Here is a 112,020-nt window from a genome sequence, read left to right as displayed (position 1 = left end):
AATTAAGGTTGAAGCGTTCAAGGCTGGTGGCAATAGGTCGACCTCCGCGTCGTGGTCTTCATAATGTTCCTAACAGTCTGGGAGTGCTCGTACTTCGCGTCAGTGCTTCATCAGTTCGTGGCTCAGTGATGTCGGCGTTAACGAAGTCACCCATGCTGGCCAGCTGCTCAATAACGACACGTTGCCACAAACACCAGGTGCGTCACCGTCGTCTGCCATGCCTGGGTCTATACGGCCATGAAACTAGCGCAAATACTCGCAGAACGTATCAACTGCACAGTCTTGGCATTGTCTACTTACGGTGGCAGCGCAGAATGTGGAGAGCCGATTGGGCTGGTGACGCCACGTGACCGGCTGGGCAAGCTAGGCATGTCACGTGACTGCTATTCAAACTTCTATAATCGCTACCATTGGTTGATTGCCGACCCCGCTCTAATATCACTTGCACTTTAGAGGCTTTGCCCAGCCGGCGCAGCCTTACGCAGTGATGAGCGTTGTATGCGTTAACCCGCCGGCGCGCGCTTCGCCGGCGAGTTTTTGTAGTTTTAATGCTGCCGTTTGTTGCTTTTTTGTGTCTCGAAGTTCTCTCCAGAGCGATGTCACCGGGGCTGGGTGGCGCTGTTCGCCATCTGCGGTCACGGGAAGCGCGAGTTTTTAGACATCGGGGTCGAGTTCACGGCGCCTCCTTGTTCGTCCTAACCGAGTTGCACGGCTGCAGTCGTTCGTTATATCTGAGACGCGGTGCCATTCCTCTTATACACATTTTTGCTATAGCGCCGCCTTCATTCGTAATAAGCGAGTGTTCGTTATAACCGCGGCCGTTATTTGCTGCCTCCGCTGTATGGAAATTGGTAGGTCGAAGCCGCTCTTGCGGTGTCAGAATGGAGTGAATCTATAATAATAATAATTGGTATTTTGGGGAAAGGAAATGGCGCAGTATCTGTCTCATATATCGTTGGACACCTGAACCGCGCCGTTAGGGAAGGGATAAGGAAGGGAGTGAAAGAAGAAATGAAGAATGAGGTGCAGTAGTGGAGGGCTCCGGAATAATTTCGACCACCTGGGGATCTTTAACGTGCACTGACATCGCACAGCACACGGGCGCCTTAGCGTTTTTCCTCCATAAAAACGCAGCCGCCGCGGTCGGAATCTCCCGTGTACGAAACGCCCCTGCTGGTGCTTTTGGTAGCGGCCTCTCACGAGGACTGGCGCACGTGTACGAGCCGCCCGCGAAATCTGGTCGCCTCGTAGCCAGCCCCTCATAAGCACCGACCTTTATTAGACGCTTAAGAATTGAGCGTGACATGGCGCGTGTGTGTTTCAATACTTGCAGAGCTGAACTGAGCAGTGGCGCCTCAGACACTCCTCAATAAGCCTGATTAGCATTACTCCTGAGTCGCTCACGTTACAACTGAAGTACGGGTCTACCGAGGTTCCCTTAGCGAGGACCTAGGAACGAAACGTCAATAGGAGACGTTCGCTCATGCAGAAGAGCTGCTTCAGAAACAGGCAAAGATGCGCCTGGCACCAGCGTCAGTGGTATAGATGAAGGTGTGAACATCATTGGCAAAACCATATCCTTGGAAGGGATGTGCAGACATAACTAGACACCTTTAGCCTACCGTCTACCTTGTAACTGTTGCTGAATCACCGGGAGCCCGCCCACCGCCGGTGAGCACGCGCTGATTAGTCCTGATGCTGCATGCGCACGCGCAGCTGCCGGGTACCTGGTTCCAACTGGGGCCGTCAAAGCAATATGCAAATGTGCATTGGCTGCGCGGGCTCCCGGTACTACGGTACCGGTAAGTACCGGTAACGGTAACAAGGTAGATGATATGCTAAAGGTGCCTAGTAACGGAGGCATCGGGAGCAGAATTTCGTAGTCGTGTGGTAATTCTGCTTATCCTTGCCCTTCATGTACGCAGGGCTCATATCATCAGGCACGAGCGTACCCACGTTGACAAGGAAAACTCAGTGTGCAATTTGTGTCAGAAGAGGTTCTCCCAGCCGGGCAATCTCAAGGTTCACATGAAGATTCACACTGGTGAGAAGCCCTACGAGTGCGGCCAGTGTGTCAAGAGGTTCAGGCAACGCGTCCATGCAAGGAGGCACGAGCAGATCATACACTTCCGCCGGTACCCGCTGCACTGCCCGCGGTGTGGGGCTGGTGCCGAGGACGTCACCAAGCTCAGGCGCCACACATGCAGGCCGCTGGGAACGACGGAGGGTAAAGAAGGATTCAAGCTGGGCCTAGAACGGCCACGCTTAAAGGCAGATGGAAGTGCGCCAACGGTACGACCGCGAAACACTTCGGAGGGTACGCCGCTGGAAGGAGGAGTGAAACGGGGCCGACGTCGACCACGTAAAGCAGTAGCGCAAGATACGTAAGCGTCGAGACCGCAGAAGCCTACGAGACTTGCACTACCGCAGCAAGGATTGAAGCCACGTCGAAGCCGACCACGTAAAGCAGTAGCGCAAGATGCGTCAACGTAGAGACCGCAGAAACCTACGGGATTTGCACTACCGCACTAAGGAGTGAAGCCAGGTCGCAGTCGACCACGTAAAGAGGTAGCGCAAGATGTGTCAATGATGTATCGAGATGTAGCGAGATGTAGCGTTCTCTACTGAATAAATAACCTTTTTGTCACATACACTTTACATCTCCTTTCCTCAAATGCAAAGCAAGAAGTCAAACATTAATGCAGAAGACGAAGCCGTAGATAAGGCCCCGGAATGTGATTACACTCAATGACAGCCTGTTTTGACAATGAAGGGAAGGCTATATGGGGAGCCTGCCAGGGACTCCGGAACTTGTTTTTGATTGGTAGGGGGGGGGGGGGGGGGTGCAAGACTTCGAGCTTATTTTGCTAGTTATTTAATGCTCATTTACATAAATTTTTATTTTTATTTTTCAATGTTCAAAGGTTGATGCAAATTGTCACAATGTGGTGACGAACCGCCGCGGTCGCTCAGGGGTTATGGCGCTCGGCTACTGACCCGAAAGACGCGGGCTCGATCCCGGCCGCGGTGGTCGAATTTCGATGGAGGCAAAATTCTAGAGGCCCGTGTACTGTGCGATGTCAGTGCGCGTTAAAGAACCCCAGGTGGTCGAAATTTCCGAAGCCCTCCACTACGGCGTCCCTCATAGCCTGAATTGCTTTGGGATGTTAAACCCCAATAAACCAAACCAACAACGTGGTGACGACACTCCCGCAGTCAGGAAGGCAACGAAAAAACTTTCAAAAGAAACTGTTTAAGGGGCTGACACTCGCCCAATAAGAACTGAATGCCTCTACGGCGGTGATACCCACAAGCGTGCTCGGTGGTCATAGAACTGAATGCTTGCAGTTCTTGGCCACGGTCAAATTAAAGGAGGCAAGGAACCATTGAGATAATGAACTAAAAGCAACTTCAACAATCTGGAAAAATTTGGAAGCATTTGCACCTGGCCATGATCAATGGAGATAAGTCTGGTCGCATCTGGCGTCACAAAGCAAAATGATAAAGCCGCATGCCGGCGGGTTTGAGTGCGAACGAAAAAACAGTGCCAAGATCCACGACAATATAAAATGAAGTGGAACGGGACGCTTTATAGACGGGAAGCATTACAAACGAGGAGTGGTCAGTTGCATAAAAATTTTCTGCATAATTTGTTTAAATTCTGCTAATCATGATCATGTACACAGGACAGACAGTCCACTTCTGTTGGGACATGGCTGTTTTACGTTAGTCATATACGAAATGTTCACAACTGGCTACGAAACCAAATAGCTCAGTCCAATTGTGTTTCCATGAAAAGATTCCAAGCACTGAAGTGTTTCAATTGTCAGAAATTTGATCCAAGTGCAAGAAATTGGAGACACCTAGGGGGCGAGGCGCTGCCTCCTCTAGAAAAATGGTGGGGGGGGGGCGATTTTCCTCCTTTCCACCACTGTTCCGGGGTCCCTGGAGCCTCCGTAACTTTGTCACGCCGTCAAATAATTCTGCCATAGGACGGTACGTGCGCCTTTATGGTCTGCGCTTTTATGCTCGATAGCTACAGCCCATTGATGGGGTCATCATCATCATCATCATCATCATCATCATCAGCCTTACTACACCCACTGCAGGGCAAAGGCCTCTCCCATGTCTCTCCAATTAACCCTATCCTTTGCCAGCTGCATCCACCCTTTGCCTGCAAACTTCTTAATCTCATCCGCCCACCTAACTTTCTGCCGCCCCCTGCTACGCTTACTTTCTCTTGGAATCCACTCCGTTACCCTTAAGGACCAGCGGTTATCTTGCCTTCGCATTACATGCCCTGCCCAAGCCCATTTCTTTCTCTTGATTTCGATTAGGATGTCATTAACCCGTGTCTGTTCCCTCACCCACTCTGCCCGCTTCCGATCTCTTAACGTTACACCTATCATTTTTCTTTCCATGGCTCGCTGCGTTGTCCTTAACTTAAGCTGAACTCTTTTCGTTAGCCTCCACGTTTCTGCCCCATAGGTGAGTACCGGTAAGATTATGCTGTTGTACACTTTCCTCTTGAGGGAAATTGGTAAGCTGCCACTCATGGTCTGCGAGAATTTGCCACATGCGCTCCACCCCATTCTTATCCTTCTAGTTATCTCCCTCTCATGATCCGGATCAGCTGTCACTACCTGCCCTAAGTAGACGTATTCCGTCACTATTTCTAGGCTCTCGCTGCCAATTGTGAACTGTTGTTCCCTTGCTAAGCTGTTGAACATTACCTTGGTTTTCTGCATGTTAATTTTTAGACCCATCGATCTGCTCTGCCTGTCTAACTCATTGATCATGATTTGCAGTTCACCTCCTGAGTGACTCAGCAAGGCAATGTCATCAGCAAATCGCAGATTATTTAGGTATTCTCCATTTATTCTTATTCCCAACTGTTCCCAATTCAGGCCTCGAAATACCTCCTATAAACATGCGGTGAACAGCATTGGCAAGATCGTGTCTCCTTGCCTGACGCCCTTCCTTATTGGAATTTTATTGCTGACTTTATGGAGGACTATAGTAGCTGTGCAGTTGCTATATATATCTTCCAGTATTTGGACATAAGGCTCTTCTACCCCCTGATTACGCAATGCCTGTATGACTGCTGAGGTTTCCACTGAGTCGAATCCTTTCTCGTAATCAATAAAAGCTATATATAGAGGTTGGTTATATTCTGCGCATTTCTCTATCACCTGATTGATAGTGTGAATATGATCTATTGTGGAATATCCTTTACGAAAGCCTGCCTGATCATTTGGTTAATTAAAGTCTAACGTTGCCCTGACTCTATTAGCGATTACCTTAGTAAATACTTTGTAGGCAACGGATAGTAAGCTGATCGGCCTGTAATTTTTCAAGTCCTTGGCGTCTCCCTTCTTATGAATTAAAATAATGTTTGCATTCTTCCAAGCTTCTGGTACAGTCGAGGTCATAAGGCATTGCGTATACAGGGTGGCTAGTTTTTCAAGCACGATGTCCCCTCCATCCTTCAACAGATCTGCTGTTACCCGATCTTCCCCAGCTGCTTTCCCCCTTTTCATTGCTTCTAAGGCTTTCTTTACTTCATCTTTCGTTACTGGCGGGATGACGCATTGCTCTGCACTGCTGTCTTTCTCATTAGCACTCTGATTACATTGGCTACTGTACAGGTCTGTGTAGAACTCTTCGGCTACGTTAACTATCTTATCCATATTGTTAATGACATTGCCCTGTTTGTCTCTTAATGCATACATCTGGTTTTTACCTATGGTTTTTACCTAGAATGGTAAGGTCTAGAATTAGCTTAGACTTGAAGAGGGAACGGAAGAAGCTAGTGAAGAGGAAGACCATTAACGAGTTAGCCGTAAGAGGGAAAGCACAGGAGTTTAGGATAGCGCTGCAAAACCGATATTCGGCTTTAACTGAGGAAGATGATTTTGATGTTCATTCAATGCACGATAATCTGACATCAATAATTACGGAGTGCGCAGTAGAAGTAGGCGGTAAGACAGTTCGAAAGGATACCGGGAAGCTATCTCAGGTAACGAAAGATCTGATTAAGAAGCGCCAAAACATGAGGGCATCTAACCCTACCGATAGAATAGAACTAACGGAGATATCAAAGTTAATAAATAAGCGCAAGGTAGCCGACATAAGGAAGTTTAATATGAAGAGAATCGAGCATGCTATAAAGAACGGAGGTAGCCTAAAAACAGTGAAGAGGAAACTAGGCATTGATGGGCTAGCTGGCGTCATCTACCGAAGCATCTTGACACGAGACCTGCCTAGCAAATTCATTTCAATAAAAAAGATTTTTTTTTACTTTGTATGGTTTTAGGTTGGCGGTTGTTTTACAGATATGACTTCCAGAAAGGAGAATGTTCCACCGCGTAAGAAGAAAGGGAGGGTTTCGACTTCGTAACTTCCAATCCACTGGGAAAGCTGGGCGGATTCTAGGAATACCTCCGCGGACCTAGCCGTGGAGGCGAAACTAGACACTAAAGCGGCCTACGCTTTCAGAGAATCTGAGCCATTTCTGAGAAATTAAGCCTATTCGCTGAAATTAGCGCAGCTGCCAACAGTTGACGTCTTTTCTTGTCTTACATCTGCAATTCACTCTCGCCCTACCATATGCTTTCTGTCCCGGTTAGCTCAGTTGTTAGAGCGACTGCTCCGGTTACGCGGTGGTCCCAGGTTCAAACCCCCGACCGGGACGAACTTAACTGAGAAGTTTTTTGAGAATGTCTTATAATAGCCTTTCTTTATAGGCGTATGTTAGTGCTTGGGTGGAGTAATTACTCCCTTATTACCAACCTAAGAGGCATGGAAATCCAGGTTCTATGTCATACATTCAACCGTATCGCAGTGTAAGTGATGAACAAAGTTCTTGCCGAGGCGACGTCATCACATGCATTCTAACACGGCGAAAATGGGGGCTGGTTGGCTAATATTTATTGTACAGGACTGGACTGTTTGCAATACGATAAATACATGAACGTACAATTGTTGTTAATTCGTGCGGTCTTCGTTTTTAACCAGTTTTGACGGATTCCCTGTACAACGATGTGCATTCTCTCTACGTGACAGTAAACTGTGACACCCGCATGACTGTGACACACTTTCCATCCAGGCAGTATGAGGGTGGTACGCATTAGGAATGGGCGAGGATGCCACCTGCTTAATTTCAGGGTGAAAAGAAACAGTAAAACTGCGTCTTCCTGCCCCACTCAGGCATAACAGTATAAATCAGACCTATTAAAAGAATTGGATCCTAGAGAAAGAGCAGAATATATCTATTTACATATAGGCGAGAAATAATTAAAAGAAACCATTGAAGGCTTGGTTCTTTTACTCCAAAGGCCAGCATATACCACGTAATTTATTCACATATAGACTAAAAAGAAAAAAACCAGTGAAGGCTCCTTTTGCTCTAGTAGACCAGAATCTACCAGGACATCAGTAGACCAGAATCTACATTGCATTATGAGCGCTTAAGCATCATCGTCACTACCATGTGTAGCCAATTCGCATTTAAGCCAAGCCAAAGACTGCATCCACAACGCGGTACAGTGATCAAATGCTCTAGCTCACTATAACGCCGACTCATGTAAGCGACTCCCACGAGCCCATTGTGGCACGATGGATAATTCTCAGAAAAATGAGTGATGCCTTTGTACATTTGCATAAGGTCAGCCGAAAGTCATGCGCAGAAATTTCGCCGCACGAAGAAAAGGCGCATTGACGTTAGCCTGCAGCTCCCTGCGTGTACCGAAGCTGGCTCTGATCCAATGTCAAAATGGTGCAACCAGCTACAGCGTGTTGTGTGTGGAAGGAAACATTTTGTTCCCGACACTGAGGACGTGCGGAGCCCTGGCCCCAGGAGTGAATACGTTGAACCTGGGACCTCATCGGTTTTTTGTAGATTTAAGCACTTATTGACATCATCAGGAGTTTTGTCCTTTAAAGGAAGGCTGTTGTAAAACCTACTCAGAAATTTCTGTTAAGTTCGTCCCGGCCGGGGGTTTGAACCAGGGACCACCGCGTCACCGGAGCAGTCGCTCTAACAACTGAGCTAACCGGGACAGAAAGCATATGGTAGGGCGAGAGTGAATTGCAGATGTAAGACAAGAAAAGACGTCAACTGTTGGCAGCTGCGCTAATTTCGGCGAATAGGCTTAATTTCTCGGAAATGGCTCAGATTCTCTGAAAGCGTAGGCAGCTTTCGAGTCTAGTTTCGCCTCTAAGAACAAACCCCACTGCAGAGAAAATGCTTCCCCCATGTCTCTCCAATTAACCCGGTCCTTTCCCATCTGCATCCACCCTTTTCGTGCAAACTTCTTAATCTCTTCCGCCCGCCTATTCTTCGGCCGCACCCTGCCACGCTTTTTCTCTTGGAACCCACTCCGTTACGGGTAAGGACCAGCGGCTATCTTGCCTTCGCATTACATGTCCTGCCCAAGCCCATTTCTTCCTTTTGATTTCGACTAGGATGTCATCACCCCGCGTTTGTTTCCTCACCCACTCTGCCCGCTTCCGGTCTCTTAACGTTACACCTATAGTTTTCTTTCCATGGTTCGCTGCGTTGTCCTTAACTTAAGCTTAACCCTTTTCGTGAGCCTCTACGTTTCTGCCCCGGAGGTGAGTACCGGTAAGATGTAAAGCAGATCACGAAAACGATAACGAAGACCAGCTTAAAATGTGGGCAATAGAAACTGGGTGTTCGCACGCCGCGGCCACGTCGCTTTTGGAAGTTCTCAGCAGCCACAGGCGTTTTTGTTCCCGATCTGTCTTATATCGGCGGACACCTGAACCATGCCGTAAGAGAAGGAATATAGGAGGGAGTGAAAGAAGAAAGAGGGAAAGAGGTGCTGTAGTGGAGGGCTCCGGAATAATTTCGACCACCTGGGGATCTTCAACGTCAGGGCACGTTAAACAGCCCCAGAAAACCAGGGAATCGCGCGGATGTGTGTTCCCTTCAGCGTACGCACAACTGTTCAAGATGCGGTATGCCGCACCCCCAAGAGGGCACACCGACATGCTCCCCAGCCTGCATAGTCTGTGGAGGCGCCCACATGACGGGTACTAAAGGTTGCAAAGAAAGGGGACGCCGCTCACCGCCCGCTTTACCGCACCAGCACATCTCCCGCACACCGAAGCGAGACGCGGACCGCGCCAGCGTCGGTCGCTCCAAGTCTCGCTCATCGTCTCATCGTCGCCAGGACCAAGAGTCTCCACAACTTTCCTGGGCGGACAAAGTAGTAGCAGGCAACAGACTCAACTCTACCAGCAAGCCCTCAACTCCCCCGCCCACACAGGTCGGCCCCCGTGACTGGGAGCTCCAGGCCCTGAGAGTGAGTCGTCTTACCTCTCTCATCAAGACCCCACCTCCACCCCTCTACCGCTCCCGCCAATAGTCCCTCCCACGCAACCTACGCTGCTACCTCAAACACCCACTCAAAACATGGAACAATCGGACTCCCAAACCTCCACCTCACCCCCACCCTGGAAAAAATGTACAAGAGCACCCACCCGTCACCCAGACCGACCTTCAATCCTTAGAGGTCCGCATGGACACTAATCTCGCCGAAATGGACGCGCGTCTAGAGGTCAAATTCAATCACCTCATCGACCACCTGTCCCAACGCTTCGGGCAACAAATTGAAGCGAGATTTAAGCGCATGGTGCACATTCTTGAGATGGGTCTTGCACGCTACAACACCTGCCTCCAAACAATAGAGCAGGCCCTTCCATCGCTGCACCTACCCAATCCCCCATCAATCCCACCCACCTACACCGCAGAACTCCCTACCCAAACCACCTACCCTCACCCTACCCAAGCTACAGTATGGCGGGGAGGCCATCTAATTCCTTATCAGTGCTGCAATGGAACTTGCCAATCTTGACGCGGAGATTTCGAAAGCAGAAGTCAAAGCGGCCCTCCTGACTCCCCGCCCTGACTCCTTTTCTGGAGTAGACCGTATCTCCAATAGCATGCTCCGCAATTTGGACGATCAGTCGATTGCCCAGCTCACGAGGTACTTCGACACATGCTGGCAGGAGGGCACACTTCCGCGATCCTGGCGTCACGCCAAAATCTTATTCACACACAAGCCACACAAACCCCTAACACCTACAAATCATCGTCCCATCTCACTAACGTCATGCCTGGGCAAGCTTTTGGAGCATGTCGCACTCGTCCGACTCACCCAACACATGGCGGAGCAAGACCTCTACCCGCACAGCATGGTGGGTTTCCGTCCCCACCTGTCGGCACAGGAAACCATACTCCAGCTCACACAGGATATTTTCGAACCCCTCATACCAGGCCACGCAAAAGCTGTCCTCGCCTTGGATCTCTCCAAGGCCTTTGGTCGCCTAGACCATCAAGCAATCATAGCGGCGCTCTCCTCTTTGGACATTGGTGAACGTATGTACACCTGCATTCGGCAATACTCTGCAGTCGGCAGCTACCCTCACTCAAACACATGCGCGGAGTATCAGACTCTCATGCTCTCCGGAGAAGTCGGAGCTACTAATACTCCGCCCCACAACCCGAAACTGCCCCACAGCCCCCATAATCATGACACTCGAAAACCGGTACACCCCGGAGGTACACACTCTCTGGGTAATGGGCCTCCAGATCCAGAACAACGGGAAAAACACTCTCACCATCGACAAACTCAAGCAGACGGCGATGTCGATATCCCACTTAATCCGCCGAGTTTTTGCACACCACCGGGGCATGAAGGAGCATGACCTATGTGGTCTCATTCATGCCTTCGTCCTCAGCCGCTTTCTCTTCACGCTTCCTTACCCTCCAAGCCAGAGAAATCTCCACCCTGGATGCCATGATCCGAACAGCATTTAAAACAGCACTACACCTACCCCTAAATACCTCAACCGAAAAACCGCTCCAGCTAAGCCTACACAAGACGATAAGTGAGCTTGTCGAGGCCCACCGACAGACACAATACATACGTCTCGCGAGAACCACCACCGGCAGACACATCCTAACCACCCTCGGCATCAAGATACCAGTCACGATCCCACACAGCTCCAGGTCCCCCACCGTATTTATTAAACCTCTCCCCAAAAACATGCACCCCACCTACCAAGAACCCCGCCGCAGAGCTCGCGCACGGGCCTTTCACATACACTATGGCACGGAACCGGATGTCGTGTGGGTGGATGCCGCAGGCACAGGCGAGTACGCGGTTGTAGCCATCACGAACCCCTCCCTACAACCGATTGCCACTCTTCACATAACCTCCATTGCCACTTCGGAGGAGGCTCAAGAGGCCGCCATTGCCCTAGCCATCACGCGCACGGATGCCCGTTGTATACTATCAGACTCCAAAATTGCCATACTAAATTTTGCTCGCGCGAGAGTTCACGTCCCTGCAATTCGCATACTGAACTCCCTCGCCGCACTCCCGCCCCACCACATGGAGCTCATATGGGTACCTGCCCACTCCGGGAATCCCGGAAACGAGGCTGCCAATGCTTTAGCCCGAGGTTCTCTCAACCGGGCACCGACGGCTTCCGATCTAAGGTTCTCTCGGGAGCGCATGCATTCATTTAGTGAACTGACGCAGACCTGCAAAGGCGAGCGTCGGCTCTACCCCCCACCCCATCCCTCCCTCAACAATTACTTTCAGACACTTTGGAGGCGCCTCCAAACACGCACCCTACCCTCCCTTATATACGCTCGCGCTATCACCAAGTCCACACAGACCCCGCCTGTACCCTCTGCCACCACCCCAAAGCCACTCTTGATCATATCCTTTTCCTCTGCCCTGCGGATTCTCTGCCGCGGGGCCTGGAGCACCTTAACACTTGGGAGGGTTGGGCGACCTTACTGCGCTCCGAGGACCCAGCCAAGCAAGCCATCGTCACAGGTCGGGCTGCCAGCGTCATGAGCCCCCGGGACATGAACGTTTCAGTGCAGTTGGGCCGTGCGGGTGCCCAAGTTCCTGCGTGTCCTAAACAGAGGTGGGCAAATGCTCTCATTTTTACTTTTCCTTCCTCACCCTCACTTTTGAATCCATGGCCCTCACTCACCTTCGCCCTCAATTTGAAAAGTTATCCGGCCCTCCCTCGCCCTCACCCTCACTACAAAAAATTTGCGGGGCCTCCCTCGCCCTCACCCTCACATCGGCGGCCCTCCCTCACCCTCACTAACAGTCATTTTAAAATTCCAGTTATTTTTCCTAGTCTGCAACTTCTCGCAATATTACTTAGTAACAAACATACAAGGCAAGCCCTCAAGGCTCTGTTGAACAAGAGGCTGGATGCTTATATTGTTGTGTGTGTGCGGGTACGTGTGTGTTAGGTGTTTGAGCTAATACGTGAGGCAAAACCGAGACAGTTACGAGTTGGGCCTAAAATATCATTCTGCCTTTACTTCTGGCACGCACTGCATGCATACATGTGCCCTGCACTTCATTGTTATCTATATTTATTGTGCTTATACTGTAATCCCCACTGGCAATTTTAACAGGGAGGGATACAGATAAGTAAACACAACGTAATAGCACAAGAAATGGACACAAGAACAAAGTAGAATAAAGTAGCTTGAAAATTTTGGAGAATAAGCATGCCCAACAGATTTTTAAACAATACTGAATTGAAATGTCGACATAGCTGATTTCGAAACGTGGTTTTTGGTTACGAGATTCCCTTCAATTACAGTTCGTGGAAAGAATACCCAAAACGGCTATTACGCATGACAAATGGCTTTACAGTGCGGCTATGTCTTTGCCTAGTAGCGTAATCAGATTAAAAAGAAATTATTCTCCTGAGATCTGTCTTTTAGTGGCCGTTAATAAATTGATAGATGAATTTTAGTCGTGACACACGGTTTCTTTGCGTTAATGGGGCAAGTTCGCTTTCGTTAACAGTTATGTCACTTACGCTCGTCCAAATCTATTTAAAATGAAGGAAGCTGTTTTCTTGGCACTATTGCTATCTTATTAGTGTAAGTTTTAGTGAAAGTGTCCCAAATAGCGCATGCATAATCTATCATCAGCAGGATTGTTTTTTTTTTATGCGAGCGGTCAAACAGAAGGAGTAGGAAGTCTAAAAGCTCTCCCCAGAAAGAACAACAATTGTGCTTAACATTAGCCATTATGTAGTCAAGTACTTAGTCCAAGTGAAGTCATTAGGGATCAAGAGTCCGAGATACTTATAATGTATCTCGATAAAAACTCGAGAAAAGTTTCGATAGGATGAATGCTCAGGTTTCTTATCTAAAGTGGCGTCTGTAGTAGTGAGCAGTACAGCTTTGTGGTCCTGTATTTTATCTACTATCTTGCTTTTTGTTTTGGAAGTAATTGATCGGCTAACAAAAAAGAGGTCGAGCATTGATGAGAATTGCCCTGAAATATGCTATTTTTTTTCTGCAATCTGCAATAAGTCGAAGGGGAAACTTGAAAAGCATTGCCAGACATAGCTTCACTTTGGGGGTCGTGATGTTTAAGTGAAAAATTTTACCGGTCTACTCAGCCAAATTAAAATATGCTGAGAGTATAATACGATTATCGGGTTTAAAATTCGTGCAAAATTATTGTTTCAGTTCCTATACTGCTGCAACGGTAGAGTTTGGGGGCCTGCATATTGCTCCAATAATATATCTCATGCTTCCACACTATTTTGTGCAAAAAATGCACTCTGCATTGGATACATCAGGTACATCAGGCATTGGTAAAATTCACAGGGATGATTTAAACAAAATTCTGACATCTGCATCTCTACCGTCACGATCCTTTCGGTACGAACTGTAGCCAGTGTGAACAAACTCACTGTCAAACACTGTATTGTTAAGCCCAGTTTCTGTCAAAACCGCTATTTCAGGGTCGTGCAAAAGCAGAAGGGCCTCCAACTCAGTTGTCTTGTTTATGACACTTCTGCAATTAACTCTTAGTATTTACAGGGTCCGAAGTCTTTTATTCCGGAGTCAGTTTCATTTCTTTCTAAGCCTGAATCGAGGAGCTCTTGTTTCATCCCAACCATACAGTACGCTATTAACGCTTAGCTTATAATAGATTAGCTTTAAAGCCTGGCGTCCTCTTTCCCCTCTTCTTCACAGATTTTCAACTCCTGTTTCCGTATTTCCATAACTCGTTTAGAAAAGTCCTCAGCTAATGATTTTGACCTTTTTTTGGTGTTTGGATTTTGAGCTGATTTTGGTGTTTTTGAGTTAAAAGCATGATCGTAATATTAAAGCTTTTTCACAAAAGTCGAGGAGTTTCAAAACGGCCTTTCGCGCCTTATTTATTCTTTTTCTCCCACCATGTGGCATCTTTCGACACCACTCACTGCTAAACCTTGTTCCAGAAAAAAAACCCCATCAATTGCATCCTTTCCCAGTTCCTCGCTAGTCTCCTCGCTAAGCTTTTTTATTCCGTAAATGATCAGGTTATTTCCCCTGCCTCTCTTTTCTGAACCGTCTATCTGGTTTCTAACAGCACTAAGCTGCTCGTGAAATTCCGATATTGCCGATTTCATGTCTTGTACCTTCGTGGCTAAGACATTTAGGCCCGACTTTTTCTCAGTGCCATCAATTCGCTGAGTTAAACAGGAAAGTTTACTTTCAGTTATGTTTTGAGACGTCTGCAGACCCCTAATTGTTGGGTTAATCTTGCTCTGGCCTTCTAGCAATTCCGATCGCATTTGTTTTTCAATCGGGCCAAGATTTGTTTCAACACCGCCACAAGACAACAGATCTTTTGATAATGCGATCACGCAAGAAAGGAAACGCTGAACACAGAGTGAGCAGGGCAGCAGCACTAGAAAGCGATCGTCACTCCTGTAGCAATGATAATAATAATAATAATTGGTTTTTGGTGGAAAGGAAATGGCGCAGTATGTCTCATATATCGTTGGACACCTGAACCGCGCCGTAAAGGAAGGGATAAAGGAGGGAGTGAAAGAAGAGACTGTAGCAATGTGCAGATTTGGAATCACTAGCCTGCATGGCAAAGCAAAAAGGATTGCTTAGCATGCTGCCTTGTTTGCTGCTGCCAGCCCACTGTGAGAAGATTAGGGAAGACGATGGCGAAAAAAAGAAAAGAGAAAAAGAAAAGGTGAATGGTGAAATCAAGCGCGCACACACGCACGCACACACGCACGCACACGATTGTCAAAGAATGTCCACCAAACCCGTGTTTCTTAAAAACACTAAAAATTTTGTCCCGCGCACACCCGAAGTCGCGTCCCTCCAGGGTCCAAGGACATGCTCCAGGTGCACGGGGCCGTTCTGTCGGAGTCCTAAATCACTTAAAAGTGTCTTGCGATGATTGTTGAAGACTTGGCAGCGGGAGATCAAATGTTGAATATCCTAGGGCACACCACATATGAGGCACAGAGGGCTACTTGATGCACCAATTTTATGTAAACAGTATTTAGTGAAGGCAACGGCCAGGCGAATTCGGTGGAGGCAATTTCGATCACGTCGGTCTATACTGCGTGGCAAGCGCAAGTCACAAGTGGGGTCGATACGTAGAAGGGGTCTGTATTGACGCTGCGGATCACACCACAAGGAGCGTTGCGACTGCCAGGATTTTTTAGCTAGGAGCCTCGCGCCATCACTGCGAGAAAATGGTATCGGTAGGAGCAAGGAGGTGTCACCATGCGCCGACCTCGCGGCACCGTCAGCGTGATCGTTGCCTGCAAGGCCGCAATGAGCGCGTAACCACGTTGCAGTAAAACACGGTGACCAAGCTCACAGGCCCCCCGGAGTTAATCGGAAGATTAAGCAGTCGTGGCCTAGTGGCCTGGGCGTCCGCTTCGGTTGCGGGAGGTGGTTGGTTCGAAACCCACCGCCGGACACCCACCGGTAAAAATGGGTACAAGCCACTCCTGCCCGGCGCCCGGCTTCTTCAGGGGTGTGTGTTTGCAGGAGGCTCCGCAAACGCCGCTGTGCCCTTTCGGTGGCAAACCCAGTTTCGAACACAGCCTGCAAAGGTGGTTCGTGTTTCACTGCAAAGTGAAGAGTTCGACTCAAAGCTCGTACGCTCTAACCAGCGTCAAGTTCAACACTGCTGTAAGCGATGCTTCCTCAGAAGCTTCATCAGAAGCGTCAACTTGAGTATCACTGCGGTCCTGGGCAAGTCCGGTTTTTCCGGCTGTCCGTGGTCGTCCGTGGCTGTCCGTGTCCGGAGCCGTCTGTCGGACACAGTGTCGGACAGCCGAAAAAACCGGACTTGTCCAGGACCGCAGTGATACTCAAGTTGACCCTTCCGACGGATCGAGCTTCAGCACTGTTGAACTTGACGCTGGTTAGTCCGTACGAGCTTTGAGCCGAACTCTTCACTTTGCAGTGAAACACGAACCACCTTTGCAGGCTGAGTGTTCGAAACTTGCTTTGCCCCCGAAAGGGCGGAGGGGGGTTTGCGGAGCCTCCTCTAAGCACAGCACAGCCACTAGACGAGAAGAGTTAATCTTCTCTTGTCTATACCGCCATTTAGCAACGGCTGGACTCTCCTGTGCATCCATATCAAACGTTGTGATACAGCCGCCCATTAAATTCCCGCCTTTTATACGCAATGCTGAGCATGCGACGCGCGGTTCGGGTGATAGAGCGCCTTGCGGCGAGGCGGCAACGAAGCGCGCAGAGCACCTGTGGGCTCTCTCTGGTTACCATGGTATCGGCGCATGCGCACAACTGCTCATCCGCGTGACGTCACGCACGGCTCCTACGGTGGAGTGGGCGCGCGGCCGCGGTGACAGAGCACCTGCTGCTCCTCTCCGGTTGCCATGGTAACGGCACATGCACACAACTTTCCTCTCCAGACCACAGCGAAATGGTCATGGGGATTCCTTAAGGAAGTTGCTGACACCTTCTATTTCCTCACTGTGCGCTTTTATTTAGACTACCTCTATAGTCTATCCAGAGGGCAGATGACTCAGGCACTTACAGAGTATTTGTTCTCTGTACCGTTGTATCAGAAGCCTTTTCTGGAGTTCCTTGACACCAGTGTTTTAAAACGTCTTAGGCGAATGTGCATTTTTTCTGCGCAAAAACATTCTTCTTTAAACTGCACACATCCACGCTGCCTGTGAAGGCATGGCTTCATGCTATAAGGAGCCGCTTGCGCCATGGACGGTGAATTGCCGCCTGTGCAATACGCCAGAGACAATTGGCCATTGTTTTATTCTGTGCATTGATGCTATATTCTTGTGGGATATTTTACAACGAACAGTTAAGAAGGACATTGACGTCACACCCTACGGTACCCGTTTTTTGCTTGTGGAGAAAAACTGTGTGGCGCCATATGATCTATTTATGTTGCTGGCACTATTTAGTCTCTGCAAAAGCCGCATGATGGACCGTCACGCCGAATCACCCGTGTCGTCGAAATCTTTGTATCGTGAACAATGCGCTCTGGTGCGGGGAGTATATGCGGTCCTTCAAGCGCCGCCTAGCTGGCTCCCCTATCTGGGTGGTCTGGTGTTTTGTGGCGCAAGCGCGCTTAAACTTTTCTTTTCGTCACTATTTCCATGCATTAAAGAAAAAAAGAGCCGTCATGGTGAATTGGTAGCGCTTCCAACGCCAAAGGCACTGGTTCGATTCCCAGCCTCGACGCAGGTTTTTTTTTTTATTCAGTGAGTGTGCTGAGGTTTCAGTGGCTCCCATAGATAGCGCCACCGAATACGTTGGTTAGCGGTTAAGCGCGTAAGGGCGGGCTCCGCGGCGATGCGCGCAGTGTGACGTCATGTCAGATGGCGCGACGAGCGTGCGGCGTCCGCCAGCTAGAGTCGTTGCTAAGCAACGGCTCTGTGCCTCCTTCTCAGGAGTGCCACAGCGAAATCAAAAGTTCGTGGCCAATGTAGCTTTCGGTACAGAAAATTGAGCCTACACACCACCAAGCAATGGACATTGCTACCGTGAACTACGCTACGGTTTTCTGTCCGGCAGTATATACGCGGGCCGCGAGTGGACATATGGTACACGCTAACGCGACTCAGCAGATCCTATCTACCGCGAGGAATTCGCAACGCAATTCGGTGCTTTCATGACGATAAGAGTCATCTGAATTCGGGATGTACGAGTTCACAGCTGTGGACGACCCTACTTATAGATTGCCGAAACGTGCAGAAATGCGTATGCGAAGGCGTGACCATATACTCTGTTTCAAACATCATGTGCAACGCTGCCAAAGCTAGCGCTCTTTTTTGCGCTGCCTGCATCCCCGACACAAAATTGTGCGTTGCTTATGGTGAGCGAAAAATAACAAATGCTTTGCCGGCAGGCTTCGTAAATAATACATTTGTCATAAGCGTGACAAAAAACGCTTTTATTGCGAGCGAATCGATCGAGATCTGTGATTTTGTATTTTGCGTTGGTCGTCTTTTTCCATTTCACGTTTTCGCTGTTCCCGCTGTCAACAACAACACCAACAACAACCCTGGCCGCCGTTACCGCCGTGTTTACTTTTCCGGCTCCCTTTCACTCTTAAGAAAATGGTGTCCAGCACAGCGGCCGCGGCCACCTCTCCTGTACGCATTTTCTCGAAGGTTCGTACATCCAAGCTGTCAAGGCACGCCAAGCAAGTAATTGCAAATGTGTAATCCCGTACCAGGACCCTTTTTCCGGAGAAGTCTGTTCGAGAAGCACTAAGTGCTGCGAGCGAGGATACCGGAGTGTCTCCCCATACCGTTGCCAAAATCAAGGCGGAGCGTCTGTGTGGGCCTTTGACGTCTCCGAAGAAAAGACCTCGCGACGTGAAGATTTCAAGCTAGCGAACAGTAAAAAATGACAGCTTCACAGTCCATGCCATCCGCCTGAAAGTGCACAGTATGTACAAGAGGGAACTCCCAACTCTGGACAGTGTGCTAAAGGCTGTCAATGAGGACGGCGACCTGCCGAACTTCAAGAAAACGACGTTGTGGATGTTGATGAAGGACGTCGGATTCACATTTGAAAAAAGAAAACGAATCCTTGCTCTGATCGAGCGAATTGACATCATGCCTGGCATCGCAGGTGCCTGCGGGCGATCAAGGAATTCCGAAGACAGTGCTGGTACGAGTCGTTCCATGTTTATTTTCTTACGCGCCACGTTTAGACTGGCTTCATATAGAGCTTGATGTTAGCGTTGCAACCTCGTAGTCGTAACAGTGAGTGTTGCTTCAGAATAACACATTTAAAAGAAATCGTCTTGACCACGTTGCTGTTGCCGACCTTTTCGTACAGGTGACGTTTCACGACCAGTTTTGCGCCACGTTTGTGTGGGGCACGTGTCTGCACGAGTCAGATTTAATCGCTAAATCCCAGTTGGTGCGGCAAGCAAAAACAACAAAACTGCCAAAATTGTCTTAGCATTGCAATGAGTAGTGCTATCTCGTCGTCACCGGAGGAACGAATGAACGCCCACTGTACGCTGCCCGTTGATCCGGTGGTGCGAGTTACTGGCGCTACTGCTGAGAACGTTGGCAGTTTTTGTTCGCAGTCGCCGCGAGTGAAGAAATTTCAAATGTTGCCGAATTAGTCAAGCACCCCATGCAAACATACAGTGAATATAAACTGGCTACCAAATGCCGCCTGGGCGCGAAATATAAGCCGGAACAATGGAGCAATAAAGCAGAGATAATTCTTTTTCTCGATTGTCTTTGAGCGGCTGTTTGTGAGACAGTGGTCAGCAGTGTGTTTGTTTCAGTGCGTTGCCTACTTACATGCTGCAGTGTGTTTGTTTACATAGAAGCATAACTCGTGCGCTCAGTTGCTTCGCATTTACAGGTGCATCATCTACCTAGATGAAACCTGGGTCAACGCAGGGCACACAAAAGGATACTTCTGGCAGGACAAGACTGAATTCATCTCAGGATGCCTTCCCGTAAGGTTTAACAGCAGGATTGGCAGCGCCTTGGGGCAAAGGGTCCCGTTTGTTCCTTGTACATGCTGGGAGCAGTGCAACAGGATTCGTGCAAGACGCTGCTGACTTCTTCAGAGGAAAAAAGGAACCTGTTTGACTTCAAATGGATGTGTAATACACATCCTACTGAGAAGAGAGAGATGACTCATCTGCATGCTGTGATCACCTTTGTGCGTGCGTGGGTGGAAAGGAGAAAATATGTGTGCATGTGGGTGTTTGTGTTGACCAGTCTACCGAGGAAAGAGAGAGGACTCATCGGCATGCTGTGATCACTCTTGTGTGTGCATGTGTGTAAAAGCACATGCTCATTAGCATCAAATTGTATGAGGCAGTAACTTGTAGTATAGGTGTTGAGGTGGATGAGAAGGACGTGGTGGTGGTGTTGGTGGTGTGTGGTCGTGTTAATAGTATCTGTATAGAAGTAGAATTTGTAAGGGGAGTGCAAATAGTACTTCTTCCAATTAGAATATGAGTAGTGTTACACGCCGTCAATGTGGGCAATTTTTGGGAGATTCATTGCAGAAAAATACAGTAGAGCTTAATCAAGCGTTGTGTCAATTATTCGAAAAGTATCTGAAAATCTGAGAGCAAATTCGATTCGTTTAAAATAATTTTGAACATGTACTGTTTGATTCATTCGACTAATTTAACAGGAATTTATTCAATTTGCAGTCCAGAAATTTCGAACATTCCCATACCCCTAAGAATGGACCTCATTTTGTGTGTGAGGGTTGGGAATGGTATGGGTGTCTGATCTTCATGTCCTGGAAAGGGAGTCCTGGTTTGGTGTTGTCTTGCGATACTGTCAATCTCGGGTCGTTTTGACATGTTATGCAATGCTGCAGTGCCAGTTTTGAGGTAGCCAGTACTGTATGTTTTGTCCTTAATTTTTGGGGCTGTGAATGATTTCAAGCTGGCTCTTGCTCGGTTCAGTGTGAATTTGTTTCGAGTCATGTTATTGTTAGTACATGTCCCAGAAATTTGATTTTGTTGACTGAAAATGCACTGCTTTTTGAACCCTGTCCAGACATTGGTCAGGTTCTCGTTTATGAAATAATGTTGTTCAATGGCCTGCACATTTTTTTTTCAATTTGGGAACACTTGACTGATTGTGCCTTGGTGTACCTCCACTGCACGTGTCCTTTAATTTGTATGCTCTGTGTTCCATGCCACTGGCTGTTTCCAGAATAAAACATTTCTCGCAAACATTGCTGGGTCAACATTGTTAATTGCCCTGGCTTATTTATTGTTTGCTCTTTCGAAATATTTCTTCATAGCGTTGTACAACTTTTACTGCATTCTTACTTGGCGCTTCCACAGCTCGGAACTCTTTTTGCCTGGCTGCATGAAAATCCTGCCTGAGCAGCTTCTGCTCTTCTATAGTAGGATACAATTTTAAAAAACAGCAGTTGTTAACATTGGGCCACGGTCCACAACGTACTGTATTACTCCGCTAGCCTCTAAGTCAGCGCAACCGGTCCTTTGACTGGTCCCCTGTTTTTGGGCGCAATAAAAGAGTTTACCTACCTACCAGTCACAAAAGTGAACGAAATCAGCTTTTTAATATTTGACTTTATTAAGCAAGCCAGGTATCGAAATTCAAGAGCTTATAACTTTTTTCTCATGGTTAGCTTCTTGTTTAGGTGACAAGAGAAGTTTTAACAACGGCCTACATTTTTGTCGTGGAGGAATTCTGTGCGCCGGTCCTGAATGTGGGCGGAGCTTCACTGCAGACTTAAATTGTATCCGACTATAGCAGAGCAGGGAAATCGAGACAAGCTGACTTTCCTCTGTATTGCCTTCATATACATTTGTGCATGACAACAAATCTGTAACTCTTGAGGCAGTACTATTTTCTGTCACTGTGTGAATTAAGACTATGTTCTAAATTTAACACTTAACACGGGAAAACAGGCCATATTGGGGTGGTGTGTGTATAAATAATTTGACCCATCAATTTAAATATACTGCTCTTCTGCCGCATATCATAGCCCCTTTATAGAGCTCTCTTTTCAATGACAAAGAAAAATGCGCTTTGCTTAAGAACGAAAAATATCTTACCAAAGACAAAACAATTGCAGATATGCACAAGAATTTTGCGTATATACAGTCAGAAAATAGGCGATTAAGAAGTCTAGAATATGTTTTCTGCGCTCATGTATGATAAACCAGCTTTCTAAATTAACAGACATCTTTCTTCTGAACTTTACGATCAGTAAAAAATAATTGCCCTCGCCAAGTCCTTTGGGCTACTCTACAGTACAGTGCCAAAGTCGGTCCCAGACTCTTTTGGTGAAAACGATCCGCCTCTAGCCTGTTGCACGGAGGTAGGTAGGTGAAAACTTTATTGATGAGCCTTATGGATGAGTCACTGCCTAGGGTTGGTCTGGCTCTTGATCCCGGGTGGTGGCCAACAGTCCATGACGTGCGGCGACCTCTCCAGCCCACTCTACCAGCCGCCTTTGTGAGGCCGGTTCGGAGCTGAAGACCGCGATCTCCCAACCCTCTTTGTCCGTGAGGTTCCAGCGAGATGGTGGTTGGAATTCTTGGCAGAGCTATAAAATGTGGTCAACGTTGGCTCTCGGAGCCCCACAAAGAGAGCATTCGGGCCTGTATTGGCCTGGGTGGATAAGGGCTAACAAAGCCGGTGAAGGGAATGGACGAGCCTGGAGCTGTCTCCAGACAGTTTGTTGTTCTTTCGAGAGGCACATATGTGGTGGGGAATAGACGAGTCTTTGCTCCCTGTAATGGAGGGTTATTTCATGATAGGTGACGAGCCGGTCCCTAGCGTTACAATTCATGACATGCCAGATACCTCAAGAGAGGCCCACAAAGGAGTGGGTCAATTGCAAAATCGAAATTTTCAGACGGCCACTTGTTAATCGGGGCACGGCGGAGGACTCACCACTGTGCTAATTGATTAAGCCCGACGAATGAACATCATCTTTTCACACAAATCTCTCGCTTGCATCTAAGTCCCAATGCTGCAGAATCGGGAAGAAAACCGCCACTGCTGGCCAAAAGCCGGTGCGAGCTCACTGACAACGGATTTCGGACAGTTCACATTAACGCGGTATGCATCAAATGAACAGGTGCATGCAGTTCATTTCAGAACGCGGCATAATATTCAAGCGATACTGAACAAAACGAGCTTTCTCATTCAAGTCACGCGAAATGAAACTTGCAATGAAAAAAAGTTTCACCATGCGGGATTCGAACCCACGCACCCCCAGTTGCATGTCGACTCTCCGGAGCGACGCGATAGAGCACACGGCCACAGAACAGCGCGGAGTGATACGCCTCTCTTTGTTTTTATTTTACAATTTCCGTAGCCTTCACAGCGTTGCACTTGATGTTTGAAACGGGGTATAGGTGCAGCTTTCTTTTGTAAATTGACGTAGAAATCGTTCGCGTGAAAAGACTACATTTGCATGTGCAGCGGAATAGATACACAACTAAAGGCAGAAGCTGACTGTATGTTGAACCACGCCGGTTACGGCAGCTGCTCTGCCATGCCATTCTGTAGAAAGCGCAAAGGCGCTCTGGTTTCCAGCTTAAGTTCAGCTTCACTACGTGTGGTATTTAAAATACACACATTATCCCGCAGACTTACCGGAATCGCTTGTAAACGAAGGTCTTAGTCTTTAATCCAGAGGTTAGGCAGAGAACCTCACAACGAAACAAAACAAATATAGGCTGTTGCTTTTGCAGTACTTTGAAGGTTGACGTTTCTCGGAGCCTCCATCTCTGCGCAGAGCGCGAGGCAGTGAAAAAAAAGGAAATTGGTTTAGAGGAAAGGAAATGGCGCAGTAAATCTCTCCCACGTCTTGGTGGACACCCGAACAGCGTCGTAAGGGAAGGAATAAAGGAGGGAGTGAAAGAAGAAAGGAAGAACAAAAGTATAGCAGTGAGTGGGTTCCGGAATAATTTCGACAATGGGGGATCTTGACTTACACTGACATCATACAGCACACGTAAAAAATTGGTTTTGGGGGGAACTAAATGGCGCATTATCTGTCTCACATCTCGGCTGGGACCTGAACCTCGCCTTAAGGGAAGGGATAAAGGAGGGAGAGAAACAAAAAAGGAAGGAAGAGGTACCGTAGTGGAGGGCTCCGGAATAATTTCGAACGCATGGCGATCTCTAACGTGCACTGACATCGCACAGCACCAGGGCGCATTTGTGTTTCGCCTTCATCGAAACGCGGCCGCCTCCATCCTTTCCCCCAAAACCAATTATATATAACACAGTAATTAACTCATCTTTCGGAACGACACTCGAACCGCACGGTTCGGCTGTCCAAGAAGAAAGAGAAAACAGGTGCCGTAGTGGAGGTCTGTGGATTATTTTCAACCACCTGGAGATCTTTAACCTGCAATGATATCGCACAGCACACGGGTGGCTTCGCATTTCGTCTCCATCGAAACGCGGCCGCCGCGGCTGATGTTCGAACAAGGGAACTCCGGCTCAGTAGCCGAGCGCCTCACTACTGAGCCACCGCAGCGGGTGCCAGTCGTGACACCTACGCCGCTTTGTGAGAAAAAAATAATTGGCAGTGGCTTAGCTCCGCTATGCCAGGATATTCGTAGCGGGAGGTACGTCTCCCTGGCTGAGCTTGTTGTTCTGGTAATGCGTTTTCATACATTGGATCACTCACTGGTGTCAAGTCCTTTTGGTGCCACAGTCTGCCGCACACACTACAAATAATAATTGGTTTTGGGGGAAAGGAAATGGCACAGTATCTGCCCGATATATCGTTGGACACCTGAACCGTGTCGTAAGGGAAGGGTTAAAGGAGAGATTGAAAAAAGAAAGGAAGAGAGGTGCCGTAGTGCAGAGCTCCGGAATAATTTCGACCACCTGTGGATCTTTAATGTGCACTGACATCGCACAGCAGACGGGCGCCTTAGCGTAATGCCTCCATAAAAACGCAGCCGCCGCGGTCGGGTTTGAACCCGGGAACTCCGGATCAGTAGCCGAGCGCGCTAACCACTGAGCCATCGCGGCAGTTTGTCCAAACGGATTGTTCACAAAGTCTTCTTCAAATGTCCGGGTCGCAGATGCACTTTCGGAAGCTCGAACGGTGTGATCAGACACACGACGGGCCTTCACATCCTCTTCGGTTGGTTCCCGTTGACTGACGCCTTCCATAGGCTGCATCTCGGCGGCTATGAGGCGTCTACTACGCTTGGCAGTGTGGCGTCTCCGTTTGGCAAGGCGTTCCTCTCTCTGTTCGGTCGTCTCCGCTGCTCTCTTCGCCTTCTGACGGACGCTCATTCTCTGTTTGTTGAGTAGCCAACTGCCAGGCGAGAACCTCCAAATAGGAAGAGTTATTGTTCCCTTGTCCATACCGCCGTTTAGCAGCGGCTGGACCCTCCTTCTATGCATCCATATCAATCGTTGCGATACAGCCGCTGGATACATCTCCGCCTTTTATACGCAATGCTGCTCATGCGACGACGCGCGGTTAGGGTGATTGAGCGGCGTGGGGCGAGGCGGTGGTGACGAACGCAGCACAGGTGTGGGTTCTCTCTGGTTACGATAGTATCGGCGCATGCGCACAACCGCTCATCTGCATGACGTCAAATTCATCTTCGACCATAGAGTTTCTTACTATTAACTAGAGGGAAAGCTGGCGGCGCTGCACCTGTATCTCCATGGGCGCGCAAAGCATCATGGGGCGATGGGCTACTTGGTGCGGGACAGTAGGTTTTTTCAGGAATATAGAGTGGCGTTACTGAGGTGTACCATTCCGTATCCACGGCGCGCTTCGCGCGCAGACGACGTCGGCGTAAAAGTAGTGTGCTAAAGCCATAGTAGCGAAAACGCAACAGCACACGACGCCAATAAAAGGTTATTGTTTTCCGAAATGCTGTGAGAAAACCTTTTAAATTGTTGAAGTGACAACAATTTTTTCAAAAACATATTTCTTTTTAAAAGTGCGCCTGTTAAGCACGAAATGATGGCTTTTGTGGTCTGCTATGCTTGGCGAATAGGAGAGCAAGCCATCGGTTATTCTGGGCAAACTTTACATTCACGTGTTTTTCTTTTTGTTTCTTGCAATTTATAGACAGAATATTAAATGATATGACATTCTTGATTATCGAGCAACGGTTGTTTTTCATTATTTTTTGGGCAAAAGTTGCAGTTCAGCAGTCGGTAGCTCTCCGCCCCATGATGCTTATAACGCCCATGGTGGTACAGGTGGTCTCGAGGAAGCTCCATGCAGACTCCCATAGGCGGGGCGCCAGCTTTCCCTCTAGTTAATACTAGTAAGAAACTCGATGCCTTCGACGGTGGAGCGGGCGCGCGACCTCGGCGACGAAGCGCGCGGGGCAGCCACTGCTCCTCTCCGGTTGCCATGGCAACGGCGCATGCGCATAACAGGCACTACGGCGCATCAAAGCAGACGGTAATGATGATCATGACAACATGGATGGATGGATGGATGGATGGATGGATGGATGGATGGATGGATGGATGGATGGATGGATGGATGGATGGATGGATGGATGGATGGATGGATGGATGGATGGATGGATGGATGGATGGATGGATACGGCTGAACCCTTTAAATCGGGCGGTGGCTCAAGCCACCTAGCCATGTCTTGTGAAATTTTACTCCTGTTTTGCTTTTAGCCACCAATCGTATAACCTGCGCTTGGTTACTTCTACCCACTTAAAATCTACTATCCCTTCACTCAGCTCAAACCCCAATGCCTTGGGTAAATCAGCCCCGCTGCTTTCCACTGTAGGGTGAAGCCCTTTACAGGAAAGTATCAAGTGTTCAGCCGTTTCCTCCTCCTCTCCGCACGCAACGCACAACGTGTCTATCTCGTGGTACCTCACTCTATATGTCTTAGTCCGCAAAACTCCCGTCCTGGCCTCAAATAACAAAGAGCTTCCCCTACAATTATCATAGATATTTTCTTTGGCAATTTCCTGTTTAAAGGTCCGGTATGTTCCCAGTGCCGCTTTCGTCAACATTCCTGTTTTCCACAGAACTCTGTTTCTTTAACCTTTTTCTTAACCGATAATTGCTGATTTGCCCCCGTGCTGCTGTCCAGATATTTGCTTGTCAATTTTCTAGTTCGCTTTCTCCATTTCGTGTCAACATTCTTTATATACAGGTATCTGGAAACTTTCGTAGCCTACTCCTTTTCCTCTATCTTTCTCAATCGTTCCTCAAATGCTATCTATCTTACTGCTAGCTTCTCTGCTCTCGAACGACGCCCATCCCATATCACCCTGTACCCCTTGATTTGGTGTATTGCCATGTGCTCCCAAAGCTAACCTCCCTACTCCCCGTTGTTTAACAAACAGGGCAACCGAACGCCCTCAACGGCCAAAAAGTTAACGAAAGTTGGCGCACGCAGTCCCATAGGACCCCGCCAAGTGTGCAGGTCTCTAGTTCAGTAGGTCTTGGTCATAACATTAACAAAGTTGTGTCATGTAAGGCTCCAAACATTGCATATGCGATAGGCGGTAGTGGGGGAACGGTTTATTGTTTAAAGACGACGTTCCCCTCAATGAATCATTTTAGTGCGCGACGTTGCCGTGTACTCATTTTCGTGTTACAGCGAAAGCTGTATGTGGTACGTTACATGTTTTTTTTTCGTTGCGCAGCCACACGCGTACGTGTCGCTTCGCACTGGTCTGCACGGCGCTGGTCAAGGGAGCTGGTATAGTACGACTTAGCCAAGTCTCATCTTTCTCTCAAGAGAATGACAAGTCATATAAATGAAAGAGAGAGGGACATGGACACGCTTGTGCGAAATGAATGAAAAGGACGCTCGTCGCGCTCGTGCTCGCCAGGCTCGCCGTCGGCTAGACCCAGTTGGGCTGCTGCCGAACGAGACGCCGATCGTCGGCGTAGCCAGAGCGAGGAACGGCAGGCGACGAAGACCTCGCCGCAGCGAGAGCGGCCCCGACAACGGGAGCATCGCCCATCTGCCGGCTGCTCACGCCGATTGTCTAACTGGGCCACTGCCCATTTCAGCCAACGTTTTGGGCTCTTTCACGCTGTGCGCGACCCTCCCTCGGTGTGCCTGCATTTTTGCGCTGGGTACAGTTGCCCGAGAGCAGTAAATGCGAGTAGACGACTCACATTTATCCCCTCTGACCCGAACCCGCTGTGGTGGTGGCTCATCGCATCGCGGGTTGGGGCTCACAGCTCTCACTCTTCGGGCTGGCATGCAGGTGTTTCGCGCGTTCGGTGATTACGCGAGGAGTCGTCGTTCGATGCCAGGCGTAGCCGGTAAGCTACGCATGCCGTGTTAATTAACAGGTAACAATACCCCAACTGCTTTTATAGACTCGGAAAGAAGAATGCAAAAGGTTTTGAAAGAGCGGATTAATGAATATTTTACAAAACGGTAACACTGCGAATCGTAAAGGCAGTGAATTCAGTTTGCATTGAAATAAGCACTGGTCTGCACAGATCAAGACATGTGCGCAACTAGTTCAATCGAAAAGAAAGCTGAAGGGAGCAAACACATACATCTGGGCGGGGCGTGCGGCGGCAGTCCGTCTACAAAGAGAACGCGAGCGGAGCGGCCCTCGAAGGCGACCGTCCTGCCGGAGCGGCGCGGCGGAGGCTGTACCCCCGACGAGCGGACTCAAGGTAGTGTCGATTCGGCCCCTTTTTAAGCCATCGGGCGCTAAAGGAGGCGGCACTCGTCGAGGCTTGTTTGCGCACGGAGCTGTAGTCCAAGCATCGACATCATCATCAGCTTGACTACGCCCACTGCAGGGCAAAGACCTCTCCCATATCTTCCCCATGAACCCTATCCCGCGCCAGCCGCGGCCCCCGTATCCCCGCAAACATTTTAATCTCATCCGCCCACCTAACTTTCTGCCGCCCCTGCTACGCTTCCCTTCTCTTAGAATTCAGTCCGTTAATTACTCTTAAGGACAATCGGTTATATTGCCTTCGCGTTAAATGCCCTGCCCAAGCCAATTTTTTACTCTTGATTTCGACGATGTCATTAACCCGCGTTTGTTCCCTGACCCACTCCGTCCTAGTCTCTAACGTTACATGTATACCATTTTCCTTTCCCTACCTGACTGCGTTGTCCTTAACGGGACACTGAGGAGAAATTGAAGCTGTCTTGTATCGATAGAACAGCAGCTCCTGATCCCAAAAACGCCACTCTTACTGAAAACAAAGCTCTTGTAATGTAGAAAATAGCAAGAACCAAAATACAGGTATCGCCGCCACAAGCCAATCTCGCAAGTATACAAGCGTGATGAGTCTGATGACTTCCTAGGACAAGAGGCGCCACCTTGGAGGAGTTCTCCTTACTTCATGAATGTCGCGAATCTCTGAGGCTGGCAAAGGAAGGTTGCGCACCGAACCGCTAGCCGCAGAAATCACGGAGTCTGCGTTTACGTCACGTGTCACGTCACTCCGTTCTGAGACGTCGTAAGAGTTGCCGTGGCGTCATAAGTTTCCTGAGTTTGAATCAGAGCGGCGGGAAAAACTTTTTCATCTTCGAATCCAAATTTCTTTGAAATAAATGCATCTTTCGCGCCCGGACAAGCGGCAACGAAGCCATGAAATGCCGAACTATCAGATTTTGCTAAGAATAAAAAATTGATAGAGTTCTCCTCAGTGCCCTTTAAGTTGAACCATTTTCGTTATCCTCCACGCTTCTGCCCCATAGGTGAGTTCTGGTAAGATACAAAACTCTGTTATATGTACACTTTTCTCTTGAGGGAAATTGGTAAACTGCCATTCATGATCTGAGAGAACCTGCCAAATGCGCTTCACCCCATTCTTATTCTAATAATTATTTCGCTCACGTGATTCGGATCTGCGGTCACTATCTGCCCTTATTAAGTAGACGTATTCCCTTACCACTTCCAGCACCTGCCCACTAATTGTAAACTGCTGTTCCCTTCCGAGACTGTTGAACATTACCTCGGTTTTCTGCATGTTAATGTTATCGCGTTAAGGAGCGCATGTCGCAGAAAATTCGGCGTCGTAAGTGGTCGGCGTATTTGAGCGTGAGCGAAAAATCCCCGAAAAATTCACCGAGAAGCAACCCTGGAGGCAGGTGGGCCACTTAGGTGACGTGACCTTGCGGCGTCATCACAACCTGCCCAACGGATTGTGAGCAAACTGTGCACTGTGGCAGGTGGCTGTTAGATTAATGATCGGTCACGAGAGGTTGCTGGGAAGAGAAACCAGCATCGCAGAAGTCCCTCCGTTGGCAGCAACTGTCATCGCAAGCCAGCGGCGCATTACTTAAACGGACTATGCAGTAAATTAATTCACATTACGTAAAGCAGACGAGAGATAGGCATTCGATCACTCGTCACCCCAGTGCAAGAATTTTTGAGCTAGCATCAACAACAGCGAAGATATAGACGATTAAAAATTACTCTCCTTCTCTCCCCCTCAACTCGTACGCGAGGAGCACCAGAAAAAATAAAGAGAACAGCTCTGGGACTGGGCCCCGCCCATGAATATGTCATCCGCTGACGTTTATTTTGCAACTTCCGGTTGTCGCTCCTAGCCAATTCCTAGCCCCCCCAGCAGAAGCGTCGGCGGCGTGGCGGCATCTCTCCGGTCTCTTCGCCTTCCTGGATTGCGGCGCGCGTCGGGTTTCTTTGCTGGTCATCTGTGGTAATTAGCAGTAATAAACCCGGACCTCGAGGTGCGGATGTTCACTTTTACGGCCGCGACGGGCATCGAGCCCTATGCGTGCGCATGAAGAACCGTGCGAGTGGCTCCGGAACTCCCGACAGAAGGAGGCGGCAGAGGAAAATTGAAACCATATGCGCGAAGGCAATGCCCTGGCTCGCGCTTGCCCGAGAAGGTCGTGCGGCGGCACAAGCAGACGATTTTCACGGCTACCGGAAGTGTGCCCGTGTCGTCGTGGCTGCCGTGGCTCCAGCGAATGAGAGCGTGTGGTGGCCTGGCGACGTCATGGGTAGTGTGACGTCTCTGTTTCACGATTTTAGTTCCAAAATCGGTCACTACGAGCACACCAATAGGCCCGCGAATTTTAAAAAACACGGTTTTTAAAAGGTCATAATAAATTACCAGCTCAGTTCTGAAGACTCATACTTGGTGTGAATGCCTCTTAGCATAATTTCTAAGCACTGAAAACATTTACAAGTGACTTTTTATTCGTTGCATAGTCCCTTTAACCGTTGCGCCAGGAGTGGTATGAGGTGTCAGCGATCTCTAATTGTTATGTAGAGAATGAGCAATTCTTAATATATGGGCATTAACTCTTCAGCTACCGCGTCATGCCCTTAAGGCGGAGCTTAAGTGTCCCCTCCAGTTTTTTAGACCCACCGTTCTGCTCTGCCTGTCTAACTCATTGATCATGCGCTTTACAGTTCATCTCCTGAGTTAGCAAGACAATGTCATCAGCGAATCGCAGATTACCAAGGTATTCTCCATTAACTCTTATCCCCAACTGTTCCCAATCCAGGCCTATGAATACCTCCTGTCAACAGCCGGGGAATAGCATTAGCGAGATCGTGTCTACTTGACTGACAGCCTTACTAATTGGAATTTTACTGCTCGCTTTATGGAGGATTATGGTAGCTGTGCAGCCGTTACAGATATCTCCAAGTATTTTTACATAAGGCTCTTCTACACCCCGATACGCTTGAGGTTTCGACTGAGACAGATGCTTTTTCGTAATCTATGAAGGCTCTATATAGGGGTTGGTTACACTCTGCCCATTTCTCAATTGCCTGATTGTTATTGAACATAGTCATTTGTCGAGTATCCTTTAAGAAATCCTGCCTGATCAACTGTTTGATTGAAGTCTAAGGTTGTCCTGACTCTATTAGCGATTACCTTAGTAAATACGTTATCGCAAACGGACAGTAAGCTGAGTGGTCTGTAATTTTTCAAATCCTTGACGTCTCTTTTCTTATGGATTAACATAATGTTAGCGCTCTTTCGGGCTCCTGGTACGCGCTCGAGCTCATAACACATTGCGTATGCAGGGTGGCTAGTTTTTCTAGCACAATCTCCCCTCCGTCCTGCAGCAGATCTGCTGTTACTTGATCCTCACCAGCTGCTTTCCCTATTTTCATTGCTCGTAAGGCCTTCTCGGTTTCTTCACTTCCTCTTTCATTACTGGCGGGATGACTTATTGTTGTGTGCTACTGCATATCTCATATAGGTCCTGATTCCATTGGTTACTGTATAGATTTGTGTAGAACTCTTCGGCTACTTTAACTACCTTATCCATATTGCTAATGAAACTGCCCTCTTTGTCTCTTAACGCATACATCTAGTTTTTGCCTATACATATTTTACTCTCCACTGCTTTTACGTTACCTCCGTTCTTTACAGCACGTTCGATTCTATCCATATTAAACTTCCTTATGTCAGTTACCTTGCGCTTATTGATTAACTATGATAGCTCTGCCAGTTCTATTCCGGGTTTGTTGCTTTCATGCTTTGGGGCTTCTTAATCAGATCTTTCTTCTCCTGAGGGAGATTGACGGTATCCGTACGAAAAATCCTGCCGCCTACCTATGCTCAGCAGTCTTTATGTGAAATTATCGTTTATAGCACACGCCAAAAAGCGCACCAAATACTACAGGCACAAAAGAGGGGCCACGTAGAAACCACATTTCGACTAGTACTACTGCATGGCTGCCATGTTGAAGCTGACAAAAAGTGACAGATAAATAAAACACGGCTTTGGCTCTGGATGGTGTGACTTTGGGGCAGAAAAAACAACGCACATCAAAAAAGGAGACACGTACGCCAACGACTTCCGTCCTGCTAGTGGTCGTCTTGCAGGCGAGAAAAGTTTGCGAGTATACGAATGGAGCTCGAGAGTTTGGCTGTAGTAGGAGTGACTTTGATCGAAATAGTGAGAGACAAAACAAGCAGCACGTACGCCCTCGCCCATGCACTGGAAGCGGGTGAGCTGACTGGAAGAAACTACCACAACTGGAACAACGCGCTCGTACTATTGATTTCTTCAATGACCGAACCGGAGACACATATATACAAGCTACGTGGACGCATGTTCAAAGGCAACTGATCAGGCGTTAGAATTAGACGAGTTTAAAAGGGTGGAATGTGTGAAACCTGAAGGTAGGTAATGCGGAGGCTTTTGGTGCTAGCATTTGAAATGGGGACGTAATTGCCGAATAAAGCCACGCCGACGTTCAGGCTTCTCTGCAGTGCACAGCGACGAGCAGAGGCCTCAGTGATGACGTCACTTACGGCGGCGTCATGTTTTCAGAGAAGAAACGGTTGTTCCAAGGAAGGAAACCAAAGCCACCGAAGGTGAAGCCCACGAAGCATTGTTGGACGGCAACGGACGACTCATGGCAGCATGTGGGCAAAGGCAGAGGACATCTGAAATTTCGGCAGCAATGACGTCATCTTCAGTTTCTGCGCACTTAATTCTCCAACGCCGTGAGGAGAAGCCTGAACATCGGCGATTACGTGGCCATTTTAAATTCTAGCGCAATACTGCTTGGCATGCTTTAACTAGAAGCTTCATACATTCGAATTCTCGATTCACCTCGAATTCTCAAAAACATTTCAGCTTCCCTTTAAGGAAACGAGGACGCATCAGTTTTACATAAACACAACATAAGTAAATTCAAGGATGCCGCCACTTCTGTGAGGAGGTGCTGCAGATGGCGACTACCGCGTCTATCTCTTTGAGAGTTATTGCAAGAATAACTCTCATTTGCTCTATCGACACGCCGAAGTGGCTCAGTGGTTAAGGCGCTCGGCTTCTGAGTCGGAGTAGCCGGGTTCGAACCCGACCCCGGCTGCCGCGTTACGATGAAGGCGAAACGCAAAAGACGCCCACGTGCTGTGCGGTGTCAGTGCACGTTAAAGATCCCCAGGTGGTCGAAATTATTCCGGAGGCCTCGACTACTGCACCTCTCTCTCTTTCCGCTTTCACTCCCACGTTCATCTCTTTCCTCACGGCGCGGTTGAGGTGTCCACAAAGAAGTGAGACAGTACCGCGCCTTTCATTTCCTAATTACCAATTATCAGGTAAACACGCTAAAATGTCGACTTCTTCACTGATGGCGTCGCGTGACTTGACAAAAATCACAGTGAGAGAGCATGTTCCGAGTCCCGATCGGAGCCGGTGTACTGGACGGCGAACAATAAGGTGTGTACCATCAGCGTCAAATGAAGCGCGAAAAAAACAGCTGAAACGCGAGCACGAACATGAAAAATATTAGCGGCCGGAGAAGATATACAGGCGTGGCCTATTAACAATTGCAAAAAGCGGTCTTTACGCCTTCAATGCGAAAATCAACAGCTCTAGTATTCTGCTTCCCTAGTGTATAATGCCTCCCAGTTTTGCAGTTCGCGTTTCAATTCTCGCGTTCGCGTTTCATGTGACGCTGAAAGTGCATGCCATTTCGTCACGCAATTTCAGTCGTGTCCTCCAAAGTCATGAGTGGCGTACTCTATCGCTTTCTCAGGGTCTGGATGGCGCATCGGGCGCTCTAAAGTGAAGCCACCGGAAGTAAGCGGCCTCGTCCTTTTGGCCACTTTGGCAGTGCACGAAACGGAACACCAGCACAGTTTTTCAGTCTCATTTTCCGTTATCACATTGGCGTTTCGCCTTTCCGTCGTTATCGTCTCTTATCATTACAATGCCTACCTGATGCGCCGTCAACTGCATGAGAGATCAGCAAAGTCTTCGGGAAAGGCGTTTGAAAAAAATAAAAAAGGCTACTTACCATTGCAATGGGACATTACATTAGACGCTGAGAGTTTTCGCACTAACAGGTGCTCAGATACACGCACATCTTGCACTCACGCTATACTATCTACTAATGCACTGACACACACGAGGCCTCACATTCACAGTGGATCACGGAGTACGCTCAGTTCCTTACTTGTACTCACATCAACTGGCTTCGTTGTCAGGCGACTACAGTTATGAGTGCGCCGGCCTGCGCATGTGGATAATCCCAAGGAGATTGAAATTAAATTCGATCCGAATCCTCCGATACTACGTCCACTCCCTTAATTCCCTCACGTTTCAGGTATCCACAGTCGCGAGGCGGGTGCTGCGCATTTGCCTTTGCCATCAGGAGCCCAGTCAACCATCCCCTCATTTCGGCCCAGGTGAAACAATGTTTCGCTCTGATGATCAGCAAAGACCCGCGTCTTGGCTGATCGCAGCAGTCATTTTGCGCAGCCTGTTCCCCGCGCGTCACTCAGTGAAAGTGGACCGAGGCACGCCTCATATTCCAGGTATGCTGCGCGGGATAGAACATGATCGAGCGGATCTTTTATTCTTATAAGTCACAACGACTCCGAATACATTTAGCGCTGCATGCTTATGAAACCACGTTTAAGGTGCTCACAACAAGCGTAAAGAAATTTCACATGGCTGCACCACCGTCTCAAAGAAGGAATGATCAATCTGCATGCGATTATCTTCATCAGAGGACAAGACGCTATGAAAAGCCGCCAGAACTTGCCAACACGCTTCGCATAAAACTCACTTTACGTACTTGCTGAGGCTGGAGCGGCATTCCGCGGACCGCGCAGTCTCGTGGCGTCGCCAGGGAACGAGGATCTCACAAGCCGCCATGAACAGTACGGAGCAAGGCGGTGACTCTGCGTCAGTCCGAAGTGACAGAAAACCCTGCGGAGCGAGGACACCACCGGCTCCACTGGCAAGATATGACACGTACACAACGTAAAACTGCATGACATGCTTTATTATTGCGCTATCCAAAGCATAAGCAGCACATTTATTAAAATACAATGAAAATATTATAATCTGGCACAAAGGGGTAGTCTGCACAACGGGGCTCAAAGCGTATATTCTGCTCTCATTGGTTCCCGCCAAAGAAGTTCATTTTTAGTACTTGACTCGGTTCGATGGGGCCGCGTATAGATGTGCCAGCTGGCTCTGCGCCCATGTGCCCCCGTAGATTACGGCAGTCTTCGGGATGGAGTCGTGGGCGTGTAGTAGTCGCTGGCCGTAGCGGACGACCCCATCCCGAAGTACATATATAGACCATTTTAGTTTGCTGCACGGCCGTAACCAATCTGAAAAGTCGTTTATCCTACACTCGTTGGTTGGTTCCCGCCAATGACAAGGAAGTTCCTCTTCTCCTTTAGTCCTTGAGTCGGTTTGTTGTGGCCACTTAGATGTGGCAGCTGCTCCCAGCCAATGTGTGCCCCCGTGAAGGAGGGTGGTCTTCGGGATGGAGTCGAGGTGTTGTGGGAGTCGCAGGCCGCAGCGGACGACCCCATTCCGAAGTACATATATAGACCATTGCAGTTTGCTGCACGGCCGTAACCAATCTGAAAAGTCGTTTATCCTACACTCGTTGGTTGGCTCCCGCCAATGACAAGGAAGTTCCTCTTCTCCTTTAGTCCTTGAGTCGGTTTGTTGTGGCCACTTAGATGTGGCAGCTGCTCCAAGTCAATGTGTGCCCCCGTGAATGAGGGTGGTCTTCGGGATGGAGTCGAGCTGTTGTGGGAGTCGCAGGCCGCAGCGGACGACCCCATTCCGAAGTACATATATACACCATTTCAGTTAGCTGGACGGCCGTAGCCAACCTGAAAAGTCGCAGCTCTTAGTGCATGAGATACGTTGGCGTGGCCCTCGGCTGAGCTAACTTGACGCACCTGTCATGATGCAATAGAATGTTTATTGAAGATCTCAGGGATGTTTGGGGCACGGGCAAAAAGCCAGAAGGCTTTACTAAGGCCCGTACCCCAATACATGGTAAGCAAAGGCAACGTAGGAGGAAAAAAAAACTGCTACTACAGCGTAAAGATTTTCTAAGCATAATGTACAGCTATATTCTGTCGTGGTTAAAAATAAATAAGAAATGAAAATGCTGTCAGGTAAAACACTACGGGACAGCACAACACAGACAAGTCAAATATGAGCATACATGAAAATAAAGCGCACTGTAATGAAATTATTAGTTTAACGTGGTGAAGCGTATACAAGTTTAGCCATACAAGCAACATGATTCAAAGACATCAGCAATAAATAACGTAGCTAAAAAGTAAAAGTAAAAAAGTAAAAAAGGCGAGAAAAGTAAAGCAGAGAGCGGCCGCGGAGCTTTTAAGCACGGATTCCTCCCCTCCCGCATTCCTAGTGGCGTCGAAAACTGCACTTTGGCGCATGGCTTCATGGTGCATGCAGCTGGGAAGGGAGGCCAAACGGAGCCGACCACACCGGCTGAGGTGCGCTGGTCCCACTCCTCGATCAGAACGGCCGGCGAAGGTTCCATTAAATGCAGGTCATTAAGTCCTATAGTTCCGACGCCAATAAGTCGCTGCGCTGAAAGCCGAATCGAAGTTCCGCACCAACCTTTGAACGTTCGGTCAATTGAAGATTTCCTTCCACCGTGACGTTGCCTTGGGTCACTAAAAGATGTGCGGCGTAGATGCTGATGCCCTACATTTCCCGACTCCATGGCGCGGCAAGCCTAAGCCGTGGTTCGCTTGCCGACATGTCATACACACAATGCACTCAATAAACGCGTCAGGCCACCCCAGCCAATGTTCTATTGCATGGTCTATTGGCTCTATCATGGCCGACGTGGTCACAACGTTCATACAGTAATCAGTTTCGCAGCCTCCCATACTCGTCCGCTAGCTCGCGCGAAGACCGTGGATTTCACTGAAACTAACGGTGCCGCAGTCCGGCTTTCCTACATGTCTCGCGCATCGTCTGCTACCCCTCTGGAAAGCGGCACCCTTATCTGCCGGTAAATCCTTTTTTTTTTCTTGCGTCAACAAAACAAGAATCTGGCTTTGCTGGTGCATTTTTTTTATTGCGAGAGTGCGCCTCCTGGCATAAATGTATTATCTAAGTTTAGATACACACTGGACTCTCGAAGGAAGTCCAGTGTGACGTCCTGTGGCGCGGCCCCAAAATACAGTCTTCTACATCCGGTGGATCCACACCGGTGCAGGTGCTGGTGCATGATGAAAAAACCACCCTGCTTGGAGGGCTCAGGTGTACATTGAGATTGGGACGAACAACATGGTACTGGACGAGGCACGCTTAGCCCTCCTACGTGTTGCGCGTGTCGGATAACTTAAAAACACTGTACTTTGTCACAATGTTCTTTTCAGCGGTTATAGCACCCAACACCAATCGGATGTTTTTACAGAATTGCTTCAGTGCAGAGGCGATGAGCTGTTCACTATCAGTGCCCTTTCATTTCCTTGGTCTGTAAATACTGAGAGTGCTCCTTTCAGAGCCAGGACCTTGCTCCTTTTTTCCACGCGGCAGTTGTCTGTGATGAACAGTTTCCAATTTCACTGCCTGTACGCCAAGATTTGTCTTTTCACCTGCGCATAATTTAAACCACATCCATCATGATTCTCTCAAGGACAGTGACCGAGGCTGGAGTTTTAAACTGTTGCTTGTGCAGCTTGTTGCAGCCATTCATGACGCAGCTACCATTTTCCTGAAAACAGCCTCCTGAATGATAAGACGGCCTGCCGCTAGCTTTCTGGTGCAGAAAACTCCACATAATTTCCCTATTATTTCATCGTTCATAGCTTCATGTCACCTGTCCGTAGAGGGTGGCGTCACAGCCGGCAGGTCACCAAGCCACCAAGCTTCAGTGCAGACGTAATACTTGTTTCAGCCGAGCAGGAAAGTGGCCCCAACTCATTCGGAATGAGTGCATACGAACGGCTCGCTTGAAAACGACGAAAGTACTGCCGACGCAAGAATCTCCGGACTTATAAGCCTGCATGAAATCACGCTTTTTGGATGACTTCGGCCTGCACTGCACATTTTTTTGTTTTGAGAATCGCTCTAGAAGACAGGGAAAGAGTTTAGGGATATGGCACCGGGCAGCGCGCCGTCCTGCGAGGGATGCGCATCTCCTGACCGCTTATAACATGCGCTTGTAGTCATTGATAATATCATTATACTCTAAATGACGCTCACACATCTTAGACGTGCGAGACAGCTGTTCTTAGGATGCAATATCCGCTTCCACTTTCACTTTTTAAATAGGCTGTCATCGCGTGGCGGTGTGAGAAAATGATCGGTGGCATCGTTTTTGTTGCCACTTATGCAGATAGGCGCAAAGCAGGATGTCATGTGTAACACTCGCTTGAAGTCATTTGGTGCACAAATTTCACCACAAAGATGCTTTCCCAATCCCTACGAGCCCCATCCATGCAAGAACTAGCCTGAAAATCCGACTAGCCTGTTACCGCTGTTATTGCAGCGAACGAAAGTGCCGCGCTGGCAGACGACGTAGAAAAGCTCGACTACAGCGCCAGTAGTTCCCGCGTCCAACGCTCCAAGGGAGCAACAGCCACTTCACCGATCGGAGCAGCGTCGCTGACCTGTTTTGGAAACAAATGTGCTAAAATTAGCGTTTATTTGATTGTTTTATTTGTTTTGCAAAACGTTTCCGAGACATTGTGCAGTAAAGTAAGTAGTTTATTATTTAGGTTAACTGCCATATAACACACCGTGAACTATTGCGCAGGGCGCCCTCAGGCGCCGCCCACGATCGGTGTTCACGTCAATGCCTTTCGAGTGTTGCGTCGGTTGCGTGGAACAGCTGCCACACGTGTCTACGTACCGTATGTTCGTTGTGCGGTTGTCGCATTAGTAGGTTAGATTTATTTCACCTCGCTCGTTTTGCACTTCACCGCCTACAATGGCAGAACACACCGTTGAAGCGAGTGGCGGGAGCGCAGCTGTTTCGGCAAAGGTGAACTTTGTTACAAGAAACCTCCAGGAAGTGCTCGGTGAAGCCCGAATGAATGAAATCATGAAGGAACGAGATCTGAAAATCTACTGGGGCACAGCCACAACCGGCAAGCCCCATGTGGCTTATTTCGTTCCTATGTCGAAGATTGCCGACTTCTTGAAAGCAGGATGCGAGGTAACCATTCTTTTCGCTGACTTGCATGCATACTTGGACAACATGAAAGCTCCTTGGGGCCTGCTAGAACTGCGTACTCAATACTATGAGCAAGTAATTAAGGCGATGCTGAAGTCGATCGGGGTGCCGTTGGAAAAGCTAAAGTTTGTGAAAGGCTCCACGTACCAGCTGAGTAAGGAGTTCTCAATGGACGTCTACCGGCTTGTGTCTTTGGTAACTGAGCACGACGCAAAGAAGGCTGGGGCCGAGGTGGTTAAGCAAGTCGAGCATCCCCTTCTGAGCAGTATGCTGTACCCATTGTTACAAGCCCTGGACGAAGAATATTTGCATGTCGATGCGCAGTTTGGGGGAGTTGACCAGCGCAAGATTTTCACTTTCGCCGAGAAGTATCTGCCTCAACTGGGCTATGAAAAGCGCATTCATTTCATGAATCCCATGGTGCCTGGCCTGTCGGGCGGCAAGATGAGCTCATCGGAGGAGGACTCAAAGATCGACTTGCTTGACTCGCCGACGGCTGTCAAAAAGAAGCTGAAGAAAGCCTTCTGCGAGCCGGGAAACCTGGAGGACAACGGCGTTCTTGCTTTTGTGAAGCATGTGCTGGTGCCTCTTCAGAAGGGCGCTGAGCTGGTCATCGTGCGTGATGAGGCACATGGCGGGAACATCACCTATTCGAGCTACGAAGAGCTAGAAGAGGACTTCAAGAATCTGAAGTTGCACCCGGGTGATTTGAAGGCCATGGTCGAGGTGCACTTGAACCGGCTTCTAGATCCGATCAGGGAAACATTCAGCGACCCGAAACTCCAGAAGCTGGCCGCTGATGCCTACCCTCCGCCAACGAAAGCTGTGTTTGATGAAGTGACTCCGCAGCGCCTCGATTTGAGGGTTGGACGGTTCATCGAAGTGAATGACCACCCGGACGCGGACACGTTGTATGTGTCTCGTGTGGACTTGGGTGAACCTGCTGGACCCCGCACTGTGGTCAGTGGCCTGCGGAACTTGGTACCAAAAGAGGCGCTTCTCAACCAGAATTTTGTTTTCCTGTGCAACTTGAAGCCATCAAAGATGCGAGGCGCGGAATCACAAGCCATGGTTCTCTGTGCTTCAGTCCAGGAGCCACGGCAGGTCGAGCCCCTCAAACCACCAAGGTGAGCAGAAGCATGCTTTTGGACGTGTTGCAGCAAGCTTAGTGTGCACTAGTGCTTTCTTTCCCTAATGACAGACATTGCTACTTAGCATTGCGGTGAAAATGTGTGTGCAACAAATATGTGTTATGCAATTAAATAAACTAGCAGTTTATTAATTGCACAACACCATGCTGTCCTCTGCATCTCCATCTCAGTGTTGTGTGCTCCTGTTACGAGTGCCTGTTACTGTATCAGAATGTACTTGCAGCAAGTTTATTTTGGCAGTGCGAGCAGTAAGCATAGCCAGATATTAACATGCATTCTCTCTAGATGCTATCACGAGTACTAAGTGGAATGCTGCCCCAGTGGTCACCGACGTTAGCCTCTAGTGGAATGGTAGCTCAGAGGAGTCCATTTTTAATGTGGAAATTTGAAGCAAATGTGTTCCTTCTGTTTGCAGCAACTGCACTCCAGGAGACCGAGTGTTTGTTGAAGGCTATGAGGATGCCAGCATTCAGCCAGATGGCCAGCTAAACCCCAAAAAGAAGATTTGGGAGAAGTTGCAGGTGGACATGAAGGTTTCCGCATCCCTGGTGGCCGAGTGGAGAGGCTGTGCATTCCTAGTGAATGGTCAACCTGTCACCTGTACTTCACTCAAGGGAGCACCCATCAAATAAGAGCCTTCACTTATAGGGCAACACCTTAACTTATGCATCCTACACTCAAGTTGATCTTACCCGAGTCCCATTACTCTGGGTAGCTTCAAAGCATCAGAATTGGTGGAATTTGGTTTCATTGGTCTTTGATTGGTCTGTGTTTATTGTGATAAGTAAATTCAGAGTCAAGTATAAGCCCTTTCACTGTTTGCAATGATTTCTTTGATCAAGGTCAGCAACAACGGCTATAATGTGAGAACTCCATCTGTTATGCGTTTGCACTGCACCTGGGAACTATACCAAAGGAGTAAACGCACATGCATGCATTGATATTTTGTACCTGTTACTTGTTAAGCAAGTAAGAATATTTTTGCAGGAATTTTGTATCAAATGTATGCTTTGTATGGGTATCTACACTGACAGATGCATTCATATATCTTGTAAAGGCTTGTATTTCTACTACTCCTGCAATAAAGTGGCGTGCTCCCAGGGAATATTGTCTTTACCTTGCTGACTTGCACAAGAAGTGATGCACTCCGACATGCCATTGTGCCTGTATTACACAATTTTTTTTTCTGTCCCCGTACAAGGCACATCAAATGGTGCTCTCGCAGGCAGAAGTCTTAAGCAGCTCATCTTGCCACGGGGGCTCTTGTCACCCACAGGCCAGTAGCTAAAAAGGAAGGTACAGGGCAGTGCACCCCTCCTGCTGTCTATTGAATAGTGCAAAGATAGGCGATTCCTACCTCCAGGTTTTTATGCAAAGTATGTCTAGGCACTGACATAAAAGCATGGCATGATGAGTGGGTGTTGTGGATAGCGATAAAGATATCAGAAAAGATTAACAAAGATGGTTCTGTCAAGTGACAAGGTGAGGCCTTGTCGCTTGGCTTGCAGAAATGCAGCCCAAGGGCTGCATTTTTGGGACATCTGTACTGTAGCATCACCAGTGTTTAGTTTTATACTTAAAAGCCCAATGTGCATGTCATCATCAAATATCATCATTTAGAACAAAAGTAGTGCAGGGTTTTTGGCTTATCTAGTGCGTGGCAGCATTCTAACTAGATATGAAGTTTCAGAATGGTTGTTGTACATGCCTTCTGACCAGTGGAAATGGAAAGCTAGTGGTTCTGGCTCTGCTACATTAAAAAAATTCACAAATTGTTATGCTACTAACTTAACACGGCCTATTACAGCAAAAAGTTGTTTACAGCAGGGATGTCTCCATGTTGTCCACATTCCCACCTTCATTGTTCACTGTGGTGTTTGTGGGTACGAGTAAGGCAGAAACGGCACGATTGTAATTATTGGCATAGCTTTATGTTTGGCCATTATCAATAATCTTTATTATTGCAAGCTGTTCATTATAGGGTCGCAGCTTAAATAAGGTGTAGAGAACTTGGCACAGCCGGCATAAGGGGGTTTGTAATCGGCCTTGCTGCCAGGCACTGCACAACTGATATTAAAGTGAAAGGTATTGGCGCTCCATGTTCTTTGCTGGGGTGGCATGGGTGTTGTGTACCTTACTGTTATGAGGCAAGAGCCATATGGATTGGCAACGTGCTAGTTAATTTTGTGTTGTTGACACGTAATTAGCAGAGGTACATCTCCTTTTTTCACATCTTCCATTTTCCAATACTTCAAATGCATATACCTGCAAATTTACTGCGTCACCAAACTCAAGTTGGAATAAAATCTTGCACCCCTCATCTCATGCTGCAAAATAGCCAGACAATGTCTATCACTCCTCGCTTGGAAATTGTGTTATCACACCAGCCCAGCATGCTTCTGACTGCTTTAATAATCATAAAGCAGTTTTACTCAACATCTGCTCATACCATGCTTTCTTTCACCAGATAACCAGTGAATGGAATAATCTTCCTACTGGTGCAGTTCATCACGCTAATACAGCATACTTAAGGCATTCATTGTAAAAATTGACAATGCTGCAATGATCCACCCCTCATTTAATACCCCAACAGGAGCGTTCGAAGTATCGATAAATAAATAATTAAATAAATCACCTGCATGAAACGGGCTTCCTTGGCACCTTCATCACAAAGCCCTGAGGTGCTATGTTACTCTGCTGGCATGCAACGTAGACATGCCATTTCAGTAACGTTACGTTGCCGGGCTAGTTGGTTTTGCGTGTGAAAGTGGGTGTAGCTCGATGCTACGTGCTTCACTTTCAGAATAAACAGTTGGAAGCTGGCGCCTGTCCTTTGTCTCCTCGTCTTTTTGGCGTGTACTTGTAGCGCCATGTCTTTAAAAAAAAATAAACATACGCCATGTTTTTGCGCTTCATCTGGAGAACAATAATGTAGTGTGAAAGGGTTATAGCAAAACAAAAGCAGTTTGAAGTGATATTACAACAAAAGAATAAGAGATGTGTGACTGCTGTGTCAAGCTCTGCATCGCAAAATATAGATGATTTTATAAAGCATAAATTTTCTGATTAGTTGATCTTGCTCGTTCCATTAATAGGGGATGTGGGAATCAAATCATGAAAATCTTGAAAAAAAAATGGATGTTAGAAAACACCAGATTTGGTATCTATACAGTCTCTTTAATTACGTCACAAAATATTTTCCGTGAAAAGAGCCCCAAACTGACTAAAAAAATGTTACCATAGGTAGCCAAAAACTGGCTGAGATATCTGTGAAAGTGCCAGGAGTTTGATTAGACTTCCCTGCTTGCAGAAAGCACAGCATGGCAATGGCTTCACAGATTTTCATGCGATTTGTTGCATTGTGTTTCTCGATAAATTCTTTATGCAGTGAAGCTAGTATATGATTGGTTCGCTAAATGGCAAGTGAGTATTATCGAAAAATCAGCCATCTTGCAAATTACTAGGAAACATAACGTATCGGACTTTTCATACACACTAAACAATATCCCGCTTCCCGCAGTTACACAGCACAAATACCTAGGTTTAATTTTATTATCTGATCTTAAATGGGACTCGCACGTGAACTGCATTATGTCATCTGCACTGAAACGACTTTTCTTTCTCAAGAGGTGCCGTCAGACATTAAATTACTTTCCTATAATACTTTTGTGAGACCTGTACTTGAATATCTGAATATAGCCTAGTTTCCGTTTACAGATAAACTAATAAAGAAACTAGACGGAGTTGAAAGGAAAGCTGTAAAATTTACAATAAATACAGACAAACTGAATCACCCACAAAACTGATAAACAACACTGGAATACTCACATTACAGAACCGTGCCAGGCTTGCACGACAGAAACTACTTTATCAACTTATTCATAACATGGTGAACATAGGTAGTACAAGGTATATTTCAAAACCGGAAACAAGAACAACGAGACATAAGCACTCACAAACAGTGGAAGAATATCGATTCAGCACAGACTGTTTTAGACAGTCGTTTTTTCCGTTAGCTATTAGAGAATGGAATAAGCTACCATCAACTGTAACCAGCTCATCTTTAGAAAAATTTTCAGCGACATACGAAGCGCACCTACTAGCTCTGCAATGTGCATTATGAACACCATTTCGTCAGCTCCAGTGCTCCATTCTAAGTAATGAAAATTGTTCTTTCGATCTAGTGTAATGCGTCATGCTGTTCTTATTTTTCCCTTATTGTTGCTCCCAAGTTATTTCTCACTGATTATTATTGCTATTAACCTAACAGCCTGTGTTCACATATAGTTGCAACGCTGTGTTTTATGTACGTGCTTTGTTGAATTCTGTTTTTGCCCTTCCTGCAATGATCCCGATTGGGATTGGCAGTATTTTAAAGTAAATAAATAAACATTCCTATATTTCTGAATTATTTTCTCATTTTTTCACTCTGTCACTAATTTCACATGACGATAACGAGTGCATTATGAAAGCATGGTTATATACATTCTGTGTAGAAAAAAAATAAGGTTGCTAAAACTATTCAGCAACTATTTGGAGAACTTCACTGCATCAAAAAATTCTTTGGGTAAAACTGAGGAGTGACTGCAGACTCCTACCATGTTTTGCTGTCACGCCAGTCTTTCTGCAAGCTTGGTATAGCAGTAAAGCATATAAAAAATTTTATGTCAGAACTACTCAAAATATTGCAGAGAAACTTTTTTATTTAGGCATTCAGTCCACTTGCCACGTAGCATCCCAAATTTCATTGCTCTACACCAAAAAAATTAATTTTGCCTGTAATCCCTGCATCCTCCATAAGTGGTTGAACAGCACTAGAATTGCCAAAGCATGCATTTGCTGCATGTCGGTGATGATCTTTGCAAGCCTCGATTTGGTGCGATGCAGTTTAGCGGTAGCACATCCAAGGCATTGCCTTTCCTCAGTGTGCTTTTGGATGCTATACATGACATTGATCTAATGGTATTGGTTTCCTTCTGGCATCTTGACGAGGGTGGCCCTGAAATTTTATTTTCTCAAGGAAAAAGGAGCCTTTCGTGTGGGACTGCTCACTTCACCAATTTGGTTTATTCAGAACTAATTTTAATTAAAGCATTCAATACTTTAATATTTCAAACAAATATTAACCAAGGCATCTATATAATCAACCTCTTAAACTTGAGCAGAATATCAGAATGAAATTGGAGCAAGAGATGCTTTAAAAATAAGGCTTGGAGATCTCAGTGCACGAACATTTCGGCACATGTTGTGACCAACTGCAAGTGCCACAAGGCAAACAGGTGCATAATTCACATTGGCTAAGCCACACATTGCCAGCCGTGATTCTGTCGCAGTTAAGGGCAGTCCGGAATGATTAACTGCAGAGCTCCTTGCTCTTGGGAAAAAGTGGACACGCAGACAACCGAGAAAGGTCGTAGTAGGAAATGGTTATCACTATGGCCACGTAAAATCCAATGCAGAACCAAGACCAACTGCTTTCTGCTCAGTCCCATCCTCTGGCAGCCATATGCAGCCTACCCTAGAAAATTGCCCGATTTCATCTCCCCACCCGATTATATGCTGACACAGCTGTTTCCCTTGCCTTGATATCCATTATTAACTGAAGACTGCCACATATTTGCCATTTGCATCACAAGGTTTGTGCAAGTTAGTTTCCTCTTTATTTCAGCTGGGATATCAACTCACATTTTTTGTTCTCCATTTATTATGCTGCTGTCAATTACCCTTATCAGTTTTCTTTCTGTAGGTTGTTGAGCTGTCCTTATGAGTTTTTTTTTTTCGCAAGCCTCAAAGTTTTGGCCCCTATAAAAGAGTTCCGACATGTTACTTCACTTATACTTTCCTTTTGAGGGATTTGATAGGCCACTTCTGGGAACTTAAGAGTCTGCTAAATGCATTCCATAGCATTGTTTTTTGCTAATCTACTGCTTTTTACCTTCTGCTGAAATTAACATGTAATAAGAAGTGAAGAGAGATAAATTCCCTTCAATAGACACGCTCCAAATGTAGAGAGATCACAGGTAGTGTCCATGAAGCAGTCTTGGTGAGGAGGGACCACGAGTAACCAAGGACTCAATGCCTGCTAGTGCCAGCTGTCCTCTGAACAAGGGAGGCATAATAATGATATGTACACGGAAAAGCTGCGTAAAGGATTAGCCGATAGATGCCCCCAAGCTTCCTCTGCTGTGGTAAGGTCTTGAGCCTTCTGGAAGCAATTGGTGGTAGAGGAATGCCACATCTTCAAGTCAGGATCTCCTGCACTAAATCTGCGACAAAGTTTCGTTAGTACCTACCATTGCCTTTTTGCTGTAAATGGACACATAAAGCCCCTAGTCAAAATTTGTTGAAAATGCCAAGAAATTGTGCTGGCGCAAAATGGGTGCTTATGAATGCTGAAGTTATGAAATAGAAATGCCGAGAAGTACCGGCTGAATTTTGTAAAAATCAAGTGCTGAAAGTTTGACCACTCCTATAGTTACCATTCACCCTGCTGGCTAAGGAGGCAAGTCATTCTGCTGCTAAGTGCAGCATTACAGGCTTTATGGCCACAGTTGCCAGATTTACTTTCAGGCGATGCATAAGTGACATAAGTATCGATTACGATATCGACGAATAATTTCAAGTTGAGAGAAATTAGATTTTAGCCAAAACAAAGGGTGTTACATACCGTATTTACTCGTGTAATTTGTGCACCCCTAATTTATTACCTGGGTTCCTAAAAAAAATGCATATTTTATGCTCCCTGCTGCGCCAGACCACCAGCATGCACACGGGTTCGCGCAGGGCAGTGCGAAAGGCGCGATTGGTGAGAGGTCAACCGCGTGCAGTTTACCCAGCTTGCTTGCGCTGGCAGTCACTTTCCTGGGCGTACAGTTGCAAGAGCAAACTTCCGGTAACCTCCAGCTTGTGCCGAATTCTGAAACTACCTAACAGTTTGCTGCTAGTTGGCAGAGCCGCACGCGAGGGTGTCGTTCCATTGCTTTTTATCTCCATTTTCTTTGGACTGCTGGCTTCGAGACTGTATCGTTGCGCGTGTATTGCTCTGAGCTGCGCACATGCAGTCATGCCATCAGACAGGGAACTACATAACATGCGACAGAGTGGGAAGGGGTGCGAGTCTTATGTTTGGAATCGTTTTTTTTTAGCCAGTGAGGAGAGTTGGGGGGTCAACGTATAGGTGGAAATATATAGTACATATTGTGCGCAATGAGCTTTGTAGAGCTTTTTCGGACATGTTCACAAAATTTTTGCGTAATTTGCACACCCCCTTTTTAAAGCCGTAACATACAAGAAAAAAGTGCACAAATTATGTGAGTAAATGCGGTACATAAAGTACTTACATCATTAACTAGTAATCCATACCAAGTATCCGGTAAGCACTTAAAGCTGTGACAAACAACAGGGATTGAAGAAATAAGATATATAAACACGAAGCAATACCAGCAGTTTTATGATAAATTTGTAGCAACAGCCAGCCATTATGTGGCAGTCACTGAGGCTGAATTAAATGTGCAGGCATGTGCAAATGAGGAGAGACCACACAAATGATAGAGTGTGTTTTTTTTGTCGAAAAAGCAGTGCCCGACGGAAATGCACAGGCAAGCAGGCTAGCATATTAGGGAGGGCTTACAGCGCATATATCAACAACATGCACCCACTGCCGGATAGCCCTAACAAGCAGTTTTGCCTCAGTTCACGTGGTCTATACTTTTGCGCATGCCTGGACATCTGTGAAATGTACAGAAATGTCATTCAGACTGCAGCAGTGTACGTACAATGCAAGGCAAAAGCCACTCAGAGAATGAGAGCCATGGACAAGCAGGAAATAAAATGTTGCATTTTCCGATCTTCTCCCGCATCAATATGTCTACAAAGAAGCAGAGACCAGTCAGACCACACAAAGTTCATAAATAAACGGTTTATTATGTGCATATGTATACGTCTATATATATATATTTATATATATACTTATTTATATATGCTTGTTCACAGAAGCAACCTTTGCTCAACACAGTAAATACATATGTACAGGGAAAAAATAAAACTGTGACATTCACACTTTGAAACTGCACTAGTGGTAGTCCTGCACAAGAAATGTACAGCTTGTCTATATTGCACACGGGCATGGGTGTAAACTTCAGTTATCTCACAAGACTGAATGCTATTTAAGTCATTGTGTGCTCTAACCTACTACAGCATTCTATTGTAACAACTGCCACATGCACTAGAAATGCGTGGCCTGCACATGCCAGTCAGAAACAATGGCTGAGGAAAAGCCCTTTGAAGGAAACACATGCCTCCTGTTCACGCGCAGAGAAACAAGAAATGAATAGATGTAAAATGTCTATAAATAGGCACTTACAAAAACAAACATGCACAGCTAGGAGTTGTGGCAGGAGGATGTAGAACCCAGAAGCTTGTTCTCATTTTGCTTCGCCATTGCCAATGAACACAGTGCCACTCTTATGTGCGCTTCATTATGACTTGTCTTTGTATCACACACAAAGAAACTTGTGCCAATCCAGCATCGACGACTGCTCTTTTTCCCAGTCACAGCATTCTCTAATACTGGTTGCAAAATGAAGTCTGCCAAGTTGTCCTCTACAGAAATTAATGTTGCAATGTGGACTCGCACATGCTGTAACTTGAAGAACAAAAAAAGTGTCGCAACACTATGTTCACTTCATGGCACACGGCACAATATGGCCAACTTTGTAACTCTATTTCACATATTGCATAACCAAACATGGCTCACACATGCCGCACCCAAAAACCTTGTCTTGTTCTGGCTCGCTTTAGGATTACAACTGCAGGTTACTGCATTATTACAAAGCCACTCTATGGTGAATGGTAAGGCTCCTGTACAGATAGCTTTGCTGTCCTGTATTTCAAGGATTGGAAATTCTAAGAACCTACATGCTTCTTCATTTATTAAGACATACAACCACTGGATATCAAAAAAGCCAAGAACGCAGACAGAAGTTGCACTACCTATCACCTGACCAATGTCTACCATGCGAGAGCAATGAGAGCAATAGTAGACTCACCTTGAATGAACAAATGAAATGTCAAAGCTAGCACAGCAGCATTCATTCAAAGGCATTATGGTGCAAGACTACTTGTACAGCTTTTCAAGCCTTGCAAACTGTCATACGATTATAAAGGTTGAAAGCACACTACATCAAAACAGCATGCAATGAGCTTTGTACCATGGCAGAACATTAAGTAGGAGTGCATCCTCAAAACAGCCAAGCAGCACTACACTCAACGCAGAAGTCTGCTCACAACAGATCCCTGCTCAACACTGGATGCAAAACAACCAACTTCAACTTATACCAGCGTAAGGGGAAGGTCATGCTCCACAAATGCAGGGCCATAAATACAGCAAGCCAAGGGCACAGCCCATTATGCACCGAGTATTGGTGTTCTTCTCCACCCAGCCCTGGAAACTGCAAACACCAGCAAACCGCTTGCCACATATGTACAAGGACTCCCACCAGGAAAGTTTTTTGGGTGCCCCAGAGACTTCACAAGACTTCCTGCATGTCAGAACAAGTCCCCATGAGCACACTGGCATGCACATCAGCAAGGCACAGTTCTTGTGGCTACTGACTACAGCATTGTATCTAAAGAAGACACGACAAATGTGCAGCTGTCGGGCACGTGCACTCCATGATGTTAAAGCCCATGTACGTGACAGATGTTCCCACCTTGGGTTTTCACTCGTGCCAAGAGGCACGAGTGAAACGGGTTGCAAATTGTTTTCTTGTTAAAGCAAACAAATTCAGAATGTATGCATGCATGCTTGAATATACCTGCAACCTTAAAAAGTATGTCAGAAGAACTGCTTGCTACCTTTTAGGAAACCTGCCAATGCACCTAGTACACAAAGTACACGCTAGCCTTTCCGGCCATCTGTCGGGCATTGTCAGACAGTGGAAAAGCGTGGATCCGGTCAGCGGCCGGGCATTGCTTGACGCATTTTATGTAGTGAAAAGAGCCCCCCATCTCATGGGGACAGCTGTAGCCTGCAGATTAGCATTTCTTTTTTTTCTCCCGATAGATGGGTGCATTGTACCAATGCAGAAATATATCTTATCAGGTGATTTTGGAGGCCCTGAAATAGTATGAAAACAATGCGGCGTGGCTTGCATCCCACTGCTCGTCTTTTCCGTACAGCTGTCAAATGATTTTGCTGAAAGCGAAGATGACTTCAATGCTGATGAAAACTATGTGCGTCCTTTGATAATAAAATTAGCGGTGATCAACTGGACCACACAGAAGAAATGCGATAGCATGTTTCTTTCATTTATCAATCTATTCCAGTTCCCGATTCTATTCCCATTCAGAGTTCATAGTCGTTCACTCTCCAATCTATTCCAATTCAGACTACGCAACTACACAAGATATATCGCACTGTCAGATCGTAGAGAGTCCTCATGCCATTATCGGCACAGTGGCACAGCAGTTAAGCAATGTGTTACCGTACTGGCAGGTGACTGCTTCAAACACAGCCACCGGCGGCACCTGCAAGACATAGATTGCCCTTCCCGAGCAATGTGAGATGCGATAGCTCCGGCAAGCTTCATTTTTGCGCTGGTACTTCTTCGGGAGGCTGTATGGTTTGCAGGTAGACCTACTGTTGTCCGAGTCACTTTCTGCTTAGTCATTTTCATTTTTGCAGAGAGATCCTTCATCCCTCCTCTCTCCTACAAGTGGAGAGGAGGAGGAGGAGGAGGAGGAGGAGAGGGGGTCAGATGGAAACAGTCACATCTCCCTAAACACCACCTAGCAGGTGGAGGCTTTACACAGATGCCGCCGGACAGTTTTCACCTTCATGGCACTCCTAATGTTCTCGCATTAAAAAGTTGATGTCAAGAGTAACTTCAGACAGTGAAACTGAGGAATGCAGCAGTGAAACCTGCAGCGATGATGATATACCGAAGAACGGTCCTAGAAATACCACACATCGAAGAAGTTCCGTAGAAGACATAGCAAAGCAGAAAAAATGCTGTAGATAACTATTTACAACCAAATTACCCTTTCCTTATGAGGGGCAAGGCCCAAAGGAATGCTGACTGGACCACTAGTTGGTGGGGAAACTACACCCGACAGGAAAGGGTTAATGCCCTTTGAGGACTGTGAGCACAAGGTACCTGGTGAGCAGTACCTAGTCCATGAAGAGCAGACCGGTGACTGAGTAACACATTTGCTTGCAGTTTACGTTGTGCCCAAACAGATTTAACTCCCATCAAATGAACAACTTCAATAGCAGCTCTTCCAGGGTTGAAATAGACATAGTTCAAAACAAGGATGGTGATAAATTTCAAGACAAATTATTAGATTTTATTGCTAAGCATTAACGATAAGTGTACTCAAAAGTAAACAACATATCCAACAATTTTCCCTCTCTGAGCACTGGATGTGCATCATGCTTGTCTTTGCTTGCTATGTTTGATTACATCGGTAAGGTTGTGGCAGCTGTTTTTGTTAATAAAATAAGGCCTTGTAAAAAGCACGTAGTATAAAAGTGATGCAACCCAAGAAATTGTGAGCACCTAAAATTTTTGAGCACGTATGAGCTTTACCTGCTGTTATCAACATAATTTTGGACGACATACTTCAGCGGTGTAGCACTGCAATAGCGAAGCGACACTCCACGAGACAAAAGAGCACTCATAGAAAGTGACATAGCAATTTCCCGCTCAATTGGGGTATTAAACACCTATCACTCACAATAACACTTCGTGGCCTTACTCTACTAGCATAGCAAGCAAAGCTCAAAGGACGAATGCCAGACTCCAGTGCTGTGTAGATGTCGAACCAATCGCTTGTGCATACAAGTTCACTGAACACCCAAGGCACTCACTGTGCTGGTCATCACAATGCCAAATGTTACTGTCACAGTAAACGATCCATTGTTCATTCTAGCTGCAGCTGCACCTGACCCAGCATTAGAAACCAATCATGGAGCTATTTGCAAAAATTTTTGTGATTGCCCACTGCTGTATACTGTGTCACAAGTGGTGAAAGAATGCCACAGCGGAATGAACACAGCAAAAGATACAGCCTCAGTATAGTAAAAGGTCATTAAAAAATTTGGCCCCCATTATTTCAGACATCCTGATAACTCAACTGCTGGCTTGGTCCCGGCCAACCCCCACGTAAGTCTGTGGCATTAGACGCTCATTAATTCGTGTGCTACAGGTCTTGCACAGGTTGATTCGAGAAGGCTCCCAAAGGGAAGCCACGCCCAGGTATGACCGGTGCAGGCACAGCAAAAGATCATCGAAACAGCCCTACTCAAAACCTGAATTCCATGCTGCAGAGTCGCTCGTGCACTTCTGACGTGTGCGTGATGGCCGGTGTGATAACAAACAGGCGGCCCTGTGTCAGAGAACAGACTGACCGCTTAGTTTCGGTTTCGTTTTTCCAAGCTTTGCATTGCACAGCAGCGACGGTGGATCGACTAGCCAGCATAAGCCAGCCATGCTAGCCCAGCAGAGCACCATTTCGAACGCTGATTGGTACATCGCTCATGTTTTCTACCCCCCCCGCCCATTTTTTTCTTGCTGTTTCGTCGCCGCTAAGCAATTGCCTTCATTTTCATACTCGTGGTTCTGTACTTCCAGTGCGCCAAAACTGCGTGCTCTTCATGTGCCGTTCGCATTTGTGTGGTGAAGCCTCCTCACCCATGACAGTACCATTTATGATCGGTGTGACGCGGTAGCAGCGGGGCTTTACCACGTCACACCATGAAGGTTGCAGGAGGCGCTCACGATTCTGAAGGAGCTCTGCTTTGTTGGTCCCGAAAGTATGCACGCAATAAAGCACTGATGGAAACGTGAAAAACAGTCATTGCCGCGCTGTTCTCACCCCAGATTCAGGCACTTGTTGCCCAGTCTTTCGCCAAATAAATTTACCTTGATGCAAGCAGTTCTTGACAGCTTTTTCGGGGTCACTAGATAGTTTGAACATTTTCCCCTGTCCCTTGAAGTTTGAAAATTAAGGAGTTTATACTGTACTTGTAATGACTTAAAGCAGTGTAGGAACATAAACAAGGATTAGGTGTGCATGTGTGTGTATGTGTGTTTGTGCTTGGAAGTGTGCCAATGTTGTAGTTCTTGCAAGTTGGTCAAACTGAGCACACATGCATACTTCAAAACAGTGTGGAAAGTTTGAATGACCGTACTACAGTAGAACCATGCTGTTACATTTTTCATGAGACCACGAAAAAGAACTGTACCAGCCGGGTAATACAGCAGCTGAATACAGTGCGTGAAGAGATAATGCAGCATTGTCTGCCTTTTTCTTTCTTTTTTTTTAATATTGTAAGCGCAACATGCTTTTTTCGAATTTGCAAGGCTTTGCGACTCTCTTCATCGAGAGCACCTTAAATGCCCCATAATGGCTCTGTTTGCCTGAACAGCTGCCGGTGAAAGGGTGGCAGCATCAAGGAGGGAGTGTGCACAGAGCGGTCCATATTGTGACATACATTTGCTTCTACACTGTTTTCTCAGCGGCCACACATGACCCTTGCCTATTGGAATTTAGAAATTTAGTCCTTTAAGCTGCAGGGTACAAGAAAAAAGTGGATGATAAAACGAAAGCCTTGGAGCCAACCCGTCAACCGCGTCTTGTACAATGCTGTCCGAGTGACATAGCTTTGTTTTTGTGCTTTCAGTTATTTGCATGCATATCGCAGCACCAATGAGACTGCACCAACTGCTGAAACAAAATTCATGCTGCCCATAAGCGTGCATGCGGCAGCATGGCTGCGGTGTGCCGTTGGAGTGTGGAGTTCCATTTTGGAGCTGCTGTGCCATCACTGTAGCGTGTGTGCTAAACATTGGATGCCAAAATGCCAGCATGGAGTAAAGCACCTGAGCGAGGCTACATTTGCAGCATTTCATGTGGGAACACTACTGAAATTGAGATGCGACGGCCGAGTTTGTATCACACGAGTTTCTATGGGGGCTATAGTAGGACTGACTCACTGCAACAAGATTGTGCAAGTTCCAGAAAAGAACTAACCGACTACAATTACAATTACTCCATCTGAAATGCAACTGTTTTCAGTGGTCAATTACAGCCCCGAAAAAAGTAACTGAACAATTACAAGAAAGTAATCGATTACTACTACGTTAGTTTCCTTCGAACTTTTATTAGCGTGAGGGAAATATATATGTAGAATAAGCTAATGCAGCTACCTTGATCTGTTGTCTATTGCAATTCATACACTGTAAATTTTTAACCAGCAGTTTTTTCCCAAATTTTCACCGGTATTTTTTCCATGCTTCCTTGTGACTGTGACAACATCAGCAGCGACACTGACGGCTCTCTCTGTGTATGCACTGGAGGGAAGGGTGAGTTATAACTTAAAAAGACCTTGTGTACCAGCTTGTATTTACGCAAGGCTTCACGCTTCGTTGCTAACGCACTCCGAGGGGAAAAGGCTCAAGCTCACTAAACCTGACATTTTGTTGTGCCATCATGAAGAAATGCAAACCACAGAACACAGGGTTAGTCAAATGCAGGCCTCTCAGGCTTGCATGTCCCAACATCACTGCGCACATAGCTTTTACGCAACCTGACCATTGTCTCTCTATCGCGAAGGAATATTCGGCACTAGAACTAGTGTTTGCCAGCATGTTCTGGTTCTCGAGGTCATACTGGTGGTTACGACTCGTTTTTCGAACAGAAGGTAACTTTTACAAATAACTGATTCTTTGAAGAAGAAAAAATAAATAAATAAAAAATTGAATTACTGCGAATGTTACTCCTTGAAAAAAATAATAAACGCATTACAAGAAATCAATTACTTGTAATGCCGTACGCACAACTCTGACTACAGCGTAGCAGTTGGGAAAATGCAGCATTCAATAACATAACAGCAGGATTCTATTGTATAACTTTGCCTTATAACAAAACAAGATTCACAATGAAATGCAGGGCTTACTGCTTCCCGAAAAAGTATACAATGGTTGAAAAGTGGTGAAATTAAATTTAGCAATTAAAAAATGCAGCATAAAGGCCAAGTTCTGCAGCTGGGCACAAGCCCTTTTTGCACAAGCCTTTTTTGTCCAGTTCGATTGCCTAAACTTGAGACATGGCATCTCCAAGCCAAAACAATGAATTGCCCATGTGCCAGAGCATAGGTGGAATTCACTGCCTTTTATTCTGACTCAGTTGCCACATGTATTGTGTCAGCTTGGTATATGCAGATGTCTGCATTTAACTAATTCCTGCAGGCTCCTGTTTGTAAAACAGTGTCAGCCAAAATAAAGATATACTATTAAAAAACTAATCATGGCAGCCAAATCCGGTCCTTAGTCTTTCAGTAATGCCACAAGCTGTGCAAACATGAAATCTTCATGATCACATGACCCCTGCTTGGACTATGAGACGCAGTGAGGATTTATGATGAGTTCAACAGCCAATGCGCAACAATGTCACAACCTGCGGTGCTCGACATGCAGAGGTGTACAGTTCTCCTATGCCTTGCACCTCAGATGTGGCCACGGCAGAGAGTTAAATCCAGGCCAAGCAACCACATGCCAAGTGCAGTGTACAATGCCAGTGTGCTATGAGGATGCTCATGAAAGTGTTGTTGTGTAAGACCGCTGCCCTGGTGTAGGCTGTACTCTCCCGTGATGTGGCTGGGAAGACTCTGTTGCATTCCTTTCAAACTTCTGCGCCAGCGCGGCTACCCCTCCTACAGTGGAGCGCGAGTTGACTGGTGTGGGTCGGGAGTTGACTGGTGTGGGTTGTGAGCTGGCAGGTGTGGGTCGTGCAGGCAACGGCCTATTCACAACACGGTTCTGCGCACTGTTTGGCTCATCATGCACAAAGGCTAGTGGGGTGCCTGCAAACTCTAGACTTGTGGCACAGTCATCGTACAGAGGCCCGTCAGGGGGTGCAGGTGGCCGTGGCGGGGGTGGATGTGCTGGCCGAGGACCGTTGCTGCGCTGGCTTGCCGAGCGTGCTACTCGCGGGCGCCCACGCATGCTCCCCTGCACAGAAGTCACACAGCCAGAACACAATTGGTGAACTGAAGACAAGCATTAAAAGAAAGCACTATGCCAGCACAAAGAAGGTAGTTTTTACTCCCAAGAGGACCTTACGGTGACTGACCCGAATAAAGAGCTAAGCAAGTGTGCACAAATGCAGATAAGGTTATCGGGCCATATCAATTACAAAGCTCATGATCTTACAGCAACCAGGCTGCTACTAATGACCGAGAACTATAAATTGTAGGGCCATATACTATGCACTGCAAAGCACACACAATTAATGTATAAATAGGGTTCTGTGCTTCTTAATTTTTCTTTGAAGTGAATATGGAAGGCGTTTTTGGAAAAAATTTGTATTTTTTCACAACTTTCATCTGCTGTGCATCAAAATTAGGAGTTTTCCAGATCTTTGATGGCACTGATCTTGAAGCACATAGACAAGTGTTTGCATTTATGAGCAATGAGTGAACATAGAAAGACAACTACAGTAACACCTGGATCATTTGAACTCTCTTAATTTGAAATCCCATAATTTCGAATATAAATTTGACCGGATAATTCGAAGCGGCGGCCTGCATCAAACCGGTTGATTCGAAGATCTTGGGTGCTATGTGGGAATGCCTGATCCCAATTTCCCCACAAATTGGTGAAATGCTGGCCTATCGGAGCTGCAAGGCGGCGCCGCAGAATGTTGCAGCTGCTCGACAGGCCAATATTGATGCAAAGCCCCAGTACTCCTAGCACAAAAACCAGCCTATGGTATGGTCTGTGGATTGCTGAAGCGTGCATCTGCAGAGGAAACAATGTACTACACTATAATGCAACCGTGGATATCAGTTTCAAAGTAACACGCTCTTGGTGCCCGGCACGGCAAGACTGAAAACAGCTATGTGCACGCTCCTTGCTCCTCTCCAGCCTGTCAGTGATCAAGGCAGTGTCTAGTGGAGGTGCTGACATCGAAACATCTCCTAACCCTAGTAGCGTCAGAGAGTGTCCGCGACTTGTTGGCTGCGCGCAATGCAGCGCCATTTGTTTGAATGATGTTTTGTGGTTAGAGGGTTACAGACATTTTTGAGTACCGCCGCACATCAGTCGACCTTCAGAAAAATGAGCATTCGAAATTGGGGGGGGGGGTCGATTTATATGCGGAGCCGACCTATTGTGGGGTCTAAGATAGTCTTGGACGAGCAGAGGGCTGTACCCTCATGCTGATGCCCGTTCCTGGCAGGAAGCGTGGGGCTCCATGCGTTGAGAAAAGTTAATTCGTAAGCAGATTGGTTCCGATGAAGAAAATTCAAATTGCATGCCGTTTACTTGGCTTGTTTTATTAACGGTTGCTTCCTCAGACAAGTAGTAGGTTGCACGAAATCAAGCTTCCGATTAGAGTCACTGGATAAGTTTTTAGAGTATTAGATCCTCCTCTCCTCGCCAGTGGATTCAGAAGCTTCATGGCTTCCCCTGCCTGATGTTCTTGGCATTGCATATATCCGTGTTTCCCTGCGTATCTGCCGCCGCAACTCATTATAATTGACAAATTAAACTTCGGCGCAGTTGTCATAGCTGTCTTCGGAAATATTTTGAATGGATACTCTAAGAAACCAAGAAATAATTTCCGTACCAGTTGACGCAGTACCTTGTGCATGCACGCGGGTTCTAGAGGAAAGCCCAGAGGCTTTGGCAGCCCGCTGCTCTATGGAAACCGCCTTCAAATACTGGTGCTGGCTGTTTAGGCAGCACTGGGCTGTGGCAGCCATGTTTGATCCAAGTCTGGTGGCACGGGCAAAAGGAATGTGGTATTCTGCAAACTTATCCAGTGACTTCACTTCCGATAATAACCGGGGCATGCATCGTGCCGGAATCCGAAACTACAGGACCGTTTGCAGTTCGGTTTGCCGCCAGTCAGCCGGGCTGCACGCGAGTGTGGAAGGCAGAGGAGAGTGCTGTTTTTTCACTCGTGGTCTCCACTAGCTTCAGACTGCTATCCTTATAATTGCTTGAAGCAACAAAACAAAGTGTGGCGGCGGAATGAGGCGGGCAAGGGAATGGGTGCTCCAAATAAAGGTACGCATTGACCTATATTTGGAGTCAATTTTTTTTTCTTGCCCAGCAAGGATAATGAGTTTGGGGGTCGACTTTTAAGCAGCAATATATGGTAACTGCAAAGTTCATCTAATATAGGTAGTGCGTTCCCGCAGCAGAATTTTCTGCTTGGGTCCCATTTGTTTGGTGTACTTGGTTAACTTGAAAACCTGGTTAATTCAAATATTTTTCACGGTCCCGATGATTTTGAATTAACGAGGTTTCAGAGTATGATTATCAGGTTGATAGGTCTTTGCACTGCCAGCTGTATCATCTATTTTGTGCTTATCTGAATAAATACGCACACATTCTACAGTATTGTGGCCCATGACCACAGTTCAATGTTGTCATGTGAAAGCAAAATACATCAAATTTTTTTTGGGCTATTACTACTGGCGAGCACTGCACATGGTGCACAACATGAAAGGGCCAGTCAGTTACAAGCTAAGTCTTACAAGCTAAGTCCTTCTGCTGTGTTCGGAGTCCACAATTTCCTTTTCAGCATGCACCTCATAAACTTAAAACGCAACTAACTGTGCAGTCTCAGCAGTGAAGCCTGTGAGTGGGTCTGAGGAACGATGTCCATGCCCTGTGTGAAACTATTCTCTAGCGCCATCGCTGCACATGCCATACATGCCTCTTGTAGGGTTCGGCGCGCTGTCGCATCTTTTTGTACATGTGTTGCGAATATTCCGCGAGAGGGCAGTGACCTAGGCTGCGCGTCCGGTTTTGTTTTATTTTGTTTTGCTTTGGTGAACGCCGTTAGAAGGGGACTCGTGCCTTTTTGGTTAGTCTCCCCATTCGTCCTTGCGGTTTCCTTCGCCGCTCCGGACGGCGGGGCTATCTGCCGGCCTCGACCTTGGACCCCTGTCCCCTTGGCGGATTGTGAGACCACCTAGGGAGCAACTCGTGGGTAAGGGAAAACGCTGACATCAGTTCTGAGCTTTCCTATTCGTCAAAACTGATGAGCCGCAGTTAGCAGTTTATTTTACGTGTGGAAAGGGGCGCGGGCATCTTCGGGGTGTACCCGCGAAGGGAGCCGCACCCGTGTGCTTTGGTCTCTAGCGACTCCTAGCTGGCAGGCGCTCGGTCTGGCCGAGTGCGGAGGGAGTGACCGTTGAGAGCTGGTGCAAGGCGCGCCAGTTTGACTGTTGGGACGCAGTGTCCCTCGCCTCTGTGCAGGCGGTCGGCTAGGCCGGCCGCGGATAGCTGTGGCCGTATACTGACTTATTTGTACCCAGCTGTAAATAGCCTGAATAAAAGTTCGTTTCTCACTAAATTGCTTCGCCTGCAAGTCATATCATCGAGAAGCCTTCAAGCGGTGCATCCAGTTTCTGGAAATCACCGGACCAACACCATCGGCAAACCTTTACTGGCGCAGTCGACAGTACTGGTGCTCTGCAGCGGCCCCGAGGAACGGACGAAGACATCCACGGAGAGAACGACGAAGTTCGGCATCCAAGGCGAGATACCGAAAGGACGACAGGCTACGAGGGTACGAAGGTGCGAACCGCATCGGGCGTGAAACGCCGAAGACAAGGCCTTCAACAGACACAGAGTGGTATTCCCTAGCAACGGCGGCAGTTGGAAGATTCAAGCGGACATGGCCTTCAGCGGACAGAAAACGGCATCCCCGAGTAAAGGCAGCAGCTAGCGGCTTCAGTCGGCACCTGGTCCGAGGTCGCCGTCATCCCTGCCCGAAAAGAGGACCCTGAGCGCAGCTCCGAGTGAGTTCCCTGGTTCCTTCGTTTTCTTAGCGGTCACTGTTTGACTAAGGCTTGCGTAGTTGATGATAACCCGATTTGGTCATCTTAACCCCGACAAGGCATCTATGATTGACAGCGGTAGTGACAGTGGTGACAGGGGGGACGGTGGAGACAGGGGCAGCAACGAGGCGTCGGGGTCACGGCATGGCCAAAACATTGAGAAAGAGTTGGAATTGTATAAAAAAAAATAAGAGCCATAGAGCTCGAGATGCAAATCATGCGTGCTCGAAGCCAGAATGCGGCGCTTTCCGAGGACGAGCGGTTGAGACAGTATGCTAAGCTACTCGCCGGCGCGTTCCCCAAATTGCCGGCAGACGGTGAAGTACCCGTCTAGTTTGAGTCAGTGGAATGCTCGCTCGTGGCTTACAACGTGCCGAAGGAACATTGGGCGCAGCTTGTGTTCCCGGTGCTGGCTGAGCGGGTAGCCTACTTATCGACACGGTTCACCGCAGAGCAGCACAGGGACTATGACGAGTTGAAGGCGGTGGTCCTAGACGTGTTGAAACTTTCAGCCGCAGAGTATCAAAGGCGGTTTTCTGGGGCCACCAAGCGCCGCGAAGAAACCTGGAAGGCTTTTGTCACACGTGTCCAGAGTTACTTAAATTTTTATTTAAAGTCACGATGCGTGTCGTCTTTTGACGGATTATTGAAGCTACTGGTTGCCGACCAGCTCAAGGCGGGGCTATCAGAAGAAGCACATAAATATGTCAAGCTGCGCGAGGGTGAGAAATGGCTGAATGTGGATGAGATAGCTGCATTGCTACAGACATACGAGGAGGCCGCCGGGAAGGGAAGCGCTCAGAGGAAAGCCCACAGCTTTAAAGGTTTTGGCACGCCCCCAAAACCGAGAACTGAAGCCCCACCCACGCGGAAGCATGGAGCAGAGCGAGGAGACAGAATAGCCGCAGTCAGGCCAGGAGGAGAAAAGAAAAAGGTATCGCGGTCGGCTGGCTGTTTCCGATGCGGAAACTGGAGACATGTCGCGAAGTGCCCATTTGATCGTGAGAACCCAGCTGATAGACGAGAGAATTTACCGCGCGATGATAGGCTAACGGCACGCGTGTCCACCCATGCCTTGCAATCCACGCGTCCAGCGCTCAGGGACATTAAAATCTGCTCTAGGGAAGCGGTTATTGGCGCTATTGTGGACACCGGTGCAGATATCACCGTAGTGCGCGAAAGCCTTGTACCTGAGGAGTTCGTATCCCCACATGGGACGATCGATCTCGTCTCCGCTTTCGGAGAGAAGGTAGAGGCAAAACTGGCAGTAGTTCCATTGGCGCTGTGTCGTGGCGCTCCCCTGATCGAAAATGTGGACGATGCGACACCGGTGTTGTGTACGCTCACCGACAAGCTCACACAAGCCGACTGTCTAATTTCCGCAGACGCATGGAAACAGCTGCACGACTCGGGCAAGACTGACAGTGAGAGTCTCGTGCAGGCGGTGGGAACTCTGTCGCCGCCGGCTGAAGACAGACCAGATAGATCAGGGCCAGACGTGGGCACCGAGCCCGTCCTGGCGTTCGCAGACGAAACCCTGCCCCAGCAGACAGTTGACAGTAATGAGGTCGAGCCATCACAGGCGGGCGGCACGGCTGAGCTTAGCGGGGCACAGAAGTTTCGCGCGGAGCAGCATGAGGATGAGACTCTGCGTCAGGCCTGGCAGAACGCCAAGCAAGGAAAGGCGGGCATGTCTATCGTAGACGGAGTTTTGTATCATAAAGACCAGGTGCTAGGCCAAGGAGTACAGCAGTTAGTACTGCCAAGATTACGGCGCGAGGCCGCACTCAGCCTAGCACACGAGTCCTATTGGGGGGGACAGCTGGGCTTTCGCAAGACTAAAGCTCGCCTAAAGTACAGTTTCTACTGGCCGGGCATGGAGTCGGATATTCGCAAACACTGTGACAGCTGCCATAGCTGTCAAGTGCGTTCAGACCACCGGCGAACCGATAGGGTACCGATAACGCCTCTCACTCGCCCGAAGTTTCCCTTTCAGAAAGTGAACGCGGATATCATAGGTCCGATTGAGCCATCATCTGGCCGAGGACATCGGTACGCGCTTTGCATAATAGATCTGTACACGCGTTGGCCAGAAGTAGTTTGCCTAAGGTCTTTGTCCGCCAGGGCAACCTGCGACGCGCTGCTTTCGGTGTTTAGCCGGACTGGGGTTCCCGAGGTGGTGTGTTCGGACTGTGGCACCAATTTCACAGCCGCACTTACGAAGGAGTTCCTCGAAAGACTCGGCTGTACCCCGCGCTTTTCTGCTCCCAATCATCCGGAGAGCAATGGGGCGGTGGAGAGGTGGAACAGAGTCTTTAAGACCATGCTCTCACACGTAACTGAAAATGAACCGAAAAACTGGGACAAGTTCATTCCCTTTCTTCTTTGGGCCTATAGGGCGGTGCCACACGACACCACTGGCGTGTCACCCTTCCGAATGCTTTACGGCCGAGACCCAGTAGGACCACTCGGTATCCTGAAGCAAAGCTGGGCAGGAGACATTGAGGTACCCAGGGAGCTAGCGAGTGCTCCCGCTGAGTATTTGAAAAATTTGAAAGCACAGCTCGAGATCGCGGCAGACATTGCGGAGCTAACGACTAGAAAACAGCAAGAGGCGTACTCGTCGCACTACAACAAGCACGCAATGGTAAAAACCTTTCGGGAAGGTGAGGCGGTCCTCGTCTTTGATGACAAGAGGCCAGAGAAAATGTACCCGAAGTGGCTAGGGCCGGCGGCGGTGACAAAAAGGTACCGCGAGCACTCGTACTATGTGCAGATGAGTGACGGTCACCGCATGCTAGTACATGCAAATAAGCTACGCCCTTACGTCGGGAAGGTAGGTTCGGCGAGCGTCATATTTGATGACGACTGCGATTTTGGAGAAATCGAATATACCCCGCACGCAAGCAACGTCCCGAAGGACTGGGTAATGCCTACGCCGGATAAAACAAGCCACTTAGACAGGGATGCAGCGGAGCTGGTGCACGCCACGTTCGAGCAGCACCAGGCATTATTTGCGAACGAACCGTCAATCGCGCGCGTGGGCAAGCACAGCATAAAGCTCGCGGAGGGGGCAACTCCAAGGCGAGGCCATCCTTATAGGATCCCAGAGGCTTTAAAAGACGAAGTAACGAGGCAAATTGATGAGCTCCTTGCACAAGGCCTCATCTACCCCTGTAAAAGCTCTTTTGCACACCTGATCGTGTGCGTTCCCAAAAAAGGCGGGTCGGTACGTCTTTGCATAGACTACCAAGCGCTGAACGCGGTGACCGAGATGGACGCATTTCCTATGGTTTGCCCCCAGGAGCTGATCATGCGAGTCGGAGCCGCGAGGTTCATAACACTTCTGGACCTCAGGCGTGGCTATTGGCAGCTGCCACTCACTCAGGATTCTCAGCTTCCGACAGCGTTCATCTCGCACCTAGGTCAATTTGCCTGGCGGGTGATGCCTTTCGGTCTTAAGAACACAGCGGCAACCTTCCAAAGGAACATGAACCAGTTGCTAGCTGGGCAAGAAGAATACGCTTGCGCCTATCTAGACGATATCGCCGTATTCAGCCAATCTCTAGAAGCGCATATCCATCATTTAAAGCGGGTGTTTTGCACTCTGGAGGAGGTAGGCCTGCACGCTAGCTGGGAGAAGTGCCAGGTAGCGATGCCTTCAATCCGCTACCTGGGGCACGTTGTCGGCTCAGGCCGGCATGGCCCAGCCAAAGAGAAAATTGAGGCCATCGAAGGAATTCAAGCCCCTAAGACAAAGAAAGAATTGAGGAGCACCCTTGGGCTGTGCGGCTACTACCGTAGCTATGTTCCCAATTTTGCAGAAATCGCTCTTCCACTGACACACCTGACAGGAAAAGGCGTGCCGAACAAAATACCGTGGCCAGATGACGCGGACAAAGCCTTGAAAGCCCCGAAGAAAGCTCTAAGCGAGGCGGTTTCACTGACCACTCCGGACCCGCGAAAGCCGTATCTGCTTTTTACAGACGCGTCGGCAGTAGCAGCCGGTGCCTGTTTAACGCAGGTGCCTGTTTAGCGCAGCTTTCTGACAACGGCACTGAGGCGCCGATAGCCTTCGCCAGTCGCAAGTTCACACCATCGCAGATGCGGTGGGCGGCAATCGAGAGGGAGGCATTCGGGGTAATCTGGGCATTAAAAAAGTTTGAGACATGGGTGTTCGCCGCCCCCGTGACTGTCATCACTGACCACAATCCGCTCTCCTTTCTTACGAGCAGTGTGCCTCAAAGTGCAAAGCTTACGCGCTGGGCTCTTGCGCTCCAACGCTACAATGTTGCCATTGAACGTCGCAGAGGAACCGACCATGCTAACGCAGATGCCTTGTCTAGAATACCCAACGCTTGATGGGATAGTGCACTGGCTGACGTCCCGCAGTGACCGCTGGGGATAGTGGACCAGGGAACTGCGTACTAGGACAACAAACTGTACTCGTTGTACTCAAGAAAGGCGCACGTCGATCGAACGAAAGTGTGGGATTTCTTTGCGTGTTTTTTTGTCTATATTTTTGTGGACCTTAGTAGCATGTATCTGTGTGTGTGACGAAGGGTCGCAGCATGCGGTCTCGCAGGCTTCGGTTGCTTGCTCGTGCAGAGGTACTCAACCGCCACTTGCCGAACCCTTTTTGTTGTTTGTTGTCTTGGCTTATCTCTGAATAGATTAGCCGAGTCTTGGGGGGAAGGTGTAGGGTTCGGCGCGCTGTCGCATCTTTTTGTACATGTGTTGCGAATATTCCGCGAGAGGGCAGTGACCTAGGCTGCGCGTCCGGTTTTGTTTTATTTTGTTTTGCTTTGGTGCACGCCGTTAGAAGGGAACTCGTGCCTTTTTGGTTAGTCTCCCCATTCGTCCTTACGGTTTCCTTCGCCGCTCTGGATGGCGGGGCTATCTGCCGGCCTCGACCTTGGACCCCTGTCCCCTTGGCGGATTGCGAGACCACCTAGGGAGGAACTCGTGGGTAAGGGAAAACGCTGACATCAGTTCTGAGCTTTCCTATTCGTCAAAACTGATGAGCCGCAGTTAGAAGTTTATTTTTACGTGTGGAAAGGGGCGCGGGCATCTTCGGGGTGTACCCGCGAAGGGAGCCGCGCCTGTGTGCTTTGGTCTCTAGCGACTCCTAGCTGGCAGGCGCTCGGTCTGGCCAAGTGCGGAGGGAGTGACCGTTGAGAGCTGGTGCAAGGCGCGCCAGTTTGACTGTTGGGACGCGGTGTCCCTCGCCTCTGTGCAAGCGGTCGGCTAGGCCGGCCGCGGATAGCTGTGGCCGTATACTGACTTTTGTTTGTACCCAGCTGTAAATAGCCTGTATAAAAGTTCGTTTCTCACTAAATCGCTTCGCCTGCAAGTCATATCATCAAGAAGCCTTCAAGCGGTGCATCCAGTTTCTGGAAATCACCGGACGAACACCACCGGCAAACGTTTACTCCTCTTTTGCCATAAATGCAACAATGCAGAGGTAGTGGGATCAGGTGCGGCTGCTAACAGGCATCCACTGCCTCCCCAGCATTAAATAAAACTAGAGTACTCCATTCAAGGCTTAACTGCAGTTGAACTCGCATATAATGAACTCGCAAAAAAATGGCTAGTTTATGGTTTATGGGGGTTTAACATCCCATCGCGACTCAGGCTACAAGAAACACCGTAGTGAAGGGCTCCGGAAATTTCGACCACCTGGGGTTCTTTAACGTGCACTGACATCACACAGTACACGGGCCTCTGGAATTTCGCCTGTACTGAAATTCGACCGCTGCGGCGAGGATCGAGCCTGCGTCTTTCGGGTCAGCAGCCGAGCACCTTAACCGTTGAGCCACCGTGTTGGCTTTTGAACGCAGCCGCGCTTCTCCGGGTGAAATTCGCGAATCAAGCACAACAGTGCAAGCACGAGAAACAGAGACGGGTGCCCTTTCCGACGATGTGGGCTGGTGCTGGGCTGCTGGGCATGCGGTGCGTATGCCTAGTAAGTGTTCGTGGAGTCATTGCTTAAAAGTATATAACAGCTTTGTGTGTTTGAAAAATACATTATTTCGAATATGCCTATCGTGCTGTTCAACCTTTTTTTGTGTGCCCGAAGCATTCCAAATATTCGCTTTGAAATTATTCACAGAGAATTACTATTCGCTCTGAACCAAAAAACCCCTATTCGCACATACGTACTAAAAGACGGTGTGTAATGCGCCTGCAAAGGCATTACTTTTATGCGTAGAAAGCCACACAGGCTATTACAGTTGGAAGAAGTGCACTGTTAAGGGCGCCCACATTGAAGGAAGAGTCTGTTTCCCAAACATTAGCAGTGAGCTGCGAACTGACCATAGTTTTAGGCACAGGACACAGCAGCAGTAACATATTGGTAGCAGTATTGTAGAGGAAGTGCCATTGTAGTGCAATAGACATTGTGAGGGATGTCCCTTCAGATGACCTGCATTTCGTTTGCCTAGACGTGGTGCGCAAGTTGCTTGTGTTGTGGTTCCGTGTTTCGAAAGCTAGAAGGCTTGGCAGCAAAGTCCACATGGAACTCTGAGAGAGAAATGTCAAGGCTGCACAGTTTGTTCCTTGCGAATTTAACCGAAAGCCACACAGTCTTACAGATCTAGATTTATGGAAGGGCAGAGTTTCGTTTCTTCTAGCTGTATGGAGGGCTTGTGCTACTATCACCTCTTCCATTAGCGAGGTATGGAAATTTTATATTTATTTTATTTAAACATACTGCAGCCACTGAAGACCAAGCAGGAGGGCTATACATGATTATATAAATAAATGCAACGCAGCACTACTATGAGCAAGCAACAAAACAAAAACAAAACTAACAGAAGTGCATTGGGACAAGAACATCGCAAAAAGAGGAAGGAATCCAGCTGTGTGATAGACAAGAGACCTTTAGCGGAATCTATGCTGCAAACAAGTTTTGCATGCGGCTATTACCATTCTTTCAAGGCCTAATGCCACACAAAGTGAAGTGCAGTACGCAGGGGGGTTTTTGAGTCATTTTGTAAAAGGCTTAGCAAAATACCTCTATGGTAAGGAGCACGTTTCACACAATGTACATGGACTATACCATCTGGCATCCGATGTTGAGCATCTGGGGCCATTGAAATCATGCAGCATGTTCCCATTTAAGAACCATATGTCTACTCTGAAAAGGCTGCTCTAAAACCAAAGCATTCACTTGATCAGCTCACTAACAGACTATCAGAGCAAGAAGTCATACTGAAGGAGGCTCAGCAGATGCAAATTTCCCACTGCTCACTGCCCAACACAAGTCTGGGCCCCTTATTGCTCCATGTTAAGGGCCTCAGCTTAAAAAGGTGAGAAATGGGAGAAAAAGGGAAAAATGAAGGCATGAAGACACGATTTGTGAGGCACTATTTTCACCTTTGTCGACATTTGCACTTTGGACGCAGCTTGAAATAATGTTATTTTTCTTTTTCTATGTGCAGCAACTGCATGGCCTTGGGGGAATGGCTGCACCACAGGCCACTAGAAATATGCTAGAGTCCTTCATGACACCAGAAGTGGTTGTAAATTTGGCTGGGCCAAAAGGGCAAGAAAAGAAATTTTGCAGCCTTAATGTTGCACATGCGATCCTGAGTACGCTACTATTATTGATTTGGTTTTTCTGTGCACTGGCATCCCTGTTACATGGGCATTTTCAGTGGTAACTGAAAATGCCCATGTTTGCAGACCATAGGTTAAACTCAATGCTTCTTTTGGGCTTAGTAGGTAAATCACACATTAAGTAACATTCATATCTGCATCACGTTTGACAGGCGATTGCTATACTCATGAATGCTTATGGCACAGATATATATGGTGTAGATGCGTTATATAAGTAATGTGTGGATTTGCAAGAATACATAATAACACAGCTCGAAAACAAAGGCATTGTGGTTGGAGTTTTAGTGGATTTTTCGAAGGCTTTTGACCTGGTAAATCACAAAATCTTGCTAAATAAATTGCAGTGCTATGGTATCTGAGGAAAAACACTATCATTAATGAACTCTTATTTACCATTTAGACAGCAAGTGGTATTGATTAATGGCATGCAGTCTGAACCGAAACCTCTTTTATGTGGTTCCCCGCAGGGGAGTACGCTGGGGCCTTTACTGTTTTAATATTTACATAAATGATATTGTCAATATTAGCCACAATGCAAAGTTTGTCATCTATGCTGATGATATGGGTCTATTTTTTGCTGGTAATGACATCCATGACCTTATCTATCAGTGTAATTTGTGTTTTTGCGTTTATTTTTTGTGCAAATTTCACATGTGGTCAATTGCTATGTATATCTCCTGCTCAATCGCTCTTTGCCTTGTAAAGGAGACTGCGGGCTCTAGTCAAGTCGCTTGCCTCTAAAGCGACTTTTACTCGCAGTCTCCTCCATCACTGATGGAAATAAAGTTATTATTATTATTATTATTATTATTAATACCACAATGAAAGCTCTCTAGGATTGGTGCACAGATAATTTAATGCAGATAAACGAGTGTAAGACTAAAGAGGTCATATTCAGGCCGAAAAATGGACTCATACCACCGCATCAAAATATTATTTTAAACTAGCGTCTTGTAATAGTGGAGCAGTTCAAATGTCTCGGGCTAATATTTTCCTCAAGTATGTCATGGGACTATCATGTTAATCATGTGTTACAAAAAATTGCTCATATCACTGGTGCAATAGGTCATTTAAAATATATCCTTCCTACACAAACTAAAATGATAATTTACAACTCAATCTTCAATTCTCGTTTAAATTATTTCCAGTTACGTGTGGGGCACTACAACATTCACTAACCCTGAACGTATTTATTTAATCCAAAAAGGTATCTCAGACATGCATATAATTCATCGTGCCGACATCCGAGCGCAGCCTTCTTTAGCCGTTCTAGAGAAGTACATGTTCTGTATAAATATTGCCTTAGTGTCACCTTTAAAACACAAATTAGGAACAATACAACCAACCTATGGAAATTAGCTGAACTAAGGAACAAAGCATTAGGCTATCCAACAAGACATTGCGAGGAATGGATAGTGCCGACAACTCGACTGAACCTAGGGAAACAATGCGTTCATTACACTCCTCCATCTCTTCTTAACATTTATGCTCTCATTAATTTCGATTTGTTTTCCTGCTTCCACCGAGAACTTCACACATTGTATTTAAAAAACATGGCTTAAATTTACTTCTGTGTACACATTGCTGTTTTGTATGTTCTTTGGTGGTTCTTTGATGTAAGTTTCAGTTCTGCCTCCCTGCTGAACATTAGGTTTGTAGACTCGTCAAGCTGCTCATTGGCAGATTTTTTCTACAACCCCTCCATCTGTATTGTTAGATGGGAAAATAAATTGATTGAAAAAATATAACTGCTATGATATTTTTTCACAGGCCATGAAGAAGAATTTTTCTGATGGCAAACAGTGCAACATCATAATGTTGTGAAGGTGTGGTTTCACCACTCGGATGAAGAGCTAAAGAAAAAAAGAGGCAAAAGCGACAAAAGTCTTGCACAAAGGTGACTTTCGGACTAAGCCCAACTGATGTAGACTTTGAATGGAGGTCTTTCTTTTCTTAATGTTTTAGGTCGTGCAGCAGAACTATTTTGCTATGGAAAAACAGTGCTTCAGTGCATGCGGTCATTTTATTCTCATATGAACCCATGAATACATGTCATAGTGACTAACTTTTATAACAGTTGCCTATGCTGAAGAGCAGTGTTGCATTGTAAGCTATGTTCAGTATGTGTACACTTATAACCACACTGAAAGTCATATTTGCAGCCCCTTATTGCACTAGCGACATAAAGAACAGTGCGCTTGAACTGAATTACACATATTCAACTGCTAATTTTCCATTTACATTTCGTTAGGCAGCACAGAATACAGCAGCTCAAAAGAGATGTAAAGAGGCCAGCACAGCACACCACACACAGCACACCAGCATCCAGCTAAAACCTCCTCAGAATGTACTCAAAACATCATGAATTGTCCTTTTGAGGACATTCTGAGGCTGTCCTGAGACCAGACACGAGGATCTCTAAAACTTATTGAGGATCATTTGAGGACGTCCTTAGGATAAAGAATATGTTCAAAAAATATCCTCAGTACGTCCTCAGGACATTTCAGTGTTGTCTGGGACACAGCTGCGCTTATAGAAGGAAATTCCACCATTAAAAAAAAACAGAAGTTAAGAAGGAAATCACACAAAAACGCAAGTGGAAGTTTATTTCCAAAAAGTTATAATTCCTGTTTTTTGTTGAGATATTGCCCTGGATTGAGCAAGGGCGCAAGGTATCACGTGATCTTAGTGTTGACTGCTGTGATGGAACTGCAGCTGAATCATTGCGATAGCCAGAACATAATTTTTCGAGATGTGTAGGCATGATTCTGCTTCAGTATCGTTACACACAGCAGAGGAACCCACTTAACCAAGTAACTGCCCAAAGCAGGTGATGACAGTGAATAAACAGTGCTACAGTAGCAAACAACATTTGGCAAGGGGATGCAGCACCCTGGTCTGCAAATGTGTGCAAGGTAGCAGCACAATGCCTCTAAATGCACAACTGCGTTACTTAGTCCAACGGTACTATGTCTCACAGCACCCCTACCTTGTCAAGGATGCATGTCAAGGACACTGAACTTTTTTTGGTTATAAAACTGAATTTCGAAAATTGAAGTCTGTGTACTTTTATTGTTTTCTTTTCGGTTTAAACAGAAAACTCCAACCTCTATAGATATCTGATTAAGGCTACATTTACTATGAGCTACTTCTGTTCAATCAGTTTCTGAAAATTGCTCAACAAAACTCGATTTACATTGTATTTTATTCTCTTATGCTGCCAAAAATAAAAGAATAGCAAAAAAAAACAATACTGTTTGCTGCCACCTGACTAAGCCCCAGACCCCACATGATGTCCGTAGCCAATGGCAAAGTTTTGTAAAATTGGGCCCCGTGAACAATAATCGAGCACACCGACCTGTGATGGACACGAAGGAGCCCTCTGGACACCCGTGGGCCGCCCTGGGGCAGGCCGGGCAGGTGCGGGTCTGGCAGGCGCTGGCCGTGTCGGGGCCACATGGCTGTTGCTTGAGCTCTGCAGCACTGGCCCCGAGATGTCCACATTACGGAAACTGCCACGCTCACGGCTGACACTGCGGTGTGGCTTTTGGTGCTGCGAAGGTGGCATTGGCGGCGCGCTTGGTGCTAGCGGCTGCTGTGGGACCATGGGCTGGGTCACTGGAGCCGAAATGTTGAGTGCCTTGATGGCCTCGGCATCTATATTAAACTTGGACAGGGGGCGGCCCCCACGCCGATCAAGGCCCACCTGCTGGGCACGGCTCCTGAAGAATGAAAGAGGCACAGTCCACATCACGGTCCAAGCAATGCACCAGTGCACAACTCCTCACTTTAACTTAAGAACACCGAACAGAATCCAAACTGAACTACGCCGTGCTCCAGCTTTCCACAGCCTGCAACTTTAACACTGGAAAAGTGCCAACTCGTACATCCATTGCACTCCAAGTCTGAGCTCTTTTTTTTTGCTGCAAAATTATCAATATATTGTTATCAATAACTAAGCTCCAGCGAGCTAAATTCACCTTCGTCTTTGTTAAAAGGGCACTACTATTTATTTGAGAAAAAAAAAAGGCTGTCAAAGCAGCAGGAAATCAGGCCCAGTCCAACCATCTAAACAGATGCACCATAATGACTCCCTACAGCAGCACTACCATGTACAATACTGGCTAATTTTTGTTTCTGGCTCAGCTGTTCATTGCTGAGCTTTAGATTTTTTGGTAATTATTTACTAATACCTCTTCCATCAATAATGTAACAAGGAACTTAAGAGAATTGGCCAAAGTGCTGCAACAGGTTGGAAGTATGTTCTCTCAGTGGAGCTACATATGCAAGGCACAGAAGTCTGCACGTTGCTGCGAACAAGTCCACGTCTTTTTTCTCTTCAAAAAATGGCGATATGAAATTGGGGGATGGAGTCTACCTATCTGCAGCGTCTAAGGTAGTCATGGCCGAGCCACGGGTAGTATGTGTCTCGGGCCAGTGCCCATTCCTGGCATGATGCATGGAGCTCCATGTGTGAAAAAAAAAATGTTAATTCATGTGCACATCAGTTCCACTATGAAAATTCGAAATGCGCACCATTTACCAGACTCACTCATGCTGGCTGCCACTTTCCCTGATGAGCAATAAACAACACGAGAGCTAGCTTCCGGTAATCTCCGAAGCGTGCACATCGCGCAGGATTCCGAAAGCACAGGATCGTTGGCTCGGTTTGCCGCTAGTCAGCCAGCCACATGCAAGCATGGAAGGCAGGATGGGGCACCGTTTGACCGCCTTTGACATCCATTTGCCTCAGAGTCCTGGCCTTGAGACTGCATCGTTACGCGTTTTTTACTTTGCACTGTGCAAACCGCGATGCCATTCCGCGGAGGACGGGACGTGTCAGATTATATTTGGAGTCAACTTTTTCTTTTTAGTCGGCGAGGGCTGCAAGTTTAAGGCTTGGCTTACAATGGCGCAATATACCATATCTGAAGCATTTAACGTGCACCTGCTAACAATTCTTGGCTTTGCAGGATTGTTTATGTGATGCATAGCATGCATTCATGTTACGCTGCCAGGTGCTCTGAATTCATCTCCCGTCAGCACACACTATCGCAGCCACTGCACCTGCGTGCCACTCCTCCTCCAGCTTCTCCTGTGCATGTGCAGTTTATATTAGTAACAGGCGCATGCGACAGACTACAGCTGTAAAGCACACCTGCCACCTCACAACCGTAGCTGGCAACTCGCGGAACCGGATATCACCTGCGTCTCACACATGCGTTTGTTTTCAACCAGTAGCAGACGAATTTTTTGCCAGTTCCCAGAAAGCACCATATCTTGTAAAAAAGGCGGATTCCTAAAGGACAGTACAATAAATTATGACTGTGGAGGTATGTTCTAGAACAACCTATGTCAAATTGCACTGCACGATTCAGCCATACTCTAAACTTCTTTAAAAATGCAGAGTTGAGAGGACTCCTCTCAACAATATCAGTGCTTGAATGAACTACTTGCGTCAAAACAGATCGCATGGCCATCTTTGCCACGTTGGCTTGAGCACGCAACCAGTGAACCATGCTATTGGATAAGCCCCAATAACCATGTCAAAGCAAACAGATGGCTTCTGTTGTATTAAAAACTAATACTTAACTACGACAACTTTCACAGTGACATCAACGACGATGTCAAAAATTTACTGACGATTTACAAACCGAGAAGCATGCAGTAGCAAAGCTATCCCTGAAGCTTTTAGAGATCACTGGGCTTCTGCAACACTGGTAGAAGGTACTTGTTTTTTTACTGGGACACAGGTGGAGCAACTGCCAACATGCTAAATGTAAAGTTCTAAAATATTAACCTTGCCACCATTAGCACAAAAAATACAAACAGTATCCTTGAAAGTGCCCTTTTCGAGAAAAATTTGTCTAAACATACATAAAATGTAGTGGAATAGGTCCTCTAAACCAAGTTCAATGGTTCCATAAGCCATGGGAATGCTCTGAACTGTGGTTTCCAAGTGGAAGTGGAAAAAATTGGAGGGGACACTTAAGCTCTGCCTCAAGGATATGACGTGATAGCGTTAATGGGTTAATGCCCATTTATGCAGAATTGGTCATTCTGTACTTACAGTCATAGACTGCTGAGAGTCCCCATATCTTTCCTGGCGCAGTGGTGCAGTGGTTAAGCGATGTGCCACAAACCTGCAGATGGCAGTTGCTACCACCGGTGGGCCTTCTGCAACCCAGGTTGCTCTTACCGAGCAACCTCTCACTACCGATCATTAATTTAACTGCCACCTGCCATGGTAGACAGTTTTCTCACAGTCCGGTGGACAGGCTGTGATGATGCCACAAGGTCATGTGAATTATGTGGCCCTGCCCCTTAGGTTTCTTCTCTAGAGATTTTTCGCGGATTTTTCGCTCACGGCCAACGATGCAGACGCCACAGACGCCGACGACAGCTTTTCTGTGACACACGCTCCTTAACACTATTGCATTAAAATTGATGAAATTTGTCTTTAGTGTCCCTTTAACTCAACACACTTGGAACCCAATCTGACCCCATATAGGTTATGGTTTACGGGGTTTAATGTCCCAAAGTGACAGGCTATGGGGGACACCGTGGTGGAGGGCTGTGTATAATTTCAACCAGCTGGGGTTCTTTCATATGCACTGCCATCACACTGTATACAGGCCTCTAGCATTCGTCTCCATTGAAATAAGAGTGCCGTGGCCGGGATTGAACCTGCATCTTTCAGGTCAGCAAGTGAGCCCCATAACCACTGAGTTACCACAGTGGCCTTGACCAAGTTTAGCAGCATAAAGGAGACGTACTCGTCAAAGCCAAGGAGCATGCATACAGTTGCAGACAGCCAGCGCAAACGCACTAGGCTGCAGCTGAAAATATTAGCAACAAGAACCAATTGTGTGGAAAAATATTGTGCACGTACACTACTTACCATGCAACCAAATCCTGTGTTAGCACACATATCCTGTGTATGCTAACATTGGATTTGGGCACAATGTTTCCGATAAGAGCATAAATGACCATATACCCCAACATATCATGGCACAAAAGCCAAATACAAAGAAAGTGCAAAACATGCTCTTATAAGTGTGCAGCATAAGCAAAAGTATTCACTAATTAGACTCGTTACTGCATGCCTACTGCAACATAACAAAAATCTGGCATACTTTTTGCTGCCTTGCGAGCTTTCGTCATCCACCATGTCTTCAGGTGACGTCGGAAGTAGTATATAGAGAAACTGGTGATCACAGCCAGAGGCACAATGCAGAGGAAAATTATGTACATGGACACCATAAAACTGTAACCGGCTGTAAGAAAAAAACAGAGTGAAACATACATTAGTCTATCTGCTCATCAATACACATAGATTTAATTTATAAATATGGTGTGTACGGCAAATACATAACTATTTTTCCGTATGCAGTAAAAGCTTGCTAATTTGACCCCAGTTAAATTGGAAATCAGGATAATTTGAAGTGCTGGCTCAGTCCTGGCCAACAAAAGCCATATAAGTCTATGGCATCGTACACTTGCTACTTCCGATGCTACGGGTCTCGCATCAGTTAATTTGAACGGGCTCCCAAAGAGAAGACGCATCCAGGTATGACTGGCGTGGCAAGAGATGATTGAAATAGCCCTCCTCGGAACCTGAATTCCATGCTGCAGAGTCACTCGTGCACCTCTGACAATAGCGTGCAATGGTAGGAGTGAAGGCGTGACTACGGACGGACGGTGCCATCTCCGTAAACAGTCCAACTGCTCATGTTTGGTTTTCTAAGCTTCACGCAGCCTGCGTCACTCAGCCAACCATCCTTCCAGACGCTGATTAATGCATCGCTGGTATCCCCCACAGTAATTATGGCACAGCCTCAAGTGTGTGTGCAATTCAGTAAAGCCCAATTATTAAGGCAATGTGAGCTTTAAACAGGACAGGGAATTTTATGACTTATATCATACTAAAATTTCCTATCAGAAACAATCGTATCATAAAGATTCCACTGTATATTCCCAAAATACAGCTGTCCATACCATCCACAACAAGATTCAAGTAAGAGTATGAAAGCTGAACTGAAAAATAAAGACAATTTTGTACGATTCTATAACACTTTTGAAAGCACGCTTCCAATGAGCATTTTACAGTACAACTATCACGCAAGTTATCCACTGGCACACATCAGTACGTACCTGATGGGTCTGAAGCTGGGCCACTGTCTGAACTCCCACCGGGTCCTGGGTAATTGCAGTATGGAGGAGCATAGCCCACCATGCAATGGCAATTGCCACGGCTGTTGCAAACCTGCACAACCAGCAGGTCATCATGCTGCCAGCAATTTGTGCAACACCATAACAAATAGAGCTTTAATGGCAGTTTATTTCTCAGCTTGAGAAATATTCTCAAGCTGAGAAAAATAGCTTGACAAATTTCTCAGCTTGCTCCATGTTGCTAGGCCTTATGTTGTGACACTATCCTTTCGAGCAGCGGGCCTCTTTATTGAGGCCTTAATAAAGAGGCCTGCTGCTAAAAATAATAAAAATGAAAATAGAAAGAACGAATAATAAAAACCTATCTCTAGTATGAAAACAGACTACGATAATTAACAAAATGATAAAGGCCAACTTACCCCATTATTATAACAGTCATAAGGGCATTTGACTCCATAGATTTTTTCAAGAGGGACGCACTTCTGGTTCATACAAGCCTGCAATGTATCCAAAAAATGCTTTTGTTTGCACAGTTATTTAGGCACCACCTGCTCCTCTTTGGCCACACAGATGCTATGGTAAGTAGGACCATTCTATAGTAAAGTTGCTTGGCCCAGCAAAAACATTTGCTATATCAGTGTCTATATCAGTATCAGTAAAAGGGTACCGTTTTATTGCCACCAAAATTAATTTGCCTTGCTATTACGCTGTTATGTGTTTGTTGCTCCGAGGCGTCCTAGATTGTGCGTGTGCTGCGATGACATCGTTACGTGAGTACACTGCATGGGTGAACACTCTTAAGTATAACTTTGTTTATTAAAGCTGCCATTAAAATAAAAGAAAAAAATGCACAATCATCCACGGAAGGTGAAATGTTTCACTGGACTATACCAGTGTTTTTGCTATATGCAAAATTGCTATGGTGGGGTTCCACTGCATATAGAAATTGCACAACATACAAAGCTGCACAAGTGAACAGTGGTGAAGTAGTATTTAAGCAAGATTCTCCAACGGCTTTTTGACCGCCCTGGCAGAAGACTGACAAAAACTAAGGTGAGTTACCTCTTCCTCTCTCGTGAGAGAAGTAAACTCATTTTTCGGTCAGGTTCAAATTTAAAAAAAAAAATAGAAAGCTTGATAAATGCTTAAAAAGAGAGACAGAGGCAGAAAGATGTTCCAAATTTGACCACTATAGTGGGACCTTTTAGAATGAAATGCAAAGGTAATTAATAACATGAAACCGCTGTACATGTCAATACAAAAATTTCTGTGACAGTTGAATAAAAGCATGATAAGATACCCAAACAATGAAAACAATTCAATGTGAAAATTCCAAGGACAAAACAGAAGATGAACAAACACAGTAAAATCTTGTTGATACCCTCCCAGTTTCCAAGTACAGAATCCCGGCCATTAAAAATGTTCCACAGAGTTCACTATTTTTCTTTCAGTTAATAAATTCCGGATATCACAGATCCCTGCAACTGCACTGAAAATTCTAGCAAATCCTAGTTGTATAGTACGTTTAGCAACCAGCTTCATGTGTGCAAACATACCACTGGGCCAAACCTGGGGGCACGCGACATGAAAAGTTGCAATTCAACCGCAGTCGCCTGCCATGGTGTTTTTCTCTGTACTGCCTTAATTAAAAGGGGCGAAGCATTAAAATTAAAAAGTAAAGTGCATTTACATATGAACGGTCATTCCCGCAAGGACGCCACATGAAGAGCAGAAACGCAGCGGCTTCTTCAGAGTGCCTTAGAGCAAGCAGGCGAAGCATCTGAGAACTACATGGATGCGCTAACATGCAAGCGGGCGGGGTATGGGGAATGCAAACCAAGGATGCTGCGACAGTAACCTGCGTGGCGGCTTTTGCGCAGTGCACCTATGCAAGAGGGCAAAGCATTCTTAAACAGGGAAGAGATCGCTAATTTTGCCACTGCCGTAAATAGACCGGATGGGTTATGAAGTTTCTTCCCTGCCAAGAACAACGCAAATATGCAATCAGTTCTGTGGGCACTCTAAAAGGGGCTGCTCAGACCTTGGACCTAGGAATTCTAACAGAGATTTTTATGAAGTAAAAATGCCAATAAATAGTTTTGTATCTCACTGAACAGTTACATTTTAAAAAATTGAGCAGTTTGAATCGTATGTTTTTCTATGGCGTTTTTTGTTTTAACATTTCAACGAGGTTTTACAGCAGTAGGCTTTAAAAATAATGAATTTCAACAGTTAAAAATGAACCAGTGAAGTTCACATTTAAAGGAGGATGGGGATGACATGGCTTAGATATAAGGTAAAGTATTTCACAACTTGGTTAGAGAAAACTCTACCATTTCAATTCTGTAGTCAGTACAAACTTAGAGGAGTACAAAATATCTCTGCAATGAAAATCTAGCAGGATTATGGTTACTTAGTCTTCACATATGAATACGCTGAAGAAAAAATTTTGAGAGGACACACAAGCTCCGCCTTAAGGGTATGACGTGATAGTGTAATGAATTCATTCCCATATATGCAGATTGTCATTCTCTACTTTACATTCATAAATCCCCAGGAGTCCTCATACCCCTCCTCCTGCGCAGTGGTGCAGAGGTTAAGCAATGCGCCAGTACAATTTGCAATGGCAGGTGCTCCCAGTAGTGGGGTTTGTGCTCTGGCTGCTCTTCCCGAGCAACCAATCATTAGTTGGTTGCAAACTGCCACCTGCCATGGTGGGCAGTTTGCGATCGGTGATCAGGTTGTGATGATGTCGCAAGGTCACATTACCTAGGTGGCCCACCTGCCTCTTAGGTTGCTCTCTAGGGACCGCCTGCCTGTGCCATGCCTGTGATTTTTTGCTCACAATGCCGATGCTGACGCTAACACGGATGCCGACACAAATACTGGATTTTCTGGACAATGAGGCCTTTAACCCTACCATGTCAATATGGTTATTTATCGCACGATATGCAAACACACCAAGATTAAATTTTTTTAGCTCTGGTATACAAAGAATGGTTTGGTTTGGTCTGGTCTGGTTTATAGGGTTTAATGTACCAAAGCGACTAAGGCAATGAGGAATGCTGCAGTGGAGGGCTCCGGATAATTACGACCAACTGTGATTCTTTAACGTGCACGGACAATGCACAGTACAAGGGCCTCTAGCCGTTGACCTCCATCAAAATGCGACCGCCATGGCCGGGACCGAACCCACGTATTTCGGGTCAGCCACCGAGCACCACAAACACTAGCCACCACGGCAGCTTGAATGGAGGTGTGTATAGAGCATAATTAAAGTGTATAAACCGAACTAATATCGTATTTAATAGAACTAATTCCATAAGAGGTTTTTATTCGTACCTGTTGAATATACAAGTTTAATCTGAAGTAATTATACAGTCTGGCATTATGAAATGAACAATGGTAAGGGCATGTGGGATCATAACTGATAGAGGACATGTGTTGTTACATGCTTGCAAGCGAAAACAATGTAATTAATTGCATTTAGCTTGAGTCCATCGTAACATTAATAAAAACATCAATAAACATTAACATTAATAAAATCTAAATTAAGCTTTGAAGTTAACATATTCAAACATTTATATGAAGAGGGAAGTGTTGCATCATCAGCACAAAGAATGCTATCAGTAGGAGATAGGCAGTTAGGAAAATCTTTGAATAAGGAAACTGAGGTGCCCAACTTTTTTACATTAGATAAGCAGCTAAAGAAAATTAAAGGAATTCTGCTAATGCAGTAAGGCAATAACTACCTATGTAGTTAGCTTTAGTAATTAATTTATTAATGTCTAATTTGCATTAAACAGTAATGTTTGCTTCCATATTTTCTGCAGACTTCATTATATGCATTATCAACTTTTGTGCTTTTGTCACATTATCCTAAATTCTATAGCTATAAGTTGAACATTGTTATGTTGTTTTTCTCTTGATTTTAACATGATGTTTATATCCTGCATTGATGCTTTGTAAATGCATATTGTTAAATAACATTCCTTTCTGTTATAAAGATGTTGATAGGCATATTATATGCTGTAGTGTTGAATGAAGCGTTGTGTACTTTTAGGTTCTGTTCTCAATTAGGCTGCTGTAGGGGGCGAGGACCCCACGTCAAGCCTATACCTAGGCTTTCTGTCCCCGCCTCTCAGATCTCTGGTGTGGAATAAACCTGATTGATTGACTGACTGACTGACTGATTGAAATCGAAGCAATGTCAGTGCAGCAACTTTGCCAAACATCAAATTGTTTACAGTGCAGGACATTAAATTTTTCTAGATGATTAAACAATCTTAGATATGTACATAAAGTTTCTAAATTATTTTACTGAAAAAAAAGGGGAAGACTGGGGGTGGCCCAAAAATTGCTGATGAGATTTTATTCCCTTTTGAAAACAGACAAATCAATTTTTTCTCTTGGGGAAACACCTAATTAAAAATTAAGCTCATTATGAGTGTGAAGATATAAGCAATGACATCTGCAATCAGTTTCCTACCATTTTCTTAGATACCATCTAGGCCAGAAGTGGAAATTTTTATTTATAATATACTTCTCACTTCAGTAGATGATGTGAGGAAGAGGAAGATTCAATGCTGACAACAGACAGTTGGGACAGTTGCAGAACAGTTGGCAATGGTCATTAGAGGAGCAGCTGAAGCAGAGGATTGGCACTAAAATTACGAGCAATTTCCAGGGGGCTACAGAGAGTTACTCTGTCGTGAGTGATAGTTGGTATGGAAAAGTTGTTAGATTTCTTGTTGAGGAAGAGTTAGACGCCACTGCTGATTAGAGTCTGAGCAAAAAATTTCATTTTCATAGTAGCATTCTTTAACAGTATGTTCTAGCAAAATAATATACGACCAACACAAGGAAGCTATCAAATGACGGAACTTTGGATGATTAAAGATAAGTCTTTGAGAAGCTGGTAGTAGTACTTGTGACATGTGGACTTTGGGTCATTCCACGCGAAAGGAGACGCGCCAAATTTTCGACATCTTAGATTTGGCTGACAAAATTTATATCAGTTAAGACAAGTTCCAACAGAAGTGTACAGACCTTCTTTTGAAGAAAAAAAAACTTTCTCTCCAAATATCGCGCTCCAAAGTGCAAGAAATCGCCTTAGTCTGGGCATTTTTAGAAAATTATTGCTCAGGAACTGTTCCTTGCCGAAAAAGTTTCTCTCTTCATGCATTCAGGTATTGAGATGCCTTGTGTCCCAAAAGGTAAACTGTGGATGACGCCAATTTGGTCCAAAATAGAAGTGCTTAACAGGAGAAAAATTTCAAGATTTCCACATTTTTTAAAGTAAACTTTTAGTCTAAATTTTGAGACAACTTTTTGGAGCATTGTCTGAAACCCTGTTATAGCAATGTTTGTGTTCAACTTGACTACTACGCTTGCGTTGTTGTGTAATTCGTTGTTCTAGAACTCTGCCATTGGTCCATGCAACCAAACACAACATGTCTATTCCAAAAACTGAGCAATGAATTTCTATCCAAACAAAATCACTGACATTCACTCTCAAGCAAAAGCCGAACCTTCAGTTCACTCATATTTCACACCAGTAGATATGGCAATTACACCAGCAGTATATGGCTAAACCACCATGATCTGAAGAAATGTGATGACAGTAATCAGGGGAGTAGTATCCTATACATAACAAAAGAAGCTGACTCTTTCAGGCAACATAATGGCAAATATGCAGTACAAGTCAACAAACCTTGTTGGTGCCACATTTTGCACCATTCGGCGACTGGCCAACATCGGCAGTGAATAAGCCCAAGTCCACAATGGCTGATCGACACGTGTATCGTTTGTCATTTTCATCAATGTAAAATTTGGACTGCACAGCTGCTGACTCTATGCCGAACTCCAGTCGTTCATTCAGGTGCACACAGTGCAGTGTTCCACACATAACATCCCTGAAAAAGTTTATGGCAAAGTTAGCACCTTTCTCGCTCGCAAGATAGTTTCACTGATAAGTCACACAAGAAGTTTTCGTGAGCCTTCCTATTTTATTTTCATTTCCAATCATCCCCACCTTTATAATTACAACCATTTCTCATATTACATGAACTAATCCCAAAGGAAAAGAATGTCTACAGCAGATTACACGTGCACAATAAAACATGCACTGTGGCAACAAAGGCTTTGATGATGTGCAATAATGCATACCTTTCTTATAGCAGAATAGCAGCATCAGCACATCACAGTTAAAGGTTTCAAAACGAGAAACCTTTGCCAAATAGACTAAATGGATTTCATATACCCACAGGAAGCATCAAACAGCTTGAACATTTCTTCTATCGGGACATACTGATTTCAACACAAGGGTATTTTTTCTATAGCCAATAATAAGCAGCTGCCACAGGCTGACCTCTTAAATTTACTTGATATTATCGTATGTTGTCGACTGATGCCTAAAATAAAGAGTTCTGCAATATGGTTTTGCCTCCAAAATTTTTTTCCGTGCACAGAACACTTTGTAAGATGAAGAGGTGCAGCGCCACGCTTATGCACTCTGCTTTCTTGGCAATTTTGGTTATGAATAAATTAAAATGTAATAACAATCGGTACCTTAAAGTTACTAGAGTGAAACTAAAGATGCTTTTGCCTGTGCCTTGCTTATTTTTTCTGTTTCAAAAACTAAGTCTTTTTTTACTAAAATTTGACAAACTTGGCCCAAGTCAGATTTTTTTATCGACTTTAAAGGTCTGTGTCTCAAGAAAGGAGTGTGCCAGAGCTACCACAATTATACATTGCGTTTTACACAAGTGGGACTATTGAAGTGAAGAGTGTCATGTTTATAGGGTTTATGGATAATGAGATACAGCCACGCAAAATTCAAAAAAACACAGAACAATGAAAACTTCTGACTACCATTTAGAAAAACATTTTTGATATTTCTAAACTTTGTTTTTATATTCTTCTTTGCACCAATGTTTATAATCATCAAAAGCATATTAAATAGCGCTGACAGTGTAGTAATTTCAGCCCTTTAATGAGACCCTTGTACAAGGCTCGGCACATCATGTAGCTCTGAGGAGAGTCCTTGTGTGCGACTGTAGAATGCGGGCAATACTAGGATAGTAAATAGGTAGGTAAATGAGCAAAATATTCCAAACAATTGCCAATCCAGACGTAATTTCAAGCAGCGCTTGAAATAAAGCCGCTAAAAGCACGTCTTACATATGCAGGCAGCAGAGCAAGTCTGAGGACAACGCACTTTCAAGGATGGGCTGGAAGGTTGTCTCGCTTCGGATGTATGGGTGACACAGCACCGACTTCATATAGCAATGCTCGTGAAAGCAAAGAGTCCTTGGCTCCCAGTTCTTTCTTTTAGTGCACGCGACGCTCCCCCTGCACTGCGCACCACGATAACACCACACGGTGCACCGCGCTCTGGCAGCAACAAACCTTCCTTCTGGGCTGTTCTTGTTCTCCTCACTGTGTTGGTTTCAATGAAAAATCTAAGGCACCGGAAGCTATACTGACATAACAAACAGGGTGTACACTTCCCCCCAAACTTCAAAGCCGACTGCACAGCGCAAACGTGTTCCTGCAAGGCTTGTTTTTGTCTGCCCTCGGCAGCCACGTTGTCTTTTCAAAAATTAACTATACAAATGCTATGTTAACAAACGCTTCCAGTCCTTGTTGCAGAGAAGACAACACATGTAGGCTTCCCCTTTTCCCCTCACACTCGGGGTGAAGCCTCCTGGCAGTTGTTGACATTCACTTTCGTCACAGATCAGCGAGACAGCTGAGACTCTGTAGTGGAATTTTCCTCTTACTCCGCTGTTCACGTGCACCCCATGGAGGTGGAAGAACAGCTCTCAGCGACTGTTTTGTGCAGGTTGGTACTTCAAGTCACCCATACATCCAAAGCACAAGAAACTCCCAGCATGTCCTTGAAAGAGCGCTGTCCTCTGTATTGCATGGCGGCCTGCAGATGTACAACATGCTTTCAGCGGCTTTAGTTCAGGCACTGCTTCCAATAATTGTGCCTAGACTGGGAATTGTTTGGAATATTTTTCTCATGTAGCAATCTTTTTACTGTCCTAGAATTGTAAGCCTGTTATACTTAGTGGTACAGGCAGGGCCACTTTCCTTTTCGTTCTTTTTATCGCCCCACAATATCTTTTGTTCTAGTATTGCAAGCCCGTTACACGTAGTGGAACGGGCAGCAACACTTTATTTTTTGTTCTTTTTGTAGTCCCACAATAATTTTTGTCCTAGTATTGCCCGCATTCTACAGTAGTCGCATACAAGAAGTCTCCTCAGAGCTACATGATGTGCTGAGCCTTGCGCAAGAGTCTCATTAAAAGGCTGAAACTGCTGCAGTGTCAACATTAGAGAACATGTTTTTGACGATTATAAACATTGGTGCAAAGACGAATACGAGGACTAGGTTTTAAAAATATCAAAATGTTTTTTTTAACTGTCGTCGGAAATTATTGCTGTTCTGTGTTTTTTGAAATTCTGCGCGACCATATCCCATTATCCATAAACCCTATAAATATGACTGCCTTCACTTTGAAAGACATGCTTGTGTAGAACACAATGTATAATTATGGCAGCTCTTACACACTCCTTTCATGAAATAGACCTTTAAAGTAGACAAAAAACAAGCATTACTTCGGCCAAGTTTGACAAATTTCAGTAAAAAGACTGAGTTCTTCAAACAGACAAAAATAACCAGGCACAGACTTAAGCATCCATAGTTTCCCTCTAAAAATTTTCAGGTATCTTTAGTTGTTATATTTTAATTTATTCACAACCAAATTTGACCAAAACAGCAGAGTGCGAAAGTGCGACACACTACCTCTTCATGATAAAAAATTTTCTGCGCTTTGAAAAAATTTGGGGGACAACACCAATTGTAGAACTCTTTATGCTAGTCATCAGAAAATAACATATAAAAATATCACGTAAATTTAAGAGGTCAACCATCCACCCTTTGGTTGATCTTGCCTGGAACTACCCCGCAGACAAACTAAATCTATGTGGCTAGTGGCGGCAGTAGCGTAGTACTCATCCTTTAAAAAAAAATTTGATTTCTACATTGACTTATTGGCTGATATAATCACAGACTGCTATTGGCAGGCAGCCTGGTAAACTAAGGGGTCACAGTGGCTGGCTACACTACAACTGCAGTGTCCAGGTAGGAACTTTAGATAGAAAGGACCTTTCTCCAATTGCAATATTCCAGACAGCTGATAACAGCCATTTGCACTTATATATTTGTGTTAAGACAATATGTGCCCCCCATAACAAATTACGAAGACAGTGAGGCACAGTACCACTATATGTCAGAAATGGTTTATGGTTTATGGGGATTAAGCGTCTCAAACTATGAGAGACGCCGTAGTGAAGAGCTCCGGAAATTTCGATCACCTGGGGTTCTTTGACATGTGCTGACATCGCACAGTACACAAGCCTCTAGAATTTCACCTACATCGAAATTCGACCACTGCAGCCGGGATCGAACCCGTTTTTTTCGGGTCAGCAGCCGAGCGCCATAACCACTGAGCCACCACGGCGGCTATATGTCACAAACAGGCTGCAGGACTTTCGACTGCTGCTGCTTTTGCAGGAGAGTCTTATGAATTTTAAGTGGTGAAATCTATTGCTATAGCTTTTACTTTGCATTAAGAAGTTCAAGCACACAAACCCATATAAATGCAAATCATTTGGGACTAAACAGCAACTGATCTTTAACAACCCTGTTTTATGTGCTGCAACAGAACCTATCACCCAAAGTGCCTAAATAATTTTAGAATGACTGCATAGAAAATGATGATAAAAATTTTCAACATCATTGTCTACGCACATTCTCTTGCATAAACAAAATGTTGACACTGTAAGTGCATAAACTGGAACAATAGTAATTCCATGCAGGGAAAATTAAGAAACCGACAATGAATGCGGTTGCAAAAAAGAAAACTTCCTTTTTCTTGCCGATGAACGTGATTGTTATTTTAGGGAGTGTCCTTGATATGGAACAGGCAGCTATATCATTTCCTATGCTAATACGATGAATGGTGCGAGTGCAGTTGGATGGCGGATGGTGTGACTGCATTGGCTGCAGTGCCACATTTCTATGATTCCAGCGAGCCATTGTCCCACTGAAGAACAACAATGGCAGATGCACCTACAGTGCATTCCCCACAGGCATGCACAATGCCATTGCTGGTGAAAAGAAAGCATATGGCAATAATGCTGGAAACAAAGTGCAAAGTTGTAAAGAACCACAACCATGACCAGAAAGTGTCAGCCGTCATTTTAAATACGGACAGCCTCAACCAACAATTTCGACAATCATCTGCTCCGCAAGCAAGCTGCTTGAGAAAGAATGGAGTAGTTCAAAGGACAATGCGTGGAAAATAGATTCGACAGGGAACCTACAAAGAAATGGAAGAAGCCTTATACCAATCATTTCTTGGTGCCCAAGTGATGAATCTGCCCATCAGGAGGCCGATTCTGGCAGCAAAGGTGAATCATTTTGCCTTTTATTTTTCTTGCCTTTCTTCTAATCTTCTAATGTTCACTTCCAGCCAAGTGGCGGCTAGATCACACAGTTCAAAGACAGGCACGGGATCAAGTACGAAGCCATCACCAGTGAGGAAGCATCACTTGATGTGGAAACAAGACAATGCAGAGAAAAAAAAAACACCGTCACAATCTTTGAAAAGTAAGCGAACAGAAATATCTACAATGGCAATGAAACTGAACTTCTTTTACAAACGCTCCCTCCAAAACCCATGTGCTCAAGGGGGCCCATGCAAGGGTGACAAGCACAGCAAGTTGCATGTGACCATATTTTGTAGCGAGAGCTACACTGGGCTACCAGTTAAGCATTTCGCAGTGGCCAGGAGAGGCCAGTTGTGCGCATGCGCCGTTACCATGGAAACCGGAGAGGAGCAGCAGGTGCGGGCGTGCGCTTTGCCATCACCGCGGCTGCGCGCCCGCTCCACCATCGGAGCCGCGCATGATGTCACGCAGATGAGCAGTTGTGTGCATGCACCGATACCATGGTAACCATAGAGAACTTACAGGCGCGCCGCGCGCTTCGTCGCCGCCTCGCCACACGCTGCTCAATCACCTGAACCGCGCGTCACATGCGCAGCATTGCGTATAAAAGGCAGAGATGTAATGGGCGGCTGTATCACAACGTTTGGCATGGATGCACAGAAGGAGAGTCTAGCCGCTGCTTAACGGCGGTATAGACAAGAGAAGATTAACTCTTCCGATCTTGAGGTTGTCGCCTGGCACTTTGGTACTCAACAAAGAGAAAATGAGCGTAAGAAGGCAAAGAGAGCAGCGGAGACGCCCAAACAGAGAGAGGTACGGCTTGCCAAACGGAGATGCCAGACTGCCGAGCGTAATAGATGGCGCATAGCCGTCGAGATGGAGCCTATGGAAAATAGAGCATGGCCACCGAGATGGAGCCTATATGTCTCTCATTGCTAAACATACAGTGACCACAACAAGCTCAGCCAGGAAAACGTACCTCTCGCTATGTATACCCTGGCATTGCTGAGCTAAGCCACTGCCAATCTTTTTTGTGTGCAAGTACGGACGCAAGCGGTAAGTGCATCTCATCTGTCACCGGAAAGTCGAAGCTTCCCCGCAGCTTCCGAGGTGCCATCAGAATCCCTGTGCACTACTGCCACAATAGAAAAGCATGGATGGCGCAAGCGCTTTTTCACAAGTGGCTCGCAGAATTCAATGGGCACACAGAACGACAGAAGAGAAAGGTTTCAATGGTCCTTGACAACTGCAGTGTGCATCGTTACATGCTAGAGCACATGCAAGCCTTCTTTCTTCCTCCAACCACCGCTGCAGGCTTGTAGCCCATGGACATTGGTGTTATCGCCCATCTTAATTAAGCTCCTGTACTACTGCTGCGTCCTGAACAGGGTCACTGACGAGGCAACAAGGCATACAGGTATGTGCGAGCGGTGGGAAAGAGTGACAGTGATGATGCCACTGATGACGACACGGTAGATCAGGTTTGTTGGTTTTATGTGGTTTAATGTCCCAAAGCAACTCAGGCTATGAGGGACGCTGTAGTGGAGTGCTGACGTGAACTGACATCGTACAGTACATGGGCCTCAAGCATTTTGCCTCTAACAAAATGCGACCACCAAGCCAGGGTCGAACCAGAGCCTTTTGGGTCTAGATCAGCTTGTCCAGGTTGTGTTCTAGCAAGATGCCCTGCAGATGGTTCAGTGCCTCTGGGACTTCGTTTTCTCAAAGGGCTTTCTACCTGACCATGTAGAGCAACTAGGTGCTCTCGAGAAAAATGTCAGTCAGCTTTGCGTGAAACAAGCAAAGCTTGGAATTGATTAAAATGTTTGAATCATTGCTTTGTGTTTTTTTTGCTAACCCGATGAGAACTGGCATTTCCATGGCACTTGAATATTGTTATAAGAAAATGTTTTGAACACTTATAGCCCAGTGGAACTTACTCTTTGTTGCACTTCTTGTAGGTCTTGTTGAGACGGTTATATCCACAATTGGCATTTACCTCACCATCATCATTGCGCTCAAAGCATCGCTGATCCGCCATACGCCCACTGGAACCCCACAGCAGCTGGCACTGGTCGTCATGAGAGCGGCACTGCTTACCGAAGCAGTAAGCCTATCCAAAGAAACAATTCATCATGAAACACCTCATGCTTGCACACTATATTCCATGAAGAAAAAGTTCACTGTCGAATAATTTCAGCTCACTCCAGCTCTAGAGAAAAATGTGCTGTAAAAATAGCTCAATAAAATAATAAAATAGTCTAGAACTGCTTAACATTCTAAGGCAGCCATTAATGAGTACACTAGCACAGAAAAGTCAGCTAGATTTTTATGGTGCAAGAGCCTCTCGGGCTAAAGAGCACCATGGCACAAGGTATTTTTCTTCTTCTCAAGGTGGGGCCAAAGACTCATTTCCCAAGCAATTCACCCTAAAGAAGCCGAGCACCAGGCCAGGTGAAAGCTCGTACCCATTGTATCACTGGTGGGTACTCAGCGGCAATGGCTATTGAACCCCGCACCCACCGCATGCGAGGTGGGTGCTCAAACCACTCGGCCACTGCTGTGGTCAAGTCTGCTATATGAGTAACAGATATGCTCCCACAGTTCAAAGTTTATGGAATGCAAAATGAATTAAATTCCATCACTGTCCTCGCATAGAGCCTAGAACAGATATGCAGTGCCTAATTCTGTGCATGCAAATTGCAGAGTGCACCATTAAATCTCAAGCAATGCATCCTGGATGCCAGGAAATTAAATTCCTTTTCCAAAGTTGCATTTCAGAAATTCATGGCAGCAGGCGCACATAACTCAATATACAGAAAGAAGGTGTAGCTAACCTTTGCTATACAGATACAGTTTAATGTACAGACAGAAGAAAATGTACTACAATATTTACATGAGATGAAACTGCTGAATATCTTCTTTTTAGAAGTTTGCATGAAAAAGCAATGTATATGTGTGCAATTTCAAACAGAAAAAAAATTGAACTGAAACTTAATTTGCAATGATTTTTCATTGCTTTCACCAAGGAAGATAGCAAAAATTACATGTTCAGAGTACACAGGAAAAGGGGACAGGAGGGGCTTGCTAGGATATATACTAAAGTATTCAGTCCTTAAAACTGCGAGACATACAGGGAGGGTATTACTTTCCCTTTTGCTTTCCTTGCTTTGAAGCTGAAGACTACAGGCTTCTTTAGCATAAAATTACACAGAGATTTCCACAAGCGACTAGTAAAAAAGCATAAAGAAAGCTTTGTCCAAATATTCAGCCTCTTACCTTGCCTCCTCCACATTCTGTTCCATCTTGTACAAAGACATCTACTGGACAGAACTCCGAAACTCCATCACAGTATTCTGGCAGATCGCACTCCGTCACAGTATCTCGACATAATGTGGCTGCTTTCACCACCTAAATGAAAAATGAAATATGACTGCTCGTATGCTGACAACAAAATAACAAGCCGAATTAGTTTCCAAAAAGAAAGCTATAACATTTGCAATGGCTAACATCAATGAGCCCTTCTTTTATTCTATCAAAAATGTGGCCATTGATAAGTTCCTGCAACAAAATACCTAGGAGTTCACGTTTCTTCAGGCTTGACATGGAACAAACACATTGATTACATAACCACCTAAGTGTCCAAAAGACCACCAGTTTCGTTAGGCATCACCTGCACTTTGCAAATCAGGAGCATACACTACTTTTGTTAAATTACAACTAGAATACACCGGTATCATCTGGAATCCGCAACAAGCCTATCTTGCCAGAAAACTCAAATCACTGCAGAATAAGATTGCTATATTTATCAAAAGGAAGTACTCTCTCTACTCCAGCCTTACTGACATAAATCATCTCTGAATTTATGCTTACTCGAAAACAAAAACTTGTTATGCTGCTGTCTCACTTTCGCAGACTTTATCACAACCCTTCGCTATTCGCAGAACCTCATCTCAAACCGTCCCATCGTATCTGTCCCTGATTAGACCACCCCCTTTAAGGTGCAACCCAAGGTTGCTCGTACCAAACTTGTGCAGAATTCACCACTGTTCCTTGCCATTTACCACTGGAATAAGCTGCCTGAAGAAACTGTTCCCGGGAACAATTATGACTCTTGTCAGCAAACTGAAGCGCTTACTCTGTGCCGACACTTCACAGACTGTTGCGAGAATTGTATTCTGTTATTTTTATCGCTAGCGCTGTTGTTACTTTTTTCAGTGTGTGTTCTCAACCCATCTAGTTTTATTGCTGGTTTATCAGTGCATGTTTTGTCCATGTTCTCTGGTTTAATGATTCCCTGTGTTGTGTATTGCAGCTCTTAAGTGCGTTATTTTCAACCCACCTACATAATGCCCATATTGGGCATTTAGAGTACATGAATACAGTTGGCGAACAATTTTTCGGACTCGGTGGGACCCGGAAAATGGTCCGAATAATCGAACAGTCCGAAAAATCTGTGAACTTAAAAAAAAAATATTCCTGTGAAAAACCGGGTTTAAAAATCGCGAACTTCACCGTTTCCCATGTTCTACTTGCAAGCGACAATATTACACTTCAACTGAGCCACATTCATGTTTTCATCATGTCCGCAGCACCTCGTGTCACGGATAGTCACTCTATGTCACGATACCTGACAGTGCGAAGCGGCCGCAGATCATGCCACAAGTGAATGCATGCGCCGCGCTAAGGAAGAACAGCCCGTTTCCATGGGCAACGAGGCTTGCAAAGACCGAGAGAGGTAATCCACAGGCTGCTTGTGCCTCTGAATGCACCCCCCCACCCCCCCACCCCTCACACAGTCCGAAATATTGGTCGTAAAAATGTACACATTCCTAAGAGGTGTGTGACGGTTCCTCAGCAAGGTCCGAAATATCCCGTAAGTCCGAATTATTGGAGTCTGAAAAATCAGGTGGCTATTGTACAAAAAAAAAATAATCTGTGCACATGAGCAGAAAAAACAAAGCAATTATAAACGAGTAGTAGGTGGCTTACCTTAAATGTACAGTATTCATGTCACCCTTAAATGAACTAAGATATATCCAAAATCTCAAATTTTCAGAAGAGAAACTTAACGATGAAACTTAATGAGAACATTAGTGATCAATAAAAATTTACCGCAATGTTAACAATGATACAGGCTTTAGCCTCAGCTGACATTGCATGTAACAATGCTGTATGGTTATGCACGTGACACCACCTGAAATTTTCATAATTTTGAGTTACCATTGCTGCAAGCTTTATTTTGTTACCTACTCTGCATGCAAACACGGGCACATCATAAGCTGCTTTACATTACAATGACAGACCACAGTACTCTACCAGCACCGTTCCAGTCAATGTAAAGGTTTTGTGTGGACAATGTGATTAGCAGACAACACCCCAAAAACAGCTTGTGCTAAAAATTACCTGACAGGTAGAAACATCACAGCAGGCACCGATAGCACACGCAGCGTGTGGTTTGAACTTGCAGGTTGCTGCATCACAGCATGGATTTTTGCAAAACTGAAAGCCAAAAGTGAAAAGGATGTGACATTCTTTTCAATTTTCAATGTGAATTCCTTGCTGCCATAGCCTTATTAAAATGATGCAGTAGTGGCCTTAAGTCTATTTCAGCTGAGGGCTCAGAATGCATGAGGATGATATAAATATTTGCAATTTTAAATTAAGTTAAACCAAATGACATGCATTATATAGTAACGAAAGATGAAACCTACCACCACTATGCAGCTGAGCAAAGATACTGCAACTAAAATCAGCTCAAACTGAAAGAATATGGTTATATGAATCCCTGAAACCTTTTACACACTTGTTTAGAATTTATTTTGTGCAAATTGTTCATTTTAATGCATATCTTATAAAGCAGCATCAGTTGAAACATATTAAAAAATATACATTCAATTTTTTTGCAAACACAAAGTAGAAGAGGAATCTCACTGTATTTAATCTGTGAATTTGTACTAATTTATTTCATTAAAGACATAAAAACAATGAACTCTTTTATAAGTAATAATTATCCCATGTTCAGTGCCCACTGCCTCCACTGCAGTATACATGTCCGTTGCCCATAAAACAGCAGCCAAACAACACGGACAGAATTTACTAAGCACAGAAGACGTGAGCAGCTTCCTGGGGGCTACCTGCTGTAAGCAGCTTTTCAAGAAACTGTGGAGAAGGATTCCACTTGCTAGAGTCCCTCATAACCTGAATGTGCAGTCTATACATTTCCCAATGCTCGTGTCCTGCATATCCTTGAATTCTTGCTCAAAAGTTGCTTTCTGGGTGCACATAATTCCACCGGAAAATTCACACTGTAGTGGAGGGCTCCAGATAATTTCTACCACCTGGGGTTCTTTAACATGCACCGACATCGTGCAGCATACCGGCGTCCAGTATTTTGCCTCCATCGAAATGTGACCGCCGCAGCCAAGATCAACGTTTTTAGATAGGGGCAGTTGGGGGAGAACACTGTTAGTGCGCCAGGGAGCAGATCGAACCCACGCAATCGTCGCCTGGGCGGTGGCGCTGCGGTTGCTTTAGGATGGGTGTGTCGTCTGCTACTCCCAGCTTGAGGAGCGTCAGCAGATAGCGGCTCGCGTGCGTACAAAAATGTATTTAAGGAATACAAGCATAGTTTTTGCCTTGATCTCTTTTGTATTAACGAAACAAGACGGTTTAGTAACATTTATAACCATAACTTTAGCCGGCCACGTTAAAGACGCGTTGCTCGTCTCATAGTGACTTCTTAGCTGGACAAACTTTCAGGAAGCCGATATATTGGAGGAATGCAGTGTTCAGTCGGGGAAGCTTAAAAGCTCATTGTTCAGGCTTTTTAACCATATCTGCATGCATGCCGGGGCAAGTTAGTTTCTTTAGCCTCCTAGAATCTGGTTGTGGCAGCTTGTAAACATCAAATTTCATATTTAACGAGGTAATTTTATGAAGTAAATGAGAGTTTGCACCCAGGCCGAGGCTGCGAAATTCAGTAGGTATTTCAACTGCTTCCGAAAATGTCAATCAGTCAGTGTTTTATTCCTTAACACAACTGTTAAAGGAAGCCAAGGGAAAATCTCCTAGTATGGTGCCTTTCTGCTGCAGTCGGTGCTGCAAGGTGAGCAAGGCGAAAGTTAGTACTGTTACTGAGACTTCAGCCGCAGTTTTAGAAGTGTTCTAAGCAATGTGCAAGAGTTGCTGCACTTCACATTGCCAGTAAGACAAGGAAGGTAAGCATCAACAGTCAGCAGAGATGTGGCCTACACACGGCTGACGAAAGGGTCCTGCAAACTACTTTGCGCAGCCACATAATACCAAAGTGAAGAATTTTATCAAGCCAAGCTACAAGCGAGCAAGCGGTATGTTGTGTTCTTCGATTTTTCCGTGTGGAACCACGGAAAGAAGGGCTTTTCGTTTCGGCCGAGATCTTCACCCCAAAGATCAACCCCGAGCATCCTGCCTTCTCGTACCCCTGGCGTAGAGCGCACGTGAATTTCGCAATACATAGACGAAATCCAAGCAATGAACAACACTAGCTACGTAAGGCTTCAAGAAGCTCCACCTGGCGTAGACGATGCAAGGTGCGAGCCAGCTTTGACCAGTTATGCAGCAAACTGACCACGTGACCAAGCACAGCCAATGGGCATCGCGGTGGTGAAGAGAAAACCAAGAAAAGTAACCCGGTACTGTCACAACCCTAGACATAGAGCTTGAGTCTCCGAGATTAAAGCGGCTACAGAATGGGGCTGCATCCCTGGTGCAAGTTTTATAACTGTCCTTATCTACAAACGTTGGCCGAGTTCGAACCCACGTCTTTCGGGCCAGCAGCCAAGCATTGCAGCCACTGAGCCACCGCAGCGGCTGTAAGAGGCCCCAGCAGAGCTTTTCACATTGACTATAGTTACTCATTTTTACAATCAAAATTTAATACTAATAATGTCGCATATAAGTCGACCTTTTTTATGAAAGCAGCCATCCAAAACTGGAGGGTTGACCTATATGCAGAGGCAATCTACAGCAGGGTCTAATGTCGTTTCAACAGAGGCACAGGTAGTATGTGCCCCATGCCAGAGCCTAGTCCCAGCAGGAAGCACGGAGTTCCATGTGTCAAAGAAATTGTTCATTTGTATGCAAATCGGCCCAGCTAAAAAAAATTTGAATTGCGTGCCATTTACCTGGCTCGCCTGAGCTGGCAGTAGCATTCACAAATGAGCGGAAAACAGCGTGAGGGCAAACTTCTGGTAACCTCCAGAGTGCAGTGGAGGCTTTGAACTGCGCTTACTGCTAGAATCTGAAACTACAGTACTGCCAGGCAGTTAGGTCAGTTCAGTTTGCTGTTGGCCAACGGAGCTGCATGTAACTCTTTTATCGCCTTTGATTGCCACCTGACTGACTGCTAGCCTTACGATTGCATTGCTATGCTATTTATTGCTCAGAGCAATCTGACTTATATGCGGCACAATACGGTAATTATATGAAGAAACCTATCTTCACCATAATTCTGAGAATTCAGCATGCGATCAACTAGCAGAACTACACCTTTGCAAGCCTAGATAGCCAACAACTTGTAAGAAGCGCACCTCCATGGGCCCGCAGTCGCACTGTTCACCGTCTTCAAGGAAGCCATTGCCACAGACGGGACCCATGATGTCCTCAGGCAGGTTCCAGAGGCAGAAGTCCATGCCTTGCTCAAATGATGACTGCAGGTACTGCTTAGAGCATGACGACCACTGGCTTGGACTAGGTGGGTTGCTGCCGAGGGCAAAATGGTTATCAAATGATGTTCCCCACACATCATGAAAATGCGCACCACTGCCTCTAATGAATGTTGATAATACGCTACATGCATAAGTGAATATTAAAATAGCAGACTGCGTACCTTATTTGGTGGGTCTGCATTCCTACAAGCACAATATTATAGGCTTATTTTTTGCCTTCACGAACAGTCAGTACAAGGGCAGATTTAGCAAAAGGGATGGGGGTGGAGGAAGGGGCAGTCAAGTAAAATATTTTCCGTTGGAAAAGCACAATGATTGTTTTCCCTCCTTTTTTTTTGACAATTCAAGAAGGTTTTATTCAGTGACAACGAGGAAAATTTTTACACAGATATTTGGACCGATAGCCTGTTGGCTTGTCAGATGTCAGAGGTCCGATACAAACATAAAGCAACCGCACATAACATAGGGTCAGCCGTTACAAATACAATGAGTATCAAATCAAAGTTGCAACCATGCTTTTATTTCAAGAAAGTGTTGCTTACCGGCAAGTTTAAAATTTCTAGCCTCTTTTATTTCAATCGGTAACGAGCTCCAAAATTTTGTTCCACAAAATTCTATTAGTCTTTCTCCATACACAATACAACAGGTAGATTAATTGCTGGCTTTCCTCGTATTGCGAACAGGCATACAGAATGCACGAAGAGGCAAGGGGTAGTTCGTATTAATGGTATTGTTAACAAAGAGATATTTTTTAATCGTGTAAAGCGTTCAACGACATTACATGATGAGCTTCAAACATGCTATTCCTAGAACTTTCAGAACGAGTAAGACCTATGCTTAGCAAAGTGCATTTTTGGAGTCTCAGAAATGGCAATAAATACATTTCGTACGTTACTCCCCATGATTCACTGCTGTAACCGAGATGGCTGTGACACTATGAAAAGTAAAATGACCAAAGCATGGTGCATGAAAAGCGGTGGCATGCCTTTGCCAGAGTATGCAACCTTTTTACAGGCACTGAGCACTTGTTCCTTCCAAAGTTAGTGGCAATCAAATATAACTCCTAAATATTTAAAAGAGAACACACTCTAAATAACTTTATTATCAGCAGATACAGAAATAACACTTACATCAATAAACCTTCGTTTTGAGCAGAAAATCACATACTTTGTTTTTCAGCTAAGTGTTAAGAGAAGCCATGTCAAAATTCATTGTAGTTCGTTATTTAGAGCATTTCTATTACGAGAAGTGAGTTGCCATTAAATACCAGTGCAGTGTCACCTGCATACATCAAAACCTCCGAGCACTGCAATGCCTTCCAGAGGCCCCAAAATGGACCTCGGTGGTGTACCACAAGTAATGTTTTGATATTTAGACTGAAATGCTGAAAGACCCCATGTTTTTTTTACACTTGTATAAAGTGTAAAAAGTACAGTGCAAGGTGTTCCATATGTTGTTACACCTCCTCTTCACTCCAGTGCATACACTGGAAAAGCGTTCAGTCAGCTTCAAGAGGAAATATGAAAAAAAAAATAAGCGACGACAACTTTGAAAAACATTTACTCTTGATAAATAACAACATGTAGCAAAATATCAAGCAAAAACTAATTCATTGTAGTCTGAGTAAATTTGTGTTATGGCAATAAAAGTTGGAAGGAAAAAATTGCAACTGAAATCGATTACTTTTCTGTAATTGTTCAGTTACTTTTCTGGGACAGCATCCGTATTGTCTTCTTTCATGTGTGTTGTATGTCTTGGCACCAGAATCCTTTTATTATGGCTGTAATTGATCAATGTAATCAGTTACATTTCTGATGGAGTAATTGTAACTGGAATCGGCTACTTATTTTCTGTCGGGACATACCTAAGAGCCAGATATACTTTTAGCTATCAATGTCGAGCTCTGCAAGCACATCATACATCATACTTTTTTCTTCAGAACTTTGAAGCGCTGCAAGTCTTGCCGACTCCAGAGCTTATTGCAGATGTGAGGCATGAATAAAATGCGAGCAGCAGTTCACGAATCTGGCTATAATATTGTGAGCTACTGAGCAAACTCGGCCTGAATGCACCCTTTGTAGGCTTTGAAATTACACCAAAAGTCAATAATAAGTAAATTACCCACCAACATAATCCAGCGATTAAAGCTTCTTTCAACAAGCAGTAGTAAGAGGCAAAACAGTCAACAAATGGAAGCCAACCTTGTTGATGACGCCATGATACACCTCTTTTCGGGGCAGTGGCACTTAGTGTCCTTGTCATCATGCTCCATGCCAAAGTTGTGGCCCAATTCATGTGCCACAGTAGTGGCGACAACGCCAACCACTTCATGATGGTCCTGAAAAAGAAAGTAACAGAAAAAAGAAAACAGGCAAAGAGTTAAGGCAATCAATTTTCTATACTGCTACAGAACACAACCACATTTAAATAATATGTGAATGAGCGATGAAAAATAGAAGACAGATGCTTGAATGTGTGTTCGATCATTCTTGGTACTGTGTTGCCTAATATTCCACTCGGTGTAGTCACAATATCAATTACCCTTACAGTCTATGGCACAAAGCTTAATTTGTTTTGGACAATTGGTTCTTTCTATGTTTTTCCCTCCTCACTGATGATCAACAAGCAATCGATAGTAACCACATCACCACTGTGGCATGTAAAGCAAGGGTCTATTCTTTCTGTCATGAAAATACAGAACCCAAAAGAAAGAAAATAAGTACTTTTCTCACATGCTGCTTCGTTTTTTTTATTTAAGTCAGTGCTGTAGCACTCAACTCAATCAGTACACACAACCATCATAACCAAATAACATGCATGAATTATTCAATCCATTAAACAAGCATACTACATGAGTGACATTTGCCGTTGATGTTCTCTATGTATTTTCTTAATGAAATAAAATAACTTTTGGCCATGTTTCAGAGATAATTCTGTGCGCAGCTCATTCTGTACTATACAGCCATGAACTAAATTCACTTCACACCTCCTAAGAAGGTAATGTACGGAAAAAAGAAAACAGACAAATGAGGCTGTGTAAAGGAGTTACACATTCAAATATTTTCAATATTTATGCAGGTTAGTCAGAATGCAATACGTGCTACTCATTCTATTCTTACTCTGCCAGTGTCACCCGCAGTTCTTTTTGTGAGTGTAAAAGCTCATGCATGTGACGGTCAACCTGTGTTTCGTAGGCGTTATCGGTTCAATTTATTGCATTGTTTCGCATTTTATTTTTTGCTGTTACTTGTATATGGTGACGTCGAGGTGAATCCGGGCCTTGACAATACTGTTCTTAAACAACGTTTAAAAGGTCAAAAGGAAATGACAAAAATGTTGGAGGCTACTGGAAAACACCAAGCCAAAATTAACGCTGCTATGTCTAACCTGAATGAACGTATGACTAAGTTAGAAACGTCACTCTCAAAACTTCAAGATTTGCACAGCGTGGTCAAAGAATGCAGAGAGATTTGCGAAGTACAGCAGGTCCAGCTACTGTTCCTTACTGATAAGGCTGACGACCTTGAAAACCAATGTACGCGGTGCAATTTAATTTTTTTTATGGTGTGAAAGATGACGATTAGCACAAAACGTATGAAAAGGCTGAAGAACCCATCTGAGAAATTTGTCAGTGGAAGCTACTATGTGAAAAGTTTCCAGTTGAAATAGCACATCGTCTTGGAAGATTTAGTTCCAGTAAAAAGCGGCCAATAATAGTCAAGTTCCTCGCGTTCAAGGACAAGCAGGCAGTGTTATCAAAGAAATTAAAAGGCTCAGACATTGGCATTTCAGCGGACTTTTCGGAAAATGTGAGGAAAAGCAGAAACGACTGTGTGATTACGCTAAAGCGAATCAAGTGAAGACTGACAAAGTAAATCTTAAGTTTACTACTCTTTATATAAATAAAGTGAAGTACATCTATGATGAATCCCTAGGCACAGTTGTGCAAGCAGATTGACAGGGACTGAAAACAGACGAGTCAGTTCTTTCTTTCCTTGTCATTGTCATTGGCTGACCCCAGTTCTAGTGCTTGCAGCCAGTCTAGCACAGAAATGTTTACTGCCTGTCACCTTTTCGATCTAACACAACTAGTTTTAGGGCCTACAAGAGTAACTAATGTTTTAGATTTGCTTTTCGCTAACATGCCTCAGTTGGCGCAGTCTACAATAGTGCTACCTGGCATAAGTGACTACCGAGCTGAATTGTGAGATATGAATCTGCAGTATGTGAAGGCTGTCAACAGTGGTATGCGGCATATCTATAGCTGTCACAGAGCACCTACAAATGATATGTCCTTAGCTTTGGATTCCTACTTCGATGTATTTGAGACACTGGCCGAATTTGTGAATACGGAAAAGTTGTGAAAAATTTTTAAAGCCAAGATGCTCGAGATACGTGAAAGATATGTACCATCATGCGTGGCGGAGCAAAAGCAAGCTGTGGTGTTCGCGAGACGCTAAACGCAAGGCCAGAGAGAGTGCACACGTTTATGCTGCTTATAAGAAAAACCCCTCATTGAAGCTTAAAGGTAAACTCAAGCAAACGAATGACTATGAAAACTACATTAAAAACAGCTAAAGATAAATTATTTGACACATTCCATCTGTGTATACAGAAAAGACCAAAAGAACTGTGGCAATTCTTTAAAATGAACAGTAAAGACGTATTATCAGTACCAGCCCTTGTCAGCGATGGTTCTACCATCCATAATGACGTTGAAAAAGCAGAGCGTTTTATCTCATTTTTCAGTTCTGTGTACACTGCTCGCATTAAAGCGCGTAACGCTGTGGTGCAATCCGCTGCAGTGGTCAGTGAGCCCATGAGCGATATCAAAATTGACCAGCGAGGTACAGAAGTCGCTCTCAAAACACTGAACGCGTCTATAGCAACTGGCCCTGATGGTTTATCACCTGCTCTGCTTTCTTTATGCCCATGTAAAGTATCCAAATATCTGTGCATTATCTTCACGTAATCTTTACAAGAAATTTCCTTACCAGATGACTGGAAACTTGCAAATGTTGTCCCTGTACATAAGGGAGGACTGCGAAGTAGTGTTTTAAATTACCAGCCTATCTCACCAGCGTTGCATGCAAGTTACTTGAGCACGTACTCTTTACTAATATTATGAGCCATATGAACGCGCACTCTCTATTTATTTAATCCCCAACAGCATGGACTTCTTTCGATAAGGGTACCTCTAGTGACTGTTTGTTTCTAGATTTTAAGAAGGCGTTCGATGTCATCCCTCACTCTCTGTTGGTAGAAAAATTAGAAAAGTATAATGTAAACAATACATTTGTGAACTGGATCAAGGAATACCTAAATTTAAGAAGACAAAAAGCGGTGCTTAACGGCAAAACATCCCGTGAAGTTGATGTGTCCTCAGGTGTGCCTCAAGGATCAATTATAGGACCGCTTTTGTTCCTCATCTACATAAATGACATCTGCTCTGATAATTCATCACAAATGAGGTTGTTTGCTCGTGACTGTGTTCTGTACAGAATTATTCACATTACCCAAAACTGCATTGTTTTACAAAATGACCTCAACAAAGTAACTCAGTGGTGCACCAAGTGGTACATGCTTATAAACTTAAAAAAAAAAAGTTCATATGTGCTTTTCGAGGAAAGGAACAGGTCATGACTTTTGTTACACTATAAACTCAATTAAGATACTATCAGGTCAAAAGCACAAACACCTCAGTTACTTTTCTGGGACAGCATCCGTATTGTCTTCTTTCATGTGTGTTGTATGTCTTGGCACCAGAATCCTTTTATTATGGCTGTAATTGATCAATGTAATCAGTTACATTTCTGATGGAGTAATTGTAACTGGAATCGGCTACTTATTTTCTGTCGGGACATACCTAAGAGCCAGGTATACTTTTAGCTATCAATGTCGAGCTCTGCAAGCACATCATACATCATACTTTTTTCTTCAGAACTTTGAAGCGCTGCAAGTCTTGCCGACTCCAGAGCTTATTGCAGATGTGAGGCATGAATAAAATGCGAGCAGCAGTTCACGAATCTGGCTATAATATTGTGAGCTACTGAGCAAACTCGGCCTGAATGCACCCTTTGTAGGCTTTGAAATTACACCAAAAGTTTAGTGTTCAGTGCGTATTTCACCCCTGTTCTGTCTTGGCGCCCACACATCAATCATATCACAAGTAAAGCACGCCAAGTTCTAGGTTTCTTGCGCAGAAATGCAAGAAAGTTACCAGTTCAGGCAAAGGTATCATTGTACAAATCAAATGTGCAACTTGTTCTGGATTACACTTGTGCTGTGTGGGATCTGTGGTTGGCACGTGACGTAGACAGTTTAAAATGAATTCAAATCATAACTATGTTTTGTTTTTTCAAATCATACCAGGAATTTCAGTGTTTCGAGAGCGAAAGAAAGCCTTGTTTGGGAGCCACTTCAGAAACATAGGAAATATTTCGACAAACTTTTACATAATATTTCTCTCACACAGGTATAGACCCACACAGGTATTTTTACAAGCCTGATTACACTTCACTACGGCTGGACCATGCAAATAAGATCAGAGAAATACCATGTAAAACTTAAGCATTTAAAATGTCATATTTTCCCAAAAACATAGGTGAATGGAACAAGCTTCCATCCAATGTCGCTACGATTCTCTCAAATGAGGTATTTGCTAAATCAGTAGACCTACTGAAGTAAAGCAGCATATTTTGTGTGTGTGTGTGTGCGCGTGTGCATGTGTGCGCGTGTGTGTGCACACACACCACCATAACCACTCAGCCACCGCGGCGGCCCACATTATTTATTGGTTTTTGTTTTCTTCCCCCCCGCTGTAATGCCCACAGGCACTGTGGGTATTGTGATAAATAAATGAAGTAAGAATACAGTTCCTCAACAAAATTATCGAGGCCCCTCTTCCATTTCATTCACAAGCATGAGAATGAGCAGCACCAATCTGACGTTTGCACACTAAATATTCTAAAGACTATTAGGATTCTCTCTAATGGGAAATTTGAGTGCAGCTCTGTCAGTGTCTCAGGCTCTGTAGGCTCATTGTTTTGCTTTGCTGAGGCATCGGCATGTCTGGCAATGCTATCAGTTCAATAGTAGTATTAGTTGATGGAGACTGCTATGTGCAATGCACAGCACACGAGAATGTGCATTTATTAGTTCGATAGCAGTATTGGCAGAAGACGATGATGTGCAATGCACAGTGTGAGAGTGTGTTGCAGTTTAACCCGAGGCGTGATCGGCTGCGGCGACAGCCTAGTGTTCGCGTGCAGTGGCCTGCGAAGCTGTTCTGTTCGCGGCGCCGCAGGTTCGAATCCCAGTCGCGGTAATGTTTATTTTTGTTCATTTATTCATTTACGGTTTGGATCAGTTACACCGACGGCAGCAACACGGCTCAAACCACGAATGGGTGCTTAAGAGCTATGCTCTAAAACTGCAGTAGACCTGCTAAGTGCGCAACTGCCATGCTACTCACCTTAGCTCAGTTACCCAATCACAGCCTGAACTTGTCTGCAATGCTTATCATCTAAGCAAACCTATAAGTGATGAGTCATCTTAATGTCTACGACCACAGTAAAATGCACAAATGCACAATATGTTCAAATGTATTTCGCGTATAAGTAGTGGCTTCTATATTCTAGACAGACAGGATAAATTGGTTGCACACAAGAGACTAGCATAAAGAAAAGGGCTGTTTTTGGCAAAGAGGCAGGGCAAAGTGCACCATATTAAAGGTAAAGTTCCAAACAAACATCTTTTTTTCCCATAGTATAGGCAAACCATCTACCAAAACATTGCAAACAATTAGACATCTGTATGGTGAAGATGCCACTACTCAATCTTGCATCTCTATGTGACAAGCATTTTGCCCAAGGTATTAAAAATAAAAGGCTACTAACATTTCTTCATTAAATTCGGACAATGAATGACAATGACCGGAAATTGGTATGCCACTTCTGACAATGGCATGAGAAATACTCTGCCATTACAAACAACTTCACTTTGGCTTATTACTATTACTGCAAGCTAGCACACAGTTATTATAAGTCGTTTGAAAAGTAAACTGCAAGGTACGAAATGAAATAAAGACTGCAGGTATGCTGAAAAAACATATGAAGAAATTAATTAGCTAGCCCACTGTTCTACCGAAAATTTCTCAGCGGTGTCACTGTAGGACTTAAATCCATTACTGAACTTTGCTAGTTGATATGTCACTGTCGTGAAAACTCAGCATAAACATGAAAAGGGACACAAGCTGTGTACTGTGCCTTATCTTTCTACTATGCTATGTTGAAGCTGGCTCAAAACAAAAATTGTTGACGATTTAACCCTGTCTGTAAATGCACTATATGTGTGATAGCCCTTTTACACCCTTGTGAAGCCCTGCCTGGCTATGAAGAACTCTGTTGAGAAGTTTTGGTAAATGTGTTATTTTGACATCTTATAACAAGTACAATGTCTGAAGACCTCGCATCTCCACGGTCCTTTTTCCATGTCCAAATGGGGTTGACAGTGCTCAGGTATGAACAATACAAACACTGTTTTGTGATCGGTAAAGTAATTTGAGAAACAGAAAACATCTTGGACTTGTTCTGAAAAATGGTTTATGGTTTATGGGGGGTTTAACATCCCGAAGCGACTCAGGCTATGAGGGACGCTGTAGTGCAGGGCTCCGGAAATTTCGACCACATGGGGTTCTTTAACATGCACTGACATCGCACAGCATACGGGTCTCTAGAACTTCACCTCCATCGAAATTCAACCGCCGCGGCCGGGATTGAACCCGCATCTGTAAGACTAGTTAGGTATACATGTTTTCCTATCAGTCGTAACCATGTTTGGCGGAGCTGTTGAAGAGAAGCCACACTTGTTTTCCAACCAACCACGCCATTGCTCCCACCTCCACTGCTGCCACTTTGTCACACTCTACGACCCCTACCACTGCTACAACCTTGAACAGCCCTCTGTATCATGCTTGCTCCTGCCTTTCACCAGGCTCCTTCACTAGCCCAGGGGCCTATGTAGCAACATCAATCGCCAGCGGTGACATAGTGAACGATTAGACAGAGCCACTGCTCCCTGCCATCTCTGTATACTCCGAACGTGTGCAGTGACCTTGGCTGAACAAGTCAGTTTTCAGTGTTCTCTCCTAGCAGTATCCCAGTCGGTCGCTGCCCTCTTTTTGTTGCACTCCTGTCCACCTTGCATTCTCCTGAGTAATATAATTTCATGTTGTAGGGCTGCGTTTTACTCGTGTTTTTAATTACACCCTGTAATCAAGATGGCCGCTACATCTACACCTGTTTAACAGCGGCACAAAGCGCACGTGAAGCGAGCGCAAAGCATGTGTGAAGCAAGCATGGGAGTAATCCGCTTCATACAGTAGCTGCTGTGCCGAGCAACACACGTGACCCTCCTCTCCTCGTCCAAGCGTGCACCACCGCGTCATGCAACCCTCTCCGCCTCCACCAATCCCACTCCACACCTGTAGCTTATCAGGCTTTATCGTGACACTGACGCCTTTTTCGCTACCGACTGATTTAGTGCTCTCGCACTAAACATAAGTCAGGAAGATTTACCTTGTTAACACCGCCAGAGTATTCGTATGTGCAGATGGGTCCCTTGAGTGCCTTTCCAACAACACTGCTGTCTAGTACAATGTCTCTGAGGGTAAAAAAGAAAGGAAGATTAATATGAGTGAATAAGCAATTCAGATAGACAGACAAAGATGTAAGGTGCCATCTGCAGGTTTTTACATCTCTTTAAGCATCCTTACTCTAATAATACACACTTTCAAAATTAATATTATTGAAACAGTATGGCACAATAAGCAGAAAAGCATCGGAATGCTCGCCACAAAGTCATTGTGCTATCCAGGTATAACTAGGGGTTGGGCTTTTCGGATTTTATTTCTTGAAAATTCGGCTGACTTTTGTTTTTATTTCAGGATGCTGCATTTGGTTTTTTTCGACGAATATTATTTTCGAAGACTGAAATACTGACTTTTCTTGGTGACTTAATGTAGCAATTCTATGTGGTCAAAAGTCATTTAAAGTCTATCTTGGTATTTTTGTCATCCTGAACAGTTTATTTACCAGTAATTAACGTGTAAACAGTAGTACTTGGAGCTATGCATGAAGAAAAAATTCCTACCCTCATAAAAAGTGTAACAAGCTAAATGAGATGGCCAGCAGATAAAAATGAAAGTGGAAGTTTACTTCTAAGAACTAGGCTGGCATGTTATCGTTGAGTTGTCACACTGCATTGAGCGCTAGGGCGGGGCATTCCGTGATCTGTGTGTTGATGGCAACGATGGAACTGCTACCCAATCGTCGTGGTAGCCAAAACATACTTTTTTGTGATGCCCATTCGCAGTTTTGTGTCAATGTCCTACATGCATTTGATTAGCCCAATTAACCGACCATCTGCTCTAAGCAGGTGATGAGAGTGAAGAAACAGTGCTTAGCTAGAAGACGTCGAGGAGATGATGCTTCCCGGTCTGCAGAGGCATGTAAGTGCTTCAAATTACACAACTGCACTGTTTATCCTACAATAACATTGCATCATGCCCCTGGCTTCCCTACTCAGTTGATTTTTTAACTTCAAGTGAGTGTACCTCGCAGTCAGCAGCCAGCTAGCTATGCCTTGAAAGCCAAAAATACAACTTTTTTGGTTAAAAGCGAATTTAAGAAAGTGAATTCGGCATCCTTTTATTGTTTTTTTTTGTTTACACTGAAAAGTCCAACCCATAGTTATAAATAAATTATGGCTCATAGGTCATTATTATAACCAACTTTGTAGATGCTGCTTATGCGAGCATTTAAAGGCAACAACAAAATGAGTATGAAGCCTGACTCTACGCCGGTCAGACATAAGCATTTTCTGACTGTGTGCAGTTTTTACAAGAAGAATTTTTGAGTATCTGAATCATACGTCAAGCAAGTGTTCATTCCGTCATGCAGAAAGTGACTGGTTGAAGATAGCCTGCAGAAATACTATACAAAGAGCCATTCCACATTTATTCTTAACGTCTACAAGAGGGCATGTCAAGGCCACATACACTTCTGCCAGGAATGAGTTTCACACTGGTGTGTTTAAAGATAACCGTGCTGTTCCTGTTCAACTGTCTCTCGCACAGAGCTGATTGCACTTTTCTTGTACCAAGTCCTCTACCCACATGTATGAAGAACAGCAGCTATAATGATAAACATTTTGCTTTGTTTGCAGTTTCATCAGAACAAGGTTAATCTGTACATCTAGGCATGCATCAGCCTAAGTGGCATGGGCAGCTGCTACAAGTGGGATGGAGAGGGAAAATAAAATAACTGAAAAATAGATTCAAAGTGCATTTGAGAGAAGGCTTTTTATACCACCTGTTTTATGAGCTTCATTGAGTGTTTATAACCTTACAGGCCAACTCCAGGGTGTTCTAACAGGTACATGGATCTTAATGAAGCTTTTACTGCATTTTCTCTCCCCTATCCTGACCATTTATATCGTATTAAGCAGCTGTAGGGTGTATTGTACCTGTTTATATCCATTTTGAAATTTCCCGCAGTGTGAAATCAGTGACAGTAGCCCCACAAGCTACCACCTGTTTACCGTATCACAAGCATGACCTAGCTATGGGAGTCCAGTTCAAAAAGAAAAAGAGAACGTGGTTGTTTCAGGAATTTCAGATGTTTCATAAAAAAGGTCATTATTGCACTCGCTAGTTAAGCCATTCAACAAATGCTCCAGGGTTTTGCTGATAATGCCCAACTGCAATGCATGCAAAAGCCGGCTGGCAGCCAGAAGTGCCACCCTCCAGCCGCCTCCCCACCCCACCCATCTAGCAAGGGGGCTGCCCACCTACCCACTGCCACGCTCAGCCCACCTCCCCGCACCTTCATCTTATTTTTAAAATGTATTCATTGTAAAAAAGAGTGGGGGCTCTGAGAAATATAATCTCAGCATCAACTCAAAATATCCAAAAAGATCTTGGAGTTGGCATTTCAATGCCTAGGCACCACACTCATGAACACTGGCAATTAATAAGGTAATGAAAAACATTATTAGTTGATTGTATGAGTGGCAAGATACCAATGCACAGAACAAACTGAAAAGATCAAATGCAGTATGACATATTACTCACGTTATTAGCTGAGCATTGTCATTTGGGTGCTCTCGAGCAAGCCGCTCTCGTCGATATTGTAAAAACTTGGTTAATGTAGCATCGCCATCCGATGACATGACTATCTCATCATGCTCTGTCCAAACAATAACTCCAACCAATGCAATAAATATATTCAATGGGGCATAGAGCTGCAATGAAAGCAAGATATTAAACCATGTAAAAAAAAGATGCCAATAATAATAACTGGTGAGTAATATCAATGAAGGGAGATGCAGCTATTAAAGAATACAGATTTCACTTTGCCACATAGCAGCCCACGTGTGCACTGCCCCCATTCCCTGCTCTCTCCACCAAGGAAATGAGATGGCCCTGCTTTTAGTTGCATGCAAGTTTAGCCTAGCAACACAGACTGGCAAATAAAGCCTTCAAACTCACCGCATTGACTATGTTAGCTATTTCCTTGCTTCTCTCAAAAACAGCTTCTTTATTCCGCTTCATCTTTATGAACTGTAAGTAAATAATAAGCCCAAAATAAATATACACCGTGCTGTAATATAAAAAAAAAGTGAAGGCCAGCACAGCAAACTAAAAAAAAGACAACTTGCCTCTTTGTTATCGTTGACAATTAAAAGCTCTACATAGCGAGATCTTGCATTACTTTTGTAAGGGGGTTGAATCACAACAGACCTCTTAGCCTAAATTAGATTGGAAAAAAAAACATTTTAGTCAGCAACTCAAACAAGGCAAAAGACCTTGCAAAAGACAGCTGAAAAAAAAAAAACCTTACCCGCTTGTGAGCATTGCCCCATAGGTCCTGTGAGTCATTGAATCCTGGCCAGGTAATAAAAATAGAGTCAACCAAGATTCCAATAAAGAGCTGGAAATGATGCTTTTGGGCCCATGCAGTTTTTGCGCACAAAGTTTATATGTACTGTCATGCATTTCTATAAATTATATAGCCTCAATCAGTAAGCTTAAGAACAGTCTAGAACTGGCATGGTAGCAATACATACCACATCTCCAGGTCTTCGCTTTCATATCAGATGCCTTAAAAAACAAATGCTCAGGAAGGTCAGGGTGAATATAATGAAGCTCCGTTCCATCAAACACAACTCCACTGTAGGGAAAAAGGAGAAATAAAAGAGCCAACATTGCACTTGCATTCATGTTTCAACCAAGAAAAGTGAGCACTGCACAGACAATATCAATTACGCTGATACTAGAAGCTGGTCAGTATGATGTCCTGCACTTTAATATGAAAAAAAAAATTAATATGATTCCATGGCAGCAAGATGTTGCATGAATTATTCAACGTAAGTGGCCAGTTAAAAAATCCAGGTTTTACATATTCAGCATTGATGGCATTCCCTCACTTGCTTATTTTGGGACTATTAAAATATCTGCACCACCTCAAGCATAAAAGGGAAAGTAGGTAAGCCCACTGAAAATGAGCAAGGGCAATTAATGACACAGCATAGAAGATGTATGTTCAGAGTAACTAGCAATTACTGCCAGTGCTTCCTACCTGGCAACTTTAATGTGAACCTGTTAACGTCTAAAAGCACTGGTTTGAATAACTTATTACCTACATAAGAAAATTTGTCTATGTATTGCTAAATAACCTAAACTTGTCTATGTTTTGCAAGCTGCAAGCTTTCCAAGTGAAACTAATGCCCTTTCACATGTACTCCAGCATCTGTGACTCAACGTTTTGTGCTCACAGCATGCTTACCATAAGATCACTGAGGAGGGTCACAAGGTTTGGTACATGACACTGCCAACTTCTCTTTCCATGAGGTTAAAAATAAATAAGCAGTGTAGCATCAAGTAATAACAAATTCCAAGAAATCATTTCACCGTGTCCTGCCTAGCTATGGGAGAAATTTACATCAGAAAATTTATCGGCAGAAAAACTCTTCTATTTTAGTCCATGCAGGTTGAACAAGACATGACAACATTAACCTGCATGATGAATTACACTACTTAAATAAAGCTGTGGTCTCCAAAGTTGCCATAATACAGATTTACAAACTAAGTGAGCGCCCTAAAACTGGAGTCGAACTGCTCTTATCTTGTCTCACCAGAGCCTGAAAGATTTACTATATATGTGTCGCAGCTTGAGACTAAACCTCATAAAACTGCCACTTAGAGGCAACAGTAAACAACTTGCTATGCCAAATGTACTCACTACGACCCTGTGGAAAGAAAAGAACCCTGCTCACCTTAGTCCATTGCATGTGCTAACAGCAACCCAAGAGTTTTTCTGTCCTCGAACTGTGCCGTGATAATAGCAGTGCTTGTTGGTCTATGTGGAAAAAAGAATAGCATAACAACATAAACAAATAACACAAGAACCTATATATAAGTGCTACAATGAAGCAACTTACCCTCTTCATAGGATGATCTATGACGTGACTACTGTTTTCATGGTGCTTTTCAAAATAATTTAATGGCAACAAGTCTTTCTTCATTCGCAAGTCTAGAGTGTAAGGCTGACCAAATGCCTTGAATGAAACTTGCAGAACATCTTGATGAGTCTGAAAAGAGTAATTGAACCTTACCATTAATCAATTAAATCATATTCACTACCTTCCTTCCTTCCTCATCTACTCACAGCCTAAATTAAATAGCATACAGACTTTCATGCAATTAGAACAAGTTTGTGATATGAACAGCACACTTGCTACAAAGAAGCTAGCTAACAGCTGCAGCTGTTAATACACAAATAACCATTTAAAAAAAAAATGCTTCAAACACTTACAGTATTTTTTAGGCTCAAGACGTCCCGACGTCTTCGCCCATGACTAAAAACTTTGGGATGTACTCGCTCATACCTAAGAAAATCTTGCCGGGCACCTGGAATACAAAATAAAATAGAAAAAATTAAAATCATGAAAGTTTCTATCTCAAACCACTTAATGTAGTCTTTGAGTAAAATTATGTTGTAAATTTCTGCTGTCAATGGCAACATACATTATTTGGGGGAAAAAAACATTCAAGGGTTGGCACGATAAATTCAATTGTGCCAGACAAACAGGATCATGAACTTCGAAAGAGCATGAACGTTTGACCTCAATTGGCACTGGAACTTCCTCACGTCCTCAACGTCCCTAGGATGTCCATGGGAATTTTAATGTCCACTGGGACTGAGCAGCTGCTTTGCTAAATCAAAATTGCCGTTTGGGCGAGTTGGTTGGACATGATTTGAAATGACCAGCGCGGAAACAGACGGGGACACGAGAAGAAAAACACTGACGACAGGACAGGCGCTGACTAACAACTCTTTATTGTCGAGGAACACCCAGCACAATACAAGCCAAAAAACCACGTGACAGTCAGGGGGCCAAAGATTACAACCTAATCCACAGTCATCAAGGGGCGGCCAACACATGTATGAACCAGAAGGAAAAAAAAACACCAAAAAATGAAAAAGGTCGTGAAACTTAATGAAGTGAACATATCAGAAAGCACTTTAACCAGCAAAAAACCAAGGAAAACACACGTGCCAAACAACATCGTGGCCAAAGGGCGGTGTCAAGAACCCTTTAACAGCCACAACGAGCGAGGCTAAAAGGGCCCAAGCAAGCGAAGCAAAAGCAAAGTCAGAAATCTAAAATCAGATAAAACGTCATACAACCCTACGGATGCCACAAACAACTAAAAACAAACGAATACAGCCTAAAATGGAGCAAGAAAACTTGTCAACGCCAGGAAGGTAAGAGGTAAAAAACAGTCTACATGTAATACACAATTTGGACGATTACCACTTATGAGCCGCACCAAAAACCTGAGGAGAAGAATGCGCACCGGCTAACATAAGAAAACTACATGAGCAAACAAGAAGTGGCAGGCAAACATGCAAAATCAGGAATCTTTAGGCATGGTCAAGGAAATGCATTTCTTTCTCGTGCAGTGAAATTGAGGGCGTGCTTATGCACCTGTCCCCTGCCTTAGCAATAAAGTAGGCCTCAATGACCTACCTCCCTTTCTGTTTTGTTTTTTGATGTTGCTAAAGGTTTTGCTAAAGGTTGGGTGTGCAAATATCTAGATCGAGAAATGGTGACCATCCGCAGTAGGCACCAGATACACAGCCAAGACACGCACAAAAAGCGTGAAGAAAATTGCTAAACCAAT

At 45.3% G+C, this 112,020-nt stretch overlaps 2 protein-coding genes across 2 annotated transcripts; one reads left to right on the top strand and one right to left on the bottom strand.

Moving 5' to 3' along the window:
- The first annotated feature begins 39,378 nt into the window (after positions 1–39,378).
- Positions 39,379–41,994, top strand: LOC144112818 (tyrosine--tRNA ligase, cytoplasmic-like). Its single transcript, XM_077645633.1, has 2 exons — positions 39,379–40,865; positions 41,305–41,994. The coding sequence occupies exons 1-2, from the start codon at positions 39,493–39,495 to the stop codon at positions 41,519–41,521; spliced, it is 1,590 nt and encodes a 529-aa protein (XP_077501759.1). The 5' UTR covers positions 39,379–39,492; the 3' UTR covers positions 41,522–41,994.
- A 6,830-nt stretch (positions 41,995–48,824) lies between these two features.
- On the bottom strand, positions 48,825–110,734 carry LOC144112817 (zinc metalloproteinase-disintegrin-like protein F1). The gene is made up of 20 exons (XM_077645632.1): positions 110,648–110,734; positions 110,274–110,423; positions 110,109–110,191; positions 108,900–109,003; positions 108,674–108,717; positions 108,492–108,581; positions 108,322–108,393; positions 107,905–108,074; positions 105,350–105,434; positions 97,973–98,109; positions 95,634–95,805; positions 92,470–92,565; positions 90,343–90,474; positions 89,004–89,176; positions 82,253–82,454; positions 76,959–77,036; positions 76,522–76,633; positions 75,507–75,644; positions 71,726–72,093; positions 48,825–56,902 (listed from the first exon to the last, which is right to left on the bottom strand). The coding sequence occupies exons 2-20, from the start codon at positions 110,355–110,357 to the stop codon at positions 56,486–56,488; spliced, it is 2,757 nt and encodes a 918-aa protein (XP_077501758.1). The 5' UTR covers positions 110,358–110,423; positions 110,648–110,734; the 3' UTR covers positions 48,825–56,485.
- Between the last annotated feature and the right edge of the window lie 1,286 nt (positions 110,735–112,020).

The sequence above is a fragment of the Amblyomma americanum genome, chromosome 1 (assembly GCF_052857255.1).
Source record: "Amblyomma americanum isolate KBUSLIRL-KWMA chromosome 1, ASM5285725v1, whole genome shotgun sequence".
Lineage (NCBI taxonomy): Eukaryota > Metazoa > Arthropoda > Arachnida > Ixodida > Ixodidae > Amblyomma > Amblyomma americanum.
Note: the sequence above shows the minus strand (reverse complement) of the source record. Positions and strands in the feature narration are given on the sequence as shown.

Excerpts from the sequence above, each read along its gene's own strand:
- LOC144112818 (XM_077645633.1), top strand. The coding sequence starts at position 39,493 with ATGGCAGAACACACCGTTGAAGCGAGTGGCGGGAGCGCAGCTGTTTCG. Across the intron at positions 40,866-41,304 it reads GAGCCCCTCAAACCACCAAG|CAACTGCACTCCAGGAGACC; the intron begins GTGAGCAGAAGC and ends TTCTGTTTGCAG.
- LOC144112817 (XM_077645632.1), bottom strand. The coding sequence starts at position 110,357 with ATGAAGAAAGACTTGTTGCCATTAAATTATTTTGAAAAGCACCATGAA. Across the intron at positions 95,806-97,972 it reads ATCATGGCGTCATCAACAAG|CAACCCACCTAGTCCAAGCC; the intron begins GTTGGCTTCCAT and ends TGCCCTCGGCAG. Across the intron at positions 56,903-71,725 it reads CTCCTTCGTGTCCATCACAG|GGGAGCATGCGTGGGCGCCC; the intron begins GTCGGTGTGCTC and ends ACTTCTGTGCAG.